The 144179-nt window shown below is 41.0% G+C and overlaps 3 protein-coding genes across 3 annotated transcripts; all 3 read right to left on the bottom strand.

The window, feature by feature from the left end:
- Positions 1 to 66206: 66206 nt before the first annotated feature.
- On the bottom strand, positions 66207 to 75119 carry gdf3 (growth differentiation factor 3). The gene is made up of 6 exons (XM_072397685.1): positions 74826 to 75119; positions 74348 to 74455; positions 73985 to 74100; positions 73355 to 73431; positions 68048 to 68371; positions 66207 to 67045 (listed from the first exon to the last, which is right to left on the bottom strand). Exons 1-6 carry the CDS (start codon positions 75117 to 75119, stop codon positions 66207 to 66209), a joined length of 1758 nt encoding a protein of 585 aa, XP_072253786.1.
- Positions 75120 to 91533: 16414 nt separating this feature from the next.
- On the bottom strand, positions 91534 to 124081 carry trappc10 (trafficking protein particle complex subunit 10). Its single transcript, XM_072396554.1, has 23 exons — positions 123910 to 124081; positions 120060 to 120141; positions 118357 to 118492; positions 114133 to 114332; positions 113150 to 113345; positions 112736 to 112847; positions 112345 to 112592; positions 110846 to 110992; positions 109692 to 109806; positions 106610 to 106686; positions 106381 to 106472; positions 105804 to 105944; positions 104768 to 104877; positions 103879 to 104411; positions 103554 to 103695; positions 102712 to 102870; positions 102173 to 102402; positions 101295 to 101395; positions 100855 to 100978; positions 99721 to 99885; positions 99321 to 99501; positions 98402 to 98596; positions 91534 to 93739 (listed from the first exon to the last, which is right to left on the bottom strand). Exons 1-23 carry the CDS (start codon positions 123968 to 123970, stop codon positions 93492 to 93494), a joined length of 3795 nt encoding a protein of 1264 aa, XP_072252655.1. The 5' UTR covers positions 123971 to 124081; the 3' UTR covers positions 91534 to 93491.
- Positions 124082 to 125335: 1254 nt separating this feature from the next.
- Positions 125336 to 132909, bottom strand: cnga4 (cyclic nucleotide gated channel subunit alpha 4). Its single transcript, XM_072397683.1, has 6 exons — positions 132866 to 132909; positions 132650 to 132756; positions 127868 to 128451; positions 127525 to 127770; positions 126913 to 127078; positions 125336 to 126078 (listed from the first exon to the last, which is right to left on the bottom strand). The coding sequence occupies exons 1-6, from the start codon at positions 132907 to 132909 to the stop codon at positions 125336 to 125338; spliced, it is 1890 nt and encodes a 629-aa protein (XP_072253784.1).
- Positions 132910 to 144179: the final 11270 nt, after the last annotated feature.

Raw genomic sequence — 144179 nt, 5'->3', positions numbered from 1 at the left:
TGAAAATGCATGTTCTTTTTCGACCCTTATGTTGGCCTCTCATCGAAAATGTCACAGTCTGCTCTGTAATAGTTTGTTATGTCACAGTTAATGTTAATCATGTTATGTTCTAGTCATGTTTTTCCCCTGTCCCCTGTATTTAGCTTCCTGGTTTACTTTCAGTCACGGCAGAATCCCCACTAACCTTTCATGCCACAGCTACGATTGAATTCAGAGTTTTGCCACCATAGCCACAGTATTTTCATTGTCTTGTTCACCATAGTTATTTATCCATAGTCTTGTCTTGTTTTTTTCATCGTTAGGTATTTTGATCCGGCTCTGCCGCGCTTTGTTTTGCCTTTGCTCCCTGTTTATGTTTTGTGGATTAAACCTTGTTTCTTGAACCAAGAGAACTGCATCTGGGTCCTAACTCACCACCAGTTCCTGATAGAAAAATAGGAACAAAAGAACTGAAAACTGGAAAAAGGGAAATAATGTGTCATACTGAGATTTTTTACAAAAGTTTTTGCGTTTTTCTTTCAATTATAAGATTTTGAAGTCAACAATAAGAAATGCTGACAGTGGAAAATACTGTAAAAACTACATTAAAAGCCAACTCTACATCATTATAAATTACAGAAATGTCTAACAATTAAGAAAAATACCATTTGATTTTAAAATACTTTTTATGCTTTTTTTGTACAATAACAGTTTCATTGACAAAAATAATGAAAAAGACTGCGTACAAATTTATGAAAGGGTGTTGTAGAGTTAATTATAGGCCACTGCAATAAAGATTCAGACATGCTACATAAGCACAAACCCACAAAATATTAAATACTTTTGTTATGTATTTGTTTTTGCCCATAAGCAGAATCAAACACAAATACAAGGCCTATTTAAATGAGGCAAAAAAGGTCATCAAGTTATGTTTAAAGAACCTTAAAAAGTCAAATTATACCATCATGGATCTTCTGCCTGCCTCAATTACATAAAAAAGAACAGGCCACAAATTGTTCTAGGATCCACCATAACTATCACACCGAACCTCACAAAAGTTATTTTGGGAACCTTTTTTTGACCTTTTGAAACTGATTTTCCATTAGAGATTCCTCATCAAAGCTGCCAAACAGGAAATAAGGCAATACAAGCTAAACTTAAATGAACCACTCGGGAATGCCACAATTCATGGAGTTGTGTTTTCCTGAACAACTGTGGTTGTTTTTTACTTTAGCCCATTCATTTGGAAAAGACTTAAAAATTCTGAGAGTTTTCTGGGAAACTAAAACCCATCCACTAACACCTCTTATTTCTTATTCTCCTAATAAACAAGAAATGTGGAACAAATGTAATTATTACAGGATTTGTTTCAATACAAGCTGGGATATTATTTCTAACCTTAACCGCCTCATTTCAAGTACCCTAACAAGTAGTTTGTAATGTGTAAAACCGTGACTGAAAGCAAAAATTATGTTTTCACTTGTGGGTAGAATGTTGTTGTTGTTGTTTGCAGCTCTCCCAGTTAGTAATCAGGGGTTACGTACCATCCTCCAATTCCTGTATAGTCCCAACTTTTTCACCTGTTAAATGTGAACCAGCAGCTGATATTTGATTGTTTGAGAAAATGCTATAGCACTGTTATTTTAAGTACATTTCCACAGAAAATAGCAAAAATTGTGTCTGAAAGAGTAGAATAACTTTATGTGCATATTTCACTTGTTGCAAGACCGTTGGGTTTGCAAATATCTGAATGGGTTGAAGAAATAATAATAAGTGAGAGGTCACATGGGCAAGACATGTATGAACTATGAAAACTCAGAAATCAGCAGCTGAATTGCTAGACGAGTTTTATCTAGGCTAATGTTTCAGGAATTGATACCAGACTTGGTGTACTGGCTTAGCATCCCTTCCCAAGGCTGTCTATAAAATATTGCATGATTTTACCACAAGAGTGAACTATTTGTCTTGGGAGATGCCTGAGTTTTCTGACTGCACTTTTATTTTTATAAATAATCATAATCTCAGTGTGTGTTTCTGATTTATAAATACTGATCGCATAATTCTTCATGTTGTAATTCAACCTGGGAATCTCAGATAGATCTGACTTTTGGCTTAATCATAAAGAAGTACCTGAAGATAAAACAGATATAGCATACTAACAACAGTCTGAATTGGTCATTTATGGTTTTGTTACAGTTACCATTGACAATATTTTTATTACTACACACAACTCTTGCAAACACAACTACATCAAACTGTCTGATTCCATGCCATCCATCTTTATGATGTAAACAAAGCCACATCAGTAATATTTCTACCTAACGCCACTTAAGTCAGTAAGATTTCTTCACATCAGGTGCACACACATTCACTTACATGCTGGACAGAGAACATTAGCACACAACTTAGCTGATTACAGCTGCGAAGCTGTGAAGCTTCAGACTGAAAAAACAAGCAGTTCTCCTTGGTACATATTTGCTGAAGATCGACAACAACAATTTGCAAAATATATTTCTCCTTTCAGATGCATCTGCAGGTTGATGAATGTATGAGGAAAGTAAAAACAGACAAGGAGAGATTCCTACGCTTATTTCTGTCATTGTACACAATACAATGAAAACATATAGTGCAAAACAGTTAATTTTTAAATTAAAATGTCACCGCTGTCTTCTACTATCCTCTACAAAAACAAATTATGCAAATCAGGAAAATAACACAATACAACGCTTTTTAGTGCTTAAAAAATATGTATGAAACTTTAATAAGACATGATGTGATGTGATTTAAAGACTTGATTGACCAAACCACATCAACAGGTGAACTTTCTAACAAGAGAGGACAACTTACTGGACTTGGTGTACACATATATTTCTAAATAACTAAAAATATAAAAACTCCTCACTTGCCCTTCTTTGTTGGCAGTATCCCTTTTTCAAGCTTAGGTCCTCTACCAGAGGTCTGGAATTATAAGCGTTCTACACAGGTTATTAGCTGGTTATTTTTCAGTGGTCTTTGATTGTAAATTAATTTTAGATAGTCTAAGGAAAAGAGAGTAAACAACGTTGCAGACATAATACGTGTTACAGAGGAGATGAATAACTGCAGATCATGAGGTGGAGACGCAAACCCAAAAAAGAAAATGTCAAAAATAGTTCACTGGAAAGGTTGGCTGTCTCCCTTGGGTGTAACTTACACACACACACACACAGACACACGTTCACTACACTCACACTCATCTTTCTTTGTGGATGGGTTTGTGTTCGCACCTCTGATCAAACACGACAACTCTTAGTGATGAAAGTGACTCCAACTCCTGACACCCACATTCTCCTCTTCTTCACTCCTCTCCTCCTTTAGCATGCTTTCTTCTCCTTACCTCCTTCTCCACCGTTTATTTTTCAGTTCCTCATGTTTCTACATCACCTCCCTCTCTGCCTCAGCTTAGTTTTTGTTCATATTTTGCAGGTACAGGCCTCATTTAAATATTATTTGCATATTTAAGTAGGGGCGTGGACAGGGAGGAGTCGGCTACTCTGATGTGTGCGCTCAATTCAACGTTGATTGGGATGTACAAAGGAATTGTGTGTAGGGGGGCATTTGGCATTTCCTACACATTTCATGCTACAGGCTTCAAACTTGGCCATGTTACTCTTAAGCCATGGGGGACTAAAAGTTATGGAAATCTTTCTTAAACCTTAAAGGGTGTGGCGAAGTTTGACGACTGGGCATTGCTCGCCATGAAAAACAAAGAAGCTTTTAACTCCCACATACATTAACCAATCTACTCCAGACTTCATATGTTGCACTTGGGCTCCACCCAGAACGCATACATATGACCAAATTTACACATGCTTATAGCGCCACCTACTGGTGGCCATAAATGTCCCTTTTACGTCCGGCGGCACTACGCATGACTGGGATTGTCACATCCTGCTCTACACTTGATGGACTGCTGTGCTGTGTGGTGCGCATCGGACGAAGTCCAGCGCCTACCCCGACGTGCGCAGGGGTGCGAGGGCCCGGTAAGTGCTGCTTGCAAGTTGTTATTGTATGTGTATTGGACGCGATTTACATTGCTTTCGCGTGCGTGAAAATTCACAAATTTTGGAATGTGTGTCAGGCGTCGTGTACACTACGTCAAAGTGAAGTTGCTTCAAAGGAACTCTGTAGCCCCGCTTCTGATTAACTAAATACACTTGTCGTCCAGCTTAGTTTTGAATAGCTGGACGAAATTCGTTGCACGCCTTCTTCATGCCCAGGCGCACAAAACAGCCTTTGGACGTCATAGCGCTGCATCCACAGGAAGTTGGCCATTTTGTGTTGAAAATGCAAATTGGTGCCATTTTGCCTTTTTCCACATCTCGCATTTGATCGAACTCCTCCTACAGATTTAATATTGACGGCTTCAAATTTGGTGTGCTTACTCTTCAGCCATGGAGGATTAAAAGTTGTGATCAGATTTTCGGAACTGTAAAAGGTGTGTCCGTGGCAGACCCTCAAACTTCGACGACTCACCATTGCTAGCCACAAAACACATAGTCACTCATAACTTTTGCATACATTGTCCGATCATCACCAAACTTTATAGGCTTGCCGGGGACTCTGTTCTGAATGCGTACATATATGCATAGTGACACTCACCTATAGCGCCACCTGCTGGTGACTGGGAAGTCCCTCTGTATCCACACCTTGTATATGATTGAACTGCTACTAGAGATTTAATGCTACCAGCTTCAAACTTGGTCAGGTTACTCTTAAGCCATGGGGGATTAAAAGTTATGAGAATTTCTTTTAAAGTCTGAAGGGTGTGGCCGTGGCAGGGCAGCAAAGATCGTGTTTCAGCGTTTGTGGATTAAAAGCGATCGTCATCGCAATCTCATAAAACTTGGCACACATGTCCACGCTGACATCCTCATACGTATGTAGATAATATTGTTTGTGGCTGGGGGTAAATGGCTCTGTAGCGCCCCCTACACATTTTCTAAATACCCCTGCCGTTAGGCTTAATTTTGCATAGGCTGGTCAAATTCGGTACATGCCTTCATCATGTCCAGGCGCACAAAATCGCCTCTTGACATCATGGTGCTGGGTCCACAAGAACTCGGCCATTTTGAGTTGAAAATGCAAATTGGTGCCATTTTGCCTTTTTCCTCACATCACATTTGATTGAACTCCTCCTACACATTTAATGTTAACGGCTTAAAACTTGCCCAGGTTATTTTCCAGCCATGGGGATTAAATGTTGTGATCAACTTTTCCAAAGTCTGAAGGCTGTGTCCATGTCAGACCTTCAAACTTTGACCACTCGCTACTGCTCGCCACAAAACACAAATTCACTTGTGCATACATTGTCCGATTTTCACCAAACTTAATAGGCTTGCCCAGGACTCTGCCCTAACTTCGTACATATGCGCATACTGACACTCACCTATAGCGCCACCTTCTGCTGGTTGGAAACCATTAAATCATCGCAAGGTCATGAAACTTGGCACATATGTCCACGCTGATGACCTTGTATGTATGTAAAGAATATCGTGTGTGGCCGGAGCTAAATGGCTCAGTGAATTTTCAAAAAGCCTGATGATGATATCTTCATATACATGGGATTCTCAAAGCCTGCTCTACACTTGACGGACATCTGTGCTGTGCAATGCGTGTCGCCCAGCATCCAATGCCTACCCCGACGTGTCCGCATGCTCTGGCCAGATCATCGCTGCTTGGAGCTTTGATTATGAATTGAAGTTCACTTCACCAGTTGTTTGTTTGTTTGGTCAAATAATAGACTCCAGTACTCAGGTGGCCGCATCTGCAATTGTCTCATTTTTGATGGTGAAGTCTCGCTCTTGTGTTTATTGATTTATTTAATTTGGGTGGTTGGTGTGGGAGCAGACACAGTCATCATTAGTTTTTAGGGGGTAACAGCAGGAGGGAAGCTGCAGAGAAGTGTGTAAGATGACAACTCTGTATCCTGGTCTTTTTTGGATGACTAATGAATTCGTCCATGTTTCTAGAAATGAGAGCTGCTCCTTCCAAAGTGGGATGGATGCATTCTTTGGATGCACAAATACACACACACAGAGATAAGTGAAAATAGATTTAAAAAAATATGTTTATACATATATAACTATATGTAATTGCACATCCATCTATTTTCTATATGCGCTTTGTCCATCAGTCGGGTCGCGGGGGGGTCATCAGGCGGTACACCCTGGACAGGTCACCAGTCACAGAGACAATTTTCGAGTCACTAATTCAGTCACCAAACGTGCGTGCGTGCGTGCGTGCGTGCGTGCGTGCGTGCGTGCGTGCGTGCGTGCGTGCGTCTGTCTGTCTGAGTGACTGACTGACTGACTGACTGACGCAATGTAGTTCGTCCGAGTGGTGTTACTGTAGATAGCATATTGTGTGACGTAATCAGCAGACGAAGGACCCCAAGCCAATCTGGAGAGTAAGGTTTAGCTGCAGCCAGAGCCACTACAAACCACGCTCCCTTACAAACCACGCAAATAAACGCAAACAAAAGGGAAACAAAGCAATAATGGGAGCAATTTTAACAACTTTAACGGTTGATTCACAACATTAAATGTCTTTCAATACAAACAATGCATTTGAAACAATAAATTCATACAAAAATAGAAAGTAATGTAATTAAAAAGATTATATAGGACTGCAGATTTATAAGTATGTTTATTTATATAAGTGACTAATGTATGTGCACAAGTTTATTTTAAACTCAATAAAATATTTACAATAATAATAATAATTAGTAGTAGTTATTTAAATTAAAATAGGTTGTTTCCACCGTCCGTTTTTTTAAGAGCCACACTATCACAGAGCTTGGTCTACTACATCAAATGCCATAAATATCACTCTAAGGTGATGATTTCTTATGGTTTAACAGAAAAGATTGCAGGCCCTTTAACACAAATAAAATGTATTATTTAGAACTAAATAAAATATTTTGGATTAAGTATAGAATTCACAAGACCATTAAAATAAATATGACCATACACAAATCTTTAAAATATGTACTGTAAAAGAGAAAAAAGTTAAGACAAATGAAATGGCCAGCAACAACTTTTATTGGCAATAAAATAAAACAAACATTCTCACTTCAACATATTTATAATTTTACAGCCTCTTCAAAAACTCCTCCAAGTCTAGAGCTCTTCTGAGTTGTTCTGCATATGTGTCCATTTTCTGTCGGGCCTCCTTGCTCATTATTTTGGACATAAAATAGGGTAGCAGCTTTTTTTCACTGATGAGACTAAATTAAATAGCAAATAGCAATTAGTAAAAGGACATTCACGCTGAGAGGCTGTCATAAACAATGTACAAACAATAAAATTTTGACCCTGCCCTTTAATGTTTCCCAGGAGGATGAAACTTTTTCTACGATGATTGCCTGTAAATATATATTTTTTGGGAGGATGCTCAAAGTAAATGTACAAACACTAGGCTAACAGATAATGATTCACTTAAATAATTAATTTATCATGTGGTGACCAAAATTAGTTACAGTATGCGACTCAAATTTAAATTTCAAACTCACTTCAAGATGTTGCAGTAAGTCTTTATCCTGAGTGATGCTGTGAAGATGGGATAGAAATTGGTCATGCTCAATGCACATGCTCAATGCACGTCACGGGGAATAATATTAGGACAATTACAAGAATAAAGTTACTCACTAAGAAGCCACGCTTGTAGTCTGTTCCCAACAATGTTGTTACTCAGAATGTATGAATCGTGCATTGAACTACAAAGTTGGTTTATTGCATGGCACTCGTGTTTCCAAACATCACTTCTAAGTGTCGCCAAAGAATCAACAGCTGTTGAAAAGTGTGTACGCCAGCCATGAAGTTGGAGTGAGGCACCACTCTTGATACATCTGATTGTTGATGTGAAAAACTGATCGTTGACCACTATTTTGTGCGTACGCACCCTTTGTACATGAGGTGAGTCAGATTGGACAGAATATCTTAAAATGCAGGCATTGTAAAGTTATTTCAGAATAGTAAGTCATGACTGTGTGTTGTGCTAATTTTCTCCTCAGTGATTTTACAAAGAATAGCAGACTTTAAATGCAAGACGACAGTTGAAGCTCTCTTTCCCCCTTCAAAGCTGCTTTGACGTACATTAATGAAAAATCCTGTATGACCTCTTTATTTTCTTACTATTCACACAGACACACTAACACACACCACGAATTCATTCAAGATTTGCATTTCATTTCAACTGTAGTTATTGATGAAGATACTGGTGCCTTACTGAGTTATTTGCATACTTCATTTCAGTGTTTCATGTCATATTGTTTTCTTCTTGATCTCTTGTTTAGCTAATAAGTTAATAATAATAATAATGAACAAATAGTAAGTTCTGCTAAACTAAAGTGATTCAGGCGTTTCTTGTCATATATACAGTAAATGTTAGAATCACGTTCCTGTACAATGAGATTGTTCCTTTGATGCCTGCAAGAATGCTGATAGATTGGAGGGCATAATGAAGTAAAACGAGGTACTACACGATTTTCAAATTATGTTTGGAGAGAAAATCTCATCTAAACTCATGAAGAAGTGAGGAACCTCTTTGAAGTTGAAAGTCATCAGAGAAGCCAACAGACTCACCAAGACACTGATACTGGAGTCCCTCATTCAGTGTGCTGAGAAGAGCCCGGCTAAAGAAGAATAATCAGGTGAGCCCTAGCTCCGATCACTGTTCCATTTATTTTTATACTGTTTTGTGGTTGTTGTTGTGGTGTATTGGGGATGTTCGCCTTCAAACAGTCTGTGTATAGATGATGCAGGAAGAACTCTGCTGACACAGACTTGGTCGAACACAGAAACATTTTGTTGTCAACCAGGTCCGTATCAGAATTACAGATTTGATGCATCAAGTCTGGAGAGATGCGTCAAGCCCGTATTCCCCAAAATGTCTGACTTACCGAGGGTGCGAGCTTCGTTAAGTAGAATCTGCCTGTTCTTGGTGACCTTGAAGATGTTGCATGTTCCCATCACTAAGCACAAAGCCCGGACATGGTGTGTGCATAATTTTGAGCCTATTCTTGGACAAACTTAATGTGGAATATGTTATTCTCAAAATGTCCTGATTTATACCCACGACTCCCTTACACAGATGGTAATTAACAGACTTCTTATCATTTTCCCAAGGCAACTTTGCACAGTGATAAACATCAGACACTACATTGTTTTTTTCTGCCATTCATCTAGGTATGGAAAAATAAGGAAGCAATATACTTTTTTTAAACGGTGTAATCTATATTTGCCACAAACTTGTGTATCAACTTTGCTTCATGCAATCTTTTTTCATGGTACAAGCCTGGAATGCATAGCAGCACTGTTACTGTTGGTTTACCTCCTCCCTCCACCATCCAGTGGAAGAAGAGAGCTGTGAAGAACACTGTATGAGAAGCTGTGAATCATGTGGTCTGGTTTCACAAAGTTTCGGTTTCCCAACATTGATTTAAGTGCATCTCCTACGATCAGGCCCTGCACAGCATGTATACATTTGTGCAGACAATTTACAATATCAATGTTGGCCTTTGTCATGAAAGCCCCAGGGTGAAGGATTTTGGAGCTAAGCTTCTCAACTGAACAGCCAGCTGATTTAACAAAAAAAAACATGCTTTGATGTTTTGTTAGTAAGTGTACTTGAAGCTCTGTCAAAGATTTGGTTCGGCATCTTAAGTTTTCTTTTGACTTTTACCCTGGTACAAAATTTCAATTGTTATGTGACCTGTATGGATTTTTTCAGAGATTTTGCACATTTTCAGGTTTTTAAAAACATCTTTATAACAAACACAGAGCTTGTAGGTAATTGTGAGAAAACACCCCCAAATCTTTGGCAGTAGCAGATCAATCAGTTGAGCCACCTTGCTTGTCTGAAGAACAACCAGGGCAGTCCATAGAGTTCAACAAAAGCAGTGAAAGAAATAGGCAAATTTCTCAAGAGATGTGTGCATCCCTGATTGGAAAATCCTAAGGCTATGGTGTGGCAACTAATGTAATAAAGTTTGTTGTGCAAAATGAAGAGGTGCTTGTAGATGAAGTTCAAACAAAGCCTTGGAAATCCATTCAGTAATGTTAACAAAGAGACAAAAAGTGAGAAACATTTGGGTGAGAAATGGGAGGTGGTAGAACCAGTTGAGATTCCTCTCACAATTAGATGAAACACTGGTGAAAGGAGGTTCCCACCTGATGACCACAATGACATGTTGGCCAGCACTGCTCACTGGTCTACATAGGGAATTATTCACTGAGTCTGGTCCATGTTAAATTCAGAATAGAATTTAAGATTCTTCTCCTCACATATAAAGCTCTTAATGACCGAGCTCCATCATATCTTAAAGATCTCATATTTTCCTAACAGAGCACTTCGCTCCCAAACTGCAGGTTTACTTGTTGTTCCCAGAGTTTCTAAAAGTAGAATGGGAGGTAGAGCCTTCAGTTATCAGGCCCCTCTCTTGTGGAATAAGCTGCCAGTAAATGTCCGGGAAGCAGACACCCTTTCCACTTTTAAGATTCGGCTTAAAACTTTCCTTTTTGATAAAGCTTATAGTTAGGGATGGCTCAGGTAATCCTGAAACATCCCATAGTTAAGCTTCTATAGGCTTAGACTGCTGGGGGACCTCATCTGTCACACCTTTCCTCACTTTGTTCTCATTTTCCCCCTGTTTAATTTCTCAAATGATATTAAGTACATGTGACATGATTGTGGTTATTAACTTGTGTTTCCCTGTTCCAACAGATATCCTTTGAATGGCGTTATGGTGTTTTTCCCCCCTCTTTTCCCTCTTCTCTGTCTTCTCAAACCCCAGCTGGTCGAGGCGGATGGCCACCCTTCCTGAGTCTGGTTCTGCCAGACTCAGACTAAATGTAGAGGGGAAGATTTTCTTTAGTATTGTTGCACAGAGATTAGCTAGTTATTTAGAAAGGAAAGGAAAGCTTAATAGATACTACTGTGCAGAAGGCAGGAATACCAGGTTTTGCAGGGTGTTTAGAGCACACTAGCATGATTTGGTAAATGGACTTGTAATTGTATAGCACTTTTCTAGTCTAACTGACCACTCAAAGCGCTTCACTACATGCTGCATTCACCCCACTCACACAGCACGTCTTAGTATACATAACTACGTGCTTTTCTAATCATTCATACACACACATTCCTTCCCCAATGATACACTGGGAGGCAACGTGGGGTTCAGTGTCTTGCCCAAGGACGCTTCGACATGTAGCCTGGGAAAGCCAGAGTCGAACCACCGACCTTCCGATTGGTGGGCGATTGCTCTTCCTCCTGTATTATTCGACCCCAGGAGTTTCCAGCACTGCAAGGATTTGGGTGGGGTGGGGATAACAGATAGTTAATAATGACCACCAGTGTCTAGACAATCACGCATTGTTACCTTTTTCAGTAAGAGACAGGGCAGTCCATAGGGCTTACATCTGGCAGCATCCGACTGGCCAACTTATACTGTGAGGGTGAACAGCCAGGGGCCGCAGGAATGCGGTACACTGTGAGGGATGGGGGAGAGCAGACAGTTAATAATGAACATTAGAGCGTCAACAATCCTGCTTTGTTACCAGTTCAGTAACAAAAAAGACACCTAGTTTAGATTTACATCTTATATATATACAGCTTATATCAGACTGACCAACTCATACTGTGAGACTGAACTGCTAGGGGTCACAAAAATGCACCATACTGTGTGGGGAACAGCCAGGGTCTTTGTCTTAGTTCACAAGTAAACAGACTCAATAAATCTGTTTCTAATCGAAGGATGGGTGTAGAGTAAGTGTGAAGAATTGTTGTTTAAAAAAAAAAGTGTCAATACAATTTTTGAGAAAGAAAACAAGAGTTGAAATCCACAGACTTCCATTTAACAATTCTGAGGATATCTCAGGATTAGTTGGCAGTAAGTAAACAGCCTTAATAATAAACATCTATGTAAGTATACTTATTAGTAGATTCCATCATGACACATTTCTAACTGTTATTCTTCTGAACCCGTTGCACAGGAGTTGGAGGTTCTGTTTTTACCACAATTGGACTTTGACAAAAGAAATGACTCAATAAAGGAACAACAATTATAGCTACTTACAGATTTGATTAGCGAGGTGAAGGTAAGCTGTCAGTTAGGGTTACAGAGTTCTTTTTTACACTTTAACTTTCCTTTCTCTTCATCGTGTGTCAACCTCAACATCACAGAGCAGTGTGTGCATGACTGTGTGTGTGTTGGTGGCGTGCACACCTCCAGTTGCCCTGTTGTGAAACACTGCAGGCATCCCATGGTCTAAGAGACAAGACAAACACAAGAGGGAAATGGTCTCGAGTAAATATCCCAAACAATATAGAAACATTCAGTTTAATAAAACACTGAGAGTTTGCCTACTTTTCCTTTCCTTTTACTTTTTGTAACATCCAGCTAATTATGAGATATTAGTTCATATGAGATAAGGAACATAATAAAATAAAACTCACTGATCTGACAGAATAATGCGAAAATTTCACCCTGTTTGTTACAGAAATCAAAGTAATTATGCAAAAATGTCAAGAAAGATTATTCAAGAAAACCCCTGAATCAGGTTCATATGCACAGCAAGCTGTTAATGTAATCTCACACCAGCTGTATATCTACATCTTCACCGGGCAAGAATAACTCAATAAGCTGGCTTTTGTTGCTCCTTATACTTTATGTTACTTTGCTGCTAAAAGATTTACTCACCTTCAGTTGACCAGTGTAAAGAACATTTCAGGAACCTTGTTACTGATCGTTATAACTGACTCAACATTCGATTAGCTATATTCAATGTGATCTTCATTGCAATTTATTATTATTCAAGGTGATCACAAAGACAAAGACAAACAACTAAGTTTTCAGGACTGCAGACTGTACAGAAAATGTAAAAAACCTCCAAACAACATGCAAAGGAATAAACTAAGGTCAAAATAAAGTTTTCTAACAGTCCAACATGTTCCTAAAGCAAACAAAACTTAAGCAACACCTGAACACTGAGTTACCCACGAACTGATCAGAAGTCTCAAGAGACAGATGTTTCTCTGTGATAAGATGATTCAGTTAAAGTCAGCATATAATAAACTTCAGGATTTTTCCACAGCTGGAAAATTATCACCATCGCCTGCATGAAATAGCAGTTTAGTCAGAGAGGCACTACATACGTGCAAAGGAAACATACTGATCTCCTGAGGACTCAGGATTAAATATGATAAAAATTATCAAAGTCTAATCTTTCTGGCAGGTGTCTAAAGTCTAATTGTTTATGGCATCCTGGTTACTGCCTCAACCCCATTTTGTGGGACATGAGTGAGCACAATGAGTGTCTGCAAAACGTAATGGAGCGTCTGTGTGGAGGTGGAGTTGTGCATTAGCTGCAGAAGACAGGTGTGGAGAGAGCTCAGGGGAGCAGGACCAGGTGAGTGATTAGTACACCAGCATCCACTTGTGTAATCACTCTTCTCTTTTAAAAACACAGTAGCGTGTGTTCTGCGGGTTGGAACCGAGACAAAAGAGAAGTGGAGTCGGCAGCACGAACCAAGAGAGGGAAGGCCTGGGAATTACTCCACTTGACCATCTTGTCTGATCAAACGAAATAAACAAATGGCACCCCGTGGCATCAGGCAACGCCACATTGGCATCCAACGGGAATTCAGCAGAGGAGAGATGACGGAACCACAACAGCCCATAACGATACTGGCCCAAATGCTAGTGGAGGTTGCAACGATGAACCGAGACCAGGCGGCTCTCAGCAGGCAGCAGCTGGCCACACTCCAGGACTAGGCAGAACGGCAGACACAGCTACTGGAGACAATGGTTGCTCGAGCCGGAGTAGCGTCACCGGCTCCCTCGCTAGCTAGCGTTGTCCCACATAAAATGACACCTGAAGATGACCCTCAATCATTCCTGGGGATGTTCGAGGCAACGGCGGTGGCGTGCAGGTGGCCGGAGGCGGAGTGGGCCATGCTCCTGCTTCCCCTCCTGTCAGGGAATGTCCAAACAGCAGCGCTGAGCCTTCCTGCTCGCTCTCGGGGACAGTATGCAGACAGTATGCCACCGACCCACAGACCTGTTTGCCGCAATCACCCTCACGGAGGACCATCTGGCTGTTTTTTCCCGTGGCCGATGGACAGATTGTACAGAGTGAGTCATGACACTCAGACAGAGGAAATAATGACACAGCTGTTGGTTCCGAAAAGCCGTTGGGAAATTGTTTTCTAGGTTGCTCATTATAACCCGATGGTGGGGTATGAAAAAACACTGAACCATGTAATGGCCCAGTTCTATTGGCCAGGCATTCAGGCAGACGTGGGCTGCTGGTGTGTGTCCTGCTCCAAATGCCAGTTGGTTAACCAACCAGTCATCCCGAGAGCGCCTTTGAGCGTATTGAACCTCATCGGGCCATTTCACCGGAGCGCATGTGGATATTGCTTTGTGTTAGTTCTGGATTACGCAACACGATATCCAGAGGCAGTGCAGCTGTGCACCATCTCTGCAAAGAGTGTGACGCAGGCACTGTTTCAAGTTATCTCCTGAGTCGGGATCCCGAAAGAGATCCTCACTGATCAAGGCACCCAATTTATGTCACGAACACTGAGAGAACTGTACGGATTATTTGGCATGAAGTCGATTTGAGCCGGTGTTTACCACCCTCAAACTGATGGCCTTGTTGAGCACCTGAATAAGACTTTGAAGTCCATGATTTGTAAGTTTGTGCATGATGATAGTCGTAAGTGGGATAGGTGGCTAGATCCTCTGCTGTTTGCAGTGCGCAAGGTACCCCAGGCCTCCACGGGATTTTCTCCCTTTGAACTGCTTTTTGACAGATAACCACGTGGAGTTTTGGACCTGGTTAAAGAAAGCTGGAAGGAATGTCCAAGCCCCAGTAAAAATGAAGTTCAGTACGTTCTGGACCTGAGAGCAAAACTCCACATACTCGAGCAGTTGTCACGTGAGAATTTGCTCCGGGCCCAGGAACATCAGCAGCAGCTGTACAACAGAGGAACTAGGTTAAGAAAATTTTCACCGGGTGATAAAGTATTGCTCCCATCTTCCAGCTCAAAATTACTCGCCAAGTGGCAAAGTCCCTTTGTGGTCACATGACGAGTGGGTGACGTTGATTATGAGCTTGTGCCATCTGACAGAGGAGGTGCGACACAGATTTATCACCTCAACCTCCTTAAAGCGTGGAGAGAGGCGAAGTCTATTTCCTTGGTTACGGCAATTACAGAGAGGGATGAGTTAGGGCATGAGTTACCAAAATCGACTAATCCCCTCTCACTCCTTTGTGAAAGCCACCTCTCACCGTCCCAGAGAGCAGAGCCCAGTTACATCAGTGTTACGCTGATGTGTTCTCCTCCCTGCCAGGACACACAAGCCTTATTCAATACCATGTTGAGACTCACCCGGGCGTGATGGCATGTTCACAACCCTATTGGTTACCTGAGCACAAGAGAAAAGTGGTTCAGGCAGAATTGACAGCTATGTTGGAAATGGGTGTAATTGAAGAGTCCCACAGCGCCTGGGGTAGTCCCATTGTTCTTGTGGTCAAGAAAGTTGGGTCTATCCTGTTCTGTGTGGACTATCGCAAGGTGAATGATGTTTCACAATTTGATGCCTATCCTATGCACCGAGTCGATGAGCTCCTGGATTGCCTGGGCACTGCTTGTTTTTTAAGACACTGGATATGTGTCAAGATTCCCTTGTCTCCGGAGTCTAAGGAAAAAAACGTCCTTCACCACTCCGTACGGGTTGTACCAATTTGTCACACTTTGGTTTGGGTTGTTCGGTGCCCCAGTCACATTTCAACGCCTCATGGATTGGGTGCTGCACCCACAGGCTGCATATGCTGCCTGGATGACGTTATCATCAGGTGGCCGATGTGCTGGAGTCACTGAGGCAGACGGGGCTTACAGCCAACCCGAAGAAGTATGCTATTGGACGGAGGGGTATCTGAGGTACCACTTGGGCGGAGGGCAGGTGCGTCCACAGGTAGACAAGACGGCAGCGATTGCAGCCTGCCCAAGACCAAAAAAGGTGAGGCAGTTTTTGGGGCTGGCTGGATATTACCGCCGATTTATTCCCAACTTCACGGAGCTGACCAGCCCCTTGACCGACCTCACCCGAAAAGGTGCCTCCCCGGCCTAAGTCAGGTGGTGGTATGTGGAAGGGGCGTGGTGCGTGGTCTTTAAAGCTGAAAGCTACTTTTTCCCGGTATACAATACCAGAAGAGGTTGTCAGTGACAATGGGCCACAGTTCAGCAGTGATGTTTTCAAAGACTTTGCCCGTGAGATGGACTTTAAGCATGTGACCTCGAGCCCCACAACCCACATGGCAACGGACATGCTGAACGGGCTGTGCAAACAGCCAAAAGAATACTGCAATAAAAAGATCCATTACTGGGTCTTATGATCTATAGTACCTCACCGCAGAGCAGCATTGGTGTCAGTCCAGCGGAACTGACAGCACATCAGAGCCAAGCATGCTGTTGAGAAGAGTGAGCAAGCTTTCCACTACAATAAGTGGCATGGTGTGAAACCGCTCAAACCACTGCAGCCAGGAGATCCTGTTCTTACTGGACTGGACAATCAGAAGACATGGTCCACACTTGCAGAAGTGGCTGGGGAGAGCACAAATGAGAGATCATATATCATCGTTACAGAGCAAGGAGCCCTGCACAGGCGAAATTGTCGTCATCTCCAGGCATTGCCTGATGTGGGGTCCCCAGGTGAACACAAAACCAAATACACCAGACAGTGGCGTGCACGGATTTTTTTGAAGGGCAGGGGCGGAAAGAAAAAAGGGCATGTATAGCGCGTCCTCACCACTGTAGAGGGCACTTTAGCACCCATTTTGGCTCCCAAGAGGGCACTGCGTTTTTCAACAACCACCCCCCCTGTGCACACCACTGACACCAGATACACAGGCGAGCCCTGGGTGTAGGTCTCCTGGCCTAAAGGTCACCCCTAATGGATTAACTCAAAGAGTTGTTAAAGCTATTCAGAGAATGGATCTGTAAAGGACATCATGATTAAATTGTCCTAGAGGAAATCTGACATTGTATTGATATAATAAAAAGTTGTTTGTTGATGGGGCCCTAAATGGCTGGTTACTGATGGTTCTGGAAAAATAAAACTAAGAAAGCTACTGTTATTTGCACTGTAGAATTAATGTAGTATGCATTAATGGTGACGCTGTTCATTATTCATTATTGATTTTTCAGGGGAAAAAAAAAAGGGGGGGGGGGGGGGGGGGGATGTCAGAGAATCTGTTTTGCAACATGCACTTTACGATGGGGTAATGTTTTACGGCAGTCTATGTTTTGGGTTTGGGCGTGTGTTAGGTGCTCTCCGAACACACCTACTGTCAATAAAACCACAGAGTTGAAACAACAACAAAGAACTTGTTATTTTATAATAAACTAGAAAGTATATTACAGTCCTTTGGAGTGAGTGTGAGCATATGTGTGCTTGTTTGTCTCTGTGATGGACTGGCAATCCAGGGTATACCCCACCTCTTGGCTGATGACCGCTGGGATAAGGAGAATTTTAGAGACACCAATTAACCTAACATGCATGTTTTTGGACAGTGGGAGGAAGCCAAAGTACCTGGAGAGAACCCATGCTGCATACACAGGGAGAAGATGCAAACTCCATACAGAAAGTCTGGGAGTTGAACCTGGAACCTTCTTGCTGTGTGGCAATGGTGCTAACCACCACACCACTGTGCAGCCTGTTTGCAATATCTAGTTTCCTTGAATCGTGGCGCTTTAATATTTGTATCTATGTGTGACTTCAAAAATTGAAGAAACTGTAGAAAAAGAGAACAGCAATGAAAAGATTGCAGGAGGGAAGAGGCTGATGGAGATGAAGAGGTCTGCAGTCTCTGGAGATGCAAACAGCTTTTCAGAGAGATGATGGAGATAAGGATGGGAGAGAAAAATTTTAATAAACCATAAGTTTAAGGTTGTGAGAGTTGATTAAAAAAGAATAAAAGGAACCATGTGGAGGAGATAAATGTGGGAATAAAATAAATAAACCTGCCTCTACAAGACTTTTAGGGTGCTCCTCTTTCATCTGCTTTAATTGCCAGTAGCTCCCTTTGACATTGACCCAGGGATGTAAGATAATGGTGCCTTCTCTTTCATTTTTCATTCTCCTTCTTTGTCTTCTCTGCCACGCTGATAAACCTCTGAATGGACCTCAATACACTGGTTTAGGTGGTGAAGACTGACAATGCTATTATTTGCAGGGACTGCAGACGTAAATTCTTAAAATGAAGAATAACCCACTAAATTAATCCATCACCCTTCAGCACTGTGCAAAGGTGCAAGGTCATAAACATATTTGCTTTTTCTGTTAATGGCAATCAAAATGCTGTGAAGAGAAGAAATCCTGAATCAAAATACTATTGTCTGGCCACTCTGTCTTTAAAAGTGGTTCTGCATGCTAGATAAGATTGGTATATAGGTTGATAGTTGAGAAACTATCAAGATACAGTTCCTCCAGGTATCTTACAAGTATGTTGTCTCACCTTTCACAGAATTAAGTTGCCTAATTATTTCCTATCTCGTTATCACTGTTTTTATACATGCTGCAACATTACAATTAGAACTACATTCGAGAATACAAATGTCCAAATCAGTTAGACTGAACATTTTGAACACAACTTTAAGAAAGCAGAAGGTTTTTTTTTTAATAGAACTAATTTTACAAAAGAAATTCTTTATATATATAAAAAAAATGACTTTGATGGCATATATGGAGACTATGTGCCAAATAGTGATGTGGATTGGTGCAGGACTGGCAGAGGCTGCACAGCCATCGAACACCAGCAACTACAGTTCTATCAGTTTCCAGATCATCCACCACCTTTTGTTCACCTTTATTCAGCTACCAAATAAACTTACTGAATCTCTCATCCGGTGTTTTAATGTGCACCACATGAATGGTAAATGGTAAATGGACTTGTACTTGTATAGCGCTTTTCTAGTCTAACTGACCACTCAAAGCGCTTCACTACATGAATGTTCTGTGAGCCAGTACCACCACCACTAAATCCCAGTATATCACAGTAGAAATTATGATAGTTATATTACAGTGACTTGAATAGGTTATTGGGATGAAAAGAACCATATAACAACTATTTAAGTCATATTTATCAGATAGACTCCAGTTTATTCATGTAAACAATGAGTCAGACCAGAGTTAGTCATAAAGCTAAGTTCTGTGCTTTGGCCAATACTTTTCACTTTGTATATGTTTTTTTTTAGGTAATATTATTAGGTAGCATAGCATGAATTTCCATTGCTATGAAGATGATACTCAGCTTGATGTATCCATGTGGTCAGATGAAACCACTCTGTTGGTTAGACTACAAGCATGCCTTGAGGACATAAAAGATTTGGATGGCTGAATATTCTGTTTTCAAATTCAAACAAAACTATAGTTGTCAGAAATACCCTGTCTAGCTATGTAGTTGACCACCTCCTTAATATTGACAAAATTAGAAAATTCTTGTCTCAGAAAAACTCCATGCATTTGTTACTACAAGATTAGACTACTTTAATTATTTATGTTAGAAAAATTAACTAACAGACAACGGTATGAAACCAAGAAATCCCTCAGAGGCCTCAGAATTTTACTTGCAAGGGGAGAACAATACACGAACCTTCTCTCTGCAGATTCACAAGAGTTCTCCAACGAGTGGTTGCCTCCCTTGCTCTTTTATTAGGTGACACACACACACATACATACAATCCCCTATGTGCCCAGGTCTGGCATATCTCCTTAGTTTGGAGGCATCTCCTTATTTGGGGAGCTATAAAGATAACAATCAGTGGGGAGACAACATTCCTTCTTAAAACACAGCTCTCTTTGTCTCCCAACTTCTCCTTGTGAAGTTTTGATATGAAATGGCCTCTTTGGCTGTGACTTTTATTTAATGATAATAAGCAAACTTTTCGGACATTTCCCTCCTGTTTATCATTAATAAATGTCAACCTTCACATCAGTATCTTACAAGTCCTTTTAGCTTTCTGTAAGAACTTCATTTGTATTACAACCTTATCAATTTACACTCAAAAGGTTCTTCATTTTATTTAATCTAAACACAATTATTGTCAGCTTCTTGGACAATGTGCGACATTGGATATAGGTCCGGATGCTATTCTTCATCTTCTTCGTCCTCCTGGAGAAGCAACGCTCTGAACTCAGAAGGATGTCCCTCTATGGTCTGGACCACCAACCTGGTACATAGAGAACGGAGACAAGGCACACAACAACACCCGCACACTACCAATATTGCAGTAAATACTGCTGCAGTATAGAATCATGGCACGATATCTTCCAAACATATTCATCATGTTACACCATATAGAAGTGCCAACTCCTGAATGCTCCTTCAATTCTTCAGATAGGACGCTTTCGTTAAAGATCCACCTGGTACTGTGTTCTTAGGTATCAGACGTTAGAACACGCCCCTCCTTTTTCAGCCAGGAAAGAAGGACACAGACAGTTGAAAAATTGAAAGATTCTCCTGATGATTCTCCTGGTGACACACATTCCATTTAGTTCCGAAGGTATGCACCTTCCCTGCTTCAGCAATATCCTTTGCTGCTTAACAGTGCCCTGATGGACCTGTTTTGTTTTTCCCATTTCGCATAAGTCTCCCAACCTAAAATAGGTAGAACCACAAAGAGACTTATGACCAGTCCTGTTACCAACAATCACTTTGAACCTTTCTTTTTTTCTTCTTTTCCTCTCTTCTCTGGTGCTCTCTGCCTCTTGCCCTGCTAAGTGCTAGAGAGATGTTCCTGCTTCACCTGCGTTGAGTTTACCAGGATCTATACACCTGGTCCACTTTGTAGCCACCTCTCTAGCAGTCAGGGGAAGGCAAAGAGTACCTCTTGTGTATCCAAGTATCACGTCTCTCGACCTTGACAGCAGTTGAGATATTGTGAAGACCCAGTCTCCGATATTAAGCTCTGCTCCAACCTGTAATGGCAAAGTCTCATTCGGAACATTATTATATTGACTTATCTCTTCCGTTTCGAACATCCTTTTCAAATAACTTGCTAGAGTGTTGTTGAGGAAATTTAGTAATGCACAGAGTCAGTTATTCTCTTCTGAGGAGATAAGAGGCTTTTATAATAATATCTTGCAAAAGAGAACAACACAGTACAAACACAGTTGCTCTGATTGCAAAAGGCAAAAACACAGTTATATTGCCCTCTTATCACGTCGTCTCTCTTTGGGTATAGTTGATTGTTCTTCTATCTTCCCTCCCCAACCATCAGTTGAGGTTACCCAGACACAGTCGTAAATACCAGCCTAACCCTGTCCCCCCCAAAGTGCAGCTATGTCATTATAACCAGCCCACCATTGTAAAGAGGACTTTAAGAAAAACAGAGCAGGGTGGTACCTTGCAGCTCGGTCATTTGCAGTTCATGCACAGTAACACTCAATACAATGCATATAAGAACTCATTTTCCATTACAGTGTCGTCATCCTCCTACTTGGTGGCATGCAATTTAGCTAGGTCTGGGATATAATATGGTCTTCCATACATTATTTCGAGTTAAAGATTGACCTTGTGTGGGAGTTATCCGCATGCTTAGCTGAACTAAGTCTATGCAATCAGTCCAGTTTCTCCCTGTTTCTTCCATTGCTTTCCTCAGTTTCAGCTTAATTGTTCCATTAGTTCTTTCCACTAGCCCTGATAACCACAATGGGTTTTTAAATTAATGCAGAAGTGATCCCCTAACTTTTGTATCACCGTATTCACAAAATGACTTCCATTATCACTCCTGATCCTTTGTGGAATCCCAAAAGTAGGTCTTATTCTTTTGCATAAGGCTTTTGCTACTGTCAGGGCATCTGCTGAATAACATGGAAATATCTCTACCCATTTCGAAAATGCATCAATTATTACCAAACAGTACTTCTGGTTGTTACATTTGTTTAGTTCGATAAAATCCATGTGTATTTCTTGGAAAGGATACTCTGGTTTAGGGAATCGACCTCTTCGTGGTCTTATGTTTCCCTGTGGATTATGTTTCATGCAAATCTGACATTGTGCACAAAAGTTTTTTGAATAAGTAGTAAAACCATTATGAGTATAATATTGTTCTATTATACTGTTCATCCCTCCTGTTGACACATGGCAAGGCCCATGTGCCACAATTGCTGCCCATTTATACATGGATCTTGGCAGAATTGGTTTTCCCAGTGGTCAAGTGTAGATGTCATCTTTCAAAATTGCTCCTTTATTGCACTTTTGCTGTCTGGTGCTTGTTGTTGCATGTCTTTTAAAACATAATTTTCCATAGTCATAGTTAAAATGTGTCATTGCAGCTTCTTTTGCAGCTTTATCTACAAAATCATTTCCTTTGCTTATAAAGTCTGTTCCTTTTGCATGTGTTGCACATTTGCAAACCACAATAGCTTTTGGTAGTAATATTGCGTCCAGCAAATCTTGCAGCAGTTCTTTATGAGTTACTGGCTTTCAAGTGGAGCTTTGGTAGCCTCTGCTTCTGCTTGTACGCAGTTGGGTGTGGCCACCGGATCCAGTCTTTTAGAGAAATAAGCTATCGGCTTACTTTTGCTCACTTTATTTCCTGTGTCTGCTACATAATGTAATCTTGTTTGCATTTCTGTTGTGACTTTCCTGCCACTAGGTTGTCATCCACATACGCCAGTATCTAGCTACCTTGGAGAGGAACAAATTCGGCTTAACAATTTGCTATAGCCTCTGCAAAGATAGTTGGACTTTCTGCATACCCCTGGGGCAGCCTTGTAAAAGTGTATCTTTTCCCTTCAAAAGTAAATGCAAACGAATACTGAGAGTCTGGATGAATTGGGATAGAAAAGAAAGCATTACTCAACTCTATCACAGAGAAATGAGTTGACTCTGGTCACAACTGGTTTAACAGTGTGTTGAAGGGCTGAACTGCCAGCCTTTTTGCTCATCAGATCTCCAGTCAGTGACGTCTTTGACATATAATGCTGATTGGTTCAATTGTTTCCAGTCTGTCCAGCCATTTATGGCCATGGACACATGTGGTGTCTTCCCATATTGCACCAATCTATTCATTTCCGAGGTAAGAGTACATAAACAAAAACAGTTGTCCTCTCTCCAATAACATGCAGTAAGAACAACTCTTTGTGGGCCTAATCGACAAAAAGCCTTGTCAAATGCATAGTCTGGACCAGTGGTTTCTTAAACCTCACTGTGACAGGATAACCCCCTGGGGGAAAGGTGCTCTTTGCGTGACGAGTGACTTCAGCTGTCAGATCGGCTAGCTGATTTGCAGTGACTGCTATATCGACAGTTGGTAAGTCCAAGGACCAGTGATAGTGTGGTTCCCCAGAGCCTTGTATAACAAGGGTCCCTGCATATTGACGTGCCAACATGGCCCCATTCTCTGCTGGGTATATGACAATTTTAATTTTTTTCCATAAAGTCTCGTCCTAGTAGATTAAAGGGGCAAGCTGGGGAAAGCACCACTTGTCCCCAGGAACTTCCACCTTTTTCTGGAAATTCTAACTTTATTTTGGTGGACATAGGTTTCTTTTGCACCTCTCCACCTGCTGATCTTACAAAAATGCTATCTTTAGATGCGGGGAACTTGTGGCAATCATCTCTCATCACAGTGCGGCATGCTCCTGAATCACATAAAAACACATATGGTTTCCCTTGTACAAGTAAAGTAATTTGGGGCATGCTATCAGCCATTGTGGAGATATCCACTAAATCCAACATCTCATCCACCACTTTTGGCTTTTCCTCTCCATTTTCTGCACTCGGCTGCTCTCTGTCTAATCATTGTTGTTTCTTTTTTTCAGGACAGTTTCTGCTAAAACGTCCTGGCCTGCCACATGACCAACATTCTATATCTGAAAGTTTTACTCTTCCTCTGGGGAAGCCTCTACCTCTCCCTCTGGAGAAACCTCTACCTCTTCCTCTGGAGAAACCTCTACCTCTTCCTCTGTTGTGCCAGCTTGGACCTTCCATATAAAACACATCTGCATCTCCTCCCAAATAATTATCACAGCTGTCTGCCACAAACACATCAGCTTTCTTTTCTCTATTCTTCTTTTTTTCTGTGTCACTTTCTCTGCATGCATGACCTGGTCCTTAAATTGAGGAAGAGTGGATCTGTGGAGGTGTCACAGGAGTCAGTGACTCCCCTCCCCCTGCTCCCTCCACAGAGAGTATGGCAGGGCAAAAGCACCAGAGATGGAGGGGGGTTGTTTTATTATCTTCAGGATGGACAACAGCACATATTGTGCCTTTTTCCTTTCTCCCTTTCTCTTCCCCTAATTTCCTCTTATGAGCTTCAGCCAACCACACTTTTGCAGTAGTGGTTTTGGGTCCGTCCTGTTTTCGACCTTTATTTTTATCTTTATCTTTTAATTTGTTCACCAGCATTTGGCACTGACTGACAATTTTCCCAAAAAAACATATTTTCTTTTCCAGTGATTTAGGTATTGACATGAACCAGGGCGTTGCTGTTCCATAAATTTATGATCCCCCTCCCCGTCCATCGTACCATTCACATTCCCCATTTTATTAATATCTTTGTCCTTAATGAATGTCCGAGTTTGTCTACTTCAACAGTCAGTAACCTTTGTTGACACCCAGTTACTCTGCTGCTTCAACAAAACTCTGTTCCAATCACACGTTCCTTTCTCTCATACACACACTCAAAACAGCGAGTTGCACACTCTCCCGTGCACACTCAAACCAGCGCCTCTCACCCTTTCACGTGCACACTCAAACCAGCGCCTCTCACCCTTTCACATGCACACTCAAAACAGCGCAATTGCACAATACAAATACTGACACACTTAAAATCACAAAACACATTCAAAAACAAATACTATAGACTTACAAACACCGGGTACCCATTAGGTAGGGACTTTAACCCCCCTTTTCCTTAGGTAGGGACTTTAACCCTCCTTTTCCCATAAGGTAGGGACTCAAAACCCCCCTTTTTTTTTTCTTTAAAAAAAAAATAGAAAAAAAAACACCCTTTCTTTTAGGCGGGGACTTTAACCCCCCCTAAACACTTATTTTATTTTTTTGTCTTTCTTTTTTTCTAAACACCCTTTCTTTTAGGCGGGGACTTTAACCCCCCCTAAACACTTATATTATTTTTTTGTCTTTCTTTTTTTTTCTAAACACCCTTTCTTTTAGGCGGGGACTTTAACCCCCCCTAAACACTTATTTTATTTTTTTGTCTTTCTTTTTTCTAAAACACCCTTTCGTTTAGGCGGGGACTTTAACCCCCCCATACCACTTATTTTATTTTTTGTCTTTTTTTTTATGTTCTTAGGCGAGGACTCAAACCTCTCTTATATAAAAAAAAAATGTTACTCACGATTCAGCTGTTTTTTCTTTTTCTTGGTCTCATCCACTGTCCGTTGTAAAACTGCGCTTGGATGCCGTCATTTGTGAGGAGTTCTCCCGGAAAGGGCCTTCTCTTGCGAACGGAGAATTTTAGCCCCGTGCGTCTTTCCTCCGACCTAGTCGGGCTGTGCACAGTCTACAGAGTTTCGGCCCTCCCGGTAGAAACCCTCGTACAAAATGTTGGATCCGGCTCGAAGGACCAAAATTAACTAACAGACAACGGTATGAAACCAAGAAATCCCTCAGAGGCCTCAGAATTTTACTTGCAAGGGGAGAACAACACACAAACCTTCTCTCTGCAGATTCACAAGAGTTCTCCAACGAGTGGTTGCCTCCCTTGCTCTTTTATTAGGTGACACACACACACATACATACAATCCCCTATGTGCCCAGGTCTGGCATATCTCCTTAGTTTGGAGGCATCTCCTTATTTGGGGAGCTATAAAGATAACAATCAGTGGGGAGACAACATTCCTTCTTAAAACACAGCTCTCTTTGTCTCCCAACTTCTCCTTGTGAAGTTTTGATATGAAATGGCCTCTTTGGCTGTGACTTTTATTTAATGATAATAAGCAAACTTTTCTGACAATTTATTATTGAGCTATCCCCAAAATATTTAGAAATGGCTTCAACTGATCCAAGTGCTCTGACAAAAATTAGTAGGACATACCATATTTCAACTTTTCTACATTTGTGTCCTGTTAAATCTAGAGTAAAATTAAGAATCATTCTCACATGTATAGCTCTAAATGACCAAGCTCCATTATATTATAAAAATATCATATTTTGATATTTCCCCAACAGATAACTTCACTTTCAGAAGGCAGGTTTTCTTGTGGTTCCTAGAGTTTCTAAAAGTTGGCTGGGAGGCAAATCCCTCAGAGAGCATCTCTCTTGTGTAACCAGCTGCCAGTTTGGGTTTTGGAAGCAGGCACTTCCAGTTTGTGACTGTCGTCAGAACGCTATACCACCAGGTGGAGAGTGTACCTACAAAGGCTGAGGGGGAAAAAAAAGGAACATCAGCACTGCAAGAAAGCTCTTCAAACCTGTGGATACTCAAACTGGGCCTTTGTCAAATCAGCAAAGACAAATGGACCTACTGGTAGAGAAGCTAAGAAGAACAGGCCCAAACAAATTGTAATTCCATATGCGGTAGGAGTCTCAGAGAAACTTAGAATGATCTTCTCTAAACATGACATTCCAGTGAACTTCAAACCCAAGAACTCCCTCAGACAGAGATTGGTTCAACCAAAGGACAAAAAACCCAAACAAAAACTGAGCGTTGCGCAGTGCAGTGAGAAGTCTGCGGACTTCTATATAAGAGAGACCAAACAACAGCTCCACAGGCGCATGGCACAGCACAGGAAAGCCACCTCTTCAGGTCAAGACTCAGCAGTGCACCTACATCTCAAGGAAAAAGGACAGTCTTTTGAGGACAGTAATCTACACATTCCGGACAGAGAAGACAGGTGGTTTGAGAGAGGAGTCAAGGAAGTCATCCATGTTAAACTGGAACAAACATCTTTTAAAAGAGGAGGTGGTATCAGGTACCACTTTACCTGCATCTACAATACAGCATTGTTTCTCCTACCCAGGCAGTTTCAGAATCATTCACACCTTGGATCCTGTGACCAAAACTCACCTTTTCAATTCAATTCAGTTTTATTTATATAGCGCCAAATTACAACAATTGTCATCTCAAGGCACTTAATAATATAGTCCAATTCAAGCCAACTGGAATTCAATTCATTGTAATCATAATTCAATGAAATCCAATTAATTAATTTCAAAATAATCAATTTCATTCAAATAGAGCCAATTCAAAAAACAATATCCTAGCTAAGGAAACCAACAGATTGCACCAAAACTTGTCTTCAGTCCAATGAGCATAACTGTGACGACTGTGGAAAGGAACGACTCCCTTTTAACAGGAAGAAACCTCTGGCAGAACCAGACTCAGGAAGGGTGGCCATCCGCCTCGACCAACTGGGGTTTGAGAGGACAGAAAAGAAGGGCAACAACACCATAACACCATTCAAAGGATACCTGTTGGAACAGGGAAACACAAGTTAATAACCAAAGTAACATCACATGTACATAATATCATTTGAGAAATTAAACAGGGGGAAAAAGAGAGCAAAGTGAGGAAAGGTGTGACAGATGAGGTCCCCCAGCAGTCTAAGCCTATAGCAGCTTAACTATGGGATGTTTCGGGATTACCTGAGTCATCCCTAACTATAAGCTTTATCAAAAAGGAAAGTTTTAAGCCTAATCTTAAAAGTGGAAAGGGTGTCTGCTTTCCTGACATTTACTGGCAGCTTATTCCACAAGAAAGTGGCCTGATAACTGAAGGCTGTGCCTCCCATTCTTTTAGAAACTCTGGGAACAACAAGTAAACCTGCAGTTTGGGAGCAAAGTGCTCTGTTAAGAAAATACCTTACAATGAGATCTTTAAGATATGATGGAGCTCGGTCATTAAGAACTTTATATGTGTGGAGAAGAATCTTAAATTATTTTCTGAATTTAACAGGAAGCCAATGAACAGAAACTAAAACTGAAGAAACATGATCTCTCCTGTTAGTTCTCATCAGAACTCTGGCTGCAGCATTTTGGGTCAGCTGGAGGCTTTTCAGAGAATATGTGGGACAGCCCAATAATAAAGAATTACAGTAGTTCAGTCTTGAAGTAACAAATGCATGAACTAGTTTCTCTGCATCACCCTGAGACAGGATGTTCCTGGTTTTAGCAATATTACGAAGGTGAAAGAAGGCAGTCCTAGAAGCCAGTTTTATATGTGCGTTCTTCTTCAAAACTTCAGTTTTGCCTGAATTTAGAAGCAGATAATTCTGAGTCATCCAGGTCTTTATGTCTTTAAGACATGCTTGCAGTCTGATCAAGCTATTGGTATCATCTGGTTTCATAGATAAGTACAGCTGAGTATCAGCAGCAAAACAATGAAAAGTTATGCCATGCTGTCTAATAATGTTATCTAATGGAAGCATGTATAAAGTAAAAAGAATTGGTCCAAGCACAGGACCCTGAGGAACTCCATGACTTACTCCGATGTATGAGGAAGATTCTTCATTTACAAGAACAAACTGGAATCTATCAGATAAATATGACTTAAACCAGCCTAATGCAGTTCCTTTAATCCCAATAACATGTTCAAGTCTCTGTAACAGAACGCTGTGATCAATATATGATTGATCACAGAACAGATCAATATACGATTGATCACAGCACAAATGCAGCACTGAGATCCAACAGGACAAGCACAGAAACAAGTCTACTATCAGAGGCTAAGAGGAGATCATCGGTAACTTTCACCAATGCTGTTTCTGTGCTATGATGCACTCTGAATCCTGACTGAAACTCTTCAAACAGATTATTTATATGTAAATGATCACAAAGTTGAGCTGCAACTATTTTTTTCAAGAACCTTAGTCAAAAAAGGGAGATTGGATATAGGTCGATAATTAGCCAACACTTCTGAATCAAGAGTAGGTTTTTTTAAGTAAAGGTTTAATAACAGCAACCTTAAAAGTCTGAGGTACATATCCTGTCAACAAAGACAGATTGATCAAATCCAATATGAATGTGTCAGTTAAGGGGAAAACAGTCTGGTTGGGATTGGGTCTAACATGCAAGTTGATGGTTTAGAAGAGACTATTGCTGTTGCTAGCTCAGAGAGATCAACTGGGAAGAAGCCATCTAAATACAAATCAGGTTCTAATGATACTTCTAAAGCTGCTCCACTTGATGATACATCAGTGATAATAGTGGGAAGGATTCCATTAATCTTCTCTCTGATAGAAATAATTTTATTGATAAAGAATCTCATGAAATCATCAATGCTGATCTTACCGGTACCAGACCTAGGGGAAATCTGGACCAGCAGCAAGGGTTACACAGGCTAGAGAGCACTGCGTAGCCAAGGTATACGTGTACTAACTCTGTGAATTAACAAGGAGAGGACGAGAGTTAGCGTTGCTCATGCTTGTTTATTTCTGATACAACGCAAAATATAAACTCAACATATTTCATAAAAGAAATTGGTTTAACTTGTAATATGCCTCAACACAATACATATTCACTTTTCCTTCTGAATTAATCAACTCACATCATACACATACAATCCTACTTACACTTATCCTACACTAACATCATATAAACATTTGTACAATACAATTACCATCTCTCTCTTTCACACACATGTATGGACGACACTTAACAAAATGGACGAGTGTCGTTTGAACCTGGCGTTTTGGATTACAGCTTCGACGCCGCTGACAGATCACTTTTAACGATACTTTCACACATTTCTCATGTTACAGATCGTTGCTGTTCCTTAAACTCTTACCACCAACACTCAGTGAAACTAAGTAGATGAAAACAACTCATCTCGCCGACACACGTCGGGACAATTAACTCAAAACTAAATTTAAAACACATTCGACTCAAAATGATCTTGTAACCTTACAGAGTAATTGAGGAAGCGTTCACCTTAGTTATAGAATTATTCTAAATACCAAATTATTAATTTTTACCGTACCTGTGAATTAACAAGGAGAGGACGAGAGTTAGCGTTGCTCATGCTTGTTTATTTCTGAGCTGCGCATGAGAGGAGCCAGGTAGCTATTCTCCCTTGTGAAATCCACAGCAGCACTAGAGCACCACCTATTGCGTGTATTAAATGTCAATTGCAAATACATGTATGAATAATTCAATTATTTACAAAAAAATAAAGGGTGTGCCAGTTTACATAAAAAACTAAATATAGCATTTTCCTACCTATTACACTCTCCCCTGCTTTAAGAGATGTCTCCGGACATCTAGAATCAACTAACACAACCATTGTGTAGCTGTCAGGTGTCAACAGGTCCAATTGTCAATGTACAGTTAGTCAGTATTCTTCCAAGTCACTGTTAAATCCTCACTAACATGTCCATACAACTCGAGTGGGATAGTAACAGGGTTCAGGGACTGGAAGATAAAATGAAGGCAAGAGCCATGGAGAGGAGGGAAAGGGGGCATGAGACATGGGGTAAGGGGTACAGGCAAATGCCATGTTTGCTCCAGGCCTCCAGGACTGATATGAAGGTTGTCCAAGTTGGTCATGTGTGAGCATTTCTCGAGGTTTCAGTGCTCGTGTTGTCTTCCTCACAGACTGCACTCTGACGGTTGTGTTGCAATGTCACTATTGTCCACCTGCTCTTCTGAACCTGTTACCTCCATCGTCTCATCTGTTGCCATTTCCACAGGTGTTTCCTTAGCTGGTGTAGCAGCAGCCGGTAGTAATTTCTGCACTGTATCTGAAGCTGTAACTGGGTCAAGTTCGTGTGGTTGCTGCATTGGAGCACCTTCTAGTACAAATCTCGTTGGATGGAACTCTGGGGCTACAGCACTGAGTTCATTCTGCAGGTTAGACTGAGCGATTGGGGGTCTGATTCTCTTCCTCTCGTACACTGGTATGGACCGGAGACAATATATATATTCCTCCTCTTCACCAGAGTGTTCAGACTCCTATTCCACTGTGTAATTATTGTTTATGTGACTGTCTCTCTGTTTTTGTCTTTTCCTGGGTGGACAATGACTCTGCACATCTTGTTCTAAGGGCAAATAATTAACAGGTAGCAGGAGATTACGATGCAGACCACGGAGGGTTCGATCTCCTGTTTCTGGCTGAACTCTGTACACCGGTCCATCTCCCATCTTTTCAACAACACGATGAATCCTCCTCTCCCAGTAAGCCCGATGTTTGCCTGGACCACCTCTCTCTGACAGATTTCTGACAAGCACCCGATATCCTGGCTGCAGCACAATGCCTTTAACATGCCGGTCATAATATTTCTTTCCCTTATCTGAGCGTTTTCCACTGTTGTCTGATGCAATCTTGTATGCCTCCTGCATGCGAGAAGCCCATTTATGTGCGTATTCTTGTCGAGACTGTGGCTCTTCTTCTGGTTTCAAACCAAAGAGCAGATCCACAGGCAAGCGAGGAGCTCTCCCATATAAGAGAAAGAATGGTGAGTAACCTGTCGCCTCATGCCTAGTGCAGTTATATGCGTGGACTATATGGGCTAGGTGATCCTTCCACTCTGTTTTCTTCTCCTCCTCCAGGGTACGCAGCATCTGTAGAAGAGTCCTGTTTAACCGCTCGACAGGATTCCCCTGCGGGTGGTAGGGAGGGGTTCGGGAGTAGGCAATTCCTGACAGCTGTTGAAGTGTAGCGAACTCAAATGTGGAATTTGAGTGTGTTTGATAAGTAGTAATGTCTAAGGTGTAATTAAAACAGGGGCGGGGAACTGCAGAGTGCAACCAAAGGGGACCACCTCTCCGGGGAGGGCAGCCAGGGACTGGCTGCAATAGGCATCCCCGCTACGTGGGAGCCAACTCAGGGCAGGAGGGGCTGATGTCCTGCTGATGGCTACTGTACCCCCAGAAGGTACCCATCCCGCCCCACCCCACCCCGGAGGACCTCTACAAAAACAAACAAACAACAACAAACAAACAAACCACCCGGTCACACCAGTCGCAGCAGCCCGGGTCTCAGACCCACCATCACCCAGGCCCCCCCAGTTTTCTTTGCGATACATAACACTGTGAGAACCATGTGTGCTGAGTTAATTTCCATGTTGATGTTATCTAAGTCACCCAGTATGCACAGTGTGGGGCATGCAGGGATGCTACACTTTAGCCATGTTGATAGGTCCTCACAGACTTCAAGCCAGAACTTCTGGACAGGCGCACAGAACCACAAAGCGTGTGCATAATCATCAGGTGTGTTATCTGTGCAATGTGAGCAGATGTTTGAGTGTGTTAGACCCATCCTTTGTCCTGTATAGTGTGTTCTATGAAGGATTTTGTATTGTATGAGCTGTAAATTAGGATTCTGAGTCATTCTGAAGGTGTTCAAACATATTTGTGGCCAGAAGCTATGACTAGAACTGATGGATAAATCTGCCTCCCATTTTGAGGATGGAAGAGACATTGTGTCATCTATTTTAGACAATAATTTATATATTTTTGATAGTAGTTTTGGGGTGCAGATGCTTAGAAATTCTGCTACCCTAGTCGGGAGTTGTAAGTCTGGTTGGTGGAGGATATATTTCTTTGTTATTATAGACTTAAGTTGTTGATATTCTAGGAATTTATTGCTGTCTATCTCGTGTTGTGATATGAGCTCATCAAATGAAATAAAATTTCCATTTTGGATTATATGTTCCAGATATTTGATTCCTTTGATCTTCCACAGTGTAAAGTTTAGCATTTTTTTGTTTTGCAGTATGTCAGGATTGTTCCAGATGGGTGTAAGCTTACATGGGACAATTGAAGACTTTGTTATTTTAAGAAATTCCCACCAGGCTGTCAGAGAGGTGCTGATGTTAATGCTTTTGAAACATTTGTGATTTTTTACGTTTTGACTAATAAGTGGCAGGTCAGAGATTTCCAGATTATCACACAATGCTTGTTCTATATTTATCCATGGTTCATCTATTGGGCTAGGTTTAAACCATTTTGATATATACTGTAACCTATTGGCTAAGGAATAGTGCTGAAAATTAGGTAAATCTAATCCACCACAGTCCTTGGTCTTCTGTAGGGTTTTTAAACTAATACGTGGTGGTTTGTTTTTCCACAGAAATTTGGAGATGCATGAATCTAGTGACTTAAACCAAGTAGCAGATGGTTTTATGGGGATCATTGAGAACAAATAATTAACTTTTGGTAGTATCATCATTTTAATGGTTGTAACTCTCCCCATAAGTGATATAGGTAAGGACTTCCAAACACACTCACACACACACATTAGGTCTTGGGGGGTGGGTACACTGAGTGGCATCTGGTAGGCGGGGCTCTTTGGGTATGTAGGCTGCCCAGAGGGCCGCGCTCCCAGTTCTACAGGTTTGGCTGTCCCTCAATTTTAATCGCTTACTATTAGAAAATATTGAAGAGCCAGAAGGGTGAGGGGAGGGGTCTTCTTCCCACACCCCTGCTTCCTGGTTGCTGCTTGGGGGGGAGGGGCCAAGAGGATTAATTAATTGTTCTGCTGGTTCGGGGTCTGTGGTGGCTGGGGGGCTGCTGGCCCCCTGGTGTGCCCGCTGCACTACACCCCAGCGGAGTCGAGGGAGGGAGGACATGTGGATGTATGGGACGTGAAAGTGTGTGTGGTAATGATTGGGCCTGGATCTGGGACTTGCTGTCGCCTGGCCTGCCTGTGCTTCTCCCGATGGGGGGGCGGCGTTGCCTCTCCCCACTGCTCGCGACTTCACCCACCTGTGGGCACGTCTTGACTCCCAGGGCACTTGGCCAGGGGCGCTGGGGCAGGCGCTGACCCACTGTGTGGCTGTCTGGGGCGCTTGGCCCTCCTGGGTATTGGGTGGGGCCTCTGCCGGGGGGTTTGGGGGCGCTCGGGCTCCTGGGAACCGGGTCCAGTGCACGGTCTGTGTCTGGGCGGCTGGGGCCTGGCGGGGTCGGTGGGCTGTTGCCCCTGGCTCCCGGAGGGCCTCTGCTCTATGCTTATGGGGGCTCTGTCCGGGGGCTTCCTCTGCAGTCTTCTGGGTGGATGCGTGGTTGTCCCTGTGGTGGGCTTCCTGGGTTCTGTGCTCCGTGGGGGCTACTGGTGGCCTGGGTCTTGTGGCCCTCTCTGCTTGCTTCTGATTGCTTGGGGGAGCTGTGGATTGTGGCTCTGTACACTTATACACTCATAACTAAGCACGGTTATCATGTAGGTCCTGTGCCATGGGTGTTGCATGTTCATGCACACACACACATTTATTAGCCCAGTAGCATGCTCGCTAAGCAGTTGATGTATTATCATGTCGTTTCAGGTCATCTATATCCACAGCTGTGTTGTATGCGATTGCCGCTTCTTGTGCTTGTTTTTGTTTGTTTGTGTGTTTGTTTTTTCTCTGCTTGTCTGCTTTCAGGTGCTCCTGGTGGCACTAAGGCTGGATTCCCCTCAGAGGCCATGGATTGTTGTCTGTTTTGTTTTTTACAGGTGTAGCAGCTGGTTGTCTGGTTTTTGTTTCTATTTTTGTTCTGTTTCCTCTTCTTTCCTCTTCTTCTTTCCTTGTCCCCCAGTCCGGTTCAGTTCTATTACATGTCATATATTGTCAACAGAAATCAATAAATGGGCATCAACGGGAGCTTTACAACTTCCCTTGGCAAAGCAAATCTGTTTGGCATCAAAGGTATTCAGACTACTGTGCGGTCACAACCCTCACCAGATCTGAAGGCAACTGAGATGAACAGGTTCACTGACGAGGAACACACAGAATCTCAGCAATGGTTGAGTGAAATAAGTGCCCTCAGTCAAGATGATAGCAATACCCTGAAAAGTCTTCTGTTAAAAGGGAAGAAAAGAACAAAACTTGAGAACCCTGCAATGGCCAACCATGCTAACAGAGACTTAGAAATGCTAGCCTGTTCCTGGAGGTAGGACCATGCACTCCAACCAACAGTCTAGTAACACCAAGCAACAAACCTTTAGCCATAGCTATCTTCCTAAAGGAAGCAAAGAAGCTTACTCTCAAAATATAACTGACACAATCTTGATAAAACTACCCCGTAGTATCATGATGCCTCACGATTGGATCAAGGACACCTCAGTGTTCAAAATTGCAATTCAGTCTGTCATCATCTGGTATCACACTCAGACTTACCTTATTTCACCCATGTGACAACTACAAATGGGGGAAGCTGATCTACTTCGGAATTAAAAGCAAATTAGTGGTGAAAGACTGACAACAGCTTCCACCATGGATTTCTTTTTCTCTTAGGATGTTACTCGTTACTGCTGTAAAGTGGAGTTCTGTTCAGGACCACCACCGCGATAAGTATGTTTCCCATTACTGTCCATACAAGGTCCTGCGAATATGCTCACACTCAGGTAGTAAACAGGCTCATATCCTAACTATCGAAAATGCCACATCCTAAATCGAGACTCCAGCAATGAGTAAACCTCTCCCCTAACGTTGATTTTTCTTTCTCAGAAGAAATTTTCATATCTTTATTTTTTTGTAGGATGTGTCCATTTGAAATTATTTTGGCTTAGAAACCTTTACTTATGAACATTATCTTTAGATATTAGACATTCTTCACATAGGTTAACTATCTTAACCAGGTGTAGTTTATAACCTTTTTGTCTTATAGCGTTTGTAGTGTCAGAATTGTATTAAGCTGTCTCGAGACACCCACTGTAACCCTCTTGAAAGTTCCCGCTACCATCTGACCCGGACACACTGGAGTTCTTCACTTGCGATCCGGAGCTGCCACGAGTCCAGATCCGATTCGTAGCGAACTCAAGTGTGGAATTTAATACAAACTTAAGATTTTAAATGACTGCAACATTCTTTTGTGGGGATTGTCAGTGTGGAAATACCAGATGGGGGATTCTACATCAAAGAAGAGAAATTTACAACCACCTTTGCCCACAAAAGCATTTTGGGGGAGTTTTCTCAGCCCCTCTTTCCACAGACCTGTGCCATAAATTTAGATAAATGCATTAATAGCTTAGTGCTAACTAAGCTGAACAAACAACGGACCCTCTCAGGAGAGTATTGGGGCAAACCAGAACAGGACCCCTCCGACCCTATATGGTTCAAAGTAAACAATGGTGACAGTTTGCCCTGACTCTGATTCAAGCCAGAGACAGCCGCTGCATGGACCTTTCAAAAGGATCTCACCCAGAATCACTTTTTAACTGAATCTTGAAACTGTATTAAATGTGCTTTGTATCTTTGTACAAGTTCTTTCATGTTCTCAGTGATATCACAAGCTGCATTTTAATACCTTTTTCATGATCGTACGTGGAACGATACAGAAGATATTATTATTTTGGAAAATTATTAATCATCCTATGGAGCCACATTGCTCCTGAGTGGTCCGCAGTCCTGGATAGTTAAATCCAAAATTAATTCAACAACTTGCATATGACATGTGACATTTATATGAAATAATGCAACTATTAACCAATGCTTCAGCTGTTTCTTATTGTATTCTGTGTTTAACACAGATAACAACAACTATAACACAAATAACATTGGTTGGTTCGTTATTCATACTTCATAACTTTACAGATATCCATCTGAATTTTGAGACTCATAACCATCATGTTATGTTATGGTATGTTATGTTGTTTTTATGTCTTTATATCCTAAGTTTATGCTAAATCTTTCCATTTATATCTTAATAAGTTATGGTGTTTTAGAATCCTCTGAACAAATGTTTATGAGACGGAGGAATGCAGGAGTGGAATTGCTTTGAGGCAAACCTCCTTGCAGGTCGCCTTACAAAATACGCCCAGGCAGACGTCACAACAGTTTCAGGCATACCATTGGCTGAAAGTGTAGCGTAGGCCTACATCATGCCCCGCCTCCGCGAATCAAACTCTGGAACCCGCGAGGAAAAGTTAGTTATTGTCCGGTTATGGCATAAGAGTTATTGCCCAGTTTGCATAAGTTCTTGAATAGAACATGGACGGAATATTGAAAGAGAATATTGAAGGTCCAGATCAATAGAGAAGATGAAGAGCAGAGAGCTCTAACTGATGGAATGAGAGTCGGGCGGAGAGTCTTTGAAGATGGCAAGAGAGGAAGATGAGACGGAAGAAGAAGGTCCGTACAAAGACCGAAAGAGAAGAATGTAGTAGAAAGATACATTTTGCGTTTTTGTTCGTCCGTCATCCTGTCTCCTCTCTATAGCACGTTTTAAACTCTGCTGCTGCAGCATCCTCACCTATTTTTGATCAGAAAAAGGAGCCAGCGTTCAGCTTGTCAACCTTTTTGTCAATCTTTGGTGAATTTAAATTCACCTCATCAGAGATGGTCAGCAACCAAAACCAACTCCACCCTTGGACAGTTTTATCATTATTTGCGTGAATTCCGACACACCACCCGTTCGTCTTCAAGCTACCAGAAGGAACCCAGGAACGCGACCGGTCCAGTCCCTGAAAGTCAACCACAACGAAGGCCGCGAGACGCGGAACCGAGAGAGACGCAGTGGGACCCGCTGGCCATGACCTGTGGTTCGGAGCTGACCTAACCGTAAGATCAGCCCTGTTCTTACATTTCAGACGGTATGCGGTGGGTGTCGAGAGAATTCGCTGTTAAAATGATAAATCAACCCAAGTTGTTAGCTTTTAAATTCAAATAGTAACACAACGCGACTATTTGAATGATTCCGGTATTCATCCATTCCCTCCCCTTAGTTCTTTTCAATTCACTAAGTGTTTCTTATATAATCATCCATATTCAATGCATTTCTCCTGTTGTCTTAAGGTTCATGTCTTTGGTTATATCATTTTAATAAATAGTTCATATATATACATATATAAAATCAACCGGCTTTTGTGTATGTGTTCTTTACGTATGTGTGAGTCCAACAAAACGAGAATTCACGAGTAGCGACTATATGAGACTGGAATTTATTAGTTATTAATTAATAATTGATTGTTAATTTAACATACCAGAATCGTAAGATTCTGTTTTTTTCCTTCGATTGAAGGTGGTGCCCTAAAACGAGGTTAAATAAGGCTTATCCAGATAGTGAGAACTTTCGGATAAATCCTTATATCTTATCACATCACGCTACGTGTGTCCGCTATAAATATATATTGTTGGTGCCTTGTGTGCCGGCGATATATAATGTGGCTACAGAAGTCTCTGGAAAAGGCTGCTCTCAAACTACCGCCCCTGATCATGATGAAGCCTCTCAGGATACCCGAAGCGTGGAATGAAGTCATAAAAGATCTTCTCAGCTGCTGTTCTGCCTGCCTTGTTCTTGGTGGCGTATGCTTGAGCAAAACGTGTAAAGTGATCTACCAGGACTAGGATGTACTCGTAACCACCCGTACTCGGTTCAAGATGGAGATAGTCAACAGAAATTAGTTAAAAAGGGGCACTGATTGTGATTGAGCCCATAAGTGCTCTCTCAGGGATGTTAGGCCGTTTCTGCTTTATACACCTGCACTGGCATATGACATAGTTTTCAATGTCGCGTTGCATAAATGGCCAATAAAATCTTTCTCAAGCCAAATGGGTGACTTTGTCTGCACCAGTATGCCCCATGTCATCATGTAGGTGCTTTAGCACAGTTGCCTTCAGCTTACTAGGAAGAACCAACTGTTTCCGCTGTCCTGTCTGCCTGTATAATATTCCCTCATCAAGTTTGAGTCTGTTCCATTCATGTATCAGTCGGTGTGTCTCTGGTCCCATTTGTCTTTTTCCTTTATCCTGGGGTTTCCATCCTATTTTCTTTAGGTGAATCACTTCACAGATGGGAGCATCTTCCTTTTGAGCAGCTCTAACACTTTCTGGAGTGATAACTGGAATGCCTTCAGGAGCTGTGCCATCCACATCAGACTGTAGCTGTAAAGCGGAAACCCATGACACATCACTGTCCTTTACAGCTTTGTCCCCCTGCCAAATGGCAGCGACTACATCAGGGGGCATTGTCTCTGTGTATTCTTTTAAGTGGTTGTCAATATGCACTGGGGTTCGTGATAGAGTGTCAGCATCTGCATTTGACTTGCCTGGCCGATACCTAATGGTGAAATGAAAATCAGCTAATTCACCCACCCAACGACGTCCAACTGCATTTAACCTGGCCGTACTCAAAACATAGGTAAGGGGATTGTTATCCGTGTATACAGTGAAGGTGGGGGCATAATAGAGATAATCTCTAAATTACTGGGGACGAGTCGGATGAGGTGGACTTTTTGATCCAGTCATGATCAAGCAGATTTTGGACATATTCCTTTACCTCTTTGTATAAGGGCTTGGGAACTGAGTTGTAGGATGTGTGGACTGGGGTGTCATCCTTTAGATGAATTTTTAGCTGCAAGCTTGGGATGCACCCAATGTTCGTTTTTAGCAAAGACATCCGACTCCTCATATAACATGTCTCTGACTAACTTTTGCTCATGCTCCTGCAGGTGTGATACATCAACAGGTGGGTGCCATTGCTGTGTTGTTGTGTCTTTTGTCATGCATTTGCCACTCATTTTTCTGTTTGTCGGTGCTACCTGAGCTGAGGATGTGTTCACGGTGGAATGGGACATTGGCTCTGAGCTACCTGGAAAACAGTTAACTGGTTTTATTTCAATAACTTCCTCCAGTGTTCCTAAAACGGTTCTCTTTGTGAGATAGATGTCATGTTTAGTGGCGTTCTGTACAGGGATTTTGACAGTTTTGGTGAACCCACTTGGAACATCTACGACCGCTGGAAACAATTCCAAACCCTCAGGACAATTACTCACTAAGTTGGGTTGAAAATGCATAGCCCCGCCCTCTGGCCATTCCCTGATTCTACACCTCACCTTGCAGATTTGCCCTGCACGGATAGTTACACCTCTCTTCCCTGTCCTCACACTGTACTCATCTGCGTCATATGGGGTCAAAACCTGGAGGGCAGAAACTAGGGCTTCCACTGCACTGTCACTGATACTTAAAGCTTCTTTGAGCAACACAGAAATATCAGCACCCTCTCTCTGTTCTTTGATTATCTAAGCTATCACATTACTGCCCAGAAGAGGAGAACTAAGGCAGTTCTTGCTGACTAACATTGGCACTTGGATGGTGACATGTCCATAGTTCTTGCTACCAACCTGGAGTTCAACATCTGCCCATCCATCAAAGGTGACATCTGTGCCATTGGCTGCAGAAATCTCCAGAGATTCACCGAGAAGGAGGGTACCAAGTGATTAGATTTGGACATTGGGGAGTGCTTCTTCCATCCATGTTCTCCCCACCATCGTCACTTGAGCCCCTGAGTCAAGCAGCATTTTAAGAGGGACTCCATTAATAGCACATGAAACAATACATCACTTTCCTATGAGCTGTGCCAAGTGCTTTCTCGTTAGTGATTGACATTGTATGTTTGCTTTTACAGAACTGGCTATTTTAGAGTGGCTGGTTTGTGCTGGGGCCCCCTTAGCTGTCACGATCACTGGCTGCCCCTCTCCAGTGATCTTGGCCCGTTTCCCGACATCCTTCTTTGAAGACAGCCGATAGCGCAATGTCCAGCTTGGCCACATACAAAGCAGTGGGGGCAGCTCACCTTACTCTGCTGGACACAGTTGCTGCATCTGCCTCGGGCTTCAGATGTTGGTGGCTGAGGACGGGCTGCAGTTGAGCAGGGGTCACCTGAGGCTGCACTGTCAGTAGGCTTCACCATTTGGGCCAAATGTTTGGTCAGGGAGAAAACTTGTGCAGTCAGTTCTCTAATAGCAGCACAATTAGCCTGTAATTCAGTGTCAACTTGGGTTTGCTTAGTGGAGTCACTACAGTCAGGCTGACCAGCATTTACAGTCACTGGTCGGGTCTTAGCTACTGTGCCAAGGCGTTTCAGTCTTTCTGTCTCCTCACTAGTAGACTTGGTTATTTGATCTAAGAGATGGTCATCGGTAACCTGTAAGTCTGTGAGAAGAGGTTTAAGATCCTGTCGAACATGACTGCTTTTCTCATTTAACCCTTGGTAAAGTGTGTGGAGAAAGGTGCCTTGAACGAGTTTTTTGTCGTAACTAAACTCTGCACCCGGCTGTTGTGACTCAAACGAAACACGCTGCTTTAAACCCATTATTTTGAACAAAAATTGTTGTGGGCTCTCTTTATCTTGCTGTCTGGCATTACTTAGCTCTTGAAAAAGCTCAGTGCTGCTTTTGTCTCTGATGTGTGCACGGAGAAACCGCTTGAGCTCATCAACAGTTAAGTCACTTTTGTTTGTTAACATTTCTCTGAAGGTACCAGGTTTTATGACTTTAATCACAGTGCGAATTATCTCTGACTCAGTAAAACATTCCTGTATTCCTTCATCTATTTGTTTACAAAGGTTACTGTAAGACATGTCAGACCCAACATCAGAGATTTGTCCACCATGTAGCTTAAACTCTCTGCGTGGAAGCAGAGCTGCAAAATCATTAACCCTCAGTAACTGATCTCCTGAACTGGAGGATGTACTCACTACCATGGATGATGCCACCTGCTGTAAGTGGTCTAGCTGATGTCGAAGTGGCAAGTTTCCTTGGTGGCAGACCAATGTCTCTTCCTAGAGGTGCTGAAGATGGGTTGATGTGTGCATCTCTGTCCGATAATTGTGGCGGTGGCAAGTGAGTTTCTCCGTTCATCTGCGATGGTGGTGTGGGAATGTCTGGATGGTTGTGGTCAGGGTGAGGCGGAGTGGAGCATCGCTCTTCATGGGCTGTTGCCCCTGCTGCTTTAGGCGTGGTCTGGACAGCTCCACTTCCTTCGATGTCTGTGGACAGCAGGTCGTTTAGGAGGAGGAGTTGGCTCATACCTTCATCCTCCAGGGTGCTCAATTTCTTGCTTCGGAGGTAGTCAACAATCAAGTCATATAGTTCTGGTTCACTGACGTCATCAACGTCGGGAGTGGTGCTTCCATCATCAATCCAGCTCACAACTTCCTGTAGCTGGTTGACACTCAAATACGAAAGACTCTTCTGGATCTTGAAGATCAGCATCCGCCGTGGGGTGACAGTGGCCATTATGACGTTACACTCGTGGCTTTTGCTCTCTGGATGACACACTGGGTTGCAGCCTTCCCTAAAGCTTTGGGCACAGGTTCACGTCGTCTCAGCACTCACTTCACCACGTGGTTGCTCTAAACAATCCCGGACGAGCGCCCAATTGTTACCGGTACCAGACCTAGGGGAAATCTGGACCAGCAGCAAGGGTTACACAGGCTAGAGAGCACTGCGTAGCCAAGGTATACGTGTACTAACTCTGTGAATTAACAAGGAGAGGACGAGAGTTAGCGTTGCTCATGCTTGTTTATTTCTAATACAATGCAAAATATAAACTCAACATATTTCATAAAAGAAATTGGTTTAACTTGTAATATGCCTCAACACAATACATATGCACTTTTCCTTCTGAATTAATCAACTCACATCATACACATACAATCCTACTTACACTTATCCTACACTAACATCACATAAAAGGGTGGAATGCTCTCTCCGGGTCGGGAATGAGATCCTTCCCCAAGTGGAGGAGTTCAAGTATCTCGGGGTCTTGTTCACGAGTGAGGGACGAATGGAGCGGGAGATTGACGGGCGGATCGGTGCGGCGTCTGCAGTGTTGCGGGCTCTGCACAGACCCGTCGTTGTGAAGAGGGAGCTGAGCCAGAAGGCGAAGCTCTCTACTTACTGGTCAATCTACGTTCCCATCCTCACCTATGGTCACGAGTTGTGGGTAGTGACCGAAAGAACAAGATCGCGAATACAAGCGGCCGAAATGGGTTTCCTCCGCAGGGTGTCTGGGCTCTCCCTTAGAGATAGGGTGAGAAGCTCAGTCATCCGGGAGGGGCTCGGAGTAGAACCGCTGCTCCTCCGCATTGAGAGGAGTCAGATGAGGTGGCTCGGGCATCTGGTTAGGATGCCCCCTGGGCGCCTCCCTGGGGAGGTGTTCCGGGCACGTCCCACTGGGAGGAGACCCCGGGGAAGACCCAGGACACGCTGGAGAGACTATGTCTCTCGGCTGGCCTGGGAACGCCTCGGGGTCCCCCCGGAAGAGCTGGAGGAAGTGGCCGGGGACAGAGACGTCTGGGTTTCTCTGCTCAAGCTGCTGCCCCCGCGACCCGACCCCCGGATAAGCGGCAGATGATGGATGGATGGATGGATAACATCACATAAACATTTGTACAATACAATTACCATCTCTCTCTTTCACACACATGTATGGACGACACTTAACAAAATGGCGATATCGCGCCATAACCCGCGAGTTTAGTTTGAACCTGGCGTTTCTGATTACAGCTTCGACGCCGCTGACAGATCACTTTTAACGATAGTTTCACACATTATTATTCTCTTCTATCAATAATGAATAATAAGCAGTTCTAGCTTTACGAAGTGCTTTCTTATACGTTATTAAACTATCTTTCCAGACTAATTGAGACTCTTCTAAATTAGAGGAACGCCACTGTCTCTCCAGCTTTCTTGCAGTCTGCTTTAACGCACGCAGCTGTGAATTATACCAAGGAGCCAACCTCTTCTGACTGATTACCTTCCTTTTCAGAGGGGCAACATTGTCCAGTGTTGTACGCATTGAAGCTATAGTGCTGTCAACAAGAGAGTCAAGTTCTACTGGAGTGAAATTTAGGTAGCCGTCCTCTGTCATATCAGCACATGGCAGTGAAGAAAAGGATGATGAAATCAACTCTTTAAATCTGGTTACAGCATTCTCTGACAGACACCTTTTATATGTAGAATTCTTCTCAGAAACCATGTAGTCAAGTAATGTAAATTCAAAAGTTATTAAAAAATGGTCAGACAAGACAGGGTTATGAGGGAACACTGTTAACTGTTCACTCTCAATGCCATAAGTCAGCACAAGGTCAAGGGTATGATTAAGGCAGTGAGTAGGTCTGTGAACACTTTGAGAAAATCCAATAGAGTCTAATATAGAATTAAAGTTAATATTTAGGCTGTCATTTTCAACATCTACACGAATATTAAAGTCACCCACTACAATGACTTTATCTGTACTCAGCACTAACTGGGATAAAAACTCTGAGAATTCAGACAGAAATCTGAATAAGGGCCAGGTGGACGATACACAACAACAACTTTTCAGGCAGGTAGACAATTCTGAGGTGATAATGACACTAGTGACATGCACATTGGTCAGGGGGTTCAGTGACACATGTGACTGTAATGACTGTAATGATAAGAGGTGAAAGCTCTCATAATGTATAATCATCCTTGATGTTTGTAAATTTTACATTGAATAGCTTTTAGATGAGTTTATATTAGTCAGACGTGTTGGTATGTGTAAAGTTACTGAATGACAATCTTACTCGACAACCACCAAATATTGTAGTCATTTAAAAATTCTTGCACCTATCTGATTGTGGTTTCTGTTATCCTTCCACTGCTATATTCTGAAGGTCTTTATTTTGCAGGAGCCCTTTTTTGCAGCGAAAGATTTCTTCTCACTTAGGTTGACATAGAAGGTTGACATAGTTTTTTTTGGGAAAGAATTATCTCCTTTCTTTAATAAAGGGTGGTTTGATATATCCTTTGCTAAAGGCGATCTTAAAGGAAGAGGAAGAAGAAGGAAGAAGCATTTAGAGAATTTAGACAGCTCTTATCATGACTACAACGCAGATACTGACGGGTCATTTCACTGAGTTAAAAGGTTCCTGAGCAAAACAGATTACTCAACCAAACCCTTCAACTGAACCAATTACTGAAAGCAACCAGAACATACACGGGCAAGGCCGTAACTACCATAGAGGACACCGAGGTCGTGTCCTTGGTATTTTTTTTTTGCTTAAATTGGGGTGATTTTATATTTGAAGAGCCAAGAGTAGCCCGACTGTTTAATACAACAGTGGCTCAGTTTGGGCATACATGCTGCGCGTCATCAACAACATACACTGTCTATGGTAACTACCACACACAAGTCGGACTTTGATGTTACCGCTAGCGTTAGTGAATCAGTCAGTCACACCAGTCACTGGAAGAGGAGCACATCAAGCTAAAAATGTAGGTGGAGAGCAGTCATGGTAGATGACTGGGAGATGGTAGATGTTGATCGGTGTATGACCTGTGCTGGAGTGTGTCCTTATAAACCTGGAGGGGGTGTGGTTATTGAGGTTGAGGAGGAGGGTTCTCAGTGGAGGGAGGTCTACACAGCCAGGGTTTTCTTCACTGCTAGAATCTCACCCCAGTTCTGGCAACTGCGGAACAGCATGGAAACTCGATCCGCTATATCATTCATCTTCTCCACCCAGGCTGCATGAGGTATTGCTAACAGCGTCCTAAACACACCACAGTCAGAGTTATAACACTCAAGAACAAAAAGATCCCCCTCTTCATTCTCATTAGATTTCCGGTGGCTTGCACGGAAGAACCAACGGCCTGTAACGCCTGTTTTCGATTGCCACACAGCAGTGAAAACCATCCTTGTTTTGGCCAGCTCAGCATCATCCAGAGGATTCTTCAGTCTCGGACTCTCCAGTCTCGGTCGTTTGGCTGCAGACGCCGCTGGGATTTCTTCGGGTTCTTCTTTCACTGTTAACACCTCCTCAGCCGAGCCCTTGCCTCCTTCTATATGACGCGGTATCGCTAGTTTCAACACTCCCTAGTCGTTGGAAGTTAGCATACCCACAGTGGTCAGAGGTCCCGGCTTCTCACCACCCTCGTCAAGCTGATACAGACAGAGGTCACCTGTTTCATACATGAACACATAGCCCCATCTTCCCCGCAGTCCATAAGGCTCCAGTGACCATTCTTCCCGTAGAGACACGGGCGGCGGTTGCTGCGTTCTGCACAGAAACACCATCCTTTTCTTGGGAGCATTTGGTATCAAGGGCTGATCTTCAAATATCGTTACCGGACAAATCTCACAAATGAGAGACCGCAGAGCACACGTCCTCTCCGGTGCCTGCGTAGATTTCTCCTCTTCACTCACTCTGCTTCTTGTCCTGGGCATCTTGAATCAGCTATCTTTCACCCCAAAGTCGTTCTCTACACACTGATTGTCTCAGGGTTTTTATTCTTTACTCGAAACCCCACCCCTGTCCACCCATTGGCCCTCAAACCTGGGGTCTAACAATACCCCCCACACATCTAATTATTTTCCCATCTTTACCTTACAGGGACCGGTCTTTGAAGCTATTAAAATGTTGACCGCTTCTACCACTTAACCTTTTCTATTAACCCTAACCCTTTCTCTTATTTAAACATTCAACTAATATATTTCTCACAACCTCCTGACTTTAGCTGTAATCATTCTTAACCCTAGCCATAAACACCCCCTTCCTTAGATGTCAAAGACCTCTTCAACAGATGGCTAATCTATGTCAAACAAAGGTCACACGTCAAAATAGCTTGATCGATCGATAAGAGGTCAAAAGTCATATCCCCAGATGTCAGCAAACGGATGTCAAACAAAGGTCACCTGTCATATTAATTTGATTGATCGATAAGAGGTCAGAGGTCATCTGTCAAAATGAGTTTGATCGAAGGTATCCTTTATTATCTCTCTCACTCCAATGCTGGGAAGCGCAGATGGGCTTTTCGCATTTGGCACAAACACACAGCCATTGCGCAAGGCTTTATACAGCCTGTCGATGTCTTAAGGACCTAACTGGTCACACCTGGGAGTAAATGTTTTGTAGAGATTGTTTTTACATGTAAGAGGAGCTGAGTATATAGCTTTCATCCACAAACCAACGTGTGAGAGCCCGAAAACGCGTGTGCGAAACGCACAGAGGCATGCGTAAAACACCAATTTTGCCCACTTCATGCTGTTTAGTTGCTTTTTTTTTAGATAACTTTCGTTTCTTTTGGATTTTTGTGCATATTATGGAGCCGTTTTGGTCCATCTTTGTAAGCCTTTTTTTTTCCTGGATTAAATTTTCGGAAGTTGAAACAAGTTGTATTGGAGTGTGTGATTGAAAACCACCACGGTCTGCTTCTCCTCCTCCAGTTGCCGAGACTTTGTGTTTTTAATTATGCTTATCTATAAACATGAGTTAAAACATGTAAAATGCAGGACCAGAAAGAAGGGACTCACCTGTTGAGTAACGCACATTTCCTTATATGGAAAGCCTTGTCGGAATGGTGAGACGTTTGCATGTGACAGAGAGACAGAGGCTGTGGTTGGTGACAATTACAATCAAATTCATGAAGTGGTTGGTGCTGTTTTAAGTTTAAGCTCTTCTACAGTAATACATTTGAATTCGGGTGCGTCCATTTTGACATGGATCACTTCCACAATTTCGGTCAGTATGCAGATCTGGCAGCAAAACTTTTCCTAAAAGAGGGATCGATACAGACCATCCGTGGGGAAAGGACTGACGATATGAGTGTGCTTTGTGTTTCTTTTGTCCGATTACCATGAGCTAATGCTTACCGCTAGTTCATGCAGGTACAAACAATGCAGAAATAAATTATTTAAGCAGCAGCTTGTGTTATATTACATTCTCAGGTTCTGACTCTGACTCAAACATATATGGTTGCAACGGTGTGTGGGCAGCCATGACCAGTGCTCGTGCTCAACTGTTGTCAAGAGGGGGGCGGAGAGAGCATTAGCAGCCGCAGCTGCCGCTTCAGCGGCACGAATATTCGACCGCCTCAGCGGGCCAGTGCTAAAGAGAGTGTACAGAGAGGGCTGCTGTGCTTGATCCGTGAGGAATTTTACCAAATAATTTCACAGATATGCCATTAAGGTGCTTGTGACCTGTGTGAACTGGTGGAAAAGGGGTATAATTTTTCTCCTTTAAAGTTTACACAGTATATAAATTCGAATTGTATATTGAATTGAATTGCCTCTATTACAATTTTAAACATACTATACATATCTTAATATATCCATCCATCCATTTTCATTTTAATCCATCGGTCGGTTCGCAGGGGGCTGGAGCCTATCCCAGCGGTCATCGGGCTAGAGGCGGGGTACACCCTGGACAGGTCGCCAGTGCATCACAGGGCCATACAGAGACAAACGAGACAAACAACCACACACACGCTCACACTCACTCCTAAAGACAATTTTTTTAAGCGACACCAATTAACCTAACATGCATGTTTTTGGACACTGGGAGGAAGCCAGAAGACCCGGAGAGAACCCATGCATACACGGGAGGACATGCAAACTCCACAAAGAAAGGCCCCTTAATATAAAAGGAGTTCCTTAATATGTTTTAAAGTAAACAAAAAAAAATAAGAATAAAAATTGTTTGTGTGTACTAATTTTACATAAAATCAAATGCTATTTTTTCATTTCAAATTTCAGATGAGCTGATACAGATTGCCTGGAGGGGTCTGATCAAGTACTGGCACTGAACCAGTTGGAGCAGATGGGGGTTTTAGGAAGGGGACCAGCCTACTTTTTTATTTGAACTTTAAAAACCTGATATCACTTTCAGTTTGGATGCTGCTTTTCCAAATGTACAAGATGCCAGTTCCCTAAGACCTAATGCATTCCTATACCATCAGAAATTCAGGTTTATGAACTTAAAACAAGCAAGTTGGTCCCTCTCCTCTTTAATCCAGGAGATGTGGCATCCAGAAAGTTTTGATCTGTCTGACCACAGAACAGTGTTGCAGCTTCAGTGCTCCCCAAGTGTCCGAAGCTTACAAGCACTCAGTGTTGATATTGAGACATGTAATGTAGAAGATGAAAAATTCAAAGTCTTCAGATTTTTACATTGAAGAACATTATTCTGATATTACTACACAATTTACAGACTCAATCAGATTGCCAAAACTCTGCCCATCTTTACGTCTGAGAGACTCTGCCTCTCGAAGGTGCTTTTTCTTATACCTGATCTTTTTTTTTTATCCCTTAAAGCACTTTGGCTGGCCATTGGCCTTTAAATGTGCTATATAAATAAAGCTGACACTGACATTGACATGTTACTGACCTGATACCATTTAACCTAATTAATTGCAACATGTTCCGTGAGCTGTTTCTTTTAGCAACACTTACTTTTTTCAGCCTTTTGTTGCCCTATTCAAGTTTTTTTATGTGTTGCTGCTATCACAATCAAGATGAGCTAATTTTGTTTATAAAGTAGTAAAATGTATCTTTTAACACTTGATATTTTTTCTGTCCTATTGAGAATAAAATCTTGTTTTCTGATGTTTGCAAATCATCTCATTTGTTTGAATGTACATTTTACATTTGGTCCTTCCACAATATTGTGTTAGACTCTGACATTCAACAACATCAGATTGATTATGTTTTAATCATTCTTTGGTTTAAAAAAAGTGGTGCTCAGCATCATTGGTTTACTGCTAAACTCACTAACCCTTCAAATGACAGCTCCTCTGCTTCAAATGTTCCTGTCCCAATCGACCAAACTATGATGCTCCCACCACCATCTTTCACATCTGGGATAAGGAGACTGTCCTCCTCCCGGAAATGACCCCATAGGTTTGTTCATGACCTATAATCAGGATCAAAGAATATGCATCATCTGCTGGTCATAAGAATATCTACATATGAAGCATAAAAATAGAGTCCATGATGGTGATAGTCAAGTCGTTAAGTGTTAGTGTATTTTGGCTCTCACCATGAGACCAAACCAAAAACAAATATTTTTGGTTTGTAACTATAACTAAGTTATATTATACAGAGGAGGGGTAAAAAAAAAACAGTTGCCATTTGTTGGTATTGACCATGTGTCCCATGGTTGATGACACATGGTGGAAAGCCATGCACCATAGTCATCACACAAGAGCTCTGCGCTCAACAAGTCATGATGATAAAAGGCTCATGGAGTAACTCTGGATAGAACCTGCGGAGCAGTTTTCTTTTATGACGCTCTTAAAATAATGCTGGTCATTAATATGTAAGACTCCAAGATATCAGCAAGTACCAATAAATCAAATGATGACCTTGGCCACGTTCCCAGATTTGTTAAGAAGCTCTTAAGCGCTAAGACCATACTAAAACCATGCAAATGATGAATGTGCGTTCATAACTGCATAACACTGACGAAAGAAAAATGGCATAAGAAGAAAAATAACAATAAAAAAATAAAGAATTGCGCACGTGTTCCTGTAGCTACATAAATAAAATGAATCATCATTACTATTATTCATTACGTTTTCTTTTTTTTTTTTTTTCTTTTTTTTTCCCCCTTGTCCTGTTCAGCATTATGGCAGCAGAATTGTAGTCTGAATACCTTTGATGCCAAACAGATTTGCTTTGCCAAGGGAAGTTTTATAAATAAATGTAAAACTCCCCTTGATGCCCATTTATTTATTTCTGTTTACAATATAGGACATGTAATGGAACTGAACCGGACCGGGGGACAAGGAAAGAAGAAGAGGAAAGAAGAGGAAACAGAACAAAAATAGAAACAAAAACCAGACAACCAGCTGCTACACCTGTAAAAAACAAAACAGACAACAATCCATGGCCTCTGAGGGGAATACAGCCTTAGCGCCACCAGGAGCACCTGAAAGCAGACAAGCAGAGAAAAAACAAACACACAAACAAACAAAAACAAGCACAAGAAGAGGCAATCGCATACAACACAGCTGTGAATATAGATGACCTGAGACGACATGATAATACATCAACTGCTTAGCGAGCATGCTACTGGGCTAATAAATGTGTGTGTGTGTGTGAGAACATGCAACACCCATGGCACAGGACGTACATGATAACCGTGCTTAGTTATGAGTGTATAAGTGTACACGGCCACAATCCACAGCCCCCCCCAGCAATCAGAAGCAGGCCGAGAGGGCCACAAGACCCAGGCCACCAGTAGCCCCCACGGAGCACAGAGCCCAGGAAGCCCACCACAGGGACAACCCAGAAGACTGCAGAGGAAGCCCCCGGACAGAGCCCCCATAAGCATAGGGCAGAGGCCCTCCAGGAGCCAGGGGCAACAGCCCACCGACCCCGCCAGGCCCCAGCCGCCCAGACATGGGCCGTGCACTGGACCCGGGCCCCGGGAGCCCGAGCGCCCCCAAACCCCCCGGCAGAGGCCCCACCCAATACCCAGGAGGGCCAAGCGCCCCAGACAGCCACACAGTGGGTCAGCGCCTGCCCCAGCGCCCCTGGCCAAGTGCCCTCGGAGTCAAGACGTGCCCACAGGTGGGTGAAGTCGCGAGCAGTGGGGAGAGGCAACGCCACCCCCCCATTGGGAGAAGCACAAGCAGGCCAGGCGACAGCAAGTCCCAGATCCAATCATCACCACACACACTTTCACGTCCCATACATCCACACGTCCTCCCTCCCTCAACTCCGCTGGGGTGTAGCGCAGCGGGCACACCAGGGGGCCAGCAGCCCCCCAGCCACCACAGACCCCAAACCAGCAGAACAATTAATTAATCCTCTTGGCCCCTCCCGCCCCGAGCAGCAACCAGGAAGCAGGGGTGTGGGAAGAAGACCCCTCCCCTCACCCTTCTGGCTCTTCAATATTTTCTAATAGTGAGCGATTAAAATTGAGGGGCAGCCAAACTTGTAGAACTGGGAGCGCAGCCCTCTGGGCAGCCTACATACCCAAAGAGCCCCGCCCACCAGATGCCACTCAGTGTAACCACCCCCCAAGACCTAATGTGTGTGTGTGTTTGATAAGTAGTAATGTCTAAGGTGTAATTAAAACAGGGGCGGGGAACTGCAGAGTGCAACCAAAGGGGACCACCTACGTGGCCCCATCCACTACACCCCACCGAACACACTCCCCCAAAACCCTTCATGCCCGGAGAGGGCAGCCAGGGACTGGCTGCAATAGGCATCCCCGCTACCTGGGAGCCAACCCAGGGCAGGAAGGGCTGATGTCCACCAGGCTTGGGGCCTGCAACGACCATATTCCGGGAGCTACTGTACCCCCAGAAAGTACCCATCCCGCCCCACCCCACCCCGGAGGACCTCTACAAAAAACAAACAAACAACAACAAAAAACAAACCACCCGGTCACACCAGTCGCAGCAGCCCGGGCCTGAGACCCACCATCACCCAGGCCCCTCAGGCCCCTCCCAACAGGGGAAAAGTACCGCCCAGCCACCAGCCGCAAGGCAGCGCCCAGCCACCAGGGCCCAGGCCCAGCACCACCACCCACGCCAGAGCGGCCCGGCCACCCGGCATAGAGCCAGCAGCCACCACCCCACTCATTACGTTTTCACACGCATCTGCATATGAGTTTACAGTAGCTATAAAAACATCAACAACCCTGTGGTACTTAACAGATATCAGGGAAACTGACAGGTGTAATTGAACTCACCTGGAACCTCATCATGAGAGGCTCCACCTGCTAGTCTATATATAGGCGTTGCTGACACTATGGCTGCAATACAGCATATTCTCGCTGCTAACCAACAATGTCGCCGTGCGCGAAGCCAGATGGTTTACATAAATGCCTATGTGCGCCAGCACTTCTCCCCACTTAATGTGCTGTTGGACCAGGCTGTCCAGTCCAAGTACCGGCTTCCCCATGTGGAGCTCCAACGCCTCGTCACGCTAGTGTCACCACACATTCAGAGGGCAACCCGCTGCAATTTTGCCCTCTGCCCGGAGGTGCAGCTCCCTGCCGCACTGCGTTTTTACGCAGTGGGGAGCTTCCTGGAGGTGGTAGGGGATGGCACCGGCCTCAGCAAGGCATTGGTTTCACGAAGTATAGCAGCCGTGACACCGATCTCCCTGCGCCATGCCCGGACACACATCAGAAGGCCCACCACCCGTGCCCATGCTCTCTCGCCTCACCTTTGTTTTTTGGTTCGGCCTTGGAACTCCTGTCACTTCTTTCTTACAGCACCTCAGTCTCGCGGGCCACAGGGACTAGACGGGGACATCTTTTGGGCTATGGCCTGCCAAATTTGGTTCTTTAATGTGATGTCTTTTTTGCCCTTTGTTCCCCCAAATAACACATCACAGTGCTGCTAGACCTTGTCCAATAATACGGCCATCTCCTCTGCGGTAAACGAGGGTGAGCTCTTGTTCCGTTTGCTGTCTGCTTTTTCCATGCTCACGTGTGTGCCTAGCCACAGGGGGGGTATATATATATGCATTAATGGGCTTGATTTCTACTTGGATACACCTGTTAGCTGTGATCACACACACGCGCGCGCATAGCCTAATTGCACCTGTGTGTGGGGACCATAGGGCGTTGTGTGTGATTTATGCGCTGATAAAGTGGTGGGTGATCGATTTGCCTGGCATCGATTGATATAGTTTCAGCACCACGGCAGTGGACAGCTCCCACTAAGAAGGCAGTTAAGAACACGTCTGGGAAACACCCCTATCTTGGCGTTCCTTCTTAGCCAAATCCTTCTTAAGAGCCTTCTTAAGTCCTTAAGAACGATCGAATCTGTTAAACGCAGCCCTTGATGGAGACAAGATGTGGTTCCTTGATTCACTTCGGAGTCTTAACTAATTGTAGCTTTTTTAAGGTTTGGATGCCATAACCATCTTGTTGCCCTTCAAAGGTTTATTTATGAGAACTGCTTCTCAGTTACTCTCTTCTAAATAGTTATCTTTCCCATAAGCATTGAGATGACTTTTCATGATTATCTGCACATGCTTTTCTCCAACAACACCTTCACTCATCACAGCAAAAATTTTCTACTGCTACTATTCCACAAAACTTTAAAAAATGTAGTTTCAATCTTCATTAAAAGATTTGAGTTAGAAAGATACATAATTTATTATGGAGAATAAATTCATTTGTAAATTCATTTTTCATTCCAAATTATTTAAAGTGAATGTTGATCTGCAAAGTAACCTCAGTCTGATAGCCTGAGATCATTTGCTTTTGTCCACAAGTACTCAGTTTTAGTGAGTTGAGGTGTTTTCCACATTTCAATAAATTCCCTCACTGAAGAAACATCACCATAATCACTCATGACAATTTTACCCTGTCTTAGATATTTTGTATCTATCTAAGACTGTGGAAAATTACTATTACAGAGTTGAGTGTCAACACGATGTTATATTTTATTTTAAGATAGTTAAAGCAACAGTTTGCCACCATAAAAAAAATTATATTTTGTTTGGTCACTTTAAATTGGTGATGTAATGGTGCCCTCTGTGGTAGCCAGATGTGTTTTCTGCTTATAGTTAAGGAAGACAGTTTCAGAAAAATCTTATGGTGTAATTACATTCTTAAAGGTTGAATTGTATATTTTTATTCATACTACTACTTAATAGTAGGTGCTTTGTGCTTCTACGTTTATACGTTCTACGTCTCGGGTGTAAATGCTGCTGCAAATAAATTTCCTAGTTTGGGATGAAGAGAGTACTTCTATTCTATTCTATTCTATTCTAAATAGTTAGCAGAAACCTTTATCCAAAGCGACTTGAAAATATGAATCAAAATTTAAGCTTCTGTGCAGTAAGAAAGCTTGGTCTATACATACAGACTTGTAATTCTGGAGTTTATGAACCTGTACCGTTTCCTGGACAACAGCGGTTTCCTCACCAGAAAAGAGGTGTTCAGTGACCAGGTCAGGTCACAGGTGATGTGGATGCCCATTAATCTGATGTTGTCCACACACTCTACCACCTCCCCATGAATAAGGAGAGGAGAGTATTCTGTTTTCTGGACCTCCTGTAGTCCACTATGACCTCCTTGCTTTTGCTGGTGTTGAGTACCAGGTTGTTGGCTGAACACCACTGGGTCAGATGTTGGGTCTCCTCTCTGTAGTGGGTCTCGTCGTTGTTTGTGATGAGTCCAACTACGGAGGTGTCGTCCGCGAACTTCAGAACTGTGTTTGAGGAGTTGGTGGCTTCATCTTGGGTCTGTGTTCTGAACCACGGTGGATGATGTTCGATCCCCTATTCTCAACACATTGTACATTGGTGTTGATAGTCCCAGCTTGTGGAGCTTCACTATCAACTTGTCAGGGATGATAGTGTTAAATGCTGAACTGAAGCCCACAAATAGCATCCTAACATAGGTGTCAGCACTGTGTGCAGTGTTATGGAGACAGCATCCTCTGTGGACCCGGTTCCTCTTGTAGGCAAACTGGTGCCTGTCCAGACCAGCAGGAAGGCTGTCTTTGTCTTAGTAGAATCCTCTCAAAGCTCTTCATAATAAATGGAGCCAGAGTGACTGGGTGGTAATCATTTAAGCAGGTCAGAGCTGACTTTTTAGGTACAGGCACACTGATGGAGGACTTAAGGCAGACAGGAACAGTGGAGAGCTGCAGGGACAGGTTGACAATGTCCAGAAAGACCCCTGCCAGTTGGTCAGCACATGACCTCAGAGTCTTCCCCGACACCTTATCTGGTCCTGCGGCTTTGTTGATGTTGATACTCTTCAGGGAAGTAGTCACTTGGTGGAGCCAAGGTGTCAGGAAGGGTTGGATCCCTGCTTATCTGCGGAAGAACCAGACAGCAGATCAGCAGGGTTCCTGAGGCCTTTCCACATGTTCCACATGTTCTGTGGGTCATTGTTGTTGAAGTGCTCCTCAATACGCTGTTTGTATCTTAGTTTAGCCAGTCGTATTCCTTTTTTCAGATCTCTGTGCGCGTTACTGTATACCAGCCTGCCACCTATAAGCAGAGTCCCGGGCTTTGAGCAGGGGCCGCACGGTACCATCCATACGGTCTCAGTGGGTAGAACAGCATCAGTGCAGAACTGCACATAGGACAGAACAGCCGATGTATAACTCTTGAGATCTGAGCCCTCTTTGAAAATCTCCCTGTCAATGAGCTCAAAACAGTCCTGAAGTGCTGAAGAGGGCTCTTCAGTCCAGTTCTGATGATGGGTTTGGATCTACAGACCAGTGGTTTGCATGCTGGGAGGAGTTCAACAGTGATGTGGTTAGACAGGCCCAGATGTGGAGCTGCAGCAGCCTTATTTGCCCCTTTGATATTGCAGTAGACTTGGTCCAGAATACTATTGTCCCTTGTTGGAAAGTGTATGAATTTGTGGAATTTGGGTAACACAGTCTTAAGTTCTGCATGATTGAAATCTCTAGCCACGATCACAGTCGCTCGGGATTAGCGTTCTTCCGTCTGTTTATCAGGCAGTACAGCTCCTCCAGAGCTAAGTTAGCATTAGCTTTCGGTGGAATATAGACAGTTCAGAGGGTTTTAGCAGCAGTGCACCAGGAATTGTGCATGTATACAGCCAAGCCTCCACCTTTACATTTAACCAAAGCCGCAGTCCTGTCTGCCCAGGAACAAAGAGCGCCCCAGGAGCTCCACCGCAGCATCGGGGATGTTATTTTCAAGCCAGGTCTCAGTGATAATCGCCACACAGCCGTCCAACCTTCAGAAGGCGATCCTTAGCCGAATCTCGTCCATCTTGTTTGTGAGGGACCTGGCGCTGGTGAGAAAGAGGCTGTGGAGAGCCGGTCTGTGTGTGTTAGCTTGTAGCCTAGCACGTAGGCCGCCTTGCTTGGCCCGTTTATGCTTGCAGTGTCTCTGTCTCTTGGGCCACAGAGGGGGAATGGTGAGGTCTATTGTAGCTCCAGTGGGATGAAATCTTGCCTTTAACATGAGTACTGGTGGTTTTGTTCCCTAATTATCAGCAGTTCTGCCCTCCTCCTGGCAGAATGGACAGCAAAAAACTAACTGAAAAAATAAATAAATAGAAAAAAAGCTGAGAGCTCCAAGCCGCTGCGTGTGTACACGCCACCATCTTGGAAACGATCCAAGATGGATTGGATAGGATTAATCTATAACAAAGGTTCCTGATACTGATTACACCATTATGTAACTTCACTGTGCCAATGTGACCCCCATTGGCCAGCATCTTTAGAGAATTAGTTATAGCAAGTCATATAGCGTCACCCTGGAAGCTGCTTTGAATGGACTCGTTAGTAGGCAAACATAAAAATCTATACAGCTTAAGGCTGACATATGGAAAGCAATTGCTCTCCTGTTGATATTATATACTAATTATATTATATTAATACTGTTAATATATGTTGAGACATCATATATGTTGAGACATCATATATTAATGGCAATTTCAATACTTTTGTTGCCACAAGTGCAAGCACACACAAACACAAAAGCATGTTTGTGACATTTCAGAAGACATTACATTAGTTTCCAGCATATTTAGCATTTGGTCTGCTTTAACTCTTTTGTAACAATAAAATACACTTAATCTTTACATTCACTTTAGAATGTAAAGATTAATGTCATTGTGACCTTTTTTTGTTTCTGGAAGAAATCCCTACAACAGAAAAAATAAATTTATGTCCTCACAGCATCAGTAATGTAAGTACAAACACAAACGATAATATTAGATCTGCTTCTAATTGTAATGGGTGATTACAATTAGACCTATCAACTGAAGCTAAAGACACACTGTTTGTTTTAGTCATCATTATAACAAGGCCTTTAATAGTCACTGACAGTATGTGTAACACTCATTAGTATGAATGTGTGTGTAGAGTGTGTTTGAGAAGCAAGATATAGAGAAGAAAATTACTTTCCCTGTGTGAGAGCACCTTGAATGGTCTATCTGCAGTTGCATCAAAAATTGGAAACATTTTCTTTTTCATACTTTGACACAGATCCCGTCACCTCCTTTTTGTGCAAAAATGTGTATTATTGTCATTTTCTGATAAAGGGAGAACTAGATAGGCAGTTGACGCATACATGACTTGATATATTGTTTTGGAGGGGAACCTGGAATCTTTCATACTCAACTCTGTGTGACTGACTGTTGTTAAAAATAAACAGGAAAGTGTTAAAAGATCCACATCAATAGCATCTCATCAAACCTATATCTGTCCATCAGCTGACTGCTGAATGACAGTGTCAATATCAGCTATCATCACACGGCACTCTTATGTTAAGCTTAGAATTATATGCAAGGATACATATATCCATATAGGACGTTGTACATATACAATGTGTTAAAAACTGAATTGTGTCACACTGGATATGGTGAAAGGGATGCTATGTATTGTCTTACATGCATAGGTGTTAGGATGGCCTGTAGCAGCTGGATTAAACAGGAGGCCTGAGGCAGAGACTTGGTGCAGACCAACCAGGTGTTTATTCACCCACAACCACCAAATAACATCATGACACACATAGTCAGAGATTCTGTCTCTCAAGTAGCCCCAGGTCATAGCAGCAGTCACTGGTATTAACTGACAGACTTCTATAGACTACCACCAATTCCTTCCCAAGCGCTCTCATCTAACAGGGTAGTCTAAATCCCACAAACCCCAACAAAAATCTACAAATATCATAATTTTAATCCCTTAATTGAGGCATGATTTCCTCCGGAACCTTAAAATGGTGTTTAGGGACCTGGGTACTCTTTTAAGCCTGAACACTCTGGAAAATGAAACAAAAAAGGAAAGAAACTTGAACATTATACATTAAGGAATCCATCTTTCATTTTCAGAGATTGTATCATTAAAAGTAATTGTTATTGGCTTAGCCAAACCTTATATCTATGTGCTTCTCTTTCACAGGACAGGCCTTTAGTACCAGCTGAAAGGCAGCTATTCAAGCACATCAATTCCTAAACATCAATAAATATACCTCAATCTATGTTTGGGCAATCATTTCATGCATCATGTTAAAGTGCATTTAATTTCAAGTAAAGTGCTTCTAGTGACAGTAATGAAGCTCTTCATTACAATAGGCTCAGTAAAACTGATCAATGTCTGAGAGGTTTAACATGGAAGACCTTAATCCAGTGGCATTTTTATAGGTTCCACTCAGAGCACATTATTTATCTAGAGACAACACATCAGAACACCAATCCTCCAACATGACTAAAACCAGATTTGGATCCGCACCAAACTCTGATGTGTGCTTCCTTTGGCCGCTACCCATCTCTCCACAAGATGATCCTTACCATAGAGAGATAACTAAATCCTTTAAAAATCCCAGTAATATCTACAGTTTGGGACATAATACACAATACAAAGTCAATAAAGTAATTATATCGCACAACTTGCACCACCAGGAGCACCTGAAAGCAGACAAGCAGAGAAAAAACAAACACAAATCAATACAAACAAGGACAAGTAGTGGCAATCGCATACAACACATATAGATGACCTCAAACCACAGGATAACACATCAACTGCTTAGCGAGCATGCTACTGGGCTAATGAATGTGTGTGTGTATGTGCATAAACATGCAATACACATGGCACAGGTCCTACATGATAACCGTGCTTAGTTGTGAGTGTATAAGTGTACAGAGCCACAATTGGGAAATTGTATAAATTATTGTATATAATCTATCAATTCTGTGTCCTGAGGCAGATTTTCAGTATCTATCTGCTATCTAGATAGATAGTTCACAATGCTATCTATCAATGCAAATTAAACAAAAATTTAACTAAATTTTGCTCAATATATATATTGAGCTTCAAGGGAGAACACCCTGAAAACGGCAGAAACTATAGAAAAGCATATATACACAAAGCCAACAACCAGTTATCATAAATGTTGGGGGAATCACTAACATTGTCATGTGCCGTACAACGGTTTCAGATACAGTCTGAATGTCAGAAACCGGCAGGACACAGGCGCAGGGATTTTCAGAATAAGTAGTTTTATTGTTACCACTTATAACTCTCCAGGTCAGAGAAATAAATGGGCTATGAAAGTCTTACACACTTCTCTGAATAACTATAGAGAGGGAAGTGTGGCTATATAAAACTTATCAAAAATAATAATCTCCCCAGTCCAGGAGGAAAACTAAAAGAGCTAAACACGTTAACAAAATAACTAAGATGCTCTCTTCCTAAAGAGGCCATGAGAAATCAAAAACACTCCTATAAAACGGAGGCACTATGAAAGTTAACAAAAACCAAAATCACTCCTATAAATGGAGGCACTGAGAAAGTTAACAAAACCAAAATCACTCCTATAAATGGAGGCACTATAAAACTTCAAAATGAAACTGCAAAATCAAAGTCACTCCTTACGGAGGAAACCAACAAGCTATAAACTTAGACAAAGCTAGACTAGATCTATGATGCAAAAAGGTTACAAATGAAAACCACTCTGATGGAAGGAAAAAGCTTACTCACTATGGTTTGGTTCAAGACTGAATTATATGCAGCGACACCAACAGATAGGCATGTAGAAATAGGTGTGGGCAATCTCGTGTTGTTTGGCATATGATCTGCTTTTCAATTCACTTTAATTCAGTTTTATTTGTATAGTGCCAAATCACAACAAATGTCATTTCATGGCACTTGAAATATGTAGTCCAATTTGAGCCAATTATGATCCAATGTAGTGAACTCAAGTGTGGATTTAATATGAAACTTAACCTTTGGGAGTGCCAGCAACATTCCTGTGTGGTAATGTTTGTGCAAAGACACAGATCGGGGGATTTCCACACCAAGGAAGAAACCTAGATCAATTTATCTCCTTTGGAGATGACTTAATAGTCTCTCTCCCACCAGACCTGCCCATAACGTATGTGTACAGCTTTAACACCTAAATGCTAACTAAGTTGACCAAACAAAGAATCCTTTTAGATGAAGATTGGAGAGCAACCAGAACAACTGTGCTTCCTTCTTATCTAGACAATGTAAATCAAAGGTGACACCTATCTGCTTTGATCCAACAAAGACAAGGACCAGACGTCTCACAGGAATGTGTTTTCTGTAACTGAGGGCTCAGTCAAAAGTAACTAACTCCCGTATAGATTGCGTGCTGATGGTTCTCAAGTTTTATTCTGTCCCATGTTATGTCAAGCTCCCATTTGGCCTCTCTGTTCTTAATATGGAAGCTGAAGATTTAGCTTTTCTCAGGGTTTGGACTCAGGTAGTAAGCTAACATATCTGCTAGGTCTCCTTCCAGGGTTGCCTCAGCTTCTAGGAAGATGCACTGCTGTGTTGCAATGGCTAGGTCGTTTGCATAAATCAAGCTGCTACATCCTTCCAGTAGGGGTTGGTCATTGCTGTACACATTGAAGTGGCAGCCCATTGGTCTGATGGAAACATGTACTTTTCTTGTTGTTGACTGTGACATGGAACATCCTGTTGCTCAGCATATTTTCATTGACATTGAATAGTTTGGCATCTCCTGTCATGTCAAAGAGTTTTTTCATCAGTGTTCTATGTTGGATGGTGTCATAAGCTGCTTACAAATCAACAAAGGTAACGCCTGTTATTAGTTTCTTCCGATACCCATCTTCGATGTACTCCTGAGGTTTAGCAGTTGACATGTGCATGATTTCCCAGCTCAGAATCCAGCTTGATCCTTGATCAGCTCAGCGTCTATCTGAGGTGACATTCAGCTGAGGAGAAGTCTCTCGAATCGCTTGTAGGTGGTGCATATTAGGGAGATGGGATAGAAGTTTTTGGGGAGGTTGGGATCTTTCCCAGGTTTTAGCAGTATGATGGTGATGGCTTTCCTCCAGATGGTTTTTCTCCAACCCTGCAGTTTTTCCCAGCTTCATGATGTTAAGTCCTGAGCTCCTCTATAGTGACGGGCTTGGTTAGGATGGACATCTTCTGCTGATTCGCTAGGATGGTTGTGTCATGATGCTCTCCTTTGGCCCTGCGCCTCTCTACTCATCTTTCATTGGCTACCAGCTTGCTGCCCATGTGGTTTGATGTTATATCAGATATAGTAGGTGGTGTGGCCTTGTCAGTACTGAGTTTCCAAATGGTAGTCCAGGCTTTCTTACTGGTCTAGAACGTTTTTTTCTATTAGCTCTTGTCAGACTCTCCACCTCTCCTTTCCCAGGGATTCCAGGAGGGTATCTCCAAGCTCACTGATGGTGTCCAAAAATGGGTCGTGTCCAAACTCTGATGTGCTCTTTCCGACGCCCATGAGAGATGCAGCTGCGCGTGATCTTCTTAACAGCCTGAACAAACATGTTATAGTTGTCAGCGGTGGGTCCTACATCCAAGAGAGCTCTGTCCATCCCTTCAGTCATTCCATTTTCCAAATGGAAATCTCAGAGTTTTTATCCCAGTTAGTGCTGAGTACAGATAAAGTCATTGTAGTGGGTGACTTTAATATTCATTTAGATGTTGAAAATGTCAGCCAAAATATTAACTTTAATTCTATATTAGACTCTATTGGATTTTCTCAAAGTGTTCACAGACCTACTCACTGCCTTAATCATACCCTTGACCTTGTGCTGACTTATGGCATTGAAAGTGAACAGTTAACAGTGTTCCCTCATAACCCTGGTCAGACCCTTGTCTGACCATTTTTAAATAACTTTTGAATCTACATGTCACAGTTTATGTTTTAATAGTCTTGTTTTCAGTTTCTTATGTTTTCTTTCTCGTGTTTTCAGGTTCTTGTCATGTTTCTCACCTGTCACATTAGTCTCACTTATGTCACCTGTTTCATTGTCATCAGCCGCACGTCATCACTAATCACTCCCTCCACAGCATTTAGTCTCCTGGTTTCCTTTCATTCATGGCAGAATCCTCACTACCTTTCATGCCACAACCACTGAAAGATAAGTCTGGTTTCCTGCCTCACTGTCATAGTCTTTGTCAAGTTATTTATTCCACAGTCTTGTTTTTTATTAATTCACAGTTTAGGCATTTTTGAATCCGGCTCTGCCGCGCCCTCTGTTTTGCCTTGCTCCCTGTTTTTATGTTTTTGAAAATAAACCTTTTTGAATTGAAAGAGCTGCATCTGGGTCCTACCTCACCATCGATTCTTGACATAACATTACTTGACTGTACGGCTTCTGAGAAGAATTTTACACATAGAAGGTGTCTATCAGAAAATGCTGTAACCAGTTTTAAAGAGCTGATTTCATCATCTATTTCTTCACTGCCATGTGCAGTGCAGATATGACAGAGGACGGCTACCTAGATTTTACAGTAGAACTTGACTCTCTTGTTGACAGCACTATAGTTTCAATGTGTACAACACTGGACAATGTTGCCCCTCTGAAAAGGAAGGTAATCAGTCAGAAGTGGTTGACTCCTTGGTATAATCCACAGCTGCGTGCCCTAAAACAGACTGCAAGAAAGCTGGAGAGACAGTGGCGTTCCTCTAATTTAGAAGAGTCTCAATTAGCCTGGAAAGATTTACGTTTAATAACGTTTAATACGTTTAATAACGTATAATAAAGCCCTTCGTGAAACTAGAACTGCTTATTATTCATCATTGATAGAAGAGAATAAGAACAATCCCAGGTTTCTTTTCATCACTGTTGCCAGGCTGATGCAGAATCTGAGCTCTGTTGAGCCATGTATTCCTTTAACTCTCAGCAGTGATGATTTCATGAGATTCTTTATCAATAAAATTGTTTCTATCAGAGAGAAGATTGATGGAATCCTTCCCACTATTATCACTGATGTATCATCAAGTACAGCAGCTATAGAAGAATCTTTCGAACCTGATTTGTATTTAGATGGCTTCTGCCCAGTTGATCTCTCTGAGCTAACAACAGCAATAGTCTCTTCTAAACCATCAACTTGCATGTTAGACCCAATCCCAATCAGACTGTTCAAGGAGGTTTTCCCCTTAATTGACACTTCCATGTTGGATTTGATCAATCTGTCTTTGTATACAGGATATGTACCTCAGACTTTTAAGGTTGCTGTTATTAAACCTTTACTTAAAAAACCTACTCTTGATTCAGAAGTGTTGGCTAATTATCGACCTATATCCAATCTCCCTTTGTTGTCTAAGGTTCTTGAAAAAATAGTTGCAGTTCAACTTTGTGATCATTTCCATAGAAATAATCTGTTTGAAGAGTTTCAGTCAGGATTCAGAGTGCATCATAGCACAGAAACAGCATTGGTGAAAGTTACCAATGATCTCCTCTTAGCCTCTGATAGCGGACTTGTGTGCTTGTCCTATTGGATCTCAGTGCTGCATTTGATACGATCAATCACAGCATTCTGTTACAGAGACCTGAACATGTTATTGGGATTAAAGGAACTGCATTAGGCTGGTTTAAGTCATATTTATCTGACAGATTCCAGTTTGTTCTTGTAAATGAAGAATCTTCCTCACACATCGGAGTAAGTCATGGAGTTCCTCAGGGTTCTGTGCTTGTACCAGACTACAAGCATGTCTTAAAGACATGAAGATTTGGATGACTCAGAACTGTCTGCTTCTAAATTCAGACAAAACTGAAGTTGTTCTCTTTGGACCTGAGCGCTTCAGGGAGAAATTGTCTAGTTATATACTTACTCTAGATGGTATTTCCTTGGCTTCTAGTTCTACAGTGAGGAACCTTGGAGTTATTTTTGACCAGAATTTATCATTTGACACACATATAAAACGGTTTTCTAGGACTGCTTTCTTTCACCTTCGTAATATTGCTAAAGTCAGGAACATCCTGTCTCAGGGTGATGCAGAGAAACTAGTCCATGTATTTGTTACTTCAAGACTGGACTACTGTAATTCTTTATTATTGGCCTGTCCCACATTTTCTCTGAAAAGTCGCCAGCTGATCCAAAATGCTGCAGCCAGAGTTCTGATGAGAACTAATAGGAGAGATCATGTTTCTCCAGTTTTAGCTTCTCTTCATTGGCTCCCTGTTAAATTCAGAATAGAAATAAAGATTTTTCTCCTCTCATATAAAGCTCTTATTGACCGAGCTCCATCGTATCTTAAAGATCTCATTGTAAGGTATTTTCCTAACAGAGCACTTCACTACCAAACTGCAGGTTTACTTGTTTTTCCCAGAGTTTCTAAAAGTAAAATGGGAGGCAGAGCCTTCAGTTATCAAGCCCCTCTCTTGTGGAATAAGCTGCAAGTAAATGTCTGGGAAGCAGATACCCTTTCCACTTTTAAGATTGATAAAGCTTATAGTTAGGGATGGCTCAGGTAATCCTGAAACATCCCATAGTTAAGCTTCTATAGGCTTATAGTGCTGGAGGACCTCATCTGTCACACTCTTCCCCACTTTGCTCTCTTTTTCCCCCTGTTTAATTTCTCAAATGATATTATGTACATATGACATTACTGAGGTTATTAACTTGTGTTTCCCTGTTCCAACAGGTATCCTTTGAATGGTGTTATGGTGTTTTTCCCCCCTCTGGTCTGTCTTCTCAAACCTCAGCTGGTCGAGGCGGATGGCCACTCTTCCTGAGTCTGGTTCTGCTAGAGGTTTCTTCCTGTTAAAAGGGAGTTGTTTCTTTCAACAGTCGCCACAAGCACGCTCAGGATGGGAGATTGGCCTGAAGACAAGTTTTGGTGCAATCTGTTGGTTTCCTTAGCTAGGATATTGTTTTTTGAATTGGCTTTATATGAACGAATTGGATTATTTTGAAATTAATTAATTGGATTTCATTGGATTTTGATTACAATGAATTGGACTATATTATTTAAGTGCCTTGAGATGTTGTAATTTGGCACAATATAAATAAAACTGAATGAAATTGAATATGAATTTCTGTTGGTGCAAAGATCTTTATGCTTGTTTTTGAGCAAAAAAAATAAAGTTTTACAGTATTTCTTAACTTGTGCAATAAGGATTTTTAAGTTGCACTCACATTCAAACATTAATTCTCGACATGAGGGGTTTTGAGATTTTTTTCCAGAGAAGACAGTTGCTCATTAATGTTCATCCGAGTCTCAGTGTCAAAGATTCTTGTGCCTATAAGCTTATGTTTTATAACATGACCTGGTAGAAATGATCAGATCTTTGTTGAACACATATTCAACATGTTTCCTGTAAAAACAGATATGGGGAGGCTAAACCCCTTCCAAAAAAACCCACTCTACTCTGATGGCTCAGCCACCATTCTGTATCAGCGTCTCTTAAATTAGAAAATCCGAAGCAGGCATTTAAGCGGATGCAAAATTATTATACACCTCTGATTAAATAATGAATCTATGTTGTGGGTTTTAAAATCGCTTCCTAGCAAATGACAAAAGGAGAAATTGATACCACCTAGAAAACTACTTTCTCTTTGTTGGGGTAGATGCTTGTGTAGTCGTGCCAAAATACAGACATTTTTTTTAATCTTGTAGTTTAGTTGTCTTAAAACACAGACTATTTGATTCACTCCTGGACATTTTCAAGAATTTTATTTAAAAAAAAATGATCAATTAAGCAGCATAAGTACTTCACATTCGAAAAGAGGAGGAACTCAATAGTTATAGCAGTAATCATGGATTTGGACAGTTACATGTTGGAACCTCGACAATTCAGTCAGGCTTCTAAAATTTGCTGAAAACAGAACTACAGGACAGTAAGTAAAGATTTCAAGGTGGTCTTTAAGTAACATGAAATTTTACAGTGGTCTTTTAGCAAGAATACAGTTCCAGTTAATTAAAACCCATTTTCCACCAGGCTATTAAATGATATATATAAAAAAAAAAAAAAAGTCCATGATAAAGAGATCACGTCAGTTCATTTAAAATTTCAATACTCTGAAAAAGCTATCAACAGAGCCAATCAGAAGTGTCCCGAATCTCATCGACAGCCACACTCGTCCACCACCATGTCCTGGTAATGTCGAAGCACCACATTGTCATTGTTGTCGTAGTAGAGCATGGAGATCGGGGAGAGGTGGATGGGGACGCAACTGGGCTGAGGTGTGCCCTGCGGGTCCAGAGAGTGCACCAGGGTCTGTAGGATGGCATGATTGGTGCCATTAAGACTCTCGCTGAGCGGGAACGGGCACTCACCGTGGCAGTAGTTGGCCATGTAGCCCTGCGGGGCAATGATCCAGTCCTGCCATCCCACATCTTTGAAGTCAATGTAGAGGCGGCGAGCTTTGCACACGTTGCTTGGTGTCACAGGGAGGTGGATGGCACTTCTCCTCTGTCTGGACCGACACTGGTGGGGGTTCAGGGACACCGCCACCAGTGAAGCCTGAATCATCAGAAGACTGAGGGTTGGTTCCAAAGGGAGGAGGTCACCAGGATAAAAAGGAACAAGCTCCTCTAGTTTTGCACCGAGAGGAAGAAGCTCCAAAACCAAACCATAGTTGTGTCCTGGTTTTCGCCAACTCTCTGCCAGAGACGTGAGATCCATGGTGATGGTGGAGGGCTCCAGCTGCAGCTGAACCGACTGCACCAGCAAGAGCCTACGATTGGCATGAGGGTTGGTTCCCTTCAGCGTGGCTCGGATCACTTTATACAGTGACACACTGATAGCTCGGTGGCCCTGCAGGAACTGCTTCCAGTGGAACTTGATTTCTAGCTGAGCCAGAGACAGCAGCTCCACAGGCTGCAGGACAGATATGTTGAAGAAAAGTTGCTTCTCCAGACAAAGCTGACAGCTGCTGCTCCAGCCAGACAGCAGCCTGCCTGCAAAACATCAGCAGAGGAGGACTTTAACAGGGACTCTGAAATCTTTATTCTTTTCTTGAGTTGAGACTAGGTGTATGATAACATTAATCATGAAGAAGACTGAATTCTCACAGTAGTTACTTATCCCTGAAGCACACACTGTGCTTGTACTCACTGCATTTTTAGCAGCACAGATAAAATTTGCTGAGGTACTTTTCCAATGGGATTTAGAGCGAATGCCTTCAACAGCAGCTTCTCTTAAATTAGGCAGACATATGTTTGGTTTGCTCTGCCTTGTTACTGAAGAACACTTTGATCAATAAATAATTGAGTATATTGTCTTTCGTTCAGTACTTGTGTGCAAATCATGGTAATTATTTTTCTTATTGTGGCTGAACTTGATCTTTTATGAACAAAGACACACAAAGCTTTACAGATATGTGGAACAGGCAATTTCTTTAGACCACTGGGTGAATAGTAGAGCTTTGTAAAATTATAATCATTATAACAAACATTATAAAATGTGCTATTAGTGCTGCCGACTTAAAGAACTTGAATGCTGGAAATTGTAAAAATGTCAATATTTCTGCAAATATTTCTGTGCATATTAGTGTAGTTTCACTATGAAACCTTACTCAAAGTTGAGTCCAAGGATTGATGCATTGCAGGTACTCATATTTAACCACAAGTTTAAGCTCTGCAGCAAACATATTTAGTTGTTCCATCAAAACTTTAAAGTCACACATTAAAGAAAATTACTATACTGTAAATAAAGTTGCGCACATTTTTTGAGAATCTTAAAAGCAGGTTAATATGCAACTACAAAAAAGTAATTTGTAGTGTTTATTTTTTTTTAGGATGAGAAACACCCATGGAATAATGTGCCTTTTCAGAATCTAAAATTAATTCACATATACACATCTCATTAGTTTCAGCTCCACAAGCTTTTGACACCCTAAGTCATGGCAGCTTGTCTGTCTACAGGGTTCTGAACATTTTGGATCTCTACTATTTATCTACCTTGATCTTGAACGTATCGGATGATGTTGCCGCGGACCCCATACTCGGACACCGTGCAGGGGTCGCTCTCTCGGGCCTGAAGGTTTTCTGACCTACGGAACATCCTCCAGAGCGCTGAGGGTACGGGACGCAGGGGCTGGCGGCTCCCCGGGGGCTGCGACCGCTCGGGGAGCCCCAGGGTGCTGAGGAAGAGCTCCTGAGTCTTTATTTCTTGCACGAGCGAGAGCGCACGTGCACCGAGAAAACACAATGCTAACAAGACTAAGGTAGTCATGTTTGGCCTTGGGACTATCCGTGGACTCTGTGGCTCTGCTCGTTCGTCACCTGTAACGTTTGTGTTAACCCGAAGATCCTCCCTGCGTGCAGCTGTGTGATCATGTTAATGAGAAGCGGACACGCGGGAAGAAGATAAGCCTTTAAGGATTGGGAGGGGGTTGGGACGTATTTAATAATCTCACATTAAGTAACGACAGCTCAACCGAGAAAGCTTTACTTATATCTTACTTTTCAGTTATAGGTACAACCCACAGTGTTTTACAGAGCTAAAAGAACTTTAAGAGACTCCAGTGTGGGAAATCCACAAGAATGTATTTGTAACACCTACAAGTAATATTCTAAGTGGTAATAATATAGATAATAGTACAGAAATATACAGATCATATTGAAACAGTTAAGACACTCTGTGAAATCAATTTAAAAATCTATCAAATAAATCATACCTCTTCCAGATTGTGTAGTTGTCTGCTTGTATGGGCCTCACACTCAGACTGAGATGGAGTATGAGAACTGAAAGCTCTGCCTCTCATTTCAACCCTGGAAAATCTGGGAACCGCAAGAGTTCTTGTGGGGTGATAGGAAACAATGACATCTCTAAGACAGGCACATCTTTGTATGTGATAAGGATTTTGCTAAATTTTTACAGGAAGCCATTGAAGTAGGGCTAAAACAGGATGTGTTATCTCAATTGTCAGTCAGTACTCTGCCTTGCTGCAGTGTTTTGGGTCAGTTGATGGATTTTCAGGAGGTAATATGGACACCCAATTAAAATGGCATTGTTGACATCTAGCTAAGATTGGGCACATGCCGGGGCAAGTTTTGTCCTGGGCAAGGGTGCTTCTGATTTTGTTACTGTTAACCAGATGAAGCCTACACTCCAGTTTAATGTGTGAATTAAAGGTATAAATTTTGGTTAAATATGATTCCACTGTTCCTCAAAGTTGCTCTGGAAGACAATGCATTGCCATCCAGAGAGGTTATATGGTTACTATAGACAGTGATTTCTGACATTTTTAGGGAAAAAACAATGCCCTCAGTTTTGCCTGAATTTTTGAATGTAGTAAACTACCAGTTATCCAGGTCTGAAGACATACCTATAACAGAAATCAGAAATCATTAGTTCCCTCAGGCTTCATTGATAAATAGTCTGGTGTCATCAGCATAACTTTGAACACAACATTGCTGTACAAGTGCAGTCACAATATTTGTAAAAAGAATAATGAAAATGTCTTGTTGTTCTTCCCGATTTTTTTGTTGTTGTTGTTGTTCACTAACTTGCACTGTTAAATTTAGGAACATGATACAAACAACTGTCTTGTTTGCATGAAGAGTGCTGAACCTTTTCTCAGATATTTATTGATTGTTTCTGAAATAATGAACAGTTGGTTGAAAAAAATCAACATAAAAACAAATGGATGGACTGTAGGAGTAGGCAGAGCTGAAAACTTCTTGTAGTACAGTTACTAGAGTTTCATTGTAATGAAGATTTTTTTTCTCACTTTGTAATCTCTAAACCAACAGAGTTGAAATTTCTGTATTGGAAGCCTGTTGAAATGACAGGAAACTGCTAAACTGTCCCATAGACTTTAATATGAAATCAGAGCACAAATCTCAGGGAAAACCAAAAGTTACTTTATTTTTAACACAAATGTCACTCCAATGTCTTAAAAAAAAAAAGATAGATCAACTGGTAATGTCAACCAGTTTTACAGAGCAGTGATACTGTCATGTAAAATGGAGGTTTCTCAGCATACAAAATACAATATGAACAATTTTTTGTGAAAATATGTACACATAACATGTCTCTCAGATTGGAACTTGACCTACACTCCATCATGCAGATTTAGTCAGTTGAAGCACTTTGGTCTGCAGTGTGTTGAGAAGTATCCACATGCACTTTGTTCTTCCAGCAGTGAGTTTATTACACCACCTAGTGCACAGAAGATATGTAGCAGTCCAGTTAGTTTGACATTCATTTTCTGTCACTTTTCCTAAAACATCGGTTCTCAACATCTTTAGCCTGTAACCCATTGACATTGAACAGACCGTCACAGAGATATGTACATTTCAGCATACACGGAAATTCCCAATGACCTCAGTTTTGTGACATGTCTTTATACCTTTCTATATCTTTCAGTTTGTACGTGGCCCAAACCCAATCTCTATTTGGCGCCTGATGTCTGAGGACGCAGCTGCTTCTTCGTCATTATCTAGACAGGGTTCATTCTAACCTCAACAACATGTTATTCGTGCAATCAGGGCCGTACGCAGGGCCCAAAAATGACTGAGGTCATGAGTCAGAACTTCTAGGCGGGTTCGGGGGCACGCATCCCTGGAAATTTTTTTATTTCCGTTATTTAAATCTGGCCATTTTCAGAGTTTTAAAGGAACAAAAACAACAACATAATGACTTTTAGGCTTATTTGTTTTGTTTGTTATCAGAGAACATCACCCTCATCCTAAATGATTTGCAAATGAGTTACATTGTAAAACTGGAGAATGAATTTCATCAAGTCATAGATTAGGAATAAAAAGGAATGAACTGTGCTGGGATAGAGGGATAATATATAAAAAAGCTTCATATTTCCTTCAGTATTTAGAATAGAGACCCAAGCCCTATTACACTATCATGTTGATAATAGTGCCTAATCTGTTCATTCTTGTTAAGGAAAACCAGAAAAATAGAACACATTTCTATTATAATCTTACACAATACTTCAATTATCATACATTATACATCTGACTTTTAAAACGTATACAGTTATAGAATAGTCTCTTCCTTTTATAGTACCTGCTCTCCCTCTATCACTGCTCCTCGTCTTGCTGCTTGGTCCAAAGATGAGCTTGGTTTGGCTCAGTCTTTTCCTCCCTATCCTGTTTTCCCTTTAGTGAATATAAAAAACTAGACTATCTCACTCACCTGCACCTTAATGCTAAGGTCAATAATATTGTTAATACTGTAACTTTTTACACTTATATTTTAATACCCTACACTCAACACTTTTTTACTGAAGCATTTTTCTTATTTTCTTATTTTGTGTGGAATTATTGTGCCAAGGTTTTTTTTTTATTCGAAATATTTATATTTAAATTCTTATCCTTAATTCTTGGTAGCAGGTAAAAAGAAAATTTCATTGCACATTGTACTATGTATGATTATATATGTGACAAATAAAATTCATGAATCTATAAACAGTCAAATACTAAACTGATAGAAATGAAAACAATACACTATTTCAACATCATGTTTTCAGATGTGTCAGAAATCTTAAAAAACCTTGAGGGCAGTGCAGAGCTTTTGAAATTTTGAGGTAAAAATGGGGCATTCTGAGGCTTTTTGAAGGACCATTGTGGTGACTCATGAAGTAAGGGCAAGTTACCATAGAAAATTATTTATTATTATTATTTTGAAAATTAACCGGATGTTTTATTTTGTTTCTGCGCACAACTTCCTGTCCCGCACGATCTGCTCTGTGCAGTGTTGCTAAATTGTGCTCCGGCATCCGGCAGAAATATATTACCGGTTCAGCATCCAACATTGAGAAATCAACACTGAATAAACGTTTAATTTTCAGTCGAAGACGTCACTGACATTTCAATCGCAAAATGAATGTTGATTCAACCGGTCGAAATTGATTGACGACCGGTATTGACGGAGTTAACCAAAATTAAACTTTGATTCGATGTGTCCTTGCTATCAGAGTAGTACGCTGGGCTGCAATAAAAATATCTCCACATGAAAATGCATTTTTTTCTCCCAGTCATCTACCACTTAAACTGCTGTCCACCGATATTTTTTGGTTAATGTGCTCCTCTTCCAGTGACTGGTGTGACTGACTGACTCATGTTGTTGTTGATGACGCGCAGCACGTATGCCCAAATTGAGCCACGGTTTTATTAAACAGTCGCACTACTCTTGGCTCTTCAAATATAAAATCACCCCAATTTAAGCAAAAAAGGAGGACACGATTTATGGTAGTTACGGCCTTGCGTACAACATGTGGATCGAGAGGCAAGGTATAGTATGTGGAGCAGAGTCAAGGCTTTGCTCTCCCACATAATTCCTCCTGAAATCACTGATTAGTGATTTTTTTTTAAAAAAAGAAAGAAATAACACAAAAATAAGTAAAATTAGCTCAACCTACTAAATCAGGAGAGTTCATCATGATGCTGGGAACAGAACCTCTTTCCCAGAATAGTTCAACCTTCATTACTCAACTGACTGTTAACTCTACAATGTGCAAATATCTAAAGAAAAAAACTATAAGTCTCACAAAATTTTAACAAATTTTTTCTAATAATCCAAAAAATTATCAATTGAAACATATCTACTGATATCTACCATACAGAATAAAATAGAATCTACCGACTAAATTAAAGTATTGCAAAAGGGAATATATGCGTGCAGTAAAGGCAATGCTAAAACAAGGAAATCACACTAATAACGAATGAATAATAAAATGAATGAATGATAAAATGAGTGAAAAACTATAAAGCGTGAGTTTTACACCTCGAACCAACAAATTAGACACTTTAAAAGCTCATAATTTCATACCAATAATAGTGAATGAACAATCATCATTTAAATCCTTAAACATTAACATTACATTTTTTCCACTGTTCGCAGTGCATAGGAGCGAAAAACCCATCGGCTGCTACTTTTGTAACTCATATTCTTATTTCCGGGAAAATTCTGGCCCCATCCCCACTTAGCGACCAACCACTTAATTACTCTCTTAGTACTAAAGGTCGCACTCCAAACAGTTGACTGACACAAATAGCAATGGACATATGTGTGATTAGTTATGACTGATGATGAACATAAAAATTATTACACAAATAATATCAAATGAATAACTCAATAAATCACAGTTTTGTACAATGTACCATACAGAAAATCAGAAATACTCAAACAATAATAAAAATAACAAACTGTAATGTAGCTCATCCAGTCCAGTCCTGTCACCAACTCTGGAGTCATCTGCTTCTGGCCGAACATCAGTCCGACTGGTTATGAAACTGCTAAGCTACCTTGGAAGGAGAGGTTACTAGCACTTCCATTAAAGAGGTATTTACCACCTCCTCTCCCTGTCAGGCAATATTCGGTTCTACACATAAGGAAAGAATTTTGTGAACAGTTGGACACCCGTTCGCTGACCAGTTCTTCCCTGCAGTGGTCCTCAAACCACGTCTCGCAAGGTCAGCTGTAGTCTGGCTGCTTCCCCTCTCTGACTGAACATCAATTGCAGCAACCACCTCCTCAAAATAGGTATAATTTAAACTTTTCAGATGCATGTTCACGTCTAATTCTAGTTCGTGTTGCTGGCACAGTTTCTGGTGTGTCATGGTCTGAGTGGGGGTATATTGTTGCATCGTACTCATCTGACCCAGTCTGGCTACTTCCCCTCCGGGGTGGCTTCATCATGGGACCCCTTCCAGACCCTCCTGTTTGTGGGATCCTGTTTGTGTTGTGGAGTTGCCAACACCCACACTTGGATACTCATTAGTGTCAGACATCTTAACACATTCATTTTGTTCATCCTTTCCCTCGGAATTAACCTTGTCTCTTTAGTCCGAACCTTAGTGCGGTGATTCAAGTGGTACCATGTGTTGCTACCTTCCACTTGAACTGCCGTTGGCTTTGCTCACACCACTGTGTACGGTCCATATCGTCTTTGCTCGTGCCACTTCCTCCAGAACACTTTCATGTACACCTGGTCGTCTGGTACCACTGGTTTCTCAATCAGCTGTTCGAGATCCAAGTCTCTGGCCTTCTCCTGTAGATAGATTGTTCTATGGATTGCAGTTAGTTGTTTCATATAAGCCTTCAACTCTGTTTGCAACTGCTCAAGTGGGGGCCCTTTAAAGGGACCCCTCAACTGAGTTGCTGGCATGGGTCGACCCGTTAGCATTTCATGCGGTGTTAGGTGCGTGACCCTATGGGTCTGCATACGATAGCTCATTAGTGCAAGCGGCAAAGTATCTACCCAGTTTAGTTCAGTTGAAGCACAGATTCAGTTTTACTTTCAAGGTTCCATTGATTCTCTCAACCATCCCCTGACTCTGTGGATGATACACGGCCCCACAGCGCTGCTTGATCCGCCGCTGCTGCAAAATGCCCTTTGCAACTTTCTGCACAAACGCTGAGCCATTATCAGAGCTAATCTCTGATGGAATGCCAAACCGAATCACTTCCCTTACCAAAAACTTTACCACTGTCTCAGCTCCCAAATCCTTGGATGGAGTTGCTTCGACCCATCGGCTGAAACGATCAATCACCACGAGCATGTAACTTTTACCCTGTACTGTTTTAATCATGTCTACATACATCTATGACCAATGATTTAAAGGGTCCTTCTGGCACTGGAATGTGTCCCACTGGTGTCTTCACACCCTTTCGCACATTGTTCTGTGCACAGATTTCACACTGACCCAACACTTCATCAACCATTGCATGCATGTTCGCTGACCAATATCCTTGTTGTTTTACCTTTTTCAGTACCTCTCCCCTTGCGCAGTGATGCACACTGTGAACATCAGAAATCAGCATTGTCAACAGAGCCAACGGTGCCACCAGGAAGGCATCATGTGATCTCCACAATCCATTTTCGTTCTTTGTGGCACCTCTGCACGTCCAGACATTGTGCTCTCTCACACTTGCTTCCTGTTGCTTTAAAATGATGTCTTCTGGAGTGACAGCTGACTCCAGTGACACCATTGGTGCCAGAACAGCCAGCTGGCATCTCGATGCTACTTTTGCTGCTTCATCAGCCGCGTTGTTACCTTGACTGACCATCTTGTTACCTTTATGATGAGCTTGACACTTTATCACTGCCAAACCCTCTCTGCTTCCAAACTGCTCCAAACAAATAGCAAATACCATGAGCATATGCAGAATCTGTGTACACATTTGCAACCTTACCTTTTGCCAATATACATGCTTCCGTTAATGCCTTCAGTTCAGCCAACTGTGCCGAACATGGCTGTTCACACTTCTCAGCTTTCACCGTCACAAAGTCTCCACCTTCACCTCCACCTGTATCACAACTGCATAACTTGCGTGATTACCCAAATGAAACATGATCCATCCACAAAATAGGTAACATCGGCCTGAACAAGTGGAGTTGCTTCTAAGTCAGGTCTTAGTTTAGTGTACCTCATGCTTTCTGCTACACACTCATGTGGTTCTCCTTCAAACTCAAATGGAATGACATCTGCGGGGTTTGATGTAGTACACTTCTGTATTCTCACAAATGGATACATCAAAAGATGTATAAACTGCAAACATCTTGCCTGAGTCATAACATACTTTCCCTGATTTATTAGTTCTGAGATCTTATGGTGAGTTAAGATGATGACTGGTGTAGCGTTCTAGATATGACATTGATTCTTAAGATCTTGTTTAGAAAATTGGGGCACCACCTACCATTTACGCTGGAAGGAACGTATGAAAATATATCATAAGAGTTGTTACTGAAGGATCGAATTCTCTCTGAATTGACCGGAATTACTTAAGAAACATGAAACACGGATCGATTATATATGTATATATGGTAATTTATTTAACATGGGGGTAAGACAGCACTCAGGACATATGGTAATGAGGATATAACACCAAAGATTTAGTTCAATAGCCCAGGGATAAGAGAGACATGGGACTTAATATTTCTATAGCGGTCTCTGGCTAAATATAGGGATAACTTACTTCGTGAATGAAAACCTGGTTATTTTAACTCGGCCCTATTTATTACCAAACCACAGTCGAGGTTCCTTGAGAGGTAGACAAGGGTGGACCTTACTTTGTGCAGAATCCAGAGAATTTGGCCACCGCCTTCCCAGGAGTTTCGATCATCGGATGAGCAAGTCGCCAAGCGTGCACTTGTGGATTCCCTTTCTCCGGTGGAATGGTTGCCAGTGGAGCAGCCCAGGATCCTTGGAGCGTGCGGTCCTGTCTCTGGTTCTGGTTCAGATTGAAGGCACCTGATGCGGTATCTCGTCTCCCCTTTTTGCAGAAGGATGCGGGCAGGTGGCTGAGTGGCTTTTGAGTGGGTTCGAGTCAAAATAACCCCCCAAAAAATTGGGCTTTCAAATAAACTTGGTCAAAAAGGGAATTATTGGTTAAGTCTGCCCCGTGGATTTTGCTTAGGGAAATGAGCGTCCCAAAAAGGTAACAAAAATGAGATAAGTGATATAGTCTAAGTAGAGGATAAATAAGTGACTAAAAGAGTAAAGGGAGTCTAGAGTCTGAAAGTGTAAAATAAACTCTAACTGAAACAGACAAAATAAAATAAAACTAAACTAAACTAAAACAAAAACTGAAAACTTAACTAAAGACTGGGAAGAAAAAGTCTCAAAACTAGACTGGTTGAATGGCAGCGCACTTCACTTTCACTGGCAATGGTGGAGTTTCGTCACTGGTTTACAACCAATGAGATGGTGGGTTTGCCTTTGGGCGTCACAGAGGGGCTTCATTCTTAAATTAACTTTTATAAAAGAAAAGTTAATCTCTCTTATCCCGGCATCCCAAAGCACATTCAAAGAATACATTAATACCAAACTTATCACACAGGCATTAAATATAAGCAATGTAAACATGAATCAGTTGACATGTTCATACAAGAGATGACGATGGATTATGGTGAGTGACCAATAAAAATTTAAAATGTATTATACACACGGTTCATTGACTGACTGTTATTCTGTCGTTTGGACCTCCGGTTCATTGTAACACACACACATTTAATTTGCACTAATGCTGCAGTCACATGAATATAAAATACAGAATGATTCTGATTCCTGTAATTCCTGTAATGCGCTGTCGTGATCTGTAGATGGCGCTGTGGTTCCACGGCACGACAGTCGGGTCCTTATGGCGGAATAATAACTTTCCTGGGGTTTTATGAACAGCGTCATGGAAAGTCTTAAAATTATGCTTGAGCTGTCCTTTTTCATATTTCACAGTCAGTAGGTAATTATGAGGCATATAGGTAACAGATTCATTAATCCATCTGAAACTGGCTCTGAAGCTTTTCTTTATTTCCAACACGGGTCTGTCTTTTGACTCTTTAGATAAGAATGGTAATGTTCCTCTTGGTACGCACCCCACTGACCTATCTGGTACCAAAAGGTGAGTCTGTGTTTATCCAACTCAGCTCTGGCCGGCCGAGCAGATGTTAATCTAACTCCAGAATCTTTCAAAGGTGGAAGGTCCTTGTTTAGAATGTTATTTTAACTCCGTTTCTCATGATTGTAAATTAGGGGGTTTGTTATTTTGAAACCACTCCTAACAGATCAAAGCAAAAGGGTTTCTTTGGGTCTCCCCCCTTTTACTGGTCATCACGAGTACGCTACACTAAGTATTCCTTTGTTATCGTTGATACTTTCTCATAAGCATACTGCACTGCTGCCAGCCCTTGATGACGTGGTGGCCAGCCTTGAACCACATTATCCAATTTTGTAGTAAGCAATAGCTTGATTTCTGAAACCACTACATGTTTCCTACATCAGCACTGCAGAAGCATACATGTTGTGTCTATTGAAGACGTACAAGAAAAATGGTTTCTCATAGCCTGGTGTTGCAAGTGTTGGTGCTTTCTGCAAATCTTGTTTCAAACTTTCAAAGGCTAACTTAGCCTCGTGTAGCCAAATTATATATCACCGGCACACAAGGTACCAACAATATATATTTATAGCGGACACATGTAGCATGAGATATAAGGATAAGATATAAGGATTTATCTGAAAGTTCTCACTATCTGAATAAGCCTTATTTAACCTCGTTTTAGGGCACCACCTTCAATCGAAGGAAAAAGATTGTGAAAAAGATGTTAAATTAATAATCAATTCTTAATTAATAACTAATAAATTCTAGTCTCATATAGTCGCTACTCGTGAATTCTCGTTTTGTTGGACTCACACGTACGTAAAGAACACATACACAAAAGACGGTTGATTTTATATATGTATATATATATGAACCATTTATTAAAATTACATGACCAAAGACATGAACCTTAAGACAACAGGAGAAATGCTTTGAATATGGATGATTATATAAGAAACACTTAGTGAATTGAAAAGAACTAAGGGGAGGGGATGAATGGATACCGGAATCATTCAAATAGTCTAGGTTTGTTACTATTTGAATTCAAAGACTAACAGCTTGGGTTAATTTATCATTTTAACAGCCAATTCTCTCGACACCCACCGCATACCGTCTGAAATGTAAGAATAGGGCAGATCTTACGGTTAGGTCAGCTCCGAACCACAGGTCATCGCCAGCGGGTCCAACTGGGTCTCTCTCGGTTCCGTGTCTCGTGGCCTTCGTTGTGGTTGACTTTCAGGGACTGGACCGGTCGCTTTCCTGAGTACCTAGGGCGGCTTCCTTCTTATAGCTTGAAGACGAACGGGGTGGTGTGTCGGAATTCACGCAAATAATGATAAAACTGTCCAAGGGTCGAGTTGGTTTTGGTTGCTGACCAACTTAAATTCACCAAAGATTGACAAAAAGGTTGACAAGCTTAACGCTGGCTCCTTTTGGTGATCAGAAATAGGTGAGGATGCTGCAGCAGCAGAGTTTAAAACGTGCTATAGAGAGGAGACAGGATGACGGACGAACAAAAACGTAAAATGTATCTTTCTACTACATTCTTCTCTTTCTGTCTTTGTTCGGACCTTCTTCTTCCATCTCATCTTCCTCTCCTGCCATTTTCAAAGACTCTCCGCCAGACTCTCATTCCAACAATTAGAGCTCTCTGCTCTTCATCTTCTCTACTGATTCCGTCCATGTTCTATTCCAGAACTGTCAATATTCTGTTCAATATCTTATGCCATAACTGACTTTTCCTTGCGGTTTTCCGGAGTTTGATTCGCGGAGGCGGGGCATGACGTAGGCCTACGCTACACTTTCAGCCAATGTTATGCCTGAAACTGTTGTGACGTCTGTCAAAGGAATTCGACTCCTGCATTCTTCCGTCTCATAAACATTTGTTCAGAGGATTCTAAAACACTATAACTTGTTGAGATATAAAGGGTAAAGATATAGCATAAACTTAGGATATTCTGTTAAACACAGAATACAATAAGAAACAGCTGAAGCATTGGTTAATAGTTGCATTATTTCATATAAATGTCACATGTCATATGCAAGTTGTTGACTTAGTTTTGTGTTTGACTATTCAGTACTACGAACCACTCGGGGGCAATGTGGCTCCATAAGCTGATTAGTAATTTTCCAAAATAATAATATCTTCCGTATCGTTCCACGTACGATCATGAAAAAGGTATTAAAATGCAGCTTGTGATATCACTGAGAACATTAAAGAACTTGTACCCAGATACAAAGCACATTTAATACAGTTTCAAGATTCAGCTAAAAAGTGATTCAGGGTGAGATCCTTTTGAGAGGTCCATGCAGCGACTGTCTCTGGCTTGAGTCAGAGTCAGGGCAAACTGTCACCATTGTTTACTTTCAACCATATAGGGTCGGAAGGGTCCTGTTCTGGTTTTCCCCAATACTCTCCTGAGAGGGTCCGTTGTTTGTTCAGCTTAGTTAGCACTAAGCTATAAATGCATTTACCTAAATTTATGGCACAGGTCTGTGGAAAGAGGGGCTGAGAAAACTCCCCCAAAAATGCTTTCGTGGGCAAAGGTTGTTGTAAATTTCTCTTCTTTGATGTAGAAATCCCCCATCTGGTATTTCCACACTGACCATCCCCACAAAAGATTGTTGCAGTCATTTCAAATCTTAAGTTTATATTAAATTCCACACTTGAGTTCGCTACACTCGTTTGTCCATTTCAGTGGTGCTTTCAACCTTTGGTCTTTGGATTGTTTCATAATTTCTCCCAGAGGAGCACACTTGATTGCATAATCTTCTATCCAACCTGGTTTTTAAACTTTGTATCCTCCCTCTGCCAGCCTCTGGAGGATTTTTATGGAATCTTGGTGCCAATCCTCTAGAGTTGGTAAGCACAGTAAAAGATAATCTACATAGCGAAGTAGTGTGCCTTTCAATGCGAGGCCCTCTAGGTCTTGTCCAAGGACCTGGTTAAACACATGAGGACTATGTTTAAAACCTTGGAGAAGTCTGGTGTAAGTGTGCTTCTTACCTCTATATGCAAACAAATACTGAGATTCTTCTGCCAGAGGAACACTGAAAAATGCAGAACACAAATCAATCACTGTAAAGAATTTTGCATCAGGAGGCACATTGGTGAGGAGGGTGTAAGGATTTGGTACCTCTGCTGGCCAATCCTGGACAATCGCGTTTATCATCCACAAATCATGTGCTAACCTGTACTTGGATTTGTCTGCCTTCAATACTGGAAATATTGGAGTATTACACACGCTATCCGTCTCAACCAGCACTCCTTTTCCTGCAAAGCCTTCTATTATCCCACTTACACCCTCCTCTGCCTTTGGTTTGAGTGGATACTGAGGACGATTAGGAAGTTTTACATTGGGTCTCAACTGTACTTTCACTGGATTTGCAAGTTTCCCCAAACCAACATCGGCCTCATTTTTAGACCACACTTGGTTTGGGACGTGAGATATCATTTCCTTCAACAAATCACTTTCACTGGTTTTTTCCTCTTTTTGCTTTGCTGCTTGAACTGATTGGTTTGCCCATGCCATTATTGCCTGTGGTTGTGCCAAGGCTGATACACTGCACAGGATTTTGATCATTGTTGCATCTTGTGCTTGGAAGATTAATGGATTCTCTGTTTGTTCCCACTTTACTCTTTAAGCTGTTTTCATCATGGGCCCCAAATCCTTTGCTTTGAAATCCTCATTCATCGACAAAGTAATATGTGGAGCAGATTCTGGCGCGCTGTACCATTCAGAAATAAATCCATTTGGTTCCACAGTCATGGCTGCCTCTTGTTTTCCAATGATGATTTACTGAGTTGTCAAATTCTGTCTGTTTGTCCCATGGCTCTTCAAACTCCACTTTTTGAAACATCATAATACATTGTACAATGATAGTTGAGTGTGGATTCTCTTGCTTTCGGACACTGGACTCGAATGTATTTTTCCCCATTTGTTAAATGCAACTGTTTCTGGCTCTGAAATGTCTCCCAACCAATATATTCTTGCTGTGTCAGGTTGTGTTAACCCTGGAAACTCCAGACCTTCTTTATCCAAGATTATGCCTTGTGGGGAACACCAAATCTTAATTTTTAGGTTACACAAAGCCTCTCTCCCCAGCAAGTTAAGGGGAGTCTGACAAGATACCCCGATTGGTATTCTAATTTCACTTCCCTCAGTGGACAGACGCACTGGAGCGGTCATTCGTATTAGCTGCTTAATTCCCGAGAATCCTATGGTCTCAACTAATTTGTTTGATATGGGGAAGTGTGTAGCATATTGTTGACTTACACAAGTGTATGTGGCTCCAGTGTCTACCAGCACTGGAGTTGGCTCATCCTCAATTAGAACCTGCAGCAGTGGTTCTTCATCAGCTCCCACGATTACAACTGGGAACTGACCCTTCCTTTTAGGATTCTGTGGGCACCCCTAATAACCAAAATTTGGACTCACCCATGGATCTGCCGTGCCCCTTGCTCCACCCCGCAGGGACTGGCCACGGTTATGCTGAACATTCGGGTTTCTGGGACATCTGTCAGCAAAGTGTTCAAGCTCGCCACAAGCCCAACACGCTCCCATGGAACTTCGTCCTCCCAGTGGGCCTCTCCTGGACCCTCGACGGGGTCGATATGGGACTTGTCCCCCTGAACATTGTGTGTAAGGTGGTTGTGTTATGACACATGGTGTATAAGGTGCAAGGTTTGTTGCAGTTGAGGCTGGGAGTACCTGTTCAGTGGCCCTCGGCGTAAGCAGGGCCTGACCTTTTACCTTTTGCTTCCCTTGCAGTTCTCCCAACTGCAACTGTGTCAGTTTCCTTTGGATGTTGTTGTCCTTCTCCTTCCGTTTCCGTTCGCCTTGTCTGTATCTTTCGACCACATGCACCACATTCTGCCAGAACTGCTCGTGTGATATTAATCTCACTCCTATCACATCTTCCAGCCTCGCCCGAACTGGATCGGGCAGAACCTCTAGAATAGAGTCTCTGAACAATGTCTTTAATACTGGGAATTTTTCAATTTCTTCCTGCGTTTCTTGTTTCCATTTTCTCAATTGACGTTCAACATACGCCGCTGTATATGACTCTCAGTATCTAACAGTGGATCACCCTTTAATACACTCGGGTCCACTCTTGATGGAGATTCAGCGCACAGTGCTTCCCACAATGCAGCTCTATTTGCATTAAACTCAGTTCCATCTGCTCAGTGACTCAACATCCAATCATTCTTACTGTGTCTCAAAATGTCCTCCATTGTAGAAGCTCCCAAACACCCTGCCCATACTGCTTTAATGTCTCTCACAGCTAACAGTTTGCCCACAGTTTCTTCTTCAAAAGCTCTTATCCACTTGATTGCACCCTCGTGAATATCTGGCAATCTAGCAACCAGCCCTGCAAGGTCAAACGTCTGCCATGGCACATAATGTCCCTGGGTCCCTTTTATCAAAATTGGATACTGTCGTGTATCAGTATCTGATGGGTGAATATTGAGTGTGTATCTCAGATCATAGCTTTTATCTTTACTGGCTTTGACGTGTTCATGTTGTGTCTCTGATTTTTGTTTCGATTCATGCTTCTCTGCTTGGTTTATTTCTCGCTGCAAATCAACGAGAGCATGCTCAGGTTCTACCCAGTACCATTCTCCTAATAGTTTATCATTAAATCCTCCATAACAGTCTAAAACTTTGGATGTCTTTCTGTCTGTGCTACAATATCTGGGAGTCATGTCTTGTAGTATAGTTTTGCCTACAGGGGGAGTAGTGGTCCGATTCTGATGTGACTTTTGGTGATCTGAGGAATATGCTGTTGCTGAAGCTGTAGCACTCTCAGGATCTTCAAAAGATGCCTTTTGAACTGGTGATTTTTGATACTGTGGGGGCTGTCTCTCTGCATCCTGATCAGACTTAGAAACAGCGTCTGGCTGGGGAGCTACATGTCTGCTTGATGTAGCCATTTGTGGTTCTGGATGTGAAGTGGTTGGACGTTCTTGAGGTGTTATGTGATCTTTCATTTCAAAATCTCCTTGTATGTTTACTAACCCTGACAGTGGTGGATATAGTCCTGCATGATCATGCTGCTTGATAAAGGTTGGACTTATCCATTTCTACTGGTTCCCTTTTCAGTGCTGCTACACACTCCTTCAAATTCCTTCTGTACCGAAGACCTTAATTTTCAAACAAGCTTAAAACTTTTAATTCAAGCTCTCGCTTTTGTTGTCTCTTTTTGCTCTTGTCTTTAGGTTGGTGATCTCTGATCCTTAATCCCATACTCTCACAAGCAGCTACATCGAAAGCGCCATCTTTTGGCCAAGGTGAGGACAGAGTTTTTTGTTCATTTTTCCCATTTTTGAGATATTTTTTGAATATCTTTGAAAAGTTAAAGATTAATATTGGTGTTGCATTCATTATTTCACCTGGAGTTAGGTTAATGTTAGCTTTATTGGTAATGCTAATAAATGCTAACCTATTGGAAATCTAACTAGATTAATATTAGCTTTACTGTCATTGCTAATAAATGCTAACTTTACTGCTAATTTAGAGCCAGATTGATATTAGCTTTATTGCTATTGCTAATAAATGCTAACTTTACTGCTTATTTAGAACTAGATTAATATTAGCTTTATTGCTATTGCTAATAAATGCTAACTTTAATGTTAATTTAGAGCTAGGTTAATGTTAGCTTTATTGCTATTGCTGATTTATTTATAATCGAGAGTTAGGTTAATGCTCAACCTATTTTAATGTAACTCAAGCTAAGGGCGTTGCCCTAACTTTTGTGCTATCCAGAATCTTCCAATCAGAACTCTACACAATGACCTTTCACCAATCCGAACGAGACAACAATGCACGTCACAGCTCTGTAAATTCTAATCCAATGAAATATGAACACACCTCTATTCCTACCTCCCTGGATTTTGGTAACTCCCCCAGTCTCTAATCTAATAACCAAAAGAAAACAATTAAACCGCACCCTATTCCTCAACTCAAAATGTTGTTTGTATGGTTCTTGTAACAAATTAAGAAAAGGGCCCAAAATACAAACTCACAAGCTGGAAACAGGGAGAAATATAATTAAATCACAGCTTAATTATTGTACTGAAATACTATGACCATATGATAAAAGAAAGTGTGATTTTAACAAGAACATACAGCTGTATTGTTTACAGAATAAAAATGTCAAAGCATTCAAGGACATCCATGCAATCCAAGTCAAACCAGCAATCTGAACCAGAACAAGTCTAGCTAGACTGTTAAAAACAAAATTTAGATACACAATTCAAATCACAGCAGCCCTGCAAAGATACAATTATAATAGAACATACTCAATAGAACTTGAACAGATGTTCAAAGAAATCCGGAAAGCAATATGGAACATTAAAAAACTCACAGATCATTACTGTAACCACACCTTATTCCAACAATTTAGCTCCACAGCTCTGTTATTCCAGTTTTTCACTTCAATTCACTTCAATCCTTCTTCCAAATTTCAGCAGTCTGTCACTTTAAGAAAAGCCTCAACTCACACATCTCAGACCCACTCATCAGACTGAAAGACACAACTTACGCTTACATTTATTTTACTTACACAAACCTTCTTTCGATTCTGCTCTGTCTCTGCAAACTCTTTTCTCTCCTCACGCACACATGTAGCCTAAACACATGTAACCTAAACAACCTCTCACTCTGACCTTTATTCAGTTACAACAGCTTTACTCTCTCAACATTCACTTCTCTTTCATTCAAATTAAGACTATATATGTATAAGTTGTATGTTAGCACTGTGTGTGTATGTAAATTTGGCTGTAATTACAAATTTTATGTGTGTGTTTTAATCATGTAATAGATATTAGAAATAAAGAGAGTCGAGGATGGGATGAGTTGGAATCTTGATTTTTCACACTAAAGACCTTTTTCAGATTCACATAAAACAGCAGGATTTCACACACAGCAGCACAATTGAGTACAAACAAACCGGTTTACACACACACACAAGTCAGTCAGTTTGTCCGTCCCCAGTCAATCCTTCACAATCTTAAATTGTTTAATTTATTTTATTTAGACTTTTTTATTTCATTTTCAGGAGATATTGACATAGACAATATCTGAAATTTAAAATATTCATTTGTGACCTCTTATAACATCTCCTGTGGCCAATTCATAATGAAATTTGAATTTTCTTCTCAAAATGTTTTCTATAATGAGGTCAAAGATAACTCCAAAGAGTTTTAAAGATATATTAAATGATATAAACACATATATTACAACATTCCCCTATAGAACTGGAATGAATTTTTCAGAGTTTTCTTGTTGATTCCACCTTCAAACTTTTTCTGTTCTCGAGTCAATCAATCATCAGTACCCATCTGCTCCTTGACTAGTGAAAATAGTGTCGACATATAATTACTAATGTGTGCCTTTCTCCGTGGGTTATTGCCCTTCTATGCACTAAAGGTTGGCCCTTGGTACCAAGACATCACCATAAACGGATGATTTACGTCAAAGACTACACCCTGTCCGCTATAAAAGCGTATCCACAATTCCAGTTTAAGCTCATCGAGGTTGGCCCTTGGTACCAAGGGTTACATGCTGCCATTCCGACATCTCGCCATTCCGACATTGGCCTCCAATTGTCGGAATGGGGACACTTATTTTTTTATCAAACGTCCCGTCATTCCGACACTTTTTTCCTCCTATGGTCGGAATGGCGGTATGTTTTTTTTTTTTTTAACATACCGCCATTCCGACAGTTCCTTTTAATAGCCTATGTTTTACCCAAAACATTTTGCACTAATGATATGCCGGCGCAAATACGCCCTAAAGTTTGGCGCACAAACTCTGCACATACAGAGGCCACAGCCCCGCAAACAAACTTTAATAATCTATTATCAAAAACCCCTGAAATTTAAAATATAAAAATACAGATATTAATGTAACTCTGGCGAGACTGAAACTGATTAAGCAGAAATACAGTGTCAGTGAGCTGTCACAGCTGCCAGCTGCGGAGCTCTCCACAGAGCCCATGCGTCTTTTGCACGCTGTCATCATATGCAAAAGTAATAATTGCAATTACAGATATCACGGCTACTGCACAGGACACAGTTGCGAGCACTCTGCCTTGCCTTGCCAATAGAAGAGGAGAGTAATGAGAGCATAGAACGTGTAAAACACAACAAAATGCAGTAAAAACGTTAATATTCATATTCATATTATTCACGTGATTTATGAATACTCGCTCCAATTTTGGGAAGCGCGGATGGGCTTTGCGCATTTGGCACAAAAACACAGCCGTTGCGCAAGTCTTTATACAGCCTGTTGATATCTTAAGGACTTAACTGGTCACATCTGGGAGTAAATGTCATGTAGAGATTGTTTTTACATGACATTACAGCTGAACATATAGCTTTCATCCACAAACCAACGTGGGAGAGCCCGAAGACGCATGTGCCAGACGCACATAGGCATGAGTAAAACCGATTTTGACCACTTCATGTTTATTTGCTTTCTTTTAGTTAACTTTCGTTTATTTTGGATTCTTATGCGTGTTATGGAGCCGTTTCGGTCCATGTTTGTAAGCCTTTTTTTCCTGGTTTAAATTTTCGGAAGTTGAAACAAGTGGCATTTGAGTGTGTGATTGAAAACAACGGTCTGCTTCTCCTCCTCCAGTTGTCGAGACTTTGTGTTTTTAATAACGCTTATCTGTAAACATGTGTTAAACATATAAATTGCATGAACAGAAAGAAGGGGCTCACCTGTTGAGTAACTCACATTTCCATATACCTTAAGCCTTGTCGGAATGGTGGGACGTTTGAATGTCGGAATAGCCGGATGTCGAAATGGTGGGATGTCGGAATAGCGGGATGTCGGAATGGTGGGATTTCGGAATGGGTGTTGCCACCCGGTACCAAGACATCACCATAAACGGATGATTTACGTCAAAGACTACACCCTGTCCGCTATAAAATCGTACCCACAATTCCAGTTTAAACTCATCGACTTATTCCCGTGGGTTATCGCCCTTCTATGCACTAAAGGTTGGTCCTTGGTACCAAGACATCACCATAAACGGATGATTTACGTCAAAGACTACACCCTGTCCGCTATAAAAGCGAATCCACAATTCCAGTTTAAGCTCATCGATTTATTCCCGGTGTTGTGCCGAAAAGAGACTGCTTGACGAAAAACGACTGCACCGTATAACTCCAGATTGGAAGTGGTTACGTTCTCCGTGTTATAGTAATAGGAAACTAAGTGCATTTACAGTGAATTTGGTCAACGTAACCCGTTCCAATCCAGAGTTATACAGTGTAGTCACTTTTCGGCAGGCCTTTTAAAACTTTCTACATTGTTTTCTGCATTTATTTCCTTATCTTCATAAAATCATGGAAATTTAGGTATTGAAATATAACTATATTTATAGATCACAGCAGTTTAAAATCACATTGCAACGATAACACAACAGAAGTGGCAAGGTAAAGCATCTACCCTCATCAGTTGTTGACAACTAGCCTACTTTATCAAAACATCAGGTTACTTACTGGTTACTGCGCCGTTCTTTTCAATTCCTTTTGCACAGTAAAAAGAAAAGAAAAAAAGTCAGTTTTCTCGGTGCTGCGCCTGTCAGTCGGGGGCAGTCGTTTTTGCACAACAACGGGCTCCGTTGACCAAATTCACTGTACGTGTACCTGGTTTCCTATTACTATAACACGGAGAATGTAACCACTTGCAATCCAGAGTTATACGGTGCAGTCGTTTTTCGGCATGCAGTCTCTTTTCGGCACAACACCTGCCGGGGCTGAGCGACTCGTCCTTCACAATTACAGTGCACTCACAATACATCTCACAAGCTGCTGTTCGCCCAATTATTATCCAAATTCAAAACACTCAGCACTTCTATGCTCAACAGTTTTCTTTAAATAATTTCAGCAGCCCCGTGCGCAGAGGAAAAATAAGAGACTTACGGAACTCTCCTGTGTTTTTTTTAATTTGGGGGGAAAACTCCGAGGGCTGTCACGCTGTACACCAACCAGCAAACATCTGCCGCTTTAATGGTTAGGGCAAAGCAGAGCTATAGCTCTGGGACAAAGATATCCTACCTGCAGGTTTTGACGACTGATCTCGGCTGCCGGGGCACAGAGGGCTCGCTCAGCTGGGCTCCAGACGCCAAATTCACGAAGTCGGGGTCACCATTGTGTTGTGGAGAAAAGAGTAGTCGGACTTGTCGTGTCAGCCTGTTATGGGGAATTTATTGAACAGACCGTCACAAAGACATGTATATTTCAGCATACACGGAAATTCCCAATGACCTTAGTTTTGTGACATGTCTTTATACCTTTCTATATCATTCAGTGTGTACGTGGCCCAAACCCAATCTCTATTTGGCGCCTGCTGTCTGAGGACGCTACTGCGTCTTCGTCATTATCTAGACAGGGTTCATTCTGACCTCAACAACATGTTATTCGTGCAATATGTGGATCGAGAGTCAAGGTACAATATGTGGAGCAGAGTCAAGGCTTTGCTCTCCCACAATTTTTGAGTCATGAAGTGGTATTATGTTGATGAAGATTCTCAGTCATCCAGGTCATAGTAATACCAGGAGTTTGAATAAGGCAACTGGACTTCTTGTTGGATCTTGAAAACGTTTCACCTCTCATCCAAAAGGCTTCTTCACTTTGAAACTAGAAATGGTGGGGAGTATCAGCTTATAAGAAGAGATGGTTGTTACAGTCAGATGTGACTGAACACCCTGATGTACATGTCCTTAAGAGTCATTATCACCTATGAATTGTCCACCTGACTGAAAGGACGAGTTTTGGTCACAGGATCCAAGATGGTTGTGAAACTGCTTGGGGAAGAGAGACAATGCCTGCATTGTAGGTGCTGGGAAGATGATACCTGAGACCACCTCCTCTGTTCAAAGATTTTTTTCCAGTTTAACATAGATGGCTTCCATTCTCAAACCATCTGTCTTTACTGTCCAGAATGTGTACATTATTGTCCTCAAAAGAGTGTCCCTTTTCTTTGAGATGTAGGTGCACTGCTGAGTTTTGACCTGAAGAACTGACTTTCCTATGTTGTGCCATGTGCTTGTGGAGCTGTTATTTGGTTACTCCTTTATAAAGGTCTGCACACTCTTTGCTTCACTGCACTGCATACACAATGCCACTCAGTTTATGTTTGGGTGTTTTGTCCTTTGGGGGATTCAGTCTCTGTCTGAGTGTTCTTGGGTTTGAAGTGCACTGGAATGTTTGTTGAGACTCCTGCCACATATGGAATTGCAAAATGTTTGTGGCTGTTCTTCCAAGCTTCTCGAACATTGTGGTTCAGTTCAGTCTTTGCTGATTTGACAAAGGCCCAGTTTGGATATCCACAGGGTTGAAGAACTTTCTTGGAGTGCCAATGTTCCTTTTGTTTTCCCTCAGCCTTAGTAGGTACACTCTCTGCCGGGTGATGCAGCGTTCTGATGACAGCCAGTTTGTGTTTTAGTGGATGATGTGAGTCGAAAAGCAGATACTTGTCTGTATGTGTGGGCTTCCTGTAAACCTCAGTGTTTAGACTTCCTGTTCAGTGTGCACAGAACAGTCCAAAAAAGGCAGCTTGTGGTCTTTTGCATCCTCCCTCGTATACTTGCTGTCCACCAAGTTGAGGTGCTCCATGAAAGCCTCAAGGCTTTTTTTTCAGCCTCAAGTCTTTTTTTTTAATCTTGATTACCAATGGCTTGGTGTTGTTCCTTTGTAGGAGCTTAGTCCTGAAGTGCTGAAGTGCTTAGAAATGAGTCATCTCGTAGCAGCCGTTTCCTGACAGTCTCCACTGCTGCTGAAATCAGTATACAGGTAAAAAGTAAGGTCACATCACAGTGGTATTATTAACCTATTTATTCATATTTTTCTTTAACATCTTGTGACACCTCAGAAACATCTTTGAGCCTTCCTGTAGAGTTTAAAGATACAATTTTTATTTTTTTTATCTTTGGTGGTATTATCTGGTGGTAGTATGGTGTGTCCTGGGTGATCAGATCACAAATATGAATGCTGTCAGGATGGATCTGCTCACTCAGGCAACATGGAAGCTCCTATAGTCACAAGAGAGGAGTCAATGAAAAGCTAAGAATGCTGGTAGTATTTTGAAATTACCACATAAGAATTGTTTACATGCTAGACAGAAAAACAGAAAATAGTCTTAATCTTTCACACAGGCAGATTTATAATGCAACATCAATATTTGGGGGAAAAAATAAAGAAAGAATTTTTGGGGGTTTACAAGTACTACAGAACTGGATTGTCAGGACCCTTGTCAATGAAAAAATATGATTTTGTCATGAAATACATCAATCAGTGGATTACCTGGAGGTTTTGTAGGTCAATTTTGTTTGTGTTGACTGTACTCGCTGTGGTGGTCAAATCACAGCTTTACAACAGTATGCTGAATGTTCAACCACTGACATACAGCACTTGTGTTCCCAGTGAAGTTGGATAGAAAACAGGTGTTGACCTGCTGGTGAGCCACTGGAATTTAAAGGGTTAAGAGCTTCTGTGTGTGTCAGCGGTACTCTGACACTGTGCTTTATAAAATTAGAAATAATTTATTTTACTCTCCTTCTTACAGGAAACTTTTTGAAAATGTTTGCATATGATTCTGCAATAAATACAGCTCAGGCAAATCTGTAACATGTCTGAATAATAATATAATTCAGGTCACTGAATGTATTTGTGATTTCGAAGAAACAAAATTGCTGACGTTCTATTTACTGCTTATCTGACAGCTAACATGATGTAGGCTACATGTAAACAGAGAGGGTAACTGTGATCTATCACTCAGGACATATTGTAATGTCAGGTGTGAAAACATGAACTTGGAGCTGCCCAGGATGAATATTAGCACAAAATGTGTGTGTTTGGGGGGGTTCCTTTGAAGACAAAAAAAAGTTTTTCCTTTAGACCGACTCCACTTGAAACAGTGTGACAAATGTTGATGTTAGAAATGTATTTTTTTAATATTGTGCAATATCAATTTTTTGCTGATAATAATTATATAACGACTGAGGTAAGGAAAGTTCTCTCAGAAAATAACCAACAATGTTGCTGGTGTACATATATCACTAATATAATTAATATTCAACCCACATCTAGTCAGTTCCATTGATTTTTTAATATAGTTGGCAATCAAAGATTTGATTTGAATTATTATTTACAGATCAGTATATACAGTGGTCAAAGAAAAGCAGGACGCTGTAGTAGTAACAGATGAGGGGGGGGTGGCCAGTATTTATCCTATCAAATACATGAACGAATAATTGCAAAATTCTTCATTTCATTCTTTCAACATCAGCAGTATGTGTGCATAGCTCGAATACAGATTTGGCAACTCACACGCGCACATACACTCAGAATAAATATGCACACACAGCACTGTATATCAACAATCCACTGACAACAGATATGACAATAATGTGCACTGGCAGATTCTGATGTAAGTCACATCTGATCATGCACACTCGTACAGAAACATAGCCCCTCGTCCGTACACACAACCACAGCAGATGAAAAACAGAACCAACACATACACTCGGTCTAAGCCTCTTATGTCATTACTGGGTTTCTATAAGAGAGTTTTATGCCAATGTTTGCAGTGATAAGTGTTTTTTGTTAAAACAAAGAGTTCCTTAATAAATCTTTCTGCTTAACGGAAGACGTATCAAAAACAAAAGATTTTTCAATCCTGCAGGTAAAAAAAAATCTTAAGACTAAAATGGATATTTAGCCCACTTTAGAGTAGGTGGAGATACATTAAGTTTTTTATCTTACCAATTGCCACCATCTTATTCAAAGATCTCCATCATTTAAGCCAAAAAAAATAATTAAAAAACGTACGTTGTCACTGGCAAAAGTTCTATTCATCTACTTGCAAGACAAACAGTTTCCAGCACTTGAATAATAACCAGCAAGCACCAAAATTTGTTTAACACTACCATTACTACTTCAAAATGTAGCATATCTTCCTTCTATCTGTTTTCAACTTCTTTTATGTTAATTAAAATAAGGAAAGACTGAACTCCACCTCACATGACAACACCAAAGCTGTTGAAAAAAAGGGATGATCAGGATGAAACTGAACAATAGTTTTGTTTTTCAGGATGTTCACTGTGTCAGCTCAGGTGATTATAGCTGTCAATACTCATGGCATAGACTGTGAAGAATTAAATGTGCCATCTTACATGCCATAATTGGCAAACGGTTGGTTAAGAAACTCCAACAACTCACTTCTTTACTTATTTGCTAACAGCTGTGCAGAGAAAGGTGCATCCAGGTCTACTGAGTTATCTTTAGGCAACACACTATAGTTTTTAAACTCGATGAGTATCCCAGATTACACAAGGGTTTTCTTTCACAATTTTAAAACAGAAGAGTGTCATTCCAGGTGCCTAACTCCTGTCAAGTTTACCATTATCATGCTGATATCATGTAGTCTGATTCCATCCTGCTTTAATGTACACTTGGAAAGATTGTATATGGGACTGACTGGGCAGAAGTAATAAGATATTTTTGACTGCCTGTTTTGATAGAAAATAAACTGTTGATTCTGAAACTTATTATCATCATGGCAAAAGTCTCAAATATATAAACCACTCAAGAGGCTCAGAACAGCATTTACAGCTCATCGCACTCATTCAAACTTACAGTACTTGAGTAGCTGATTGAGGCGTACACACATCTAGGGCTTTGGTGCATTGTGGGACAATCAGGAGTGTTTTTTTTTTTTTTTTTTTAGTTCAAAATTGCACAACAGGCGCAGATTTGATTGATCGGTCCATATATCTTTTCATATATTTAGATCTATAAATCCATTCAATAACTATATACAAAGTATGGCAATTTTTTTTTCATAAAATTTATCTGCAGTTGTTGTTGGCTCTTCACTAATGTCTTCAGTGATGTGAACGTTTCATGCTTAGGGGTGAGTCCATACTGGCAACCTGCAGCAGTCTTAAACATGGACTAAAGGACCTCTTCAGCCTCAGAGCTCAGCAGAGTCCATCCAGAGACTGGGCTGTCCTACAAGAAGAGTGCAGACAATCATGTAACCAGGGTCATGTAGCATTGACCTCCATGATGTGGTCGTCAGTTGCGGGCAGCACCAGGATCTGCTGACCGTGGCTGTGGTTGAACACCTGTCCAGGGCTGAAGGGCTCTAGACGTGGCATGGCTATGCCCTTCTGCTGCTGGTCACCGCTCCCTACGGAGTGGACACTGCCCCGGCTGCGGATGCTTGCCGTGTCTCCCTGGTCGTCTAGCGTCTTGTCCAGCAGCGACAGACTGTCGTTCTCCACGCAGCTGTCTGTGGGTTGCAAGAAATAAACAACTTAAGACTCTTCTACGCTAAACCGAAGTCAAGAACAAGCAACAACTAAAGGCCCCCTGCAAAGTCTGTGTGCAAAAATACACACAGCATGTAACTACGTGAATGCATCAGCTACTGAAGCAGTATTGTTGAGATCTGAACATGCACTGACAAACAGTCCAATAGGTCTATGAATACAAGCTGTCACGCATTGTGATCGAAATGCCCACCTCTGACACATCTATTAACAAGATAAAGTTAAAGCTGTCTTTTGTTGCATAGTTTGTGTAGAAATGGTTCAGTCAGAACAGTCTTTTCCTTTTCAGTGTTGCTGAAAATATGGTGCAGGTTTGTAATGGACCCTTACAATTTTCACTAGGTTTACAGTGACTATAAATGATGTTATTCTTTACATTACAAGATCTTTTCCGAGAATTGCAGACAGATTTAAAGGCTCGCACCTGATGTTTACACATGCCATGTAGCTGCCCCTTTTGTTTACCAGAGAGTTTAAAGCAAAAACACACCCGTGGCAAACTGCTGTGGTGCATCATATGACATGCATCAAGTGCCACCGCTATCACCAACAGGAAGGAACGTTGTAGTCGCATCTGACCACACAAATCATTGGCTGGGATGACTAAAATTACAAGTTCCAAATAGTGTTTTTTTAATTAATAACTTGAAAAAAAAATATTTAGATCAGTGATGTCATGTCTTCAAAGCAGCAGAACACTGTCAGTTCTTTTCTTATGACACAGAGCCAGAATATAATATTAATGGAATGTTCCTTCATTTTAGATCTTACCAGCAAAAGAACAATTAAGGTACCACTTTATGTCAGCAACTAGCATAAGTGTAAAATCAAGAGTGATTTAACATCAACTTTAAAAGATATTAATTACATTTACATGACCAAAAAATTTGTATCAAACAATAACATGTTGACTATAGACATGTTTTCAGCCCCATCCAGACATTAATTTCAAATTCTAAGTGGATAAATAAATTAGATTTCTCTGAAGAGCAAATGTATGTTCCTGTTGTGGTAGGACTGTGGGTTGTATAGTTCTGGTTATTTTTCAACATTACCATAAGATTCAAGATTCAAGAGGCTTTATTCATCCAGAGGGAAATTGCTGTGCAACAGTTATGGAACAAGGGGGAAAGTACTAAATCAAATAAAATAAAATAGACAAAAAAGATAAAATAAAGCTAACATAAAATAACATAAGTAACTGAGTACAATATGTGCGGTGTGCAAATAGCAAATAGCAGCCTCAATAAAGAAAAGAGTATGTACAAGCAAGTGATTAGGTGAATTAAACAGTCTGATGGCCACAGGCAGAAAGGACTTCCTCTGGCGTTCGGTCCTACAAAGGGGTGGAATGAGTCAGTTGCTGAAGGTGCTTCTGTGGGAGGTAAGCACCTAGCAGAGAGGATGAGTGTTGTTGTCAAGTGTAAACTGCACAGCATCCTCCTCTTAAACATCACCAACAAAGAGTCCAGCTGGACCCCCAGGATGGAGCCAGCCTTCCTGATGATCTTGTTGATCTTGTTGGCATCTGCTGCCTTCAGCCTGCTGCCCCAGTACACCAAACCAAAGAAGATGGCACTGGCTACCACCGACTGGTAGAACATCTTCAGCATGATGTTACATACATTGAAAGACCGGAGCTTCCTCAGGCTATGATCCTTCTTGGACACAGCCTCTGTGTTCTTGGCCCAGTTCAGTTTGTTGTCCAGGTGTACACCAAGGTATTTGTAATCCTGGACCACTTCCACCGTCTCACCATTGATGGAAATTGGTGTAGAGGCAGATTTCCTCCAGCGGAAATCCACCACCAGCTCCTTTGTCTTGGTGGTATTAGGATACAGATGGTTAGTCTCACACCACCTGACGAAGGAATCCACAACACCCCTGTACTCCTCCTCTTTCCCCTCACTGACACAGCCAACAATTGCAGAGTCGTCCGAAAACTTCTGCAGGTGGCTGGACTTAGAATGGAACTGAAAGTCAGAGGTGTACAGGGTGACTGCTGACCACAGTCTCAGACACACAGTCCTGCATTCTGATATACTGAGGACGACCTGTCAGATAGTCTGTAATCCAGGGAACCAGAGAAGGGTCCACTTGCATAGCCGTCAGCTTACTCCCCAGCAGAGCAGGCTGGATGGTGTTGAATGCACTGGAGAAATATAAAAACATGATTCTCACAGTGCTTTCCGGTTTGTCCAGGTGGTACAGGCACAGTGGAGCAGAAAGATGATGGCGTCCTCCACTCCAAGTCTCGGCTGGTAGGCAAACTGAAGAGGATCCAGTGATGAGCTGACTTGGGGCCGAAGAAGTGACGGGACTAGGGCTGCCACGATTAGTCGACTAGTCACGATTATGTCGACTATTAAAATCGTCGATGCGTCATTTTTTTCTTTTTTCTTTTTCTCTCAAAGTTGCTGCGGCACCTTCCACTGCTGCGTCTGCGTTTCTGTCCTTGACACACAGTAGTGGTATTCGGACTTAAACCAGACGGACTCTGGTATCATGGCTACCTGGCAACAGAGCTAAAAAGTGTGGGAGCATTTTGAGAAAACTAAAGACAAATGTGTGCAACGCAATATCTGCAAGGCAGAACTTGCCTTCCACGGCAGCACAACGATGATGCACGAGCACCTGAAAAGGAAGCATGTTGTTGTGGCTGATTGTGAAGAGGGACTGTCATCTTGTTAAGCTAACTGGCTAGTTAGCTGCTAAAATTAGCGTAAACAGAGAGTTAACTTGCTACTTACTCATATTGATGGCTGTAAACGTTAACATCAGCGATGACGATTTGATCAATTAGCCCTAGCACACATATTACATGTGTTTTCTGTCACGTTATAACAGTGATGTATTTGAATAGGAACGCTAATGTTTTCTAACATTCCGTTGCAGTGCGAGAAAAGTATGTTCATCTTCAATGGACGGCTTTGTTACAAAGCTAGCTACATGCATACCTCAGCAAGCAAATGTCCTGACTGAGTCCATACTGAACATGTTGGTGTTATATTTGAGTCAGAAACTAATTCCTTAGTTTCAGGTGCCTACCTCATTTGATTTAAATGCAGCTATGTTTGATGCCAGAGACAAATAAAGTAAAGAAAAACCTAAAAAAAAAAAAAAAAACCTTAAGTATTTATTTTTGTGTGTTTGCTACACAGTTAAATAATTGCTGCATATTTCTTTAAAAGGTTAATGAACTATGATATTGTCTTTTTTGTAGTTAGCATATACCTAAAACACTCCAAGCTGAAATTTCCATATGATCTGATTAATCGACTAATCGAAAAAAAAAATATCGGTGATTAGTCGACTATTAAAATAATCGTTTGTGGCAGCCCTAGACAGGACAAGCCTCTCGAGGGACTTTATCAGGTAGGACGTCAGCGCCACCGGTCTGTAGTCATTGGAGGTGCTGGGACGAGCCTTCTTTGGTACTGGAACCAGGCAGGATGTCTTCCACAGCACAGGGGCCCTCTCCTGACTCAGGCTCAGGTTGAAAATGTGTCGCAGGACTCCACTCAGCTGGGCAGCACATGTTTTGAGGACCCTCGGCTGACACCATCAGGACCTGCTGCCTTGCCTGGCCGGAGTCTGTACAGCTCCCTCCTCACCTGCTCAGCTGTGAAGGTCTGTGTGTCTTGTGTGTTGATGGGGGAGGTGATGATAATGGGAGAGAAAGCACAGGTATGGCGTAGTCAGGGAGGAACGATGGGGGAGGGGGGACAGCAGGGCTGGAGGTTGGAGGGTGGATGGCTGTTGAGGAGTTGGGAGAGGGGTAGTCCGGAGCACCCACATTAAATCTATTGAAAAACAGATTCAGGTCGTTGGCTCGTTCAGGACCTCCCCTGCTGTCTGGCTACCAGATTGTTTGTAGCCAGTGATGTTCCTCATGCCGCTCCACACGTCCTTCAAACTGTTCTGCTGGAGTTTGTGCTCCAGCTTCCTCCTGTAGCTGTCTTTGCCCTGTTGAATCCTCTCCTTAAGCTCCCTCTGAACCCGCCTTAACTGCTCCCTATCCCCTACTCTGAAGGCCCTCTTCTTCTCATTCAGCAGGACCTTGATGTCTCTGGTGACCCACAGCTTGTTATTGGGGAAACAGCACTGGCCACACAGAAGTTGATGTACTCTGTTATGCAGTCCGTGAGATCATCAAGGTCCTCACCATGCGAATCACAGAGCAACTTCCAGTCTGTCAGTTTGAAGCAGCCAAATCTGTCTCCTGTGACCATCTCTTCACAGACCTAGTGGTCACCGGGAGCTGCTGGATTAGAGGCTTATATAAGGGTCGCAGGTAGATGAGGTTGTGGTCAGATCTTTCAAGTGGAGGAAGGGCAGTGGAACTGTAAGCCTCCTTAACATTGACATAGAGTAGGTCTAGTGTCTTATTTTCCCTGGTGGGACAGTCCACAAACTGCTTGAAGGTGGGCAGTGTTGCAGCCAGAGTTGCATGATTAAAGTCCCCAGATATCGCCATGAATGCATCGGGGTGCTGAGTCTGGAGTCTCGCGATGACGGTGTGGATGACGTCAATCGCGTCATCCGCGGACAGAGGACTATATATATATATATATATACAAATATGTGAATGTGTGTGTGCTTTTACATTCAGGTGTTTTTACCTGGGTCTGGCTGAATGGCCACTGCAGCGGTGTGAGGCAGGTACTTGAGCACTTTGATCTTGGGGAAGGGCAGATGCCCTGCAAACAGAGGCATCACCTCTATCTGAACCTTGTGCGTGGCGTTGGCCTTCATAGGCATCGACACCATTCCTGAACTCTTCCCACAAACTGCCCAGTTACTGCTGCTGTCAGCCACTATGGACACACACACATGCATAAAAGAATTAAAGCCATACATAAGTAAGGGTTTGTTTGTTTGTTTGTTTGTTTGTTTGAGTGAATTTACTAGGATGGCTGAAAACATAGTTCTTATGTACACACATCCTATGACAAAAACAAGTTCATGTACAAAATGATCACTACTCATACATTGTTATAATTAAATATTATGTCAGTGTCTGGGAAAACTGATAGAAAGTCTCACTAAGTGTGCATTCATGGCAAGGAGATGATTTTAACATTAAGGCATTGCATCCTCAATTTATATCTATTTTAAAATGATTTTCAGTTAATTATTCAACTAAATGAATAAACAAAGTCTTGTAATAAAAAAAAGATGCAGAAACTTTAGATGGGAATCAGTTTAATTTGGCAGCTGATTACTAAAATGGCTGCTAATTCATTCATCTCAATTAAGCAAAACCATTTCAGCACTATTTTTTTCCTTTTTTTTATTTAACACTGGTAAATTATGTTCTTCTTTGCACATTTATGGTCATTCAATTCTAAGATTTTTATTTTAATACTATACTAAGTACTTATTTCCACTTAAAAAAAGTTAATTGCAATCATATAAACTGTATCTCAATTTAAAAAGTTTTGAGTGATGTTTAACTCAAATCTACTATCATCCTCATACATTCTATTTCTATCAAACATTGTCTAATCTTCCTTTAAGAAAATCCAGCTGATGACATACCTTCATACATGAGTTTGTTGGTTTTCAGGCCATCGGTGTCAGTCTTGCTGTCCTCTGCTATCTCTCCCTCAGCAGGTTCAGTCAGTCGTGTTATAGACACCTCTAGTCCACAGAGGAAACCAGAGCGACAGTGCTGCTCACCAGCAGGAGGCAAGATCTCGGCTCTCACACTGTACAATGTCTGACAGCATGAAAGAGAGGTTTACTATGGTGGGGGAGGTCTCAGGTAGTGGCAGGAATTGTCACATGAAAAACACATCTCAAAAACAAGCTTTTATATGAAAAAGAAAATTCACACATAAAATGTCACCGAAAATACCTGTCATAATCTATCCTTAGAGGGAATACAGAAGAAAGCTAGGCCAAAAGAAAAGAATAGGGAGGAGATTGAGTGACTTACAGTGACTCTGTCCAGCTGGAACTGGTAGTGGAAGGGTTTGAAGGCGGAGACGTCTTTGTTTAGAGGAGAAAAGTTGGCAGAGAAAATGCACTGTAGACAGGAGGGCAGGTCATCCTTCCACCTCACCTCCCACAAGCAGAACACACTGTGCTTACTACAAAGGAGCTACATAGAAGAGCACACCACACATGATAGAGAAGTCATCAATGATGTAGTTCTGATGTTCTTTGAAAGAAAATAAACATCTGTAAGATACACTAACAACTTCTAAAGTTTTCAAAGAACTCATCCCCAAAAGTTAAACTGATATCAATAACAGAATACTGATTTGTGAGCACTTAAGAAAGATAATTTACACAGGCATGCCCAGATCCCTTTTCTGGTATCTTTATTTCTGAAATTTCTTTGAAAATACTTCCACAGAAATGTTTTTTGTAATTTCACAGATTTGTAATGTCTTTGTTAGGATGGGTGAGTGTGGTAAAGCACTTTAAGTAGTCAAAACACTAAACTACTAAACAACACTAAAAAAGCTATGTATAAATGCAGTCCATCTACCAATAATGTATTAGAGCTCCTAAACGTCTCCTAGCTTTGGAGCAAGGACTCCTGCAGGAGTCACCAAATCAAATTAAGTGTTTTTAAGACATTTTTAACACCACACAGAAATGGATGCAAATGACAACTTTATACTTTTCATTGGCAAATGAAAGATTTTTACTTTATTGCTGCTAACATTGTGAAACTGAGTCTTCTAGCCACTGCAGCGGGTAGTACAAACAACATGCCTGACTGACGAAAGTTTAAGTACTGTGCTACTATCTACATTACTGCCTGACGCAGGGAAGATAAAAATACTTCATTTAGTTTCCTATTTTTCTATTTTAATGTCTCTAATGTTGACTGTAAATAATTGATTTTAGTAACTACCCTGCAGCACTATGTAAATGAAAACTGGAACAGAGATCAGTTGGTATATCAAGAGCTTTACTGTTAGGCTCAACTTCGTTTATACAAAAGTCTGAATACAAGCAATATTACACCGTAAGTGTGTATATTTTCTTTGAGTGCAACATCCTGTTTTAAAATACTGGACAAATCTTTTTACATTCTTTGTATTTTGTCCTTTTTTACCTGATGTGTTTTAGTGTTGAGAGACTGTAGCTCCAATGATGCGTGCTGCTTCTCTGTAAGCTTCACCTCTGCCAGTGTAAAGCTCACATCCGACATATTCTCCACACACACTTGGATATACTTTCTGTGGAGTGTTGTCATAGGTCAGACATGTCAGAAAGAGAGAAAGAGAGGGAAAATGCAAAAGAAAGCAATTTCTATTTTAAATACAACAGCAATGAAGTTTTCACATTTAAGAGCATCTTTCTCCAGTATATCCTGATATATCAAAATGTTAGGTAATACATTACATCTTGGACAGTAGTTAACATCATGTTTACTTCTACTCATAGAAATTTCCACTAATAGGAATTCTTTTGAAATGTTGAAAACAAAATTTGACTGTGTCTGTGGGGAATGTTTTGTGAAGCACAGACAATTCTATGATGAGGGAAACTCACCTGTTACCAGCAGAAAGTAATGAGTGTTTGGTCTTGAAGGGGATGTAGAAGGTGAGGGCAAGCAGAGTGGAGTAGATCGACCACGGACAGTCAATGGACATCTGTGGACAGATGTATTTTCCAAAAAATCTCAGATAGTTTAATAGAAAAAAAATACCTAACAACAATATCCAAATATCAAAACAGTTCCTCAACAGTTGCTTTGACTAACAGTCCTAAACTAAACAAAAATATTAAATTAAAGAAAGTAAGACCCTAAAATAAATAAAATAAAAAATAGCTCATTAAAATAGATGGTTAACGGTTACAGCTAACTGGGCGCTCAACCCCAAAAGCGTCTTGAGCGGCCGTGGTCGCTCAAGACGCTCACAACCTGCTGCCTCTGCTGCCGAAGTGGCCAGAGAAGTCGAAGCGGCAAGAGAAGCTGAAGCGGCCGAAGGGGCTTTCAGATAGTAGGCATATTTAATAATCCATCTATACATCGGTTCCTGCAATAATAAGTTTCTCCTCCATGGTTTTTACTCTCGCTCTACCCTTTTCCACCTTTTTTCCGCCTTTGGAATCCAGATTGGCTGTGTCGCATCATTGCTAATTTGCATAAAGTTGAGCCTCTCTCAACTTTCGAAGCGCACAACGCTCATGAAGCACACGACGCTCATGAAGCACATGACGCTTTGAAGCTCACAACGCGCTGCTCACAACGCCGACCGCTCATCGGTGCCAGCTTACGCTGCTCAAGACGCTTTTGGTGTGAGCGCCCGGTTAGGCTCACAGCTGCACCGAATGAAATGTAAAATGTCTCCATCGCTGCATAACTCTGTCCATATAAGTTGTAACTCATCTCATCCTCTAAAAGCATGAAAGTTTGTTTGCTTTACCCTTTGGTCGATGGCAGTCATTGGTGTGTCAGGATGACTGTAACTGCGTGGTCGATGGCGGACCTCCCCATTTGTTAACCGTTCATTAGCTGGCCGATCCAACCCAGATGGTATAATGCACAAAACCTCTAGCTGGAACTCCAGCATGTGGTAAGGAGGGGTGGGAGGTAAGCTGATGCTGGTCACCTTTTCGGAGGACTGGATGGACAGAATGCTTTCACCCACCAACTCTGATGACATGATGAGGAGAGAAAAGATAACAATAAGCCATTGTGTTTATAGGTGTTGTGGTCAGCTTTCTGTAGGAACAAACATACATGCAAGAAACACTGCTTAATAGAGGTAAGTGGGAGAAAATCAGTTAACAAAAGATACATTTCATGCTGGAATGTCAGATTTCTCAGCCATGAAGATGCATATTCACATTTCAAACATATATTTTACATTAACTCAGGGGGGATCATTACTTCAGAGTAATTCAATCAAGTTCAGTCTTATAACGTTACTGATCATTTTGTTTATTAAATATACTTCCTGACCAGCGGTAGGGCTGCTAATGTGGGCAGTGCAGCTGGTGGAGGGCAGGATGGGCATGGTGTCTGTGTTGCTGAGCTGCAGTGCATCTCCTTTCTTCACAGCATAATAACCCGTTAGAAGAGTGAACTTCACCATCTGAGGAAGACCAGCTAACAGAGGCTCTGAGGACATAAAGACCAATACATTAAACAAAACTTACACAAGCTGTAGGATAAACACAGCTGATGCACCTTCATTTTCTGTTAAATGCTCTCATTAATCAGTCATTTACATAAGCAGAAGAAATAACTTATCATTAACAACTGACAAAAGTCTAAAATGTATAATTTTAAGTTTTATGTTCTCATCACAATTTTAAGTACCTTTTTAAAGAAAAAATTAACCTCATTTAAAATGTTTTTATTCAATGCTTTTTTGGAAGAAAAACAAGTAAAAATTTATGTAGAAAGGTTTTGTACAGTAACAGTAACAGTTAATATGGTTACAGTTCCTATTCAAGAGCTGCTACATGAGCACAGGGTTATTTTCCCCTTCTTAAAATAAACACAAAAATATCCATAACATTGTTAGCTGAAGAAACCTCAGAAGCTGTCATAATTTGTGTGTCAGCTGCATTTCCAGTTTCTCCAAAAAAGAAAACTTATAAAAAGTTGGGAGTGAAACCATGGTTTTGTTACCAATGCTTTCATCCTCGGGATGTTTAAATAGACAAAAGAAATAAAAATATCTATACAAGTTTAGTGTTTCATGAAATTAACTTCACCTGCACAACCTTAAAAAAAAAAAAAAAAACTGAAAGCAGCACTTTGGGTTAATATTTTACCACTCAAAAGTAAATTCAGACCTGAGAACGGCTCCACGGTGAGCTGGGGCTCCTGAGAATACACTTCATATCGGACTGATGGGTAGATATGAGACTGGACAAACTGCACTTCACCAACTGTGGCACACAGCTGCCGCAATGTGTAAGTACCTGGTTGCCCACTCTACAGAGAAAATCCAAATAAGGATAAGAATGATGAAGCAAAAGTTGAAAGGTATAACTAATAGATGGATATTTTATAAGGCAGAGCAGTCAAAGATTGCAAAAATGGAACTTGAGAGCACAAATTAAAACTTTTTAAAATTCTTTCAAAAAGTAAATGTTATTTAACAGTTGTGACTCTTACTGGTGCCGTGAAGATGATGCTGTTATTTCCAGGCTTCAAAGTTATATCCTGCACCTTCAGCATCTGTGCTCCTTCCTTCATGCCAACAGTGGCAGGGCTGACACAGTTGGGGGTGTCCGGTGGTGAATTGCTGTCAAGGCGACGCATTAGCAGGTGAGTGTTTTTACACACAACTCCTGTGGAATTGAGAGAACTGTCCGAAGGACTCCTGTCCTGAATCTCATCCAGCTCTAATGAAGGGCCAGCAGGTGCAGAGGAGTGAAGACCTGCTGATGAGTTACCCTGGTTAAACTCCACTGTCCCTGGGTTTGTTTGTCTCTGAGCTCCTTTGGACCTTATATGAGTCCCTCCATGATCCATGTCAAAGTGAATGCTAGCAGCTAGTTGCTGCATGTGCACAGAAACAGGCATCAAACATCTCAGTGTGAGCTCCACCTTCAGGATGGCTCCAGAGTGCACCGAGGCTGTCGCTGGGTAGAACTGCAGCTGTGTAAGCTGAGCGAAAACATTCATGCCGAGAGTCACTTTGTGAGCTGGAGAGAGAGAAATTTTTGATTTTCATCTTTTTTGACAACAAGAACAAATTGACCACACACACAGTTTGACCACAGATAAATTGATGCTATATAGCCCTTTATGACGTGCCCAATTTTGAATGAAAGCTGGAGTCTCTTCTATATGTGGGAAATTTTCCACCTAAATATATTTAGGCAGAAACAGGACAAAACAGGCACAAAGCAAACCAAAAACATTATAATGACACCTGGATATCAACGACTGATAATAACAGACTGATAGGATACAGAAAAATGTATGCAAGGTGTTTTTTTTTTTGTTTTTTTTTCCCCATTAAGTCTTTCCCATACCAGAAATAAACATTGTTTCTTACATTGGTCTCCAGACTTGCCAGCAAAGGTGAGAATTTCCTGACAAAAGTGTTTTCTCTCCTCTGTGAGCAGATTCACGTCACCTGCCAACAAGGCACTGGTTTGCAAGTAGCTGTAGTGGGTTGTCAAGGAAACTGAGTACTCTAGTATCCTACTACATAGACACAAAATTTGGAAGTCTCACTTATTTACTCTCTAATGAAGAGTGCACTGGAGGGGTTTTTTGGATTGTTGATGACCCTGCTCATTTACAAAAAGTATAAAAAAAAAATTCTGATGAATTTTCTAATTTTATAACTAATATTTATCAACTTATGTAACTTAATAACTACATTTATACAATGATTCTATCAATAAAACTTATTTTGTAAATAAACTTGCAATTCAAACAACATTACCCCAGAATGCTGCTGTGTGTTTACACGGATGCGTTTTTTTATTTTCCATCTCACACAGTGTGATCAGAAACAGAGTGTATCGTCTAACCACTTGTACAAGCTGCATGCAGTTGGGCAAAAATCCCAAACTGTCTCCAAAAACTGCAGTTAATTTCCACTACTAGTTCATTCTTTCCTTGTCCTTTGACAAAAAACACGTCTGATGTTACAGTCTGAATCCTTGCGTTTTTAAACTATTTTTCATTATCCACATTCACAACACACAGTTGCATTGGTTAACATACTGTTTCATTTGTTGACTTCTTCCTTGATGCCACTGTTTATACTATATTATCTGTACTGCTCTTGTTTCTGACTTCCAGTTCAAGTACAACAAGACCCAGCTATTCCGTTAAAAAAAATAGACTTGGTGTGTATTCGACGGACACAAAAAAACCCTCTACTGACTTGCTAGGGAATGCTTCAAAACCCTTCTAAGTTATGGTGCAGCATATTAGGTGCTGAAATCAAAAAAGGAAAAGGAGCAATTCTGCATGGGTTAGGGTTAAGAAGGAAATGTTCCACTACAGTTTCACATTAGTGTTATTGTGAATGTTATGTATATTTGTTACATGGCTCTCATCAGTGATTGGAAGGATACTCTTCAGTTCTGCCCAGCAGTTTCTGACACTCAGCTATCTGTCTCCTGGTGTGGGTCACAGGCAGGTGCCATCCTTCAGATACATAAGACTTCAGAGCTTCTTGTAAGAAGGTTTCTGCCCGCTCAGGGTCTCCCTTCCTCCTATTAAAGACACATGAACAAATACATAAAAGCATTACTCTTTTCTTCTTCCCACTGTCGAAAGGCCCAAAGACAACTGCTACTGCTTACTGCTATCCTATTATCCTGCATTCTTGTTCAAATATGTTATTATTGACTTAGAAGTGCAATATACTTCACAAATTGGTGTTGTTGTTGAAAATAAAATCCCACCTGTGCATAAGGAGGAATTCAATTTCCGACACTGAATGGATATCTTTGCAGCATATGTATTTATCAACCACAAATCTTATGTTGCCTTACTTAATTTCAGTAGTTTTTGCCTTAAAACTCAATAACACATCTTTTAGGCTGGCTATGCTTACATCTACTCTAATCTATTGTATCTTTCAGACAAATGTGAGACTGCATCCTAATTGACCCATCTAATTGACCCAGCAGTTACACTTTTCCTTACATGTAGAATTCAGCCAGACTTTTCCCCACCAGCCTGGCAGACCTCAGCCGGCCAATGGCCCGATACATTTCCATAGCAGCATGAGAGAGTTCCTGATGAAAGAAGGAGCCAACAATGTGGTGATGGAGAAAGAAAGTGTAAATGAGCAGAAAAAGAAAATCATATCAACTGGTTCCAGGACATTACATAAAAACCATGCTGTTTCCGTAAGTGCAAGATAGAGACTTACAAGATAGTGCCTTTCAAAAGCTTCTACTGACGACAAAGCTTCTTTCAGCTTTTTGTAAGGGCTCTGTAGACTGTTGACTGTGGAGGAAAACAAGAGGCGATTTGAAAACCACTTCGTTAGTTTTGTTAAGCTATTGGTTATTTTTTCCTAAGTTATCTTTATATCAAACATTAAAAATAGCCTATAAGTCACTGACAAGGAAATTCCAACGCTAAGGGTCCCTGCACACACAGTGATTTAAAAGAACTTGTGCTGCACAGACCAACAGAGGCACTGCTTCATGTTAGCTGTAAAGGCCTGTATATTCTGCATGTGCTAATACTTATAATCTCAAAAACTGTTGTGAAACAAAAAGACAGACCAAAATCACAGAGAAGACTGAAACTTCTAACCTCAATAAGTATCTGTGACTGTGTAAAAATTGGTTAAAGATTCTTTTATTTGGCCTTGAGAGAATTTACTCACTGGGATATTTCAAAGACAGACACTTCTTTCAACAAACTGTGACAACTAGAATAAGAACAGGTCTGATTAAAAACAAAACAAAAAACACTTTTCTTTGTCACGATTTTAAGCCAATGAGGCCCTGTCAAATTTCTATCTATCAAGTTCCCAGAGGTGGTCTTTGTCATGTGAATTTGCCCCAAACAACTGTGGCGCAACACAGAGGGCTCAGTTCTTCAGTTCCCCATTTACAAGCCATGTCTTGGCCAGCTTATTCAATACCATAATGTAAATTACCATTTTAACACTGATGACACTCAGTTGTACATGCTGATAAAACCACAGATCTCAGAAGCCATGTTAATCTCACAACTCGTCTCACTGACATCAAAATCTGGATGGCCAAAAATCGCCTTAAATTTAATAATGTTAAGGTGAAGGTCATTCTCTTTGGTCCCCTAAATTCTTTTAGAGCTGTTGGTTCTAATCTTGACAGTCTCTCTATTAATATCATCCACGTTGCTAAGAATATGTAGCCAATTTTACACATGCATTGGTGTCCTGAAATATTCCAGAGATCTTCCTACATTCTCATCTCAACAAATTAAGGAGCCGCATCGACTATTCTTGGGAAGTTGCAAAGAAAACACTGCAATTCTGCATCACGTGCTGCCCTCTGCGTGCTTTAGATAGTTGTTACCTTGCATTCCAATCTGGTAGTTTTGCTGGTAAAGTCAAGAATGTTGTTCAGTCTTGAGTTTTTTCCATCTTAAGACCATTAAAAAAAATCTGTGTACATATATATATATATATATATATATATATATATATATATACACACACAGAATCGGTGACAAAGGGCAACTCTGACGGAGTCCAACCCTCCGACCAACCGATTCTGTTCATAACTTTTATGGACTGAATCCTCAGAATCGGGTCTCTGCTTTTTGCGGATGATGTGGTTCTGTTAGTGTCATCGGGTCGTGACCTTCAGCTCTCACTGGAGCGATTCACAGCCGAGTGTGAAGCAGCTGGGATGAGAATCAGCACCTCCAAATCCGAGACTATGGTTCTCAGCCTGAAAAGGGTGGAATGCTCTCTCCGGGTCGGGAATGAGATCCTTCCCCAAGTGGAGGAGTTCAAGTATCTCTGGGTCTTGTTCACAAGTGGGGGACGAATGGAGCGTGAGATTGACGGGCGGATCGGTGCGACGTCTGCAGTGTTGCGGGCTCTGCACCGACCCGTCGTTGTGAAGCTGCCGAAATGGGTTTCCTCCGCAGGGTGTCTGGGCTCTCCCTTAGAGATAGGATGAGAAGCTCAGTCATCCGGGAGGGGCTCGGAGTAGAACCGCTGCTCCTCCGCATTGAGAGGAGTCAGATGAGGTGGCTCGGGCATTTGGTTAGGATGCCCCCTGGACGCACGCCTCCCTGGTGAGGTGTTCCGGGCACGTTCCACTGGGGAAGACTCAGGACACGTTGGAGAGACTATGTCTCTCGACTGGCCTGGGAACGCCTCGGGGTCTCCCCGGAAGAGTTGGAGGAAGTGGCCGGGGACAGGGACGTCTGGGTTTCTCTGTTAAAACTGCTTCCCCCGCGACCCGACCCCCAGATAAACGGTAGATGATGGATGGATATATATATATATATATATTTTTTTTTTTTTAACTGCTGACTGACAAAAAATGTTGTCTATTGTCACCCATGATAATTGAAATTCACTATACTCAGATATCTGTCAAGGCTCCCTCCATCATTTCAAAGTTAATCTAAAAAACTGCAGCTTGACTAGGAAAAAGGCATGAACACATCACTGCTTGCTTCCCTGCACTGGCTCCCTGCTGGAGTTCATATTCATTTTAAAATCTTATAACTCACTTTCAAAAACTTAAATGGCTTTGCCCCCAAATACACTCCACTGACTCAACAAAACCAGTTTGCATGAGCTGAGTCATCCCCATCTGGCATGTGTGAATTAAAAAGAAGGAACAGTGGCGGGTTAACGAGAACGTCTGTTTGTTTTTTTTTGTTTTTGCTGATAATGTTTGCAAACAATATGTGAAAAAACCTCAAGTCTGTGGTCACATTCAAGTCCCTCTTTAAAACTTTTCTGTTTGTGAAAGCCTTTAGCAATTTCTGATACATTTGTCAGACTTTTCATTATTGCGTTTTGGTGACCTAATAGACCTTATCTCTTTTTGTAATATCGTTCAAAAAAGTGCTATACAAACTGTACATTTTTATTATTATAATTAATTGGCTATATAAATAGAACTGAACAAACCATATTTATGTTATATTTGAGGCAGAAAATGGAAAGTATGGAAAAAATTTTTTATTAAAAACAAAAATAACAATACTGGTGTAGAAGAACCAGAAAGACATCCAGTCAGCCCTGAATCAACTGAACTTCTGCCGATTAAGGCTGACTGGTGCTGAATTGCAACAGTGATGCAGGATACTTTATAAAAAACAAAACAAAAAAAACAAAAAAATATGACACTTCTCTTAAGGATATTTGAATAATCAATTGATGACTCAGCACCATAAAAATCAATGGAACAAATTCAGATGTGAAATTTCTTTTAAAAATGAAAGATCTATAAGAACACATACACACACAATACAACTACACAACTCACCAGTCTCAGGCCTTTCATCACCCAGTCCTGCCAGCAGATCAACAGTCCTGTTCAGATCCTCAGATGTAGGCCCTTTCTCTGACACTAGACCACAGAGTTCCCCAAGAGACTTAAGCTAGAGAGGGCGGATGACAAAGTGAAGAACAACAAATATCTATTATCTCTCTGCTGTTTTACTGACCGAGTGAAATGAAAAGAAAATTACTTGGGTCGGGACTTTAACACGTTAATTAAGATTAACTACGTGAAAATGGAAACATTAAAAAAAAGTAACTCATTTTAATTGCACTTATTTTTGCACTGCGGAATGTTTCTCACTGAATGAGTTTCAGGCATACCGATTATACTGGTGCACCAACTAACGTTCATGACTTCAGACAACAGCAAACCACAGTGAACAATAGTTAAACATGAACAAAGAAGCTGTTGAGACCGCTTTGGTTGGCCCTGTGGATGGGAAATTTTGTTTTAAAAAACAGATGAATGGGATGGTCGGTAGCGTAGTAGTGGGTTGTGCAGGCACCCCATGTACAGAGGCTACAGTCCTCGCTATTGTCGGCTCCAGTTCGAATCAGACATCGGACAGCCTTTTACTGCCTGTCATTCCCCCTCTCTCTGCTTTCTGTCTCTTTTTATCTGTCCTGTCCCATCAAAAGGCATAAAAAAATAAATTTTAAAAAACGGACGGATGGATAGAAGCGTCAATAAGAGCACGTTTGGTTAAGTACCACCATGAAAAAAAATTATGTTTTGTTGCTTAAGTTTATACGTTCAGTCATTATTCAATGGTATACTAAAATCCATGTGAAAAAAAAAATTCTTCTCACTGTTCTCAGGTGAAATAATTATATGCAATTAAAATGCGATTAATTATTTACAAAGCCTTATCCTTCATCCTAAAAATAAAAAAATTATACTAGAACAAATGTTTATGATTGAAACAGCTCTGACTATAAACATTAATAGTTGACTTGCATTTCTTGCATGAAAAAAGTGTAATACTAACCAGTTGGTGGAGACATGATCAGGCACTTCCTAAAAATCCCTTTACAATGTTAATATGAGAATTTTTTTAAGTCAAGGTCAGTTACAAGGTATCTTATTCCTATGGTGTACTGAAGGTATAAAAGTGATTAAAGCCAAAAATGACTAACCTTGTCAGTAGCGTAGGCCCAGAGGCCAACAGTATGGGAGCAATTTGCAGCTAACTGGGCCTGATCACAGCAGCCTTCAATCCTGTGCAGAACCTCTAAGCAGCTGAGAAAAACCCAACAGTCCAGCGCTCCATGAACGACCGAAACCTCAACAACAAAAAGCACAAAAGATATTAGAATTAGTGGCACTGGATAGATTTTCTTAAGTACCGTAAATGCCAGACTATAAGTCGCTCCTTATAATACGGTGCGGCTAATATACTGTTTTTTTCGGGCTATAAAGCGCACCGGGTTATAAGCCACAATATCAATGATTGACTGCTAACGGGTCTATTTTCAAACATAAAGCGCACCGGGTTATAAGGCGCATTAAATGAAACAAAACTCAGATAAGTCAAACTTTATTCAACTCACTTGTTGTACTGCATGACTGATACCGTTGAGTTTGAAAACTGCTTTGTAAGCATGTCTCTTAACAGGAGCCATTTTTGGGGCAGCGGGTATAGAAAATTAATGAGTGAATGCACACACCTTAACGTTGAAGCACAGACTGTATTATTCTGCGAGGCTCGTGACTACGGTGGCCGTAATGTTCAATCCATCAAGCAGTTCAGCTTTGTCGCGTACTAAGGCCGTGCTAAAACATTTTGACAGATTTTTGAGCGCCGTGTACAACATAAAATCGGTTCTAGGTCAGAAAGCACAACCAGAATTAATTCATTCATACACCGCATTTTAAGGCGCACTGTCGATTTTCGAGAAAATTAAAGGATTTTAAGTGCGCCTTATGGTCCGAAAAATACGGTATGTTTTTTCTTTTTTTTCTCATGCCACCAAAAACATTTTGCCTCGCAACATTAGACCAATAAAATTAACATATAGTTCACAGTGGTCCAATGAAATTGTACGACAAATCAAACACACTTACACTACCAAATTATTGTAAATCGGTCATTTGTACTCACCCTCAACATGGAAAACAAAGAAATAAATGCATATGATGCAGCTTTTAAAATCAAAGGCAATCTAAGATGAGATTGTGAGAGCGACAACGAAGAGACTGAAGTGAGTGACGAAATTGTGAGTGGTGAGAAGTAAGTGGCTGCTCAATTCGGACACTGAAGAAGATGACTTTGATGGTTTTAGTGTACAGGAGGAAGATGGAGAAGGCGATCAATGACTTTTCCTGGTAGGCTACTGTCTTTTTTTTTTTTTTTTTTTTTTTTTAAACCAGTCATGTTACAGGCACTTTTCGAAAAAAAAAGCATTTGCAGTATGTATTTGTTTATGTTACCATATGCATTTAATCAAAAGTTTATCTTTCTTTGTAAATATTTCATATTACAATGTGGACACCCGCGGCTTATAATCCGGTGCGGCCTATACAAATACAAAATGGATTTTCTTTTTAAATTTAGAGGGTGCGGCTTATATTCAGGTGCGCTCTGTAGATCGGAATTTACGGTATATGAAAAAAGCCATCTGTGACTCCTGTGTACCTCCAGCAGACATAGCTCCTGGACACAGTTGTGGAGCAGCTCTAAGGCTCTCTGAGTGACTTCCCAGGGTCTCTGGAGGAAGATGAGTAAAGTGCACTGGCGAGAGAACAGGTAGCTCCTCAGGTCTAACAAGCTGGCCTCTCCACGCTGAATGCTATCCCTTTTTTCCATATCAATTGGTCGCCGTAGCAGCAAGCCGCTCCAGTTACACACAGGGGCGCAGAATGAGCCGAGCCAGTTAGCCGTATCTGAGAACAGAAGCAAACTCGTTAATACTAAAACTAGAGCATAGTTGTGATCTTGGAAGAGAAAAACACATGTATGTATGTATGTTTATATTAATCAAGAGGACAGATATACTGAAACCAGCCGTAGAGTGGAGATTACATACCTCCAGCTCCAAAGTTAAGGACGTATTGAGTAAAAAGAGCATCTAGTTCATCATACTGGACTAAGGCATCCTCAAACTGCTGCAGCATCTCAAAAACAAAGGCCAGCTCCTCCTGTACAATCACATACATACAAAAGACAAAACTGAACTGTAACTGAATGTAATAAGACTGAAAACAGGCGCAGAGAGGAAATAGAACCACAAAAACTTCCTCAACAAAGCGTTGAATTTGTTTTCATCTGGTCATCCTAATAAAGTTTAATGAAATCATCCTCAAAGACATGTTGGAAATAAAATATACAGTCAGCTGAAAGGCATCTTTTTAGCCTACTGTCTACGTCACTTTCTGCACACAATCCAATTCCCCAAATCAGCACCCACCTGTCTGTGCTTTCTTTTTTTTTTTGTAAGTACCTGAACCATGAAGTAATCGCAGAAACTCCAGCCGGGCTGGGTACGTTTCTCACGGAGCGTACGCATGTCATCTTCGAAGCGGCCCAGGTTTTTGGTGAACGACATGAGAAGGAGAGTTCTCAGCTTCAGCAGCAAGGAATTCCAGGATTCCAGCGACCGAGATGAGTCCTTCAAAGGATCTGACAGAACCACACACCTAGATCACAGGACAATAACCTTCATTTACACAGGGAAGTTGAATACATAAGGAATACATGTATTTACTCCTTATGCTGCCTGATATGAGAATACATGAAAAGGAAAGCATTTTCATTTCCAATAATGAATTCAGATATTTTTAAAAGAAATTTGAGTACATGCATCTTTCTAAAAATTCCAGAATCTCTGTGTGGCCTTCACACTGTAATCTCCATTCTTGACACTCATTTGCCCAGAATATTTCTGACTTGTTAGATGTATTGCTAAAGACATCTAAAGACATCTAAAAACATGTTTCAGAGGACTAAAGACAGGACAGTGCTGAGCTTCAAGTCATTTGACTGAGCTATTTTATTCTGTTATGCTTTCAGAACAACAGACTATCAGCATCCACATAATCAGTACATTGGAGTTCCACCAACACAAGCAGCTCTGAACTTGTAGGACACACTGCAGTGAAATGTGAACACAGGTTGGCTTCAAACATATATGACTCCTATTCAGCTTTTTTGTTAGCCATAATAAATAGAAAATGGATTCGTAAACTAACTTGGGCTTCAACCAATTGTTTCAGCACTACATATTATCTCATTCCACATCATCCTTTACAGAGGCAGAACAATCTCTTTTTACTGTTGGTGCAGCAAAAGAAGGAACTGAGGGCTAACAATGGTTTGTGAATTAACCATTTCTTATCATCGAATGTAATTTTATCAATAATTTTTTTTTAAATCAATATTTTTTTTTAATCAATTAACTTATTTAAAAGGGAGAAAGTCTCTAACCTGTCATTCTGCTTGTTGCAAAAGTCACTACGGATTTTGTCCACAATGGAAGAACGAGGCAGGATGTTCGTCTTGTTCTTCTTCTTTGTGTCATTAGTCTCCACAACGATGATGACCCAGTCTGCTGAGCCATGGGTCCGCAGACTGTTTTGCCAACGCATCATGTCCTCCTTCACCGAGCTCTTATATATCTCTGTGTCCTACAATAAAAAAATATCATTCAGCTTTCCGATTAGTAAACACAAGCAACTTGTGCTACAAGAGAAAATGGACCAGACTCAGTGAATAATCCCTATATAGACCAGTGAGCAGTGCTGACCAACACGGTGGGAACCTCCTTTCATCAGTGTTTCGTTGGGCCCACAACACCTCCAGGAGGATAGACAGTGATCACTGGCGTCCCAGAGTCACTCTCCTAATGCCAGCCCTAAAGTAGTGTGACAAACACTTCAGCTGTTTAGATGACTGCATTGCACAAAAGCCCCAAGGAGTTGTCAAAGCTGTTCTAAATTTATTCTGTGGCATGACGACAACCCCAAAATGGACAAATCAGAAATACATAACTATTTTTAGCCACATCAAGGACAAGGAGTCCTGCAATAGATAGCATGAACGACACATAGCTCTGATGTCAACATTATGGAGTCAGTGTGGGATTCAATTAAATTCAATTCAGTTTTATTTACATTGCGCTAAATTACAACAAACTATATCTCAAGGCACTTCAATAATAGAGTCCAATTCAAGCCAATTGGAGTTCAATTAATTATAATCATAACATTACAAGAGTCTGAGGTGTTCATTCAGCCTCCAAACTAAAACACCAATCTTTTGGGATATGATGGCATCTGTGGCAATCCACATAGACTCCACCTGACAAAAAGCGATGGATATAAAAAAATATATGTAGATATTCCTGGTACCAGACACTCCAGGGCACCCTCATGTGTTCTTTGGCCTCACCCTGACTGGTCAGAGCTCGTTAGTCAGCATGATGAAGACCTACTCAGTATTAGGCAAATGGTCAATGTTATGAACAAAAGTGCAAAAGCAATGGAGCAATCAACAGGTTAGGAAAGTGCTATGTAGCTTAACTCTAATCACGGATTTAAATGAGAATTGAGGTATTCTAAATTAACCAGTATGGCCCATTCATTTTATTCACATGATAAATTAGCTAAAAATAAAAATGTCCTGTTGCCGAGAGGGTTGTTGCAGTAACTGCAAGTTTGTAAGTCAGCCATATTGAAAGGCCACCTGCAGGGCATTCCAAGCTATTGTTAAAACCGCAGTGTTTGTTTTTATTCTTTATTCGTGATTCAGTGTGAATGTGGGTCTCATGAATGTTAAACAAGTACCTAGCAGAAACAATAGTATTAAAGCTTTGGCACCACACATCAAGGGGTAAAAATTGCTTGCTTAGACTGCTGACATGTCATGCAGCCAATATCTCTCCCACCTAGTCTGACACCAAGTGTACAGTGGAGCAGGACAGACTATTTCTCTATTTCTTTGTTTATTCATTTTTGTCAGACCATGGTTGTCATTTTTCTACAATATTTTATTCAAGAGTGTCAAGGATGTAAGTGGGGTAAAGCATATTGACTCATAGTACAGCTTTGTTTGATGACGTGACTAAGTGAGTGCGGATCATGGGAAGCTTGGCTATAGGTAGGGAATGTCGGCAGTATGCTATGAGGGCAATATATTTTACCAGCAGAACAAAAGTTCTGGTAAAACCCATAAGCTTTCCCATTATCTGATAAAAGAAAGACACTTCATTGAACTGCTATTAAATCAATCAATCCTCAGGGTTGCGGGGGGGCTGGAGCCTATCCCAGCTGCCACTGGGTGAGAGGCAGGGTACACCCTGGACAGGTCGCCAGTCCACAAAGGGCCACATACAGACAAACAACTTGCCACGCTCACACTCACACTCACTCCTAGGGTCAATTTAGAGTTACCAGTTAATCTGACATGCATGTTTTTGGACTCCCCGCACCTTGGCTCATATCATGAGTTGATATGGATGTGCAAATGTGTTCAGTCTGGGACCATTGCCGTTGGACAATGCACTACAGAGTTAAAGCAACTTCCTGTCTCGTGGCGATTTCCTGGTACAAGTGGACAAAACTTTAGTCATATGAGAATATTTAGTTAAACGTTTAACGGTGTTGACACACATTTAATTTGAAATATACTTCCTGTGTGTGACAGATACATTTATGTTTTAAACGTAGTGATGAATAGATGTTCTATGTGGCAGTTACAATGACTTCCTGTTAAATGACAAAGCATCAAAATTTGCCATGAATGTAAATGGTGAATATACATAAATTAAGTAAAGTAGTATCTTGAGTCAAAGTCAAATAATAAAATAGATCACTTCCTTTTTACAGTGGGTGGGTCTAGTGTTGAAAATCTTTTAATCATATATATCTGTTAATTGGGACAACGGTGATGAATCCATGTAAATTTCATGGCATTCACCATTGTAGCCACCTTTAAAAAGGTGTGCCCTCTGTTGCTGCAACTGTCACATCATGGACTGTGTAGTTAAGTGTTGGTGACACTGAACTTGTTACAGTAACCTATCAATCTAATACAACCTGCAAGTACATTACTTTGGCTGAAACATTTTTGCTTATCAGTGTGCATGTTTGTGCACAAATTTATCCATTCAAATAAACTGCATATAAAAGTTTTATCAGCCCCAAGTGCAGACAAGTCATTTCACCAGAGTTCACCAACTCTGAAAAAAACAAGATTGTGTACACACAGTTGTTTTGAGTGGGAGGCACTGATTCCCACTCTTCAGTGTCATCAAAGATTTAACAGTTTAACTGTGTTTTCAAACCAACCTGTTTGGTTGAAACAAACTTGAGCCTGTTTCTCACCAGCCCGGTAACATGGCAAGCCAGAAAGCAGCATTTCAACCCTGAGCGCCCTAAGTCTAAATGTGGTTAAAAAGCCTGGCATGCAGGCACTGACTCCATTCTCTAATTTCCACCATAACAATGCAACTACACATATGACAACCTCTCAGTTTTATAAAAGCAGACATCCTTCATGTGCACTGTATTAAACTGCAGTACTGCACTGGCGTGTCTATATCATATACACACAGGCCCATTACTCCCAGTTGTTGGGAAATGTCATGAGCCACAAGATAATGACAGCACTTCCTCAAACTAAACTGCTTAGTCAGCAGCAGCAGGTTCCTACTTCCTTTATCATTTTTCTACAACCTGCTTTCTCTGTACATTCCTTAAAATCCTAGATGTCAAGTTTGGTTAAGGCTGATGACTGCAGGTTCCCAAAAGAGGATCCACTAAAGCCAAGTGAAAAACACAAACAGATGAGAACTTAACTTTTTTTGTATATATAATTTATGTGAAAATTATCTTTCCTGTTCCTTAAAAACATGTTTTAAAATGTTTTCCAATTTTCAACACTTTGTCAACTTTTGCACACATAAAGCTTGCATACATGCACATTTAGGAGGAAAAACTATGGTTAAGAGATACTCTGCGTATTTGGTAATATAGCAGATAAGTCATAACAGTTTGACTGGACTCAATATGTAGTAAAGTTCAAGTTATACTAGTGTAAAGTCTAACACAAGACCAGATTTTTGTATTTTCAGACACAAAGTGAGTATTACAGAGACTTTGCCGACTTTGGAATCCGCAGGACCCTTGTCTACCCTTTAATTGTCCAGGATCCCCGATCATCTACTGTTGGCAAAAGACTGCAAAGCCCTCAGAATACTGAACAATTTCCATGCAAATTTTATAGCGGTTAGAGTTAACAACCTTGTCATCTCTGCTTAGGAGCTTTGCTCTGCCAAACAAACTGGGGACAATACTGCTTTCGGCCCCCTTGTTACACGAATACCCTTCAATATAAGCTGTAATAGCTGTATGTGAAGCTGTAATAAGGGTTCACAGAGGAGCAGGTGATTAAACCCATGTCTAATCATCCTGCTCTTAACAGAGTAACTGCAATATACAATTGTGTTATTTGCCAAAGAAAGAAAGAGGGAGTATTCATTTCATGCATTTCATTACAATATTAAGGTCTTCAATCAGACAAGAAGACCCTCAAAGAAACTTTAGATTTATAAAAATTCCATGATTTGGGTTATCTGCACTCGATCTTCCAGCCAATCAGAGGAGTGTCACTGTGTGTGTGTGTGTGTCTGCGTGTTTTTAATCTACTCACACAGCAGTCTGTCCAATAGATGTGGAGGAAGGGGAAGGTGAGAAGAGCCTTGTTGCCCTCCTTGGGGAGGAGCTCCTCTTTAAACTGGACAAAATTAGCTTCTAAGTGGATCATTTTTGGTGCACGGCCATAAGTCCTGCAGCGAAGACAAAGTAGAGGGTTAAAACATCCTTCTCTGTCAAATTAAGTAATTTTATATTACTTAATGAAAAGGTATGCCTGCTTTCTATCATTTTAAGCGTAATTTAAAACACAACAATCAGCCTCATAAATTCCACAAAAAACACAAGTACTAAAGCTTAAGTATTTTACTGGACCAACAGTTATTTCTGAGGAGAGTTTTTAACCACTTTCCATTCAAGTAAAATTGACCTAAAATGCCTATCCATGGCATTTTTCAAAGTATATTGATATCTGAATTGCTAATTAACAGATACCTGTAGAGGATTATAGTTACGAGCGATAAATAGAAAACAAAATCAGAGCACTTAAATTTTATAACAGCACAACGCCACCATCAGTTAGATCATAAGAATCTCGACTCGCCAATGAAATATCTCATGTTCACAGCAAGGTTGTGTGGAAAATGTTTATGTTTATGCATTTAGCAGACACTTTTATCCAAAGCAACTTAGAAATGAAGATATACAAGTTATATAAAAAAATAAATAAAATAAAAACAATAAAAAAATAAAAATAGCTGATGGGCCATCTGTCTTTCATAGGGTTGAAAGAAAATTGAGTTTATTGTCTTGACTACTGCTGTTCTTTATCAAATCTCTTATTAAAAGAAACAATGTCTTTATCTGAGAGTATTTACATGTACAGTAAGTTTACAATTTCTTGACTACAAAACACTGACAGCAAGATATAGAAAGTAAAATATATAAACTTCCCATAAAAACATACCCAGATTCCCATTTCTGGGGCTATGTTTATTCACTTTGATTCAGGTCACTATAACTCTAGTAAAAGGTAATAGTCAATATTCTCATCCTGAACACATTTAATTAGGTGTGTCACCAGAAATTCCTCATATCCTGAAAATTCCATCCATTTTTTAGCACTAGAAGATAAAAAAAAATACAATGTAAAAAACGTCATAAAAAGGCCAGGAATAACTTTACTCACCAGATTAGTTGATAAATGTCAAGGTGAAACAATGTCTGTTACAGTATTTCCACACAACAAACAAATGAGAACCCCATTCATCATGTAGACAGTGTGTTATTGCTTTTACACTGAAAACATACCCCCAACTTGGAATGTGGATTAAGCCATAAAATACTGCAAGTTTTCCCAGAACATTAATTAAAAACCTCTGTCATAAAGTAACAAGGTCAAAGAAATAGACTCTGGCCTGAATCATTTTGTGTCTTTTCTGTTGCTGTATCTTGGGAGCTTCATATCATGGCTTTGCCAAAACAACCAGTTTCTTCCCTAGTGCTATTTGACCAAACCTGTTGATGTCAGAATGAATGAATATATAGCCTACATCCTTACACGCTACTCCTTATTCTTACTACTAAATATGCTGCAAATTCGTTTCATGTATTGCTTAACTGCAAAAACTGTACTGATGTAAAATCTAACTTTTCTTTATAAATAATTGTTCAGTTTTAAAAGCTTAATATTATGCCACCATATACAGACATTTTCTAAAAAATATTTTTATATCATGAATTTCTTAGTGCAGAACTCACCTCCTCCATTCCATTGGCTCCCTGGGAAGTTGTTGAGCCAATGAGGTATACAGAGATGTAAACAAGCCCTGATCTCCTGCACCTGCAACAAAAAGGGGAAGATAAAGAACCACAAAAATCAAAAGCACCGCATGTAATATGTTCTGTGGACGATGATCTGAAAAGCTAGTAATACTAATTGTGACTACAAAAAAACTGACCAAAAATTAAAGATGATAAATAAAAGGATTTGATGAAAAACTGAAAATATGAACTCTGCAGGACTTAGACTAATTGAGAACAAAATGCAAAGGGAGGTTTCATGCAAACATGTTGAAAAACATAACAAAAATCTTAAGTGAACAAATACTTCACAATGAAAGACAATTGTCCTTACAACACAAGAAAATTCTTAAGAGTCCAAAGAAAACCCAGAGCCACAATTTTCTTTTGTGACTAAAACCAACAGAGAATGCTGACATTTTGGCAGGACAGTCATTAAAGTGCTCTCTGCCACTGTATCTGATCTCTCCTGAAAGCGATGTGGACCTAGATGATGTGCTTCATTTGACAACTAAACTACCTTTCTGCCAATTTATATCAGCCTTTTCAACATAAAAATCCATCTATTTGCAAAACACAAAGATGCTTTTCTTCTCAAACTTTGTTGGAATTTCTCATTCTTTTTTGTGGTTACTTTTGTCTCCTCTGCTCATTGACAGGTAAATGCCTGCTTCCAAAAAAAAAAACTTGGAAGTTGGTCTGTATGGCATCTTCTTCATATGTCTCCATACATTTCATGCCTTTCTATTGTTACTGTGCTTTACGCTGGGAATGACTAGTCAAACTGAAAAATCCAGTAAACATTATTAGAAGTGTTTCAAAATTACAAAAATTTCCTCACATGCGTTATGATAGACAGCTATAAATCTTTTCTTCGGAAGTTTGTTCACAGCTCAAGTCATATTATTAATAGATCCAACATTTAAATTTCATTAGATGTCATTAACTGAAAACGTCATCTGTGCAGATGTAGTACTTAAACGGAGCAAAAAATATTTTAAAGCAGCCAAGCAGGAAGGCCTTTCATATAAATATGCTCCATTCTCCATATTACTGTCACTCAACACTCAAGCATTGCAACATGCATGTATACAGTATCTGTTATCACCAAAACCATCATCCCTGCCATAAACCCTCTGAGTCACAAACTGCATCAGCTTTTTCACACAGAAGGAAAAACATTTGGCCCCAATCCCAATTTGTTTCCTTGGCTCTATCCCTCCGTTTCATAGAGATAAGGCGCTCCTCTTCTTATAGGTTGGCTTGCTGTTAAGATGATCCCTATCTCGGATCCTCTGACACTGCTGAATATGAAGCATGATCCCCAAATACCACATTAGTTTTATTGTAGTAATTCCCACAGGCCTCCAATCCGATATGCAAACCACAGTCCAAAATAAAAAAACAAAAAAAAACAAATGTATCTGTCACACACAGAAAGTATATTTCAAATTAAATGTGTGTCAACACTGTTTAAGGTACTTGTTTGAATTTCACTGAGAGTGGAAAACATCTAAGGGCCGTTTTATACCTTCATAGAGGCAAACATTGCGGCGCCTTGAGCCCTTGCAGACAAATGCCGTCCTTTAATACATCACAAAGCACTTCGACTTCTGTCTTTTCCACAACATAGTAACGCTAAAGGAACAACAAAAGTACCAAAACAACTAAGATCATCCAAAGTTCAGACTGTACCAAATATTTATGTCAATGCACCCAAGTGGCTACAAAACACTTTAGTGAACATACAAAGAACTTCACCCCTTCATGAAATAAAGCATGTTTGATGAATGCCATAGAAATGCAAAAGGAAACCTATTATAATACTCTTTATCCTGTATGGATGTAAATACTGTGCAGAAAGAGTGTCAACACTTAACCTTTAAGAGAGTTGTGTTGAATCCAGAGTTTGAGTGTTAGGCCACTATGATTCCCAGTGCTGACGATTAGGTAACATCATTGGACGCAGTTTTTACTATGTGGCAAAGAGTATGACCTCACTGTTGCATTGAATTCTATGGGCAAATAAACTGAGTAATTTGAAAATGGGAAGTTTGGGGAAAGGGGAAAGGAAGATAAGAGGCAAAAGGAGCAGAAGCTCAGTTGCTGTAGATCTGGCCCTCAGGCAGCTTCATGTATTCCTTGCATCATTACAGCCAATAATTTTGAATGTTATTCTTACATTTCTTAACTGTCTGCATGCACTGTGGTTTGGTGGTCTTTTCACATTGTCAGTTTGGCATTAACCAGTGAAATTCAGCTTTAGTACGCTCCAAACAAAACTGAACTTTGAATTTTCATCAAACACAACCTCTGCCAAACAGACATCAAAATGATCTATGTGACCATGTGAGTCAATCCTACACTGATGGTCAAGAAAAAGAGCAACATGGCTCATCTTGCTTGTGAATGCAGAAGAGGCAGCTTGTCGCACACCCCAAAGTTTGCCTCCAAGCCTACTCTTTACACTGAATGTAAAAATGAAGTCAATGACTAGAGGGGCATCGGACAACTGTGACCCCATTCCATCCCTCAGCCCCCGCTCACACACAGAGTACTGTTTTCTGCATACAAACTTATGCAGGAGATCATTTACACACACAAAAAAAAAAAAACTCACAGTAAAGTGGCCTGTGCCTTTTCTATGGAGGCCTCAACTTTTATTTGTAATGGATTTTACTGTTAGAATTTGACAGTTTTATAACCCCTTTTGGCATAAAATAAAAACAAACGATAAGAGGGTTAGGGTTCGGTAACAAAATTACTTGAAGTTACACATTGACTTTACTCCATTGTGTTTGCAGTGTCTCAGTTAAAGTAGGTTTATTTTGTACTGTGACTGCACCACATTTTTTTAAATTAGAAAAAGTATCAAGTATTAAAGAAAACTACTTCCAAGAAGCCACCACAACAAGATTGCAGGCACTGTAGATGTGCCTTCATTAATTTGTTTGAAACTTTGGCAAAATAACTGGCAGATGGTAGTTGCCTTATCAGTCAGATGAATATTTAATCATGAATATTACAGAAATTTGCTCTAAAAACTTGTCAAGACTTGTTAAAAACCTACAGGAGTTCACTGTGATTCTGACAAAATTATTAATTACAGAACACAAACACCAATGTAAAACTAACAGATGAACAAGCTGTAATGTCAACAGTGTACACCTGAGGCAAGACACCTGGCAACTCTTCAGAAATTTCCACTGGGCTTTAGTTTTTTAATTTGCCACCTATGGTAAACTATCACGACGATTTTCTGACTTCACTGTGTCTCTGTATGTTCTTGCACAGAGGCCAGGTACTAAAAATGGAGCGGTCTGCGGTGTAAAACGAAGCTGGAACCCACTCCTAAAATATCTCGTTTTAACAAGCTTCAATTAGATTCAAAGGGATTTCTGAATGGTGACCGGATCCAACCTTATGTCTTGAGCTGCTAGCAGAGAAAACAGTGGCAGTTCGGCAGGAATCAATATGATAACCGTCCGAAAAATGCAGTTACTACTGGTGACGTTATGTCGTTAGCTCGGCCTGTTAATCAGTGAAGCTTCAAGCTAGTTGAGCAAGATGCCGTTTTCAATAACATTTTAGCACAAATAGCAAAGTAGTTAGCACGGGCCAGTAAAAACGTTATAATTGAACAAGTAAAAACGAGATTACAATTCACTAAACACACAAGCAGTGTCTCCAAGCTGCCTATTATGAGGATGACAGCTTGCTTAGCTAAAAGGAGCTAATGAACACAGCGAGCAGGCTAACTGTCAAGACCAGAAAGAAATCAGACTGAGCGTCTCTTTTATACACTTACATGTTACAATCGGCTTGTTTTCCATGGTATAGATGATTGGCCTTTCCTCTTGACACTCCATATGCGTCAGCGGTGGAACTCCATGAAAATTACATACAAACAGGGCTTTATTATTAATAAGTGCTTATGTATGCAGTTGTATTTAATCGATGGGGCCTGTGTCCCCCACTGCACTTCCGGGAAATGCGTAAACCGTGCGTCATTAAAGGGCTAACCTGTAATTTTTATGAGAGGCAAGAATTCCACTTAGCATTTCTAAGTAAATTAAGCAATAGCACTTTTAAGATTGCTATATATATCAGTAACTTATTTGCGACTATGTAGTTTCCTTTCTAAAATTAATAGAAAATTATAGAATTGAATTTCAATTGATTAAATTCAACAGAACTGAAAAAGAAATTATACAGTTCTAAAATGAATAGGAAATTATTTGACTAAAAGTGTATAAGTACAGTTCACGGATGTGGTGAAGAATTCTAATCTCTACCTTTATTTTCAGAAATTACCCTTTGTGGATTTTCCTTGAAACATACTTTTTTTAATCTAAATTAAATTGAAATTCAGTGTGTAAGACAGAAGTCTTATCCAAAAATAAAAAAAATCTAAGAGGATACATTCATAATGTAAACAACATGAAGGGAAAATTAAAGTGACAAAAAATAAATAAACATAACACATGAAATGATATGATCCAAAAAAATTATTAAATTACAGTTTAAAGCTGCAATAGACCCTAAAGCAACAAACTAAAATAATGAATGTTATAATATATGTTAATGTAGAGTTAATGCAATAATTAAATGCATTTAAAAAGCAACAGTTCATAACCCTTCAACCTACAAAATTTCCGATCAAAATTTTATTGATTGATGACAAAAACTAAGTACAAACAAATACACAGTAATATTCAAATTGTGTCACACAGACTCAACACCCAGTTCTGCTTTTAATGGTGAATTTATCTAAAGTTAGGGACTCAATGCTGCCATCAAGGGAAATTTAGTTGTATTGTAGAAAGTATGTCAGCATTGTATTGGAGTCTATAAGTTTTTGTTTCCTCTCCATTCACCCATTTAGATTTTTCATAAACTTTTCTGCCTTTTATTCCACAAGTCTTCCTCCTGTAGCTCAGGAGGAAGAGCAGTCACCCATCAGTCGGAAGGTCGGTGGCTAGACTCTGGCTTCCCTGGGCTACATGTCAAAGCGTCCTTGGGCAAGTCACTGAACTCCAAGTTGCCTACCGATGTATCCATCGATGTATGAATGTATGTATGAATGGTTAGAAAGCACATATTTATGTATAGCCTTAAGGTGTGCTGATTGAGTGTGTGTGAATGTGGCATTTAGTGTTAGAAGTGCTTTGAGTGGTCAGTTAGACTATAAAAGCCCTATACAAGAACAGTCCATTTACCATTCCCTCCTCATATTATCTATCCCCACTTTTACCTTCTTTTGTGTTTCCAGGTTCAATCTCAGCTCCATCACCTTTCCCAGGTCTTTCATCTCCTTTCTGTCTGGTCTTCTCGCCACCATTGCCTTTTTTGTTCTCTCCCTGATTATCTGACTCCTTCAGAGCAGATTTATCTCCCTCGACTATGCTTTCCATCTTTTCCTCTGTACTTTTAGTGCTCTCACCATCCCTCTCTTTAGTCACATCACCATCTTCTCTCTGTCCCTGTTTTTTCACCTTCATATCTGAAATCTCCTCTTCCTCTCCCTCTCCCTCTGCCTCTTCTCGCTCCAATCCAACCTCCCCGCCCACGCCATCCCTTCTCCCCAGCGTCCCTTCTCCCACTTGTCCATTATCTAGCAGCTTGGAATCCAGAGCTGCTACCTCCAGCTCCAGCCTCTCCACCCTGACCTGCATCTTGCAGTTGCTCGACTCTAATTCCACCATGAGTCGTGCTAGTTTTGTTTGCAGGACTTCCAAATTGCTCTCAAGCCTTTTTATCTTGGTTTCAACCTTCTCTGCTTTTCCCTCCTTTGCATCCACACTCTCCTCCAGCATGCCCATCTTTGTGAGGATCTGTCTGCCTTTTTCCTCCAAGTGACGTTTGGCTGCAGGAAACTCAGACAACACATCAGTCAGGTCCTCTTTCGACAAGCTGAAGAGATCAGAGTAGCCGATGCTTCGGATGTTGGCAGTGCGACGATTGCCTGACTTGTTACCTAAAGGGAAACAATATGAATATTGAGAATATGATATTACCAACACATTTTTATACTCAGCACAAGACCATTTTAGAAACAAGTAAATATCCTTGTTGCTGTCTGAAATAAGCAATTCATAAAAATATGTGGAGTAAATATATTTTAGGCATCAATATTCAATTAATCTAAAAAATAAATAAATAAATAATTTTTAAAAAATCTACAGTCCTTCCCCTTTCTGGCTTTTGTGCTTTACTGATCCATCTCAGCAAACTAGTAATTAGCTTTTATGAACTTCATATACAGGATATTCTCAAATGGTGAGGGTTACGTCAGGAAGGGCATCCGGCATAAAACATGTGCCAATCGACTTGCTGTGGCGACCTCTGATAAAGGGAGAGGCCGAAAGCAGAAGAAGATATACAGGATAGTCTCATGTATCTTAACTTTGGCTTTCTTAAAAGGGCACATACCAAGTTTTTCCACTCTTGAAAACTTAACATAGTTTACTGGTCACTAGTGTTTTCACTTCTCACATTTCACTTGATATGTAGAACCAAATGTAAAAACCCCACACAAAGAAGTCTCTTCCATTTTTACAAAAACATTTTTGCTATATCTGCTTGCTGCAATTCTACAGTAATACTCCTTCAATACTCCTTCATCATTCAATACATTCAATCACACTCTCTTTGCCAGATCTGTTTTTAATCAGGAAAATAAAATGACATACAGCAGCAACTGTTTGAACAATTAAAGCAGGAATTGGACTAGTTCTTTACCATGAGCCTCTTTGTAGCTTGGTTGTTTTAATAAGTTGTTATGAGAACACGTGCAAAGCACGCGCCTTACCTTTGATGTTGAGGATACTAATTTCTCCAAAGAAATTCCCTGCACTCAGCACAGCAAATTCTGTTACTCCATCATCTGCAACAACTGCAAGTTTACCCTCTCTGATGATGTACATTTCATGACCAACGTCTCCTTTCCTGCAAACATACTCTCCAGGGCTGAACACCTGCAAAAAAAGACATTTGAAACCTACTCCACAAAGCAACATCATTATTATCATTATATCATCATTATTAGAAATCTAGAAGATAAAAATATGCCACTGAGCCATCAACCACTGACTGTTGCACCCAAAAGCAGCAGCTGCATTGTTGCTATTTTGCTCTAATAATTAAGACTAAAAATAATAAATACATCCGTTTGCTTTGTTTTACTTTACATAGGTCAGAGTATGCTCAGTTCCACTCTGCAAGAGTATATGAGACTGTATAATTCATAGTTGAAAAGCTTTATGTTTTTCTGATCTGCAGGTAAGTTCATGACTTTGCAAATCCCACCAAATTTTCTGTAAAATACCCACTAATGCAGTCCTCTGCATTTTTTAACATAGGACTAACAACATGGCTCAACAAAAGTACTGTTGCTACTGACTGCCATCTTTTTTTTCCTGACCTGAGGCGTTAGCTTAAGAACCAGTTCCTCCAGCAGACTTTTCTCACAGTTCTGGAAGATGGTGACTTTGGAGAGCGTGGGAAGGTGAACACTGACAGCAATCTCCGTCCTCATGTGTATAGGAAGCTGCTCTAGGATTTCGTTCTCTCGCATTATCTTCTTGTTGATGTGAAGATGCTGATACCAGTTGTCAATGCGCTGCCGAAGTTCCTTGCTAATGTGGTGGCTACGCAGGTATGCTTTAACCTGAAAGAAAGAAGAGCTTTATTTTCTCTCAAATTTGGCCAAATAATGTTGTTCGACAAGATCCTGGATTCCTTTGTCTTACAATCTTACAACTTACCAGCTCATGGTTCGGGAAGAAGACATTGTCACGGTCCCTTAGGCTTGTGATGACATTGCCAACATTGCCAACAATTGATGCAAACACCAGCACAGCAATGAGCAAGTCTGCAATCATAAATAAGTACTCCTCTTCCCTACTTGGCAGGGGGGTGTCTCCAACTGTGGTGAAAATCTGAGCAGAGAACCAGAAGCAGTAAAAGTATTGACGCCGCATGGAGGCAAACTTTGGATTAGTGATATTGGGATAGACCCAACGATCACTCCCAAAGCCAATGTAACTGGACAATGCAAAGTAAAGACAGGCATTCCAATGGATCAGCACAAAGATGTAGATCATGAGCTTTGTGATGCGGAAAGTGTTTGGGTAGGAAGTTCTCGTCTCCATGCGATCCAAGGCCTCATTCAGTCGTGGGATGCGTAGAAGACGGTTTATCCTCACCAGAGGAGTTTCTATGCCAAAGGCAAAGTAGAGAAAGTCCGTTGGCAGCAGGGAAGCTAGGTCCCATAGGAAATGTTTAGACCCCAGGTAACGCTTTCTCAAATGAGTCAGGTCTGTAATCAGGATACCTTGATCCATGAAACCTGAGGGAGGATAAAAATGGAGTAACAAAGCCCAAGCATTTCAGACAGCTGACTAAATATGCATGTTGACAGCACCCAGAACTTAAATGGACCAGAGCTGAAAGACTATTATAGGTCTTTTGCATTTACACAAATGTCTGAGGTTCAGGGTAGATGAGGCTAATTAAGACCACTAAATTGCGTCACCTAACCCTATCAGTTCTTGTCAGAGTCCCAGCACTGCAACACTGAGTCTACAGTAAAACCAGGAAGTCCCCTTAAGCTACAGTATATTCACTTAAAATCTGTTAATTTTTCATATGTCTCCAGAATTTTAGGCTCCTTAGAGCACAATTGTTGTGAAACAATCAGAGATTGTTTTAATTTTAATTTAATTTTAATTAACTGTTTAATTAACTGTTTTCTTGTCACAGTCTGAGCTTTGTGGTCACATTGTGAATAGCAACAATGGCTGTGAAGTCATTTTTCAAGAAACCCAAAATCTTCAAACGTGATCTCGACTCCTCGATCACCATTCTTGGTGATATCAATCATTGCTCATTGTCCAAAACACGTAAATACATTCATCAGTACGTCACATGCTCCGCCAAGCACAGTAAAATGTAGGACCTGCGCTATTTCTCAGTTAAAGACACACAAAAATCCATTCCTCTCCCATCTTTAGGCTCATCTGATCACAATTGTGTGCATCTAATTCCCACATATTGCACTGTCCTTAGGAGGGGCAATATACAGACTGTGCATGTTAAGGACTAGTCAGAGGATCCCTGCTTATCACTCCAGGGGTCAGTTTTGTGGCATCTCCTCCATTTATCCCCTCCTTCAATGAATATAACATCATAACTGTTTTAAACACTGTAGATCTAAGAAAAGACCAGGTACAGATAATATTGCTAGTCCCCGGCTGAAACTGTGTGCAAAGCAATCTTTTCTTATGTCACTCTCCCATCAGAGGGTGCTATCTCCATGGAAACGGTTCGTGGTGGTACCTCTTGCCAAGGTTAGTCACATCCAAACCCTTAAAGATTTCAGGCCTGTTATTTTCAATTCAATTCAATTCAGTTTTATATATATAGCGCCAAATTACAACAATTGTCATCTCAAGGCACTTAAATAATATAGTCCAATTCAAGCCAATTGGAATTCAATTCATTGTAATCATAATCAAATTAAATGAAATTAATTGATTTCTAAATAATCCAATTCATTCATATAGAGCCAATTCAAAAAACAAAAAAATCTTGTCCTGGTCATGAAGTATTTTGAAAAACTTCAAAGCAGAGCCCCTTTTAGACCCATATCAGTTTGCCTATTGGGCCAAGAGGGATGTGCAAGATGCCACAATCACCCTATTTAATCTCTCATAGAAACATCTAGAGGGTAGTGGGAATCATGATTGTCATCATTGATTTCTCATCTGCCTTTAATATCATTCAACCTCATCTGTTAGATGAGAAATTACTCAGTAATTTTAGTTTTGATCTTAACTTGGTAGGCTGGATGCTTGATTTTCTCATTCAGAGATTTCATACATTTCAGTTGTCTTCCCCCAGTCCCCCAGCAGTGTTATCAAGGTCCATGACACAGAAATGATAATATTATACAAAGTATTCCTACAGTATAACTGAAACAGATTTTGTAAGCTATTGTGGATCTTAAACCTGACTTCACTTAGACAAAAAGGTAGACATAAAATAGTGGGAATACTCAGCCAATGAGAAATGTTCTGTTCTGAATGCCCCACCCCAAAGATTAAGGGTAGTCTTAAAAATTCCACCTGCCTACTAGGGCCTTTTGGGTATGAAATTTCTCCCCTGGAGCTAATTCTATCCTAATTCCTGCAGTTGATATGGAGAGGTCAAAAGAAAGGATCCCATAAAAGACCTTTGGTTGCTGGAAATAAAGCTCAGATCCACCTGTCTTGCAAAAGTTTCAGACATCCCATTCATGCAACTTTGACACATTTTTAAACAAACTTTATGGTATAATTCCTCTAGGGGACCAGTGACACACTACAATGTGAGAGCATTGACAAGGGAATCTCATTATGAAACCAGCAGGAAATAATACATTTTTAATCTCAGTTTAGGTTTTTGTTGCTGATTTGAAGTTAAACTTTATGACTTGTTCAGTTGGAAAATGTTGAAACAGCTTCTCGGATACCTTTTGTTTAATTCAAGTACAGATCCATTGGAGGATTTCAAATTAGATACTAATAACAGTGAAAGTATTATAAAACTACCATCTGTTCATGCTAGTAAAGATCATCAATTCATTTTCGTCCCCTTATCTGAGGTTGGGTTGTGGAGGCAACGGGACCAGGAGAGAAACCCAGAAATCCCTCTCCCCAGCTCCTCCTGGGGGATCCTGAAGCGTTCCCAGGCCAGAAAGGACAAATCAGGACTCCAGCAAAACTTGGGTCTGCCCCGGGGCCTACCCGAAAACCTCCAAAGGGAGGTGACCAGGAGGCATCCTAGCCAGTTGCCCGAACCACCTCAGCTGGCTCCTTTTCATGTGAAGGAGAGCGACTTTGAGTTATTTCCAGATGCCCAAGCTCCTCACCCTATCTCGCAGGCTGAGCCCAGCCACCCCCCGAAGGAAACCTATTTCAGCCACTCGTATCTGCAATCTTGTTCTTTCTGTCTCTATCCAGATCTTGTGATCATAGGTGAGGGTTGGAACAAAGATGTACCATAGGTGAGGGTTGGAACAAAAATGGACCAGTAAATCAAAAGCTTCGCCTTCCGGTTCAGCTCCTTCTTCACCACGACAGATGAGAGCACCACCCTCATTACCGCTGTTGAAGCCCCAATCTGTCTGTCCATCTCTTGCTCCAACCTGCCATAACTCATGAATAAGTACTTAAACTCCTCCACCTGTGACAAGGACTCATCCCCAACTTGGAGAGAGCATTCCATCTTTTTCCAGTTGAAAACCATGGCCTCGGATTTGGAAGAGCTGACCCTCAGCCTGGCCACTTCGCACTAAGATGCAAAACGCTCCAGTGCGTGCTAGTGAAACCAACTTGAAGAAGCCTACAGAACCACATCATTCACAAAAAGCAGAGATGTGATCCTGAGGTTCCCAAACCACACACCATTCTCTCCACGATTACGTCTTGAGATCGTGTCCATGAAAATCACAAACCGGATTGCTGACAAAGGGCAGAACTGGCGGAGTCCAACACATGTTGTAAACAACAAACAACAATAGGCGTTGACCCAGATCTCTCTGCAACATTGAAGAGGCATGTCAGCCAAGACAGATTCAGCAACCACCAAGGCTGCGGCCCTTCAAGCTGCTCCGTACCTGTCAGCTGCTTCGGAAGATCCCCAGAACAATCAAGCCTGAAAGGCCTCCTTCTTCCGCTTGATGGCTTCTCTCACCGCTGGCGTCCACCAGCAGGTCTGTCAGTTACCACCACAACAGGCACTGACAACCTTCAGGCCACAACATTTGCAGCATCTGCAATGGAAGTCCTAAGCATGGACCGTTCGGATTCCATGTCTCCAACCTCCCTTGGTATGTGGGAGAAACTCTCCCGAAGGTGCGAGTTAAAGACCTCGAGGACAGGGGCCCAATGACACAACTGCAAAGTCGATCATCTGCCTTTGGCCTAAGGTGGCCTGGTAACAAGTACACTGATTAAGATTAAGATCAGATTTTATTGTCATGTACATGCAGAGAAATACACGAAATTTGTCCTCCGCATTTAACCCATCCACATTGGCACCTGTTGAACACACAAATGAACATGCACAGGGTCACACACTCATGGAGACAGATACCAGATACAGTGCCTTGCTCAAGGGCATAAGCCACCTTACGTTTGAACATAGTGTTTGTGATGGACAATCCATGGCTGGCACAGTAGTCCAAAAACGAGACAGCAGATCAGGGAGGCATTCCTCACAATCCCGCCTCTCCAGGTCTCTCCATCATTGCAAGCATTTTCTAGTCTAGCTGACCACTCAAAGCGCTTCTAACGCTCTAACGTTTCTTCATACCATATTCACCCATTCACACACTCATACAGCTCTTATAAAACATAATGTTGGAAAATGGTATAAGGTTTTGATCTGTGAAGTTTGACCACAATGCTAAAAGTATATTGTGTTCCAGTGCTTCCTTATTATTCCATTTGTAACATTTGAATTTGGAGACACAGTCATAATCAAGACAAATAAAAGGTATTTACCAGAATGAAGAGTGATTATCATGTCAACAGCATACATTAGGTCTGACAGATAGTCCAGTGTAAGCCACACAGGAAGGTAGCTCAATGCAATTGCAGTGAAGCATGTCCTGACAAAATATAACCAGTAAGATTGGGTTTAAGAGGATGTGCTATCATCACAAGTTTTAAGGTTGGATATAATTACTAAATGATATTCATTATACTGCAATCATTTACCTCAAAATGATGATCACCCAATTGTAAACAATGGGAACTATCATAATCTGTAGCCAGATATAATAGAACTGCTCTGCTGGATCAACTATCCACTCTCTCCAGCTTTAAGAAAAATGAAGAAAAGATAACATTAAAGAGAAATAGAGTCATGCAGATATTATGGTTTCCACATCTAAATTGGCTGATATTCTTCATAATATTGTACCAAATTCTTTTACAGCACAACATCATATACTGTATATATATATATATACACTCATTCAGTAAAGACAGATTTTATATACATATGTAAAACCTATCTTTACTCAATGATCTCACATAATAAGTCAATACAATAATTTCATTGTCAGATTATGTAACAGTATTCATGCTGTTACCCAATGTTTGGAAGTATTGAAATGTTCTGTGATAATGCAGACCTAATTCAAAAACAGAAGTGTACGTGTAAATAATAATTGAAAAATTCTCATTATACAAAAAAACAAAACAACTATTGAACATAGTATATTGTCTGTAATTTAGACATTCTTTCATCATAGAGTTTTTGATACATTTAAAAAAGATAATTGAATATATGCATAGATATTTTTACACTTCTTATGGTACCACTATCAGATATCTGTCATCACAAATTCCCTTTTCCACTTGCAAAAATTTTGAGTCCAGTCATTACTTACTTGATGTTCAACTTCAGGTTCAGGTAGTTATGCTTCCCTTCCTCTGTGACATTATCTTCTCCTTCCTCATTAATTTTCTGCTCATGACATATGAGCAGTCTAAGCCACTGGTTACTTCTGACGAAACCATTTCCCTGTTTTTCCATTCTTGAAAGTCTTAGGCGAAAGTGATGTCTAAGCAAGCATGGTCAAGTGTTCCTCTGTGGTTGAAAGGTGCGCTTTTCATTCTGTATAGTATAGTCTGCTTCATAACAAACCAGGTCTACCTGAGCACTGCCTAGTGATTTTGGTCTCTATGGAAAGAAACAACAGCTGTCATGAGTGCTCTGGGAATTCTTGCCTCCCCTAGAATACCAGAGCGGTCTGTCTCTATCCTTTCGAGATGCTGAGACACAGCAAACATTGAGTGCAGTATTGAGGAATCAACAACAGTAGGTGCGTCACAGTCCGCAAAGTATATTTAACTTACACAATTACATTTATTTTTCCATTCGTCCCTGGTTGAGTAAAAATAATTAAAAAAAAAAAAAAAAAAATTCAAGTTAAAAGGTTGAGAAAATATTTCTCTTTTCACATTGCTTATTGTTTCTGATTTCTTTTAATCCTAATTCATCCAGTTGTAACAACTTGCGTAGAGCTTTTCTAGTCGACCACACACAGCTTTAATGCTACATGCCACATTCATAAAGCAAGACTTAGCTAGTGCATTCATTCACCGATGGACGCGTCAGTAATCATCGTGGAGTTCAGTGTCTTGTCCAAGGACACTTCGACATGCTGCCTTCCAGTTGGTAGATGACTGCTCTTACCCTTGAGCTACAAGCTGCCACAATCTCGCAGGCTTGTAGAGCCACAAGAATTCTGAGGCAGAACACCAAGGAAGCATTTGTGTAATTGCCACATGAACTACCACAAAGGACATAGAGTGGGAACACAAGGCAGATACTTGCTTCCAGGAAACAGAGAAAACTAAGAAGCAGGAGAAGGAGACGCAGGTATGAATACTCCTAGACATAAATCAGAAACTTTCATAAGTTGCCCTCATTACCTTACAGAGGACATAGACAATCTGGGAAAGAGTGGCTGCTCCTGTATATTCTTAAGAAGGACTCCTGATGAGGCTAGATGGAACACAGGTGTGGTAGCAGGACCAGCCAGACTCCACCCAGGAGGAAGCTCTGCAGCCTGCTCAGCCCAATTTATGACTCAGAAACCACCAGAAAACCACAGCCAGGCATAATCATGGCAACATGTACTGCTAATGAAATTTGAAACCAGATCAGTCTTACTGATTGGATAGAATGTAGCTTTACAGATTGGTAAGAAACCTTTTACAGTATTTTAACTACACAATCCCAACATCCACTAGCTTGCTGTTTACCAGAACTTTCCAGCACATCATTTTTCATATCAGCTGACAAATTTTCTGTTATGATTTTCTCCCAGACCAGAGAAAAACCTTGACGTCATTAAAAAAAACGGACTCTCCATCACATGACACGAAGCTAAATTAGCTGACACTCATCTAGAGTACTAACCAGACTAACTGAATCAAAAAACAATGGCAAAAGAGAAAACACAATGACATTAACTAAAACGGAAAAGGTAGGTACCCTTCAGGAATCGTCGCTGATTGGACTGGTGGACCACCAGTCTTTTAAACTGGAATGACTATGTTTTCTAAATATGAGTGACCATAGTCAAATGTATTCCAGGGACCAGAGCGGGCGACGTAGAATCCAATTTAAAACTGCTGGCTAAGGATAAGCATAAATACAGTAAAATAGTTATTCACGTTGGCGGTAATGACACCTGGTTGCACCAATTGGAGGTCACTAAAATCAATGTTGCTTCAGTGTGTAATTTTGACAAAACAATGTTGGACTCCGTAGTTTTCTCTGGACCCCTTCCAAATCTGACCTGCGATGACATATTTCGTCGCATGTCCTCCTTCAATCACTGGTTCTCTATGGTGTCCAGCAAACAACGTGGGCTACATAGAAAATTGGCAATCTTTCTGGAGAAAACCTGGTGTGATGAGGAGAGAAGGAATCCATCCCACTTTGGAAGGAGCGGTTCTCATTTCAAGACAAATAGACAAATTTATTAGTTATTCAAAAACATGACAACCCAGGGTTGAGACCAGGATACAGAGTTGTAGTCTTACACACTTCTCTGTGGCTTCCCACCTGCCGCTACCCCCCAATCAATAAACACAAAAGGAGAAAATCCGCTTGTGCAAACAAAAAAAAAAGAAGCTGGAACTGAACAAAAACATCAAACTATTAAATGTGGTTTGCTGAATATTAGATCTCTCCTTTCGAAGTCTCTGTTAGTGAATGACTTGATTTGTGATCATCATATTGATATATTTTATCTTACAGAAACCTGGCTGCAGCAGGAGGATCATGTTAGCATTAATGAATCAACTCCCTCTGACCATTTAAATGTTCACGTTCCTCGAACCACAGGCAGAGGAGGAGGAGTGGCAGCTATCTTCAGATCAGGGTTACTAATCAGTTCTAGACCCAAGATTAGTTTTAGCTCTTTTCAATCTCTGATTCTCAGTTTTTCCCACCCAGGGTGGAAATCACAAAAACCTCTTGTGTTTGTTGTTGTGATTGTCCACCTGGCCCTTATTCTGAGTTTTCTGTCTAAATTCTCACTGACTTTTAAGGTTGCTGTAATTAAACCTTTACTTAAAAAACCTACTCTTGATTCAGAAGTGTTGGCTAATTATCGACCTATATCCAATCTCCCTTTTTTGTCCAAAGTTCTTGAAAAAATAGTTGCAGTTCAACTTTGTGATCATTTACATAGAAATAATCTCTTTGAAGAGTTTCAGTCAGGATTCAGAGTGCATCATAGCACAGAAACAGCACTGGTTAAAGTTACCAATGATCTCCTCTTAGCCCCTGATAGCGGACTTGTGTCTGTGCTTGTCCTGTTGGATCTCAGTGCTGCATTTGATACGATCGATCACAGCATTCTGTTACAGAGACTTGAACATGTTATTGGGATTAAAGGAACTGCATTAGGCTGGTTTAAGTCATATTTATCTGACAGATTCCAGTTTGTTCTTGTAAATGAAGAATCTTCCACACACATTGAAATAAGTCATGGAGTTCCTCAAGGTTCTGTGCTTGGACCAATTCTTTTTACTTTGTACATGCTTCTATTAGGTAACATTATTAGACAGCATGGCATAAATTTCCATTGTTATGCTGATGATACTCAGCTGTACTTATCTGTGAAACCAGATGAAACCAATAGGTTAAGACTGTCTTAAAGACAGAAAGACCTGGATGACTCAGAACTGTCTGCTTTTAAATTCAGACAAAACTGAAGTTGTTCTCTTTGGACCTGAGCGCTTCAAGGGAGAAATTGTCTAGTTATGTAGTTACTCTAGATGGCAGAGTGACGCAGATAAACTAGTTCATGCATTTGTTACTTTAAGATTGGACTACTGTAATTCCTTATTATTGGGCTGTCCCACATATTCTCTGAAAAGCCTCCAGCTGATCCAAAATGCTGCAGCCAGAGTTCTGATGAGAACTAACAGGAGAGATCATGTTTCTCCAGTTTTAGCTTCTCTTCACTGGCTCCCTGTTAAATTCAGAATAGAATTTAAGATTCTTCTCCTCACATATAAAGCTCTAAATGGCCGAGCTCCATCATATCTTAAAGATCTCATATTCCTAGATCTCGTATTTTCCTAACAGAGCACTTCGCTCCCAAACTGCAGGTTTACTTGTGGTTCCCAGAGTTTCTAAAAGTAGAATGGGAGGCAGAGCCTTCAGTTATCAAGCCCCTCTCTTGTGGAATAAGCTGCCAGTAAATGTCCGGGAAGCAGACACCCTTTCCACTTTTAAGATTAGGCTTAAAACTTTCCTTTTTTATAAAGCTTGTAGTTAGGGATGGTTCAGGTAATCCTGAAACATCCCATAGTTAAGCTGCTATAGGCTTAGACTGCTGGGGGACCTCATCTGTCACACCTTTCCTCACTTTGCTCTCTTTTCCCCCCACTGTTTAATTTCTCAAATGATATTATGTACATGTGACATTATTGAGGTTATTAATTTGTGTTTCCCTGTTCCAACAGGTATCCTTTGAATGGTGTTATGGTGTTTTCCCCCCCTCTTTTCCCTCATTTCTGTCTTCTCAAACCTCAGCTGGTCGAGGCGGATGGCCAGCCTTCCTGACTCTGGTTCTGCCAGAGATTTCTTCCTGTTAAAATGGAGTCGTTCCTTTCCACAGTCGCCACAGGCATGCTCAGGACGGGAGATTGGACTGAAGACAAGTTTTGGTGCAATCTGTTGGTTTCCTTAGCTAGGATATTATTTTTTGAATAGGCTCTTAATGAATTAATTGGATTATGATTACAGTGAATTGAATTCCAATTGGCTTGAATTGGACTATATTATTTAAGTGCCTTGAGATGACAATTGTTGTAATTTGGGGCTATATAAATTGAATTGAATTGAATTGAATTGAATTGAATTGAATTTAATTGAATAAAGATGATCAATGAAGAGGGCTGCATTGGGATTGGGTCCCGTCGGGTCCCGTGGGACCCAACTCAAATCTCGCGGGAGCGGGCGTTATGAACTTTGCTGCGGACACAGGTGGCTAAGAAAAAACACTGCGGGATTGGGATGCAGTGTTGCCAGGTCACGTGTACCATAATTATCGTATTTGTATGATAATTTTGCCCTGTGCACGATGTACGATCAATAATCCCCCTGTCGCAACTGTCTGTCGGATTTTTTTGTGAATCTTGAAGGCATTTCCATTTCCATGTGACAAGTTTCAAGCCAATCGTGTTTTTCTATGTGAGCTACGAGTGACGTGCATGTGTTTGCCTCAGAAGTTCCTAACAGTAGGTGGCCTCCAGGCCTCATGATTTGGCTCATTAGTTCCCACTCGTCATTGTTTACAGGGACATTTAGCCTAACGCAACTGTGGGGCTGCTGATGCAAAGTGCCTGTTAGACGCTATTCAACACTAGAGTGACCATAGAGCATCAATAGCCTTGTTATTTTAGTTATGACAAGTGTACCATAATGTCCCTCAAAAGACTACAATTTTATGTCTCTGGTACAATAATACTACATTTCCCACCTGGCAACACTGTCGGGATGTATCCTAGCTACAGGATGTCAATAAATTATGTGGATCCTGTCAATAAATTAAGGAAGCTCAAAGGTCTTTACAGCCCAAAGACAAAGCAAGGCAAGTCTGACATTTGGAGAATTTTCTCAATTGTACATGAATCTTTTTATCAATAGCTTATAAAATTACGTGTTTTCTCCAGCGGGACGGGAGAAGACACAAAATAAATGCATTTCTATTATTGTGCGGGCATAAATTCTCAAAGTTTTGCGGCTGTGGACGGGAGTGGACATACACATTGCGAGAGCGGGCAGGAATGTAACACACACCTTGCGGGTACGGGTGGTAATGGTCAGAAATTTAGCGGGAGCGGGATGAAGAAAACAGTCCCGCGCAATTGTTTATGGCTATTAATATAGCTTCCTCTATATTAACTGCAGCCTACAGAAAATGGTCTCCTGACTGTTTTACAGGGTAGTTATGTAAATAAATAAATAATGATATAAATGTCTCCCAAACCGACTCCGATGATTTCTTTAACTGCTCAGCTGTTGTGTGTCCACCGCTGTGTATGAGGTTGATTTACAGCTGATCTTGACAGACCACCAAGAAACAGTGTAAAGAAACCTGAGCTTTTTGATAACGGGACTTGTGTAGATGAAGTCGATGAAGTTCTGTGAACAGTGTACTAGACCCAGCTAATTTAGATCTTTTGTCCCCTTTTAGTTAGACGATAGAACGTTTCTCTTTTTAATATCACCTCTACTGCAGTTGCATGAGACACCTCAGCTACGTATATATGTCTGGTTTTCATTGTGTTGCCTGTCTTCATTGTCCTATCCCATCACCAAGATTTTGTCTGCCAATTTATTTATTTTTCTTCTAAGTTCTGACTGAAACTGAACATATGCCGGTATTCTGTTTAAGATAAATACATAGTTGTCTTTAATAATCCAAGGAGGGAAATGAGGTTAAAGAATCTGGCCAGCGCCTTCAGTTTAAGTTGATTTAAGAACTACAAATCATATAAGATCAGGAAGGATGTTCATGTTCAACATCTTTTACAAATCAAGCTTAAGAATAATGTCAGCAGTGGTCTTAAGGTTAAATTCAGGTTAAATCTAAGAGCATAAAGGAGTTTGGTGGGAATGAAGTGTACAATTTATAAGGTTTAATGCAGAACAAAAGCATGGAGTTTTAACTTCAGCTTAATCAATCAATCTTTCGTGGAGCATAAACTATCAAAAACAACAACGCAAAACGAAGCTGAGGAAGTAACCAAGATGCCATAAAGAATTCAAGAAAGATTAGACTTTGATCATCTTTATTATATTTAATCCTGAGTCCCCAGGAGATTAGTATGTTTTATTTGCATGCTCACTTGTTCCAGAGTGTCTACTCTAAAATCAAACAATTGTTCATGTTTGAATCTTACCACAAAGTCACCTCAGTTGAGGTTATTATTTTTTTAATTTCAGATGATGGATAGATTGAACAGAGTCTGAAGTCTTTAAGGCTGAATGAACTCAGGCTTTATTTATGTTTATGCTGTTATCCAAAGCAATTTACACTGGTAGGCAGACAGGGTAAGGGGGTCTTGCCTGAGGACCCCTAATGGAGGTAGTACCTTTCATGCTGAGGATTTGAACCCATGTCACCCACATGAAACTGTCTTACCACTACACTATCTAGTATTTGCTGGTTAACAGCTTAACTACAATCAGGCAATATTTTGGAATGCTTCAACTCCTGGCTGGGGCCTTTCTGTGTGGAGTTTGCAGGTTCTCGCCGCATATGCGTGGGTTCTCTGGGAGTACTCCGGCTTCCTCCCAGGTTAATTGGTGTCTCTAAAAATTGTCTTTAGGAATGAGTGTGAGCATGTGCATGGTTGTTTGTCTCTGTGTGGCCCTGTGATGGACTGGCGACCTGTCCAGGTGTATGGATGGGTGGATTTTGGAATGCTGTAATATTAGCATTATTTTATATATAATGTGAATATATGTGAACTGGTTTATTGAAGCTTTGAAGAGCAGTCTAATGTTATCCACTTTCACCTTTGACTTATCACACTAAACATGTTTGTACAGTGCAGCATTACACTTGTAAAATACTTTACACTGGCGCCGCTTCAGAGTAATTCATCAGAAAGTTGGCTTATTTTCTACAGTTCCTGGTTGGACAATTGCATTGCACCCCTAAAAGGCTTTGTGGAAATATAACTCTTGACTACATTTCAGTGTGTGTGCTGGAGTCTTTTGCTGCCATGAAAATTTACCACACATTTGAATTAACAACTCGCCAGTAGCAACCAATGTAGGATATGACTTGTACATCTAACTATCTGTTACATATATCTAATATAAATGTTTAACTGGAAATTCATGAAATCTCAGAATAAAAGATGGAGTCAAACATTCGTAGTTCTCAGGGTGACAGCTGAGAACCTGACCCTGCTGAAAAAGTGAGCTACCATTATTCCTAAATACCGTATTTTTCGGGCTATAAAGCGCACCGGGTTATAAAGCGCATGAAAGGCAACAAAACTCAGATAAGTCAAACTCACTGATAGCGTTGAGTTTGAAATCCGCTTTGTAAGCATGTCTCTTAACAGGAGCTATTTTTGGGGCAGTGGGTATAGACAATGAATGAATGAATGCACACACCTTAATGTTGAAGCACAGATCGTCTTACTCCGCGAGGCTCGTGACTACGGTGGCCGTAATGCTCAATCCAGTGCAGCGTCGTAGCTTACCAAGGCCGTGCTAAAACATTTTGACAGATTTTTGAGCGCCGTGTACCACATAAAATCGGTTCTAGGTCAGAAAGCACAACCAGAATTAATTCATACATTAGACGCACCGCATTTTAAGGCTCACTGTCGATTTTTGAGAAAATTAAAGTATTTTAAGTGCACCTTATGGTCCGAAAAATACAGTAAGTTTTTCTAAGCCTGTAGTTGCCAAATCACTTGGGTGTGCCCTGTTCTCATGAGAACATACATAGTGCCTCTGTGACTAAACTTTATTAAATGCTGATGTTAATTTAATCATCTTATCCCAAAGAATCACCTGGACACTTCTGATTACTTCGAGGCTAACTCGGTGTTCCGGTGGTGCATAAGTTTTGTTTGCTTTATGAACATGTTGCACTCTGTTGGAAAACTTTATTTTGACGTTAGTTTATTCCTTTGCATGTTGTTAGGAGGTTTTTACTTCTTAATATCAACTCTAAACAAACCAAGATGATTGACTTCAGGACTGTTGCACAACAGTCACTCATGAAAATTCCTACTGCTGCTGTTGCAGCATAATAAAAGAAAAAGGTGTTTTTTAAAAAAAAACTTTTATTCACTCTGTGCTAGTTAATAGGTATGCAGACTTCTATTTAGAAGTAGCCTACCCGGAGTAGGCTGACAAATCTTTCTGCTTTAGTATTTGCTCTCAGATGAAGTTTCCCTCAGATTTAACACACAGAAAACTGTCTGCAGTCCTGAAAACAGTTTGTCTTTGCCTGCGTGTGATTACCTTGATTAATGATAAATTGCAATGAAAACAGCAGATCACATTGAATATAGCTAATTAAATGTTGAGTAAGTTATAAGGATGAATAACAAGGTTCCTGAAATGTACTTTACACTGGTCAACTTGAAGGTAAATCAATCTTTTAGCAGCAAAGTAACATTAAGTATGAGGGGCGACAAAAGCCAGTTTATTGAGTTATTCTTGTCCGGTGCAGATGCAGATATACAGCTGGTGTGAGATTACATTAATAGCTCCCTGTGCATATGAACCTGATTCTGGAGTTTTCTTGAACAATCTTTCTTGACATTTTTGCGATTTCTGTAAGAAACAGGGTGAAATGATCACATTGTTCTGTCAGATCAGTGAGTCTTTTTTTACTATGTTCCTTATCTCATATGAACTAATATCTCATAATGGCTACTCTCAGTCAGTGGGGTTACAGGAGTGCCATCGGATTAGATTAATGGCTAAATTACAATAAGACTGAGTTAATCAGTTCATGTAGACACCTTAATCTGACAAAAAAGAGGGATCAGATCAGGTTACTCGCGATTGGATTAAGACCCCGAGATAACACGATCCAAACGTACATCAAACGTGCAGAAGCATGTTGTGGATTGGATTGAGCATTCTGCGCGTGCTCAAGATTTTTTCCCGGGATCGTTCCCGAGACGTTATTACTGTTGTTGTCGTCGCCATCGGAAAGAAATAAACAACGCGATGGAGAATGCGCCGTTGTGCATCGTGTTTGTGCCATAACCATGCTCATCACAAACGAAATGTACAGGGACCTAGCTTCATCTTGCGCTTTGTTCGCCATCTTTTTCGAATACCTGAGTTGTTGTTGGTGGTGGTGAAGAGGTCAACTGGAAGTGGCTCGATTAATGATAGTTGAAATCTCTGTCAGTGGGGTTACATGAGTGCCATCGGATCGGATTAATGGCTAAATTACAATAAGCCTGAGTTAATCAGTTCATGTAGACACCTTAATCTGACAAAAAAAGAGGGATCAGATCAGGTTACTCGCGACTGGATTAAGACCCCGAGATAACACAATCCAAATGTACATCAAACGTGCAGAAGCATGTTGTGGATTGGATTGAGCATTCTGCGCATGCTCAAGATTTTTTCCCGGGATCGTTCCCGAGACGTTATTACTGTTGTTGTCGTCGCCATCGGAAAGAAATAAACAACGCGATGGAGAATGCGCCGTTGTGCATCGTGTTTGTGCCATAACCATGCTCATCACAAACGAAATGTACAGGGACCTAGCTTCATCTTGCGCTTTGTTCGCCATCTTTTTCGAATACCTGAGTTGTTGTTGGTGGTGAAGAGGTCAACCGGAAGTGGCTCGATTAATGATAGTTGAAATGGGTACAGCGCGACCTATCGTACCAGTGTATGACATGCTTTCTGCCAGTGATTCATTCACCTCCATATATCCAAGGATAATTACCCTTGCTCAGATAAGGAGCATAACCCAACTATAGCTATAATCGAGTTAATGTCATCATCTAGACCCACTGAGTGTTTTATTCAACTGAATAAATGTCTTTATTCAACTGAATAAATTAATAAATGTATGCTCTCCACCCTACCCTCACAGTGTTAATAACCAACATGTCACCTTACAGGGAGAGTCTTTGAAGTTGTCAAGAACAAAAGAGGATTTTCTAAAACTTAACCTTTCCTATTAACCCTAACCCTTTTTTTTATTTATATATTCAGATATATTTCCCACAACCTCCTGACCTTAGCTGTAAACCCCCCTAACCCTACCCATAACCCCCTCCCCTTAGGTGTCAAAGGTCACCTGTCAAGATGTGAGGCCGGAAGTAGGTCAAAGGTCACTTGTCAATTACTTTGATCGCTCCGTAGGTCAAAGGTCACCTGTCAAATTAGTTTGATCTGAGGGTGCTTTTTTCATTCTCTCCAGTATGTCGTCTTAAAATTGCTTATATTGTCAGACCATAAGCAAAGAAACAAATGTTTGATATCAAACCA

This window comes from Leuresthes tenuis, unplaced genomic scaffold, assembly GCF_036924035.1.
Source record: "Leuresthes tenuis unplaced genomic scaffold, fLeuTen1.0.hap1 SCAF_12, whole genome shotgun sequence".
Lineage (NCBI taxonomy): Eukaryota > Metazoa > Chordata > Actinopteri > Atheriniformes > Atherinopsidae > Leuresthes > Leuresthes tenuis.
This window is presented reverse-complemented; position numbering and strand designations above follow the sequence as displayed.

What these genes read in the sequence shown, in the direction of transcription:
- cnga4 (XM_072397683.1), bottom strand. Translation starts at nt 132,909, where the DNA reads ATGATAGTTCCCATTGTTTACAATTGGGTGATCATCATTTTGAG. An exon ending in GATAATCACTCTTCATTCTG is followed by an intron (nt 128,452 to 132,649) that starts GTAAATACCTTT and finishes ATCCTCCCTCAG; the next exon opens with GTTTCATGGATCAAGGTATC. An exon ending in TAGTATCCTCAACATCAAAG is followed by an intron (nt 126,079 to 126,912) that starts GTAAGGCGCGTG and finishes GTTTCCCTTTAG; the next exon opens with GTAACAAGTCAGGCAATCGT.
- trappc10 (XM_072396554.1), bottom strand. Translation starts at nt 123,970, where the DNA reads ATGGAGTGTCAAGAGGAAAGGCCAATCATCTATACCATGGAAAACAAG. An exon ending in AGTCTGGCTGAATTCTACAT is followed by an intron (nt 105,945 to 106,380) that starts GTAAGGAAAAGT and finishes TGTCTTTAATAG; the next exon opens with GAGGAAGGGAGACCCTGAGC. An exon ending in TGGCAAGTCTGGAGACCAAT is followed by an intron (nt 104,412 to 104,767) that starts GTAAGAAACAAT and finishes CTCTCTCTCCAG; the next exon opens with CTCACAAAGTGACTCTCGGC.
- gdf3 (XM_072397685.1), bottom strand. Translation starts at nt 75,119, where the DNA reads ATGGTCAGTCAAGGTAACAACGCGGCTGATGAAGCAGCAAAAGTAGCA. An exon ending in GAATCAATGGAACCTTGAAA is followed by an intron (nt 74,101 to 74,347) that starts GTAAAACTGAAT and finishes ATCTATCTACAG; the next exon opens with GAGAAGGCCAGAGACTTGGA. An exon ending in GAGCAAAGACGATATGGACC is followed by an intron (nt 73,432 to 73,984) that starts GTACACAGTGGT and finishes CCTTATGTGTAG; the next exon opens with AACCGAATATTGCCTGACAG.